Source organism: Chlorocebus sabaeus, chromosome 10 (assembly GCF_047675955.1).
Source record: "Chlorocebus sabaeus isolate Y175 chromosome 10, mChlSab1.0.hap1, whole genome shotgun sequence".
NCBI lineage: Eukaryota > Metazoa > Chordata > Mammalia > Primates > Cercopithecidae > Chlorocebus > Chlorocebus sabaeus.
The window spans coordinates 120,025,712-120,131,933 of record NC_132913.1 but is presented as its reverse complement, the minus strand read 5'-3'; the positions used below and the strand labels follow the sequence as shown (position 1 = coordinate 120,131,933).

The following is a 106,222-nucleotide window of genomic DNA, read 5'->3' as shown; positions in this document are numbered from 1 at the left end:
CCAGTAATCCCAGCACTTTGGGAGACTGAAGTGGGAGGATGGATTGAGTCTAGGAGTTTGAGACAAGCCTGGGGCAACATAGTGAGACCCCATCTCTACAAAACATTAAAAATTAGCCAGGTGTGGTGGCACACACCTGTAGTCCCAACTACTCGGGAGGCCAAAGTGGGAGGATCACTTGAGCCCAGGAGGTCGAGGCTATAGTGAGCCCTGATCATGCCTTTGCACTCCAGCGTGGGCAACAGAGCAAGACCCTATCTCAAAAAAAAAAAAAAGAAAAGAAAAGAAGAAAAATTTTCTAGTGGCCACATGCTTTTAAAAGTAAAGGAAGAAAAATAAAACAGGTGAAATTAATTTTAATAACATTTCATTTAATCTAATATATGTCCAACATTACCCCTACATGTAATCAGTATAAAAATATTAATGAGATATTTTACATTACTTTATTTCATGCCAAGGTTTTGTAATGTAGGGTGTATTTTACACTTGCTGCTCATCTCAATCAGACTGTCCACATTTCAAGCACCTGATAGCCACGTGCAGCTGGTGGCAACCTCGTGGAATAGCTCAGGCCCAGAAGGCAAACCAGAGCAGCTGCTACCTCTCCTTCAACCCTCATTGGAGAGGACATCCCACCACCGAGCAGCTCTGCTCAGGCTTCGTCTCTGGCCTCCACTACTTCTCCTCTGAAACCTGCCGCCCTCGTTACTCCCTCCCTTCCCGCCAAGGTGTTCAGATTCACAAAAATCTGAGCCAGGCTCCAGGGATGCTAGGCCTAGGGTCTAAATAAATGAAACCCACCGGTCCCAGTTCCCAGATGTCTTCCTCCCCACCCCACCCCCGGCGAAATGGAGCCTTGCTCTCATTGCCCAGGCTGGAGTGCAGTGGTGTGATCTCGGCTCACTGCAACCTCTGCCTCCCGGGTTCAAGTGATTCTCCTGCCTCAGCCTCAAGAGTTGCTGGGACGTGGTGGTGCACACCACCATGCCTGGATAATTTTTGTACTTTTAGTAGAGATGGGGTTTCACCATGCTGGCCAGGCTGGTCTGGAACTCCTGACCTCAGGTGATCTGCCCACCTCGGCCTCCCAAAGTGTTGGGATTACAGGTGTAAGCCACCATGCCTGGCCCCAGATGTCTTTTATTGTTCAAGTCTGGGTCCTGGGCAGCAGGAATTTCGTGGTAGTGGGTAGGGCTGCCTACCCTTTGTAGAGAGGGGTCATGTCCAAAGTTAAAAGGTTTGCCTCGTGCTAGGCACCTGCTGATGGGAGCATTTCTTAAGGAAGTTTGGGGAGATGATACTTCATTTAATTCCCCAAATTCTCTGACAATTTTAATATACAGCACAGGACAAATTAACCTTTTGAGTTCTGGTAATAATAAACTATCCTGGCTTTTCCCTTTAGACACAACCAGGGGCCCTTTGTCATGGGCACAGAGGGGTAAGAAGAGGAATCATATAAATCCTGGCTCTGTCACTCAGAGGCTATGTGACTTGGAGTAAGTTACTTAACTTCTTTGAACTTCAATTTCCCCATATATGCAATAGAAATAATGCCAACCGGGCCAGGCACAGTAGCTCACGCCTGTAATCCCAGCACTTTGGGAGGCCAAGGCAGGTGGATCACCTGAGGTCAGGAGTTTGAGACCAGCCTGGCCAACATGGTGAAACCCTGTCTCTACTGAAAATACAAAATTAGCCAGGCGTGGTGGCAGGTGCCCGTAATCCCAGCTACTCGGGAGGCTGAGGCAGGGGAATCGCTTGAACCTGGGAAGTGGAGGTTACAGTGAGCTGAGATTGTGTCACTGGACTCCAGCCTGGGCAACAGAGTGAGACTCCATCTCCAAGAGAAAAAAAAAAAAAAAGAACGAAAAAACGAAAGAATACCAACCACAAGACTTAGAAGGATGTTGTGACGATCGATGGCCTGTAAAGCGGTTAGCTGTTCAGTGAATGGCACTCTGCTGTGTCCCAGTTGCTACAGGCTCAGCACAGGTGGTGGCTGAGGTTGGGGATGGGGGAATTGGTTCCAGCTGCCAGGGATTCTCTGTGTACCCCTTTCATATCTGCAGGCACAGACTAAGCCAGTTTTAGAGGAAGCGCCTTGCAGCCTTCACCCACATCCCTGCTATGCAGACGGCCACTCAGCCCTTCGTGATTTCAAAAGCCCACAGCAGTCAGGGCGGTTTGGAAACAGCAGGGAGCCATATTGCTGCACGACAATGACTTCCATTTTGATTTCTGGAAAACCTTGGCCTTAGCAACTGCTTCCATTCCAAATTGGCTGTGTGGTTCAGCTCTTCCTCCCCTTCATTCCTTGCCATCCTTGCCCCTGCCTCTTGGAGAATTCCGACACTCCCTCACCCAGTCCCAAATTCCTCCTATATTCCTAAGCAGATGTGTCTACACCTCCCCAGAACGCAGAACCCAGTTCCTCAGCCTTTCTAAGAATTTGGCTGCTGCTTGGGAATTATGGCCCATGACATCCTTAGACAAAGGCCCAGTGGGTGTGGAGATGAGCAGGGATGACTTTTTCAGAATCTCCAGCAAAACATTCACCTACTTACAGTTTCAGTTAAGAGCAGTCTGTTCCAAGAAAGTGTATTTCAAGATTTAATTTAATTATGTACACTTAGAGAAGGTATCTTCAATAAACGTATCAAAGTATCCAGAATCTTAAAGGAAAGGGAAGCTCTTACAAAACAATAATAAGGCCTGGGCAACATAGCGAGACCCTGTCTCTACCAAAAAAAATCAGCCAGGAGTGATGGCACACACGTGTAGTCCCAGCTACTCAGGAGGCTGAGGCAGGAGGATCGCTTAAGCCCAGGAGTCCAAGACTGTGATGAGCTATGATTGCACCACTATGCTCCAGCCTGGCAGACAGAGAGAGACCCTGTCTCTTTTAAAAAAAAAAGATATCATTATGCTAATTAGCAAATCAAGTTTAGGTTATTGATAAAGCTATGGATCACAGAAAGACTTGTATTAGCCACATCTGGAGTGAGACCCTGCTGATATGATAGTGGTTGATACCCCTGGAGCCTATGCATTCTCTTTTTTAATATATATTTTTTATTTTAATTGAGTCAGGGATCTTGCTCTGTTGCCCAGGCTGGAGTGCAGTGGCCTGATCATAGGATCATAGCTCAATGCAGCCTTGAACTCCTGGGCTCAAGTGATCCTCCCACCTCAGCCTCCTGAGTCTCTGGCATTACAGTTCCAGACCACCGCACCAGGCTCCAATTCACCATTTTGATGTGTACAATTCAGTGGCATCCAGAGTTTTCCTAGTGTTGCGCAACCACCACCTCTTTCTAGTTTCAAAACTTTTTCATCATTCCAGAAAAATACCAAGTACTTCCTTAAGAAATCACTCTTGACCGGGCACAGTGGCTCACGCCTGTAATCCCAGCACTTTGGGAGGCTGAGCCGGGTGGATCACCTGAGGTCAGGAGTTCCAGACCAGCCTGGCCAACATAGTGAAACTCCCCGTCTCTAATAAAAGTACAAAAATTATACGGGCATGGTGGCGGGCACCTGTAGTCCCAGCTACTCTTGAGGCTGAAGCAGGAGAATCACTTGAACCCGGGAGGCAGAGGTTGCAGTGAGCCGAGATCACGACACTGCACTCCAGCCTGGGTGACAGAGAGAGACTCCATCTCAAATAAATAAATAAATAAAATAAAATTGGTTTATTTATCTTTCTACTGTTGAGTTATAAGAGTTTTTAGAATATATTCTTTTTTTTTTTTTTTTTAGTCTCGTTCTGCTATCCAGGCTAGAGTGCAGTAGTGCAATCTCGGCTCACTGTAACCTCTGCCTCCCAGGTTCAAGCGATTCTCCTGCCTCAGCCTCCAGAGTAGCTGGGATTACAGGTGCAAACCACCACATGTGGCTAAATTTTTGATTTTTAATAGAGGTGGTCATGCCTGGTCTTGAACTCCTGACCTCAGGTGATCCACCTGCCTCGGCCTCCCAAAGTGCTGGGATTACAGGCATGAGTCACCATGCCCAACCCTGGCAGCATTCTTGATACATACTGAGTTAAGGGGTAAGTAACCGGCATACACATAACATTTCACTGTTGATGCTGAAGTTTGTTAAAGTACATACATTGCAATAAAGAAGCAATTCATAAAAGTGGTGACTTTGTCACTTCTGAGACTAGGTGATAAAAGGCCACATGGCCTTGCCTGATGGGGACACTTGTTTTGGAACTCTGAACCACCTCGAACGGAATCTGATTGCTTGGAGGCTGCCATGCTGAAAGTGCCACATGGAGGGCTCCAGTCAACAGGCCCAGAAGAGCCCGTCCTTGGGCCATCCCAGCCCAGGTGCCACACACGTGAGTAAAAGCGTGGTCTTGGAAGTAGATTATCTGTCTCCAGTCCTTCCAGCCCTAGTCACTAGGGTCACCTCCAGATGAGGCCTCAAACATCCTAGTGCAGAGAGGAGCAACCTTGCCTGTGCCCAAACTTCTGACCAGGGAACACAGGAACATCACACAATGGTGGTGGCTGCTTTATGCCACTAAGTTTTGTTTTGTTTTGTTTTGTTTAATTTATGGTAAATTACAGGTAAAATTTACCATCTTAACCATTTTTAGGTGTACATTTCAGCAGTGTTAAGTACATCCACATTACTGTGCAACAGATCTCCAGAGCTTTTTTATCTTGTAAAATTGAAATTCTTACCCATTAAACACCCACACTCCATCCCCCCTTCCCAGCCCTAGGCAACCACCGTTCTACTTCTGTCTCTCTGAATTTGACTACTTTAGGGACCTCGTATAAGTGGCATCATGCGGCCAGGCATGGTGGGTCATGCCTGTAATCCCAGCACTTTGGGAGGCCAAGGTGGGTGGATCACCTGAGGTCAGGAGTTCAAGACCAGTTTGACCAATATGGTGAAACCCCATCTCTACTAAAAATACAAAAATTAGCTAGGCGTGGTGGCGTGTGCCTGTAATCCCAGATACTCGGGAGGCTGAGACAGGAGAATTGCTTGAACCTGGGAGGCAGAGGTAGCCGTGAGCCGAGATTGCACCATTGCAATCCAGCCTGGGCAACAGAGCAAGACTCTGTCTCAAAAGAAAAAAAAGGTGATATCGTGCAGTGTTTGTCCTTTTGTGATGGGCTTACTTCACTGAGCATGTCTCAAGGTTCATCCACGTTGTCTCAGGTGTCAGAATTTCCTCCTGTCAAAGGCTGAATAACACTGCGTTTTCTCTATACCCCATGTTTGACTTCTCTAGTCATCTGTCGATAGACACTTGGATGGTTTCCACCTTTTGGCTGTGTGAGTGATTCGGCTATAAACGTGGCACGCCACTAAAATTTTGATTCTAGGTGTTGTTATACCACAACAAATGGCTGGAACAATGTTGCGCCTCAATAAAAATGTATTTTAGGGGCTGGGTGTAGTGGCTCATACCTATAATCCCAGCACTTTGGGAGGCCGAGGTGGGCGGGTCACCTGAGGTCGGGAGTTCAAGACCAGCCTGACCAACATGGAGAGACCCCATCTCTACTAAAAATACAAAATTAGCCGGGCGTGGTGGCACATGCCTGTAATCCCAGCTACTCAGGAGACTGAGGCAGGAGAATCACTTGAACCTGGGAAGTGGAGGTTGTGGTGAGCTGAGAATGCACCATTATACTCCAGCCTGGGCAACAAGAGTGAAACCCCATCTCAAAAAAAAAAAAAAAAAAAAAAGAAAAGAAAATGTATTTTTAAAATGACTACAGTATTTTTGAGAAAGTATTCCTCAGCAAAGCCTTCCTTCAAAGGTCAGGCGACCTGCAGACTCTCGGGGAATGCAGCCTCATGATCTCTTGAAGAAACAAAGCCCCTCTGTGCCTGACAGTACCATCCAGAGGTCAGTCCACATAAACAAGAGCAGGCAGGGAAAAGTGCAGAAGGTCGAGGTGAGCACCAAATCTATTTAAAAGTAAAGGCAAAAGAAGAGGGAGAATTATGGTTACTCTGGTGCATATATACAGTATCAACCTTGACCTTCTAAGAAAAAATATGTAAATATATATACATACTGTAGTTGACCCTTGAATAATGCAGGGGTTTAGGGGTGCCCCCCAACAGTAAAATATCCAAATATAACTTTTCGTTCCCCAGCAGTTAACTACTAACAGCCTGCTATTGACAGAAGTCTTGCCTATAGCGTAAACAGTCAGTTAACACATCTTTTGAGCTGTGAGTGGTGGTGGGTGCGTGTAGTCCCCTCCACCTGGGAGACTAAGGTGGGAGGATTGCTTGAGCCCAGGAGGTGGAGACTGTAGTGAGCCATAGTCCTGCCACAGCAACTCCAGCCTGGCTGTCAAAGAGTAGCTGGGATTACAGGCATGTACCACCACGCCCGGCTAATTTTGTATTTTTAGTAGAGATGGGGTTTCTCCATGTTGGTCAGGCTGGTCTTGAACTCCCAACCTCAGGTGATCCACCCACCTTGGCCTCCCAAAGTGCTGGGATTATAGGTATGAGCCACTGCGCCCGGCCCCTAAAATACATTTTTATTGAGGCACAACATTGTTCCAGCCATTTGTTGTGGTATAACAACACCTAGAATCAAAATTTTAGTGGCGTGCCGTGTTCATAGCCGAATCACTCACACAGCCAAAAGGTGGAAACCATCCAAGTGTCTGTCGACAGATGAATGGAGAAATCAAATACGAGGTATAGAGAAAACACAGTATTATTCAGCCTTCAACAGGGAGGAAATTCTGACACCTGAGACAACGTGGATGAACCATGAGACGTACTCAGTGAAATAAATACAAATCATTTTTTTTTTGAGACAGGGTCTCACTCTGTCACTCAGACTGGAGTGCAGTGGCACAATCCCGGCTCACTGCAGCCTTCGTCTCCTGGGCTCAAGTGATCCTCCTGCCTCAGCCTCTCAAGTAGCTGGGACTACAGGTGTGCACCACCATACCTGGCTAACTTTTGTATTTTTTGTAGAGACAGGGTTTCACCATGTTTCCCAGGCTGGTCTCGAACTTCAGGGCTCAAACAATCCACCTGGCTCAGCCACCCAAATTGCTGGGATTACAGGCATTAGCCACTGCGCCTGGCCAAATGATTTTTAAAACTAAAAATAAAAACATTTTAAAAGACCATTCAGCTCCTTTGCTGGAACCTGGGACTCCACAATTGCCAAACAATCCACTCATTCTAATTCTTGAGGGGATTAGAAAGCAGACGTATTTGGTGGATTCTGTGTATTACACACTGCTTTCCTACAATAAAGTCAGCTACAGAAGACAAAACGTTATCAAGGAAATTGTGAGGAAGAGAAGCTCTACCTACCATTTGTTACGTGGAAGTGGATCATTGCAGAGGTCTTCACCCTGGTCGTCTCCCACCTTGAGTAGGCTGAGGAGGAAGGGGAGAAGTTGGTCTCGCTGTCTCAGGGAAGGCAGAAGGTTAAGAGGCGGAGGAGGCGGGAGGAGAGGCAGGCACACTCAGGGTCTCTTATTGAAAAAAATCTGTGTATAAGCTGAGGCATGCAGTTCAAACCCATGTTGTTCAACGGCCAACTGTATTTAGAAATATATATGTGTGTGTGTATAGGTGTGTATTTGTATATATGTGTATATATGTATGTGTGTATATATGTATGTGTATATGTGTGTATGTGTGTATATATGTGCATATAATAGGTGTGTGTATATTTGTGTGTATATGTGTGTGCATATGTGTATGTGTGTATATTTGTGTATATATCTGTGTGTGTATATTTGTGTGTATATGTGTATGTGCATATGTGTATGTATGTATCTTTGTGTATATATCTCTCTGTGTGTATATATGTGTGTGTATATTTGTGTGTGTGTGTATATTTGTGTGTGTGTATATTTGTGTGTGTGTGTGTATATTTGTGTGTGTGTGTGTATATTTGTGTGTGTGTATATGTGTGTGTGTGGTTCCTCTTTGTCCCTGTGCAGTAGTCCATTGGATGGATAGTCCACAATTTGTTTATCTGCTCATTATTCATGGTGAGCATTGGGGTTGTTTTCTATTTTGGGGCTATTACTTGTAAAGCTGCTGTGGAAATTTTCGTCTCTGTGTTTGAGTCTTTGTGTGGACATATGCTTTTTCCTCGAGACAGAGTCTTGCTCTGTTGCCCAGGCTGGAGTGCAGTGGCGTGATCTCAGCTCACTGCAGCATTTGCCTCCCAGGTTCAAGCGATTCTCCTGCCTCAGCCTCCGGGGTAGCTGGGATTTCAGGTGCACGCCACCATGCCCAGCTAATTTTTGTATTTTTAGTAGATACGGGGTTTCACCATATTAGGCTGGTCTCAAAATCCCAGGCTCAAGTGATCCACCTACCTCGGCCTCCCAAAGTGCTGGGCTTACAGATGTGAGCCACCACACCTGGCCTGGACATATGCTTTCATACATTTTTTTGTGGGGCAAAGGGGGGTGATTAATTACCTTAGAATGGGACAGTGTATGCTCTAAATGTTACATTTCAATTTTTTAAGAAACTGGCTGGGTGCAGTGGCTCACACTTGTAATCCCAGCATTTTGGGAGGTCAAGGTGGGTGAATCACCTGAGGTCAGGAGTTCGAGACCAGCCTAGCTAACACGGCGAAACCCCGTCTCTACTAAAAATACAAAAATTAGCTGAACGTGGTGGTGTATCCCTATAGTCTCACCTCCTTGGGAGGCTGAGGCAGGAGAATTGCCTGAACCCAGAAGGAGGAGGTTGCAGTGAGCCCAGATCACGCCACTGCACTCCAGCCTGGGCAATAGAGTGTGACTCCATCTAAAAAAAAAAAAAAAAAAAAAAAAAGAAACTACCAAACTGTTTTCCAAAGTGGTTGCGCTATTTTCTATTTCCAACAGCAGCGCATGAGAGCCTGCCTTGCTCCATATCCTCACAAGTCTTGGTATGGACAGCCTTTCGGACTGCAGCCACTCCAATGGGGTGGAAATGGTATCATCTCACTGTGGTTTCAAGAGCCGTTTCCCTTATGGCTGATGATGGGGTCCGTTTTTCATGTCTCTAGTGACTTTCCACATATCTTCTTTGATGAAATGTTGATTCAAATCTTTTGCCCATTTCTGTTGAGATGTTTGTCTTATTAATGAGTGAGTTGTAAAAGTACTTTATATATTCTGAATACAAGTCTTTTACCAGATACATTGATTGTGAATCTTTTCTCCCAGTCTGTGGTTTTTAAAAATGTTTTCTCCCAGCTTGTGGGTGTCTTTTGAAGCCCATGCTTGTTTTTAATGTCCATAAAATATCCAAAAGAGGGAGAAATTCAGTGTGGGGATGGTGCTCCAGGCCTAGCTCATTGGGTATTGCTCAGAAATTAGGATAAAGCAAAGTTGTGAAGCTACAAACTGACATCAAGCTGGGCACAGTGGCAGGCGCCTGTAGTCCCAGCTGCTTAGGAGGCTGAGGTGGAAGGATTGCTTGGGCTCAGGAGTTGAAGATCAGCCTGGGCAACATAACAAGACCCCTTCTAAAAAATCCCAAACTCTGACCTCATAACCCATCTCTGCTGTTAAGGTTTCCACATTTTGGGTGGGCTAGACAGGAAAAGAGCCCAAAAGGTAAAGGCCAAGCTGGTTCATGCCGGACACCTAATCCCCTGCTACCGCATGCTGTTTTCCACACTGGGCGCTGGCCTGTGGGAACCTGCACAACTCAGGGCGACATAGCCCCAGGAAGTCTTTGACAGGCTGCCCCCTGCTGGCTGCTGTGGGAACCACATGGCAGATGGCTCCTGGTGTCCCCTGGCTGGTTGGTGGGAACCCTGAGGTGGGGGCCTCTCACCTGCCCTCTCTCAGGCATGGGCAAAGGCTTCCTGTTGGCAGCACAGGGCTGGAACAGTTCTTGCCTTAGGGGTATCAGATTTCGTTCGTTCTTGGCATCTCTGAGGTTTGGGAAGACAAACAGACCTGTTCTGCCCCGGGGAGGGAGCTGCCAATGCAAAAGAGGCTCCATCACGTGGTGCAGAGCTGGGGGCACCCTTGGCCCCCCCATCCCTGTCGAGTCCTCTGACCCATTTCTTCATTTCTCAGGTGACTGGAGTCCTCCAGTTATAGAACGTCTTACTGATGATGAGAACTCCCATGGACCCCTCTCAAGATCCACTGTGGGCCAAGATGCAGAGCTGGGGTCTTCACCCGGCTTTAGGGCTTCAGAGAGACCCAGGAGGGATGCTTTCTAATGCCCACCCCCACCCCTACTCCAAGATGCTTGTTCTGTCAAGAAGCCCCTGGAGGCCGGGCACAGGGACTCACGCTTGTAATCCCACACTTTGGGAGGCCCAGGTGGGAGGATCTCTCAAGGCCAGGAGTTCAAGACCAGCCTGGGCAACATGGTCTCACATTGTTGCCCAGGCTGGAATGCAACAATACAATCATAGCTCACCGCAGCCTCAACCTTCTGGGCTCAAGGGACCCTCTCATCTCAGCCTCCTGAGTATCTAGAACTATGGGTGCACACCACCACGCCTGGCTAAGTAAAAATAACATTTGTAGAGATGAGGTCTCATTATGTTTCCCAGGCTGATCTTGAACTCATGGCCTCAAGTGATCTTTCCACCTCTGCCTCCCAAAGTGCTGAGATTACAGGCGTGAGCCACTGTGCCCAGCTTAATGTCAGTATTTTCTTTTAGACAGGTCTTGTTCTGTCACCCAGGCTGGAGTACAGTGATGCAACCATGCCTCACAGCAGCCTCAACATCCCCAGGCTCAGATGATCCTCCCACCTCAGACTCCTGAGTAGCTGCGACTACAGGTGCATGCCACCACACCCAGATAATTTTTAAATTTTTACAGAGATGGAGTTTTGCCATGTTGCCCAGGGTGGTCTCATACTCCTGAGCACAAGCAATCCACCTGCCTCAGGTTCCCAAAGTGCTGGGATTACAGGCGTGAACCCCCACGCCCTGCCGGCCCAGTATGTTTTTTCGGGCGGGGGGGACGGAGTCTCACTCTGTTGCCCAGGCTGGAGTGCAGTGGTGCCATCTCACCGTAAGCTCCACCTCCCGCGTTCAAGCAATTCTCCTGCCTCAGCCTCCTGAGTAGCTGGGATTACAGGCGTGTGCCATCACACCTGGTGAATTTTGTGTTTTTAGTAGAGAACTGTGTGTTACTCCCTGTGGAATGGCCGTGGCAGGGCCCTGACCAGGCCCTCTCTCCTCAGTGGCTGACGGAGCTCGCCTGCCCCCACTCCCCAGATAGGCCCAGCTTCAGGGATGGGAGGGCTTTCTGTCCCCAGAGGGGCACTCCCACACCCAACCTCCACAAGGAGCTGATGGCTGGTGGGCCTGGGGCCTCGGCCTGGCAGAACCAACCTGCTCTCACATAAACGAACAGGGACAGACAAAGGTAACCTTGTCTGAAGAGTCCCCATTTCCCCAACTCGGGCTTTGGAGAACAAACCCAGAAGGATTACCCAGCCTCTCTTGGCATGTAGTGGGATGAGCACTGTGCCCTGAGCCCTCTCCTTTCACCTTTGGGATTTAATGCATGTGTGAGGGTTGGAGAAGGAGCCAGTGTTTCGGGGATGCTGCCACTGTCATTCCATAGGGAGCAACCACAGTGACCTTGGTAAGTATCAAAGGCAAACGGTGCTTTGCCCACATTACTCTCTCCTCACAGAAAGTAGACCCAGAGGAGCCTCAGCCTCCGCTCCCCTGGCCCTGCCCCTGCAGATGCCTCAGGGCAAACCTGGAGTGTTTGTGTTGTGTGCCAGAAGGAAAGGTCGGAAAGGTGAGGATTGATTGTGTGTTGGGATTGTTTCCGTCTCATCTTGGGTGAGTCTCGCATCAAGGGAGATGCATGGGCTGGGCTGAAGGTGAAGGAGCAGGAGGCCTTTGGGAGTGGAAGAGGCTGAGCATGGCTCAGGTGAGGAGGCTGAGACTTCCTCCTTGGCTGTCTCTGGGTTTAACTCTGGTCAAGACAGATATCCTTCCTACTGGGGAGGGGCACTTAGAGAAGCTTTAGTCAATTCATCTCTGAACCCCTGGTACCCAATACCATGCCTGGCACACTTAGGCACTGCAACAAAATGATGGAGGAAGGAACTAATGAAAAATTGAAGTGAAAATTTATATTTCACTTAACCTTACCTTCCCTGATCAGACTGTTTGCAAAAAAGGACACTTCGTTTTCACTTTAAGAACTTATGCACCTTGGCCGGGCACAGTGGCTCATGCCTGTAATCCCAGCACTCCAGGAGGCCGAGGCAGGCGGATCACCTGAGGTCAGGAGTTCGAGACCATCCTGGCCAACGTGGCGAAACCCCATCTCTACTAAAAATACAAAAAAATTAGCCGGGCATGGCGGTGGGCACCTATAATCCCAATAACTCGGGGGGCTGAGACAGGAGAATCACCTGAACCCAGGAGGCAGAGGTTGCAGTGAGCCGAGATCAAACCACTGTACTCCAACCTGGGTGACAGAGCAATAATCCATCTAAAAAAAACCAAACAAACTTATGAGTCTCATGATTTAAACATTTTTTTGGTCTTGTAATAGAAGAGATTCATCCATTCAAATGTATTGTGATAGTGATATGTTTGAAAATGCTTTTTTATTTTATTTTATTTTATTTTATTTTATTTTATTTTATTTTATTTTATTTTATTTTTTGAGACAGAGTCTTGCTCTGTTGCCAGGCTGGAGTGCAGTGGCACGATCTCGGCTCACTGCAACTTCCGCCTCCCGGGTTCAAGTGTTCTCCTGCCTCAGCCTCCTGAGTAGCTGGGACCACAGGTGTGGGCCACCACACCCAGCTAGTTTTTGTATTTTTAGTATAGATGGGGTTTCACCATATTGGCCAGGCTGGTCTTGAGCTCTTGACCTCATTTTCCGCCTGCTTCTGCCTCTCAAAGTGCTGGGATTACAGGCGTGAGCCACTGGGCCAGGCTGTTTCCTGGTTTTTCTTTCCCTCTCTTTGCTATACTGATCAAGTATTTTTTTCTCTTTTTCCCAAGTACAATTGGCCCTCCATTTCCATGGGATTCAACCAACCATAGATCAAAAATATTCAGGAAAAAAAATAACAATAAAAATCACACAAAAAACAATACAGCAGGACAACTATCTACATAGCATTTACACTGTATTAGGTATTATAAGTAATCTAAAGATGATTTAAGTATACGTAGGTTATATGCAAATACTACACCAATTTATTTATTTATTTTGAGAGGAAGTCTCGCTCAGGCTGGAGTGCAGTGGGGAAATCTTGACTCACTGCAAGCTCTGCCTCCCGGGTTCAAGTGATTCTCCCACCTCAGCCTCCCGAGTAGCTAGGATTACAGATGTGCACCACCATGCCCGGCTAATTTTTGTATTTTTAGTAGAGACGGGATTTCACCATGTTGGCCAGGCTAGTCTTGAACTCCTGACCTCAGGTGATCTGCCTGCCTCGGCCTCCCAGAGTGCTGGGATTCCAGGCGTGAGCCACCATGCCCGGCCTACACCAATTTATATACGGGACTTGAGACTTGATACCATGGATTTGGTATGGCAGTCCTAGAACCAGTGCCTCCTCAGATGCTGAGGACTGTAGTTCCATATTATCTTGTTAGTGGTTATCTTAAATTCATTTTATTTGACTTTTAATTAATTAATTTTTTAAAAAAATAGATACAGGGTCTTGCTATGTTGCCCAGGCTGGTCTTGAACTCCTGGGCTCAAGCAATCCTCCTGACTTGGCCTCTCAAAGTGCTGGGGTCATAGGTGTGAGCCACCATGCCTGGCTCTAACCTTAAATTAAAAAAAAAAAAAAAAAAAAGAATTTTAGCCTATATTTTCTTTCCTTTTTTTTTTTTTTTTTTTTTTTGAGATAGGGTCTTGCTCTGTTGCCCAGACTGCAGTGCAGTGGCACAATCACAGCTCATTGCAGGCTTGATGCTTGGCTTAAGCTATTCTCCCACCTCAGCCTCCTGAGTAGTTGGGACTACAGGCGCATGGCAGTATGCCCAGCTAATTTATTTATTTATTTTGAGACAGAGTCTCGCTCCGTTGGTGGTGCGATCTCGGCTCACTGCAGCCTCCACCTCCCAGGTTCAAGCAATTCTCCTGCCTCAGCCTCCTGAGTAGCTGGGATTACAGTTGCCTGCTACCATGCCCGGCTATTTTTTTTTTTGAGACAGAGTCTGGCTCTGTCGCCCAGGCTGGAGTGCAGTGGCGCGATCTTGGCTCACTGCAACCTCTGCCTCCCGGGTTCGCGCCATTCTCCTGCCTCAGCTGGGACTGAGGTAGCTGGGACTACAGGCACCCGCCGCCACACCCGGCTCCTTTTTTGTATTTTTATTAGAGACAGGGTTTCGCTGTATTAGCCAGGATGGTCTCTATCTCCTGACCTTTTTTTTGATTTTTAGTAGAGATGGGGCTTCACCATGTTGGCCAGGCTGGTCTTGAACTCCGGACCTCAGGTGATCCCCATCCGCCTCGGTCCCCCAAAGTGTTGGGATTACAGGCGTGAGCCACCGCGCCCAGCCCGCCCGTCTAATTTTTAAATCTTTTGTAGAGATAGGGTCTCACTATGTTGCCCAGGCTGGTGTCAAAATCCTGGGCTCAAGTGATCCACCTGCCCTGGCTTCCCAAAGTGCTGGAATTACAGGCATGAGCCATTTAGAAATAAAATGGGCCAGACGTGGTGGCCTAGACCTGTAGTCCCAGCACTTCGGAAGGCTGAGGTGGGAGAATCGCTTTCGCCCGGGAAGTGGAGGTTATAGTGAGCCGTGATCGCGCCACTGCAGCCTGGGCGACAGAGCCAGACCGTCTCAAAAGAAAAACAAAATAAGAAAAAAAAAAAAGTTCTGATGTGTCCCCAGATCGGGGTGTGCCACTGAGGCCCATTCCACGCACTCTAAAGATGTGGGTCGGTGCAGGTGAGGAACCTGCTCAGGGCCCCCCCAGCCCCAGCGCCGGGTCTCCCCACGCCCGGGAGGGGAGGATGGCGGTGAGTACAAAGGGAAGGCTTCCCCATTCACTGACATTCCAGGGGAGGACGATGGGGACTTCAGCACACTCTGGGATTGCCGGAGGCTGGGGTGTCTCTCAAGCGTTTTGAGTTTAGATTCTCTGGGAGACCAGCCAGAGCCGAGAGAGGCTTAAAAGCCCAGCCGATTGCAGACCGTGCGCGGGGCAGGGAAGCGAGGGCCGGGAGTGCCCTCCGGTGGCGAAAGTCAGGAATTACCACGCACCTATTCTGGACCAGAGTAAAAATCGCCTGGAAAACGTCGAAAATCGTAGACTCTCAAGGGTGAAAGGGGATTTAAAGAGTACTTACTGCAACTCTCCCATCGTATGTCTGGGGACTCTCAACGTTATAGATCTTGACCTTCACAGGGACAGTACAGAGAAAGGCAAGCAGCCGCCAAGGACGGGGTATCCCCCTGCACTTATCTGGGCTCCCCGAAGCCGGCCTGGGGCTGAGCCAGGCGTCCTCCAGCCTGGTGCTGGCGCCTGGCGCGCCCTCTGCTGGATGCCGCAGCTTTGTCAGTGACTCTCGAAATTTGCTCAGAACCGATTTTTTTTTTTTCTTAGTCTCGCCCTGTCGCCCAGGATGGAGTGCAGTGTTGCAATCTCGGTTCACTGCAACCTTCGCCTCCCAGGTTCAAGCGATTATCCTGCCTCAGCCTCCCGAGTAGCTGGGATTACAGGCGCGCAACACCACACCCAGCTCATTTTTGTATTTTTAGTAAAAATGGGGTTTCACCATGTTGGCCAAACTGGTCTCGAATACCTGACCTCAAGTGATCCTCCCACCTTGGCCTCCCAAAGTGTTGGGATTACAGGCGTGAGCCACCGCACCTGGCCCAAAAACCGAATATCATACCCACAGCATTTTTTTCATGTACGCATCCATTCATTCAACAAATGTTTATCGATGACACCCCGATTGTCACAGTATCAATGACACTGTGATTTCTGCTGGAGATTCAAGGACATACCTGGCCCCAGTTCTTGGACTTGAGGGAGACAGAATAAATTGTGATAAATGGCCAGGATGAAAGAACAGGGCAGAGAGAACACTTCACCCTTAAGGAGCCTGACCTACTTAGTCCAGGAGGTCTGGGAGCGCTTTCTGTAGAAGACGACGTTGCTCCTGAATTAAACAATGTCAGGCATTGGTGTGTAAAGGGTGGAGCTTCCATCCAACCAGGTGCTAAGCTCACTGCAGCCGCTGTCCACTGACCGGCAAGCTGACCACAATGCAACATTAGGTGAAATCAGTTTACCAAGAGGGAAAAGAGGCAGAATCTCAGGCTGGGCACGGTGGTTCACACCTGTAATCCCAGCGCTTCGGGAAGCCGAGGCAGGCAGATCAGATCGCTTGAACTCAGGAGTTCACGACCAGCTTGGGCAATATGGCCAAAACCTACCTCTACAAAAAATACAAAAATTAGCCGGGTGTGGCAGCATGCGCCTGTAGTCCCAGCTACCTGGGATGCTGAGGTGGTAGGATCACTGGAGCCTGGGAAGTCGAGGTTGCAGTGAGCACCACTGCACTCAATCCATCTTGGGCAACAGAGTGAGACCCTGTCAACAGAACAGAACAGAACAGAACAGAATCCCACTTTGAAATTTCATCAGGGACTGTTATTTGGGGGTCATTTTAAAAGACAAATTTGAGGACGGGCGCAGTGGCTCATGTCTGTAATCTCAGCACTTTGGGAGGCCGAGGCAGTTGGATCATGAGTTCAGGAGTTCGAGATCAGCCTGGCCAACATGGTGAAACTAAAGATAAAAAAAAAAGAAAAAAATAGCCAGGCATGGTGGCACGTGCCTGTAATCCCAACTACTCAGGAGGCTGAAGCAGGAGAATCTCTTGAACCTGGGAGGCAAAGGTTGCAGTGAGCTGAAATCACACCATTGCACTCCAGCCTAGGGGATAGGGCGAGACTCCATCTCAACAACAACAACAAAAAAAACGAAAAATTCTGTGATCTTTGTCATTGCTGTGTCAGTTTATACTGTCTGATTTTTCTCCAGGCTAAAGGTCGCCTTTTCCTTCTTTCTCCTATTTCATGTAATTTTTATTTTTATTGGATGTCAGACATTGTGAAATGTATGTTTTGGGTTGCTGGAGTTTGTTGTGATCTTCTCAAAGAGCACCGAAACTTTTAGGCAGTTAATTTACATGCAGATCATTTTGATCTTTTTTAAAGAGGTGGAGTCTTGCTCTATTGCCCAGGCTGGAGTACAGTGGTATGATTATAGCTCACTGAAGTGTCAAACTCCTGGGCTCAAGTGACCCTCTTGCCTCAGTCTCCCTGGTAGCTGGGACTACAGGTGCAAGCCACCATGCCCTGGTAATTTTTAGTAGAAATGAGGTCTCACTATATTGCTCAGGTTGGTCTCGAACTCCTGGGCTCAAGCGATCCTCTTGCCTCTGCTTCCCGAAGTGCTGGGATTACAGGCATGAGCCAATGGGCCCGGGCATATAAGCCTTGGTTTTAAGATAACTCAGGATTGGTCTGGAGTAGGCTATCCTCTCTGGCTAATTTAATCCTATTTTTAAGGTGTGGCACTTTTGGGCTCTCTACCCCATGCATTCAGTAAAATCTCTTCACTCTGGCCAGCGCACTGGAACACCAGAACTATCTAACTGTAACTTCGTGCCTGCTGACCAGTCTCCCTCCATCCCCACTGTCCTCCCCAACCTCTAGGACTGTACTTCTATGAGACCAACTTTTTTTAGATTCTACATGAGTCAGATCGTGCAGTATTTTCCTTCCTGCTCCTGGCTTATTTCACTTAACATAATGTCCTCCAGGTTCATACATTTTTCTGCAAATGACAGGATTTCTTTCTTTTTTCTTTTTTTTTTTTTTTTGTGACAGTCTCACTCTGTTGTCTTTCATCCTGGCCATTTATCACAATTTATTCTGTCTCGCTCAAGTCCAAGAACTGGGGCCAGGTATGTCCTTGAATCTCCAGCAGGAATCACAGTGTCATTGATACTGTGACAATCGGGGTGTCATCGATAAACATTTGTTGAATGTCCCATAAGACTGTCCCTCACTTCCAATGCTAGTTGCAAACTCATGGTTCTTTTACCTTTGATTCTGAACGTCTGGGTATAAATCGGGGTTCCCATGAACCCCTCCTTAGGTTTGATTAATTTTTAGAGCAGGCTGGGTGCAGTAGCTCAGGCCTGTAATCCCAGCATTTTGGGAGACCAAGGCGGGCGGCTCACCTGAGGTCAGGAGTTCAAGACCAGCCTGGCCAACATGGTGAAACCCCATCTCTACTAAAAATACAACAATTGGCCAGGCGCAGTGGCTTACACCTGTAATCCCAGCACTTTGGTAGGCCGAGGCGGGTGGATCACCTGAGGTAAGGAGTTTGAAACTAGCCTGACCAACATAAAGAAACTCTGTCTCTACTAAAAATACAAAATTAGCCGGGCGTGGTGGCGCATGCCTGTAATCCCAGCCGCTTGGGAGGCTGAGGCAGGAAAATCCCTTGAACTGGGAGGTAGAGGTTGCAGTGAGCCAAGATTGAGCTATTGCACTCTAGACTGGGAGACAAAAGCGAAACTCCATCTCAAATAAATAAATAAATAAAAATACAAAATTAGCAGGGCGCGGTAGCGCATGTCTGTAATCCCAGCTACTCAGGAGGCTGAGGCAGGAGAATTGCTTGAACCTGGGAAGCAGAAGTTGCAGTGAGCTGAGATCGTGCCACTGCACTGCAGACTGGGCGACAGAGCGAGACTCTGTCTCAAAAAAAAAAAAAAAAAATTTGCTAGAGCAGCTCACAGAATTCCGGGAAATCAGTTTGCTGATTTATTCTAAAGGATGTTACAAAGGATGAAGAGATGCACAGGGCAAGGCACGTGGGAAGAAACGCGGAACCTCCACATCCTCTCCAGGTTCGCCAGTACTGATGCTCAATCACTAAGTAAAGCCCCTAGTTTACATGAGGCTTCACTGCTTGCGTTGTACATTCTGCAAGTTTTGAGAAATGGACAATGCCATGTACCCACCCTTACAGTCGCATACAGAATAGTTTCACTGCCCTAAAAATCTGGTGCTTTACCTATTCATCTCTCTCTCTCCCTCTCCCCAATTTCCAGCAACCACTTGATCATAGTGTCTCCATAGTATTGCCTTTTCCAGAACGTCACAGTTGGAGTCACACAGTATGGGGCCATTTCAGATGGCTTTTTTCACTTAGCATTATGCATTTACATTTCCTCCCCATCCTCTTATAGCTTGATAGCTCATTTCTTTTTAATCACTGAATAATATTGCATTGTATGAATGTATCATAGTTTGTCTAATTTTTAGTTTGTCTAATTTTTGTCTTGTTTTTGAAATAGGAAAAACGTCCTTTATTTAGAAAGAAAAAAAAAAGTTGGCCAGGTGTGGTGGCTCATGCCTGTAACCCAGCACTTTGGGAGGCTGAGGTGGGCAGATCACCTGAGGTCAGGAGTTCAAGACCAGCCTGGCCAACATGGTGAAACCCCATCTCTACTAAAAATAAAAAAAATTAGCTGGGCGTTGTGGTGCGCGCCTGTAATCGCAGCTACTCAGGAGGCTGAGACAGGAGAATCACTTGAATCGGGAGGCGGAGGTTGCAGTGAGCCAAGACTGCCCCACTGCACTCCAGCCTAGGCAACAAAGCAAGACTCCATCTTAAAAAAAAAAGTTTTGCAGAGAGAGGAGGCATTGAACGCCGGCGCTGGGGCGACCTGGTGAGGTGGGGAAGTGAGCAGAGCAGGACATTCCATGGGAGGGGGCAAGGCGTGGGGCAGCCTGGGGGAGGGGGCTGCAGAAGGATGGCAGCCGCAGGAGGTGCTTAGCTGGAGTCCTGGGTCCTGGGAGAGAGGGCGGGGGCGTGACAGGTGCAGGAGCCGCTGGGATCTGATGTCCCTTCATGTTGACCAGTGTCTTGAGGAATTTCCTGTCTAGCTTGTGGAGGGTCAAATCACCCCTTTCGGCCCCATCCTGGCAGCTGCGATCTGGGAAGCTAGACAGAGCTATCCTTTTATCCATAAGCTGCTCACATTTCCCAGGAGGCCAGGGGCTCAGAGCTGGGATCTTTAGCACCTTCCGGGCCAAACCAGCAGTCTGCCAGGTTGCCACTGGTGCCAGGGCCTAATTCACCAGCTGCAATAGCCCCTTTGACACCACTGCATTCCCAGGGCTGGGGTGGCTGCCGGAGAGGGGCTGTTAAGCTCCCTCCAGGCTCAGTTCTGAGACCCTCAGATCTCCTGACTGAATGGGGCCTTAAAGGTCATCTGACCTACCCTTGGGTCTACCACTGGCATCTCAGCAAACCCCTGAACAGGCAGCCTTCCGGACTCTGCCTCTTCACCTGCAGTGGCTGAGCCAGCCACTCCATTTTTAGACAGCTCAAATGGTCAGGGAGCTTTTCTTAAACCTAAAGCCTCATCACTGTAACTTCTACCCAGTGGTGCTAGTTCCACACACAAGGCCATTTTCCATGATTGATCATTTAGATATTTGAAACTATTCCTCTGGCAGTGTTCCCTTCTCAGGGCTGGAGGGTTTCAGGGCCTCAGCCGTGCTGTGGGCGGTACTGGGGGGCGCCTCCGAGACCTCAGCTCTTCCGCTGGAGCACACTGAGCAGCAGCCCCTGGAGAGGCAGCTGATACCCCCTCCCCGCTTCTGGAGAATTGGGTGTAGCTTTTCCCGCCTGGGTTAGTGCTGGGACCCATGATTTCCCAGGCATGGCTTCTCGTCGGCACCCATGCTGAACAGCCCACCCTTTCCACACTGATGACCCATTTTCCAACAGGGAAGGCAATCTCTCTGCTTGTGGTAATCTCCCATCAATTGCCTCTTGTTCTTTTATGCTCTGATCATCAATTAAAAGATACAGTACTGCTCTTGGTGGATTTTGCAAGCCTCAGCTCATTCTGGACTGGCATCTTAACAATAGTTGTCCTAGAGAGTCAGCCTAGGCTTGGTGTGGTGCCTTTTTTCGAACTTTTTTTCCATGATTTGGTTGACCTGTCACCACCTTAGCATGTCCTTAACCTGAGAGGGGACAGTGTGACCATTAGCTGTGGCTCACCAGTGACCCACAGCTGGAGGCACTTCCCGCCTTATTTTGAACTCTTACCACCTGTCATGTGTGGACCACCCAGAGCACACCCAAGGTGGGGGGTTGAGAGGGGTTCCCTGTGGGCAAAGTAGGCCATGCCTTCCACTCTTGGGACTGCCCACCTCCTCTGTGGGGTCCTTCTCTTCACCACCTGACACTTTGGATCCCACCGCTTCTCCTCCTGCTTGGTGTGCACCCTGCCACAGATCAGGGAATGGGGGATCCTATCAGGTTTCATAGGAATGTACTTTTTTATTTTTTATTTTTTTGAGACAAGAGTCTTGCTCTGTCACCCAGGCTAGAGTGCAGTGGCGCTATCTCGGCTCACTGCAGCCTCTGCCTCCCAGGTTCAAGCGATGCTCCTGCCTCAGCCTCCCTAGTAGCTGGGACTAAGGTACGTGCCACCATGCCCGGCTAATTTTTTGTATTTTTAGTAGAGACAGGGTTTCACCACGTTAGCCAGGATGGTCTCGATCTTCTGACCTCGTGATCCACCCACGTTGGCCTCCCAAAGTGCTGGGATTACAGGCGTGAACCACCGCGCCTGGCTGTACTTTAATTTAATGTAATTCATTTATTTGTTTAGAGATGGGGTCTTGACCTGTTGCCTAGGCTGGAGTGCAGGGGCATGATCATAGCTCACTGCAGCCTCAAATTCCTGGGCTCAAACAACCCTCCCACCTCAGCCTCCTAAGTAGCTGGGACTAGAGCCACAAACCACTATGCCTGGCTAATTTTAATAAAATTTCTAAGAGATGGGGTCTTGCTATGTTGCCCAGGGTGGTCTCAAACTCTTGGGCTCAAGTGATCCTCCTGTCTTGGCCTCCAGAGGAGCTGGGATTACAGGCAGGAGCCAAGGGGTCCAACTTGAACTTTTATTTTAAAATAATTTTAGATTTACACAAGAGTTGCTAAGATAGTACACAGAGTTTCCATGTACCCTTCACCCTGCTTCCTCTAATGTTACCACTTTGCCTAAATATGGCACATTGATCAAAACTAAAAAATTAGCATTGGTACACTACTGCTAACTAAACTTCAGACTTTATTCCGATTTCCCTGGTTGACCTTCTTCTGTTCCAGAATCCTATCCAAGATTCCAGATGATAGTCATCAGTTCTCCTCACTCATCAGTGACAGTTTCCAGGTCTTTCCTTGTCTTTTATGATGTTCACACTTTTGAATAGTGCTGGTCAGGTATTTTGGTGTTTTGTAGAATGTCCCTTGGTGTGGGTTTGTCTGACAGTGTCTTATGAGTAGACTAAGGTGATGGATTTGGGGGAAGAAGACTTCACAGGTGACTGCCTCTCTCAGCACATCCTCCCGAGGCATGCCATGTCAACGTGCCTCATTGACGCTGTTGACTTTGACCACTTGGTGAAGGTGGTGTCTGCCAGTTTCCTCCACTGTTAAATTACTGCTTTTCTCTTTCTGCTCTCATTCATTAGAAGCAAGTCACTAATCCTGAAGCACACATTTAAGGGGAGGGGAACTAAGCTCCCTCTCCTGGAATGAGGAATATCAAATATTTGTAAACATACATTCAAACCATCACTGTAATTAGAAATATTTTCAGGGGAGATACTTGGGGGCTATGGGAAATATCCTGTTTCTCCTTGAAGTTTCGCTCAGTATTTTTAGCATTCATTTGCAGATCTTGCCTGTAACATTAATAAGGTGTTCTGGCCAGGCACAGTGGCTCAGGCCTGTAATCCCAGCACTTTGGGAGGCCAAAGCGGGGGTATCACCTGAGATCGGGAGTTCGAGGCCAGCCTGGCCAACATGGTGAAACCCAGTCTTTACTAAAAAAACACACAAATTAGCCGGGCATAATGGCGTGCATCTGTAATCCCAACCACTTGGAAGGCTGAGGCAGGAAAATCGCTTGAGCCTGGGAGGCCAGAGTTGCAGTGAGCCAACATCACGCCACTGCACTCCAGCCTGGGCAACAGAGTGAGACTCCTTCTCATAAATAAATAAATAAAGTAAGTGTTCTGAGCCAGGTGTGGTGGCATCCATCTGTAGTCCCAGCTACTCAGGAGGCTGAGGCTGGAGGATCCCATTAGACCAACAATCTGAGACTATAGTGTGCTATAATCACGCCTGGAATAGCCACTGCACTCCAGCCTGAGCAACATAGTGAGACCCCTGTCTCTTAAAAAAAAAAAAAAAAAAAAGTCCATACTTCATTCAGATTTCCTTAGTTATTACCTGATGTCCTTTTTCTGCTCCAGGGTCCCATCCAGATACCACATGACACCCGGTTGTCCTGTCTTCGGAGGCTCTTCCTGGCTGGGACAGTTTCTCAGACTTTCCTTGTTTGCAATGGCTGCTCGAGCTTTGAGGAGTACAGTCAGTGTTCTATAGAACGTCTCTCTAGCTGCTGGAATTCATCTAATGTTTTTCTCATGATTAGACTGGGGTTGGGCATGTTTAGAAAGAAGACCATGGAAGTGCTCCCCTCATCACACCGTGTCAAGGGTGTGTCAAGGGTACATGCCACGACATGACTTTTCCCTGTCGCTGCTGACCTGGCCATCTGGCTGAGGCAGGATTGCTCAGATTTCTCCATTCTCACCTTTACTGGGGATCTCCTGTCCACGCTGCACTCACTGGAAGGGAGTCACTGAATGCAGCCAACACTGAAGGAATGAAGTTATTCCACATAGTATTTAGAATTATCCACAGACGATTTGTCTACTCTTCCCTTTTTAAAATTTATTTTATATCAGTATATATTCAAAGACATTTATTTTATGCTTTGGGCTATAATCCAATACCAACTTTTATTTTGTTGCTCAATTGTTTCAACTTTGGCCGTTCAGCACTTTCAGTTGGTTCCTGTGTCCCTTTGACATGTCCCATCGATGTGGTTTCTTTGCTGGTTTGTTTTTGTTCTTAGCTCTTCCTCTTCCTCTGCCTCTTCCTCTTCCTCTGCCTCTTCCTCTTCCTCCTCTTCCTCCTCCTTCTTCTCCTTCTCCTTCTTCTTCTTCTTTTTGAGACACAGTCTCACTCTGTCGCCCAGGCTGGAGTGCAGCGGTGCAATCTCGGTCACTGTAACCTCTCTGCCTCCCGGGTTCAAGCGATTCTTCTGCCTCAGCCTCTGGAGTAGCTGGGATTACAGGCGCATGCCACCTACACCCAGCTAATTTTTGTATTTTTAGTAGAGACGGGGTTTCACCATGTTGACCAGGCTGGTCTCGAACTCCTCACCTCAAGTGATCTGCCCATTTTGGGCTCCCAAAGTGCTGGGATTACAGGCATGAGCCACTGCACTGGGCCTTGTTTTTAGCACTCCTTAACTTTCCGGCCCTATAAACTGTTCCAGGCTTATCTTATATTTTTCCTGCCCAGCCCTATAATCAGCTGTTTCACCAAGGAGGCTGGTTCCTTGTATTGGATAACTGTATTTAGAAATCAAGATCTAGGGCCAGGTGCAGTGGCTCATGCCTGTAATCCCAGCGCTTTGGGAAGCTGAGGCAGGCAGATCACCTGAGCTCAGGAGTTCAAGACCAGCCAGGGTAGCATGGCAAAACACCGTCTCTACAAAAAATACAAAAATTAGCCAGGCACGGTGGCGTGTGCTTGAGTTTCAGCTACTTGGGAGTCTGCTGCAGGAGCATCACTTAAGTCCAGGAAGCAGACGTTGCAGTGACGCCACTGCACTCCAGCCTGGGTGACAGCGAGAGAGACCCTGTCTCAAGATCTGGGTGTAAGGTGTACTCATTGCTACTGGGCGTCACTGCCTCCAGTCTGTCTCAGAGGACAAATCTAGGGAATATGTCTACCTATATTAACCCACAGATACACACATATCTAGATGTCTGTATCTATCTGTCTGTGTGTCTATTTAACATGATTGTAGGCTATGTCCTACTCTGATCCAGCATCACATGCTTCATTCTAGTCTCATGTAATTTTGAAGGTTCTGTAGTGGTGGTAGTAAATGTTGTAGGTTGTTGGGAGGCTACAGTAAATGGCAATTATCCCTGATGACTTCAGAGTCTTTCATCTCCACGTACCCTTGACCTGGCAGACATTTTGCTGCTTGACATTGGACTCATCAAGATGAGCTGATGTGCTGCCAGAAGGACCCTTCTGCGCCCAAGCTCATCCTGGATCTGCCCTGAGGCTGCAAGTGATCTTAACTAAGCAGAAACAGAGCCGGGACTAGGAAATCGGGTCTAGGCTGTTAGCACCACACCTGCACTGTGCTGCCCTGTCATTATTGAGGCACCAGGAAAAGGCTAGGAAGTCCATGTGGTTAGGCCTAAGATGAACTCACAGGGTCTCTTGCATTTAATTCATGCTCCCTACTTCAGTGGAAAGTTTAACAGCGACATAAGTTAGGACAGCAATTGATAACTGCAGCTGACACTGGAATCATGGGGGCCGGGTCCAAACCCTGCTGATTATAAGGCACAATCAGGACTAAGATGTGGGCAGGCTTTAACCCTGGCTTTGGTCTTTCTTTGATCTTCAACATGTCATCATCCCGGGAGACATCCCGGATCCACACCTCCCCGCCTTCGTGGTTCCTTGGTCCAAAGTATCCGGCCTACCAGCCGCCCTCTCCCGTGTTTGCCCTCTGGCCTTTGCCATCACCTGACATTGCTCTTTCTGGAATGACTTTCCTTCTAGTTGTCTTCTTCTCTGACTCTTATGCTACCTGCTGTTTGCCTCACTAGGGCCCCCAGAACCCCTAACCCTCCCTGTTACTCTGCCATAACTCACCTCCCTTGCTTGCTGAGGCCCCTTGGTCAATCACTTCAGGTACCGTGACTGGGGCCTTCTTCAGCTTGTGCCCTCTGTCTCCAGCACACCAGCTCTGCCAATTCCCGAACCTGGGGATCCAGACTGGATTAGTTCCTTCCTGGTTTGAGCCATGAATCCATGTCCTCCGCACTCCCTGAGCATCCTCGTGTGCGGGTGTCGTGGGTTTCCATCTCCCCACCCCCTGCCCTACGGCTCTTTCAAACCTTTAGTCTTCTCTATAAATAGATCGAGGTTTTATAGGAAAGGGCTTTCAAGTATGAGTCAATCTCCAGAAGTCATAAAAAAAAAGATTGATTCATTCAAATACATAGCAACAAGACTTTGGATGTAAAAACACGTTGGGTGAAACAAGACAAGCTTGGAAAGAACACCTGCAGTGCTGCTGGTCAGCGATTTCAAGGAGAGCAAATAAAATCACCCAACACCCCAACAGACCAGAGCAAAGGACTGTCTGTAGAAGACAATGACCATTAAACAGAGGAGAGAACTAAGCAAATCAACAATTCACGGCCAGAATCCTCATTCACCCAGTCCAGAGGGACAAGAGACAGTGGAGCTGGACAGGTCAGCAGTCCCCACCAGCAGGAGGCAGCTGGAATTCCTCCCACTAGAGGAGAGGCAAAATGCTTGCATCACCCTCTTGGTACCTGGGCTGCTTATATCCTGGAGGCTCCAAAATAAGTTATCTAGGCAGCCACTTTAGAGTCAAGCTTGCCTGTGTAACAACAGGTTTTCCTGTTCAGATACAACTCATCTTTGACTCTCTTGCCCACCCTTAGCCACCAGCATGGTAAAGGCCTCATCCTACAACACTGGGTGAGCCATCCTGGACTCCTCATTCAATTGTGTTGGTTCCTGCTCTGGTCAAGCTAATATTACAAACAAAGGGATAATCTCCTTAATATATAAAAAACCCCTGTTAGTCAATAAGAAAAAGACCATCAACTCAATAGAAAAATGGTCAAGTTATGAACAGAAAACCCAACACAAATTCTCCTTAAATATATGAAAAGAAACTCAATCTCACTCACACAAAGAATGACATTGAAATACCATTTTTTACCTATCAGATTAACAAAAATCTAAATTTTATAATATATTCTCTTTGTGGGGCTGAGACAAAACACATGCATTGCTGGTGAGGGTGTAACCTGGGGAGCAATTTCACAATGTTTATCAAATCAAATATCATGTACTCTTTTACCCAACCTATATGTATATATATGAGGAGACTTATTATGGGAATTGGTTCAGGTGATTATGGAGGCTGAGAAATCGTACCATCTGCCATCTGCAAGCTGGAGGGCCCGGGAAATGCAGTCTGAGTCTTAAAGCCTGAGAACCAGGAGCTCCAATGTTGGAGGGCAGGAGAAGATGGATGTCCCAGTTCAAGAAGAGAAAGCAAGTTTGCCCCTACTCTGCCTTTTTGTTCTGTTCAGCTCTCAATGGATGGATGATGCCCACCTACACTGGTGAGGGTGAATCTTTACTTAGTGTATCAACTCCAATCTTCATCTCCTCCAGAAACATCCTCACAGACACACCCAGAAATCATGTTTTACCAGCTATGTGGTCATCCCTTGGCCCAGTCAAGTTAACACACGAAATTAACCACCACACAGTCCAACAATTCAAGTTCTAGAACTGATCCTACAAATATGGTTCCACACATGCAAAATAATGGGTATATATACAAAGCTATTCACTTCTTTCAGCAAAATACTGGCAATAATCGAAATGTTCATGAAATCAGTAGATGGGACCAAGCACAAAGGGGAACCCATGTAATCCTAGTTACTTGGGAGACTGAGGTAGGAATATTGCTAGAGCCTGGGAGTTCAATGCTGTAGTGCACGGTGATCATGTCTGTGAATAGCCACTGTACTCTAGCCTGGGCAACATTAGAGAGACCTCAACCTCATCTCTTAAGAAAAATTAGGTTACAAAAAGATGGTACATCCATATACTCTCCCATACAACTTTTAAACCTTCTCTTCTTTTTTTTTTTTTTTTTTTGAGACAGAGTTTCTGTCTTGTTGCCCAGGCTGGAGTGTAATGGCAGGACCTCGGCTCACCGCAACCTCCACCTCCCAGGTTCAAGCGATTCTCCTGCCTCAGTCTCCCGAGTAGCTAGGATTACAGGCATGCACCACCATGCCCAGCTAATTTTTGTATTTTTTTAGTAGAGATGGGGTTTCACCATGTTGGCCAGGCTGGTCTCGAACTCCTGACCTCGTGATCTGCCCACCTCAGCCTCCTAAAGTGCTGGGATTACAGGTGTGAGCCACCATACCTGGCTCTTCTCTTCTTTAACAGGACAGAATACATTTCAGCTCCAAAACCAGCATCATATTTAATGGGATTTAATTTAATCCTAGAGGCATTCCCATCAAGTTAGGAACAAGACAGCACGACCACTGTTACCAGTGTGAATCAACAATGTACTGGAGGTGCTAACCAACACAATGAAGCAAGGCAAAGAAAACAGATAGGAAAGTTGGAAAGGAGAAAGTAAAACCTCCATAATTTGAAGATAATAAGATTATAAAGCCAGGCATGGTGGCTCACACCCGTAATCCCAGCTCTTGGGGAGGCTGAGGTGGGAGGATTACTTGAGCACAGGAGGTTCAAGACCAGCCTGGGCGACGTAGTGAGGCCTCATCTCTACAAAAAATACAAAATTAGCTGAGTGTGGTGGTGTGTGCTTGTAATTCCAGCTGCTCCAGAGGCTGAAGTGGGAGGATCCCTTAAACCCAAGAGGTGGAGACTGCAGTAGGTCAAGGTGGTACCACTGTACTGCAGCCTGGGGGACAGAGCAAGGCTATGTTAAAAAAAAAAAAAAAAAATATATATATATATATATATATATATGTGTGTGTGTGTGTGTGTGTGTATACACACACACACACACACACACCCCTGGCAAATGCAAGCAAATGATCTGTGAAATGCTACAAATAGCAATAATTTATTATCAGTGAACAAACCTCAATCATAGAGGTCAGCAGCTCTCACATTCCCGCTTTAGGATGATGGGGTACCAGTAAGACCAGGGACCTCCATAAACATGAGCCTGAGGGAAGAACATGTAATTTCCCTCTACCTTCATAAGTTGATAGCTGGAACACGCCTTCTGTAACAAAAGATAGATTAACAAGAGAAAAGCCATTTTTATGTTAATGTGCACAGTTTACATCACGTGGGAGGAGCCTCAGTTGAAAGGTGCAGCTCTCAAGGCAGTGGCTTGAAGCTCTGCCTGACATAGTATTTTATCAAAAAGCCATAAATCTTTTTTATTTTATTTTATTTTATTTTTGAGACGGAGTCTCGCTCTGTCGCCCAGGCTGGAGTGCAGTGGCGTGATCTCGGCTCACTGCAAGCTCTGCCTCCGGGGTTCACGCCATTCTCTTGCCTCTGCCTGGGACTACAGAGTAGCTGGGACTACAGACGCCCGCCACCACGCCTGGCTGATTTTTTGTATTTTTAGTAGAGACGGGGTTTCACCGTGTTAGCCAGCATGGTCGCGATCTCCTGACCTCATGATCCACCCACCTCCGCCTCCCAAAGTGCTGGGATGACAGGCTTGAGCCACCGCGCCCAGCGAAAAGCCATAAATCAGCCATAAATCGTAGAGTGTTGACATGACAAAGGAGAGTCTTGCAAAAGCAGGAAAACTCTGGGAAGAGAGTAAAGTTAGCTCCCAAATTTCCCTGGTCCCATTGGCACCATCTCTGAGTTGATGAGTGAGTTGTTTGAGGAAATTTTCCATCTCTGCTTTTACACAGGAAAGCTGGAGGGGAGGTAGAAGGATCTCTTGTCTTTGTGAGTTCCACCAGGGAAGCAGAGGGAAAGGCTGAGTGCCCCCCTGCATTTAGCCTTCTTCAGCCCAACAATCACAGCGTTTTATTATTTATTTATTTGTTATTTTATTTATTTATTTATTTATTTATTTATTTATTTATTTAGAGATGGCGTCTCACTTTGTAGCCCAGGCTGGAGCGCAGTGGCACGATCTCGGCTACTGCAACCTGCGCTTCCCGGGTTCAGGTGATTCTTCTGCCTCAGCCTCCCAAGTAGCTGGGATTACAGGTGTGAGCCACCATGTCCGGCTAATTTTTGTATTTCAGTAGAGCCTGGCTATGTTGGCCAGGCTGGTTTTAAATGCCTGAGCTCAGGTGATCTGCCTGCCTCGGCCTCCCAAAGTACCAGGATTGCAGGTGTGAGCCACTGCGCCCGACCGGCAGTATTTTAATTAGTATATTTATGTAGTGTTTTACGCTTATGTAATACTCAGTATTTTAGACAGAAATATTCAGGTTTCCTTCAAGCCCACTGCTGCACTTCATTTGCTGTGAGATGAGTTATTCGGTGAGAAGCAGTGCTAGGTGGAACAGCACACGATGACTAAGGCATTTTATAAATCTGTTTGGCAGGAATTTCTCAGCAGCCAGCATCCACGCCAGGCCTGTTCAGAGATGAGGAAGGTGTGGTCCCTGCCTTCTTGGAACCTACCCCAGCAGCCAGAACAGACAAGGACACCTGCGGTTCCAATCTCTTGGGCCCAGTGCTGTGGCAACATAGGAGGTGCCCATGATTAGGGTGGGAGGGGACCAGGGGCTCCCTGGAAGAGGCAGTATGTGAAGGGTGGAGGAGGTGGGCAGGGTGAAGGGTGGAGCGAGGGCCTTCTACAGCAGGGAATGAATGGCATGAGAGCAGGGAACAAGGATGTATCTGCGGAACCCCGGGAACTCTGGTCGAAACTGATACGGCAGGGCTTTCAATGAAGCAGCATGTGAGGTCCTTCAACAGTGCCAGGCTCAATGGCATGAGCACGACATGGGCTGGGGCTGGCCAAGGCTGTTGCAGGGGGCAGGGGCACATCGATTAGATGCGGGGGAGATACTGGGGATGTGTGTGAAGTTGTCCAAGGAGGCCAGGGCATAGGTCCAGGGGTGGTAAGGAAGGAGGGTCCCTCCAAGGTCATAGTCCTGACCTGGGCTGCCCATCTGAGCCTCCCACGAAGCACTGCGCTAAGATGAGGAGCAGGGTCTCCTCCCAGGGCCTCTGGCCATTCTGTCACACAGGAGGGACCAGCCACCTGTCCTCTGTAAAAGGGTCTTGGCAATCACTCGGAGATAAAGTGAGAACTGGTCAGGAGACAGAGGTGTGCGTGCTGCCATGGGTGGGGCAGGAGTGAGCTGAGGTGAACCTGTGGTGGAACTGGTGACAGCAAAGGAGCCTGGCAGTGAGTCAGCCAGGGTGGCTGCAGCCAGGGCATGGTGGGCACTGTGAGCCAGAGAGCATGGGGTGGGAGGCCGGACCCCGAGCCCTTCCAGGAGCCTGGTGCTAGGTGGTGCCCAGCCAGCCCGGCCACAGATGAGCTCAGCCTCTGCAGGGGCTCTCACCACGTTCTGGGAAACATCCTGAGGGGGGTCGGGGGGCTGGGACCCTGCGAAGAAGAACACACGAGGCCACAGGACAGGGCTCTGGCTCTTGGGGCATCAATGTTAACAGTCCTCTTGTCAGGGACAGGAGGAAGGTCACCTGGAGGGGGACGTTGGATTGACCTACCTGCCTTCTTGGGCTCACAGGGGAGAAGACCTGGATGCCCCTTTCTCTGTCCGTTCGGAGTCCTGAGAGGGTGGAGGATGGCAGGTAGAGGGTGCTCTGAGCATTCCTCCTCTGCCGCCTCACAGAGACGTCAAGACGGAGGGCAGGCCCTGGTGTGAAATACTATTGTCTATGTTTACTACAAGGAAGAGGTGGAGTGAGATGGAGAAAGGGAAGTTTTGCTCTCAGGGTGGGAATTTTACTTCCCATACAGTTCACGGAGAGGGTCTGACAGGGCCCGCTGGACAAATGTGGAGAGAATAATTTGGGCAGAGCCAGGCATGGCAGCATATGCCTATAATGCCTGCGACTCAGGAGGCTGATGCCGGAGTATCACTCAAATACAGCCTGGGCTACATACCAAGACCTCACCTTCAATTTATTTTTTTTTAAAATAAGGCCAGGCACAGTGCCTCATGCCTGTAACCCTAGCTTTAGGAGCTTGAGGCAGGAGAATCACTTGAGGCCAGGAGTTCAAGACCAGTCTGGGGAACGATGCAAAACCCCACCAGGGACCTCCATAAACAATGCAAACAAACAAACAAACAAACAAAAAACAAACCGCCGGGGGCTGGGGGGAGTGGGCAGAGGGACTTTAAGGGAGTATTTATGGTCTGGTTGTGGAAATAGGGAACAGAGATGCCTGGAATCTACATGCCATGGATTTAGGGTAAGGCCAATACTCAGGTCAGGAGGAGGGTGTGGGATTAGGGGAAAGGACAGAAAATGTCACCTTGCTGGCAAACTCCTGTGCCCTCTTGGCCGTTCCCAGGGCCCCAGGGGAGGCTGCCTTGCTCATGGCTCTTGATCCTCCTTGGCCAGTGGGGTGGGGCCTCTGATCTACTAGGATCACTCTGCGGCAGCAGGAGTCATTTTGGAGCTACATCTGACTCAAAGCCCTCTTTCCCAGCAATCAAAATAATGACTTGCAGACTAGGTGAGCTATAACCTATCCGTGTGACAGGCTTAAGAGCTCTGGAATTCTAAATCAAATCCCATCTCTGCCCTTACATGGAGTGACTTTTTGCGTTACTTAACCTCTGCCTGTTTCTTCATTTGTGAAATGGGGAACCCACAGGGCTCTTGTGAGATTTAAATGAAATATGCATGTAATTTTAGTGTCTAGCAGTTTTCAATAAATGGTACACTTTACAACATATGATACTAATCTCACCCATAGGCAACATCTCCAGCATGAAGCCCACTGGCCTCATGTCTGCACTTCTGGAGTCCAGATGAGTGACGGTCACCTGCCCACTGGACTTGGCCCACATGGAGTACACCTGAGCCGCCCATCCTCTTGGAGGCTTTCTTGCCTTTATTTGCTGCATTCCTTCTTCTCCCCTTTGGACTGCGAGCTCCTCAAGGGAACAGCCTATAGCTTCCTATTCATCTCCCACTCACCCTGCCTGCCACACTGGCCAGCTCACTGGATGGGAGGTAACAGTGTGCTGGACAGACATTCGAGGGCTGCAGAGGCCTCCTGTGGACCCTGCTCTCCTGCAGCTGGCCCAGCAGTGCGCTATACTTCTACAAATTGTTGGAATGGAGACAGGTTTTTTTTTTTTTTTTCCCCCCCATGATATCTGTTTGAGTCAAAATGATCTTGACGGGGAGCTCACTGTTACAGATCTCATGGAAATAGGCCTGGGGGACAAGATTTGGCTGAGGCTTTCAAGTGACATCAGACAAGACTGCAATCAAGGGAAAGCAGACCTGGGGTCCATGGGCAATCACATGAGATGAGAAATACCAAAAATGTGGACCGTCCAGGTAGCTGGGGGACACAGCTCCAAAAAAGTGATGGTGATGCTGGATTAGCTCCATTGGAGGAACTGGAGGTTCCACTGGATGGTGCTGGATTAGTTCCACTGCCCTTCGGCAAACCATGTAAATAGACGCATATTCTAGATGTGAATGTGCGTTTCCTGCTTCTCCCAGCATGATCACCCGTGGACTAATGGAATGCCTTACTCACCAGCATAGTATTCCATATTGCTTTTAATCAAGAAACAAATTTCACAGCAAAGAAAATGAGGCAATGGGCTTGTGACCAGGTAATCAGTCATACCACATCTCAGCAGGAGGAAGCAGCTGGACAAACATTAGAGCGAAATAGCCTCGTGAAGACTCTGTTACAGCACCACTTGGGAGACCACCTTTGGGTGCTGTCCCAAAGGTTCTGCTTTGCATGTATTCTCTCTCCCATAACCAGGATTCGTGGGTCCGGGAATCAAGGGATAGAAGTAGGAGTGGTTCCTCTCACCTGTCCCCTCAAATGGAGTTCTGCTGGTTTGGAGGGCTTGGTTTTTAAAGGAGGAATGCTTCCAGGGAACAACGGCTCACTGAATCGTACCCTGAGGCTCACCTGCTGTTTTGGGCCCTTCTGGGCACTGAACCAACAAGCAAACAAGGGGTTTAGTGACTCGGGTGTATTACCAAGGGAAAACAAACGCTGCTACATTCCAGGGCCAGGGAGAACTGTCTAGAACCCATAATTTTCTGGGGTCCCTCTTACAAATAGCAAAAACAAAAGACTGTAACAAAGGAAGGACAACTAATTCAGACACCTTAGGAATAAAGGTTTGGATCAATCATACCCAAAAAAGAATCCTGACCAGAGGAGATCCTGGCTGAGGGCAAAGGAAACACAGAATAGGCAGTGGAAAAGAAAGTGATACATAACCGACAGCCTCAAGATCATTATAGATGATGTACATATTCTTTTTTTTTTTTTTCTTTTTTTGAGATGGAGTCTCACTCTGTCGCCCAGGCTGGAGTATAGTAGCGCTATCTCGGCTCACTGCAACCTCCACCTCCCAGGTTCAGGCGATTGTCCTGCCTCAGCCTCCTGAGCAGCTGGGGCTACCGGAGCACGCCACCACACCCACCTAATTTTTGTATTTTTAGTAGAGACGGGGTTTCACCATATTAGCCAGGCTGGTCTCGAACTCCTGACCTCATGATCCACCCACCTCGGCCTCCCAAAGTGCTGGGATTACAGGCATGAGCCACCGAGCCCGGCTGATGTACATATTCTTGCTTGTTATGTGCACAAATTTTCTTCTCTCATCATTTCATGCAAATTTTTCTGGAAGTAAACTTTACCCTTTAGTGTTTAGGTACCATTCTCTTGTTCTGTATTCTATTCAGAAGGGATTGAAACTGAATTAGAAGAGTCAACACAGCTCTGAGATTGACAGTGACTGGTGGGCTTTACATGTCCTCATTTTTGAGAGAGGGTAACAGCTTCCAATTAATTACATCTTCTTGGGCACAAATAATTGCTTTTGTGGTGGGACAGAAGTTCAAAGGTGTAGAAGGCTGTGCGCAGATGCTGAGTAGCTAACGGGGGCTGTGCCAGTTAGGAAGCTCTTGTCTCTCAGTTCCACACCCGCTCTTTTTAGCTCTGCTTTTGTGATACCAGGGATAGAACTCCACAAACATCTCTGCTTTGCCAGCTGGCATCCTGTTGGATTTTTCCAGTAGATGCCAGTAGAGGGAAGCGTCCACACTGCAGGTGATCCCAGTTGTCATTTCTGACCTGCTCAGAACCAGCTTCATGATGGGCTCAAAGACCCAGGACCAGGTGAGCAACACCCATCCTCAGAGCACTTCTGGAAATTGCTACTTCATTCTTGTGTGGGTTTTTTGCTTTTTTGGTTAGTGTGTCAGTAATTCTTTCTATCACATTGTTGAACTGGCATGGTTTCTATCTCCTATTTGGACCATGACTGATAGACACAGAGAGGAGATTTCTATCTACAGAAACTAAGTCTCAAGACTGTATTGTTTTAAATCCTTTGTCAACAATAACTGAGGCTCAGCAAAGCCTCTTTCTCCCTCAGTGTTTCATGTGGGCACCAGCCATCGGCATGCCCATGTGTCCCTCTTTAGGCTAAGCTACTTAATATAACAAAAACATTCCAAGCTTAGGCTGAGTGATTTTTTACATCAAAATCAAATTCTTTAAACTTTCTTCTATTCCAATATTCCTTACCCCAAGTTAAGGAGAGTTACCAACTACATTTTGATAATAAAAATGTAAATTGAGTTGTGGCAATGATTAATATCAATTAGAGAATATTTCCACAATACATTTGTGTCATTGAGACTGACATTGCCTGGACTATTCCACATATTTCATTTTGGGATGCAGTTAAGCTTGAGACTTATACACTGAAGGGTAGAATTAGTAACAGTACCCCCGGTTCCCTTGTATTAACAAGTCCACAACCTGGTTCTTGCTGATATTTTCCATTTATTACTGCAGTAGATAATTGCTCTGAAAGTGCAACACTAAATCACTCTTGTCATAGCCTCTGCTCCATTTCCACGGGCAAACACTTGGAAATTCATTCTTCGAGCATTGTGGACCACAAGCTTCTCTCTGGATGGAAAATTATTGCCACTGCCAGTATCACAGGGAAAACACACACACACACACACACACACACACACACACACACACACGAACAGGAGGATTCAAAAAGCAGAGCTCTGGAGAGGAGTAGGGGCCAATTTCAAACAGAAAACCCAGCAAAGGGGTTAGAGGAGAACAGCCCCAACTGTGCAAAGTGGAGACCGACTCTCCACTCTCCTCACATTCTGGTTACGTTGGCCCTGGTAGACCTTTCTCCCTTTGTCTCTATAACAGGTGATACCATAATCATAACCATGTCACATCTCAGCATATCAGAAGGCCATGGAGTAAAAATAGATGAAAAGACCTCTCAAGCTAGTTTGGAAAAATAGAGGGTTTAGATAAACTATTTAATCTCCCACTTAAACCTGTTAGGCAGAACATCTGGGAGAACACTGGGGGTAAGATGCTGCCTAACAGACATAACCCCTTGCTCTAACCAGCCCAAGGGCAGTATGTTTTGGATGGAAAAGACAACTGTCAAATACTACAACGACAAAGAGGAAGGGGAAACATAAGCAGCTCTAGAAAACATAAGATTCAAAACTCTGAAAAAAAAAAAAAAAAGAAAAACTATGGACAACATACCTAACCAGTAGGCTTGACCACTCACTCACTCCTAAGCATGCTGTACACATACACACTGACTTCCCCACACACACAACAGTCAGGTAGACGCCCAAAGGAGGGCAAATCCAAATATCAGATCTCTTTGGAATTTTCATGGCAAATCTGAGTTTAGGCGAAAGTGAAGACCTCCCTGGGGTTTTCAAAGACAGCCTTTGCTCCCCATGTAGCCAATGGTGCTCTTATATTTGCCGAGCCCTTCACAACTGTCTGGACACTAGAATGCACTCTTCATATTCCTGGAGTTTAAATCACTGCTAGATCTTATCTAACTTGACCTGTAATAGAAGCACTTCCCTTTTGGCCCCTGTACTCCCCGTTCTTTCAGGAAAAAAGCATCTCCAAAACAGTGGTAATTAGAGAGTGTTCAGGAAAGGAAAAGTAGGAGAGTAATATAAATACAATAAGGAAATGCCTGTTATTCTCATATGATTTCTCTGAGACCAGGTGGCCAAGGATCTCCTAGTCTTCAAGGATATGTTTTAACAAGAGGCCTTAATTTAAGGTACTGCAGTCTTTGCTCACAAGAGCCAAATAAGACAGTGCTACTTGGAGGTTGCTATAGGACTCTGACTCAATTTATTTGAATCCTGGGTGCTCTTTTGACCTCTCTGAATTCAGTCCTTTGGGAGTCAGATCACCCAGCTTCTCTGATGAGTGACTGGTCATTTTTAAAGCATACCTGCAGTAGTCTTCAAGAGGTTTCTGCCTGGGCATCACGATCAGCACACATTTGCTCATACACATACCAGGTGATAAGGACTCAACCACTGCAGACAGGCAGAGCCATGCAAATAAAGCCATCCAGCAAGGTCGCCTTTTCCTCAGATGCCCCAGTTTCGGGATGATAGAATTTGCATACTAAGTGGTAATAGGCCTGGCAAATAACCAGCTTTTGCTTCCCTTCCTCAACGAGGGACATGCCAGAAATAGGCTTGCACACAGGCTCTGCTCATACGGGAAACAGGCCTGACACACAGGCTCTGCTCATATGTGAAAAGATTTCAGTCACTGTCCTCAGCTCCAAATTCTGTACTTGGAACCTAGATTATAATCTAGCTCCTAATCAAACTAGATTCTGCTCCAGTTCAGTTTACTAAGGCATTCCCTCTAAGCTGCCTCAGTGAAACCAGTAAGAGTCACTGGATTACAATTCTAAGTGTAGCTGTGCCTAAGAAGAAGAGAGTCCCACAGGAGAGGAGACTGGAGGGCATAAGGCAGGGGATGATACAAAATCCTGGACAGTCATCACATCAGTAACACAGCTTCAGAAAGTGGTGGGCTTGGAGGAGGGGAGAGAAAGAAACAAAGTGTCCCAATAATTTAATGGCATAGCTAGAAGAGAGCATTTACAGCTATTCTGGGACTCTCCAACAGAAAGCTTTTCCTGGATGCACAGACATTCATAATACTGGTAACTCTCATCAACAGCTCTGGCATCTACACGTGGCCATGGTACCCTTCGTACAGCACGGGAAGAGAACAACAGGATGCCCAAGAGGCATCTGGACAGGACACAGCAAACAGAAAGGCTGAACGCCCCCCACGGAACCCCATTAAAAAACAATGTTTGTCTATTACAAAGTCACGTTTTCCGTTTTTCCGCCTTATAAAGTCAGCGATGCTGGAGGGTGTCTAGCGGAATCCGTCCTCCAGGAATGAGTGCAAAAGGGGAGCGCACGGCTCAGGGACGTCCCTTCAGTGAGCAATGGAAGGACTGGCTGGAGGCCTCCCATCCATTTCGGACAAACACACACATACAGAAAAGGATTATTGCCAGCTTGTGTACTTTCACAATGTGATTTTTGTATTTCGAAAGCTTGAATTGTCCCTGAAAGAAAAAAATGGGAGAAAATAGAGTGTTCAATACAAGGATCATCTATATAGAGGCACATATATACAGGGGGAAGCTGACTCATCAGCCCTTGGGGTCTCCATGACATATCCCGGGGCTTTCTTCACTTGCCAATCTAATGCCAAAACAGCAACCCACCTCCCAAGTCCCTTGTAAAACTTCCATTCAATTTTTTTTGCAACAGCAAAAGATTAGAAACAATTCAAATGCAGATCAAGAGAGGACTGGTTAAATATTAATGCTAGGGCACATTCATAGAAATAAAACAGGAAGCTCTCTACTGCTGTGCAAAGGGTTCCAAGACAAACTGATGGCTTAAAGTAGAGTGTGTATACATGGTATGCTACCTTCTGTGTAAGTGGGGGTAGGGAAACAAGGTTATAGGTTCACATTTGCTCACATATGCATTATCAAACTTTGCAAGGCTACACAGGAAACCAACAACAGTGGTTACCTGGGGCAGTGGAGGTGGAAGGGGCACACTAGAAACTGGGCAGACGGAGGAAGCCTGAGAAGGAGACATTCTGTCTCTCTCCCTTTCTTCTTTTAATTTAACAACACACTTTTGAAAACACTGTATGATTCACCTGGTCTTATGTGAACAAAAAAAAAAACCAACCAACCAACCAACCAACCAAATAAGAATCCTCAGTTTAAAACTCAGAGCTGCTTACAGAAGGAAAGGATATTCCAGGAAGTAAAATCTGGGTACCTTTCACTTTACAAACATGGTTCTAATTCTTCAATGTGTGTGTGTGTGTGTGTGTGTGTGTGTGTGTGTGTGTGTGTGTGTGATGTATGTGGCGGATCCCAATATGTGTCCTCTTAGTTGCCTTTTATTGGATGTAGACAGGCTTGGCCAGCCACTAGTGACCTTTCCTGTCCCACCCTAGAAATCTAATGACATCTTAGCAGGTCCATCACCATCTGAGTCTCAACATTTCAGGCTGGCAGGGACTTTAAAGGCAACCAGTTGCTGCCCTTGCCCAGTGCTTTGGACTTCAATTTGTCAGAAAACTTTACCTGGATTTTGGAGTCATTATTTCTCTTTCATTTTAAAGGGACATTCTAGAAGCTCTGGCTTTGACCTTTTGTTTTGTTTTGTTTTTTTGTTTTTTGAGATAGTATCTCACTATGTTGCCCAGGTTGGTCTTGAACTCTTGGGCTCAAGTGACCCTCTGGCCATGGTCTCCCAAAGTGCTGAGATTAGAAGCCCAGCCTGACCTATCTTAAAATTGTTATAATTAACGGGACATATGGCAATTGGTTCAGAGCAAATATGTGCTAAGGAAAGAATATGCTCAGCCCAGCCAAACAGCAGTTTCTTTCTGTTACTGGCTAACAGATCCTCCTCCATGATGGCGGTCAGCTGACAGTGACCAACAGCCCCCACTACACAAAGAGAATGACTGCAGACAAGAACTGAGAAGGGAAACTGGAGCTGGGATAGGTGAACTCAGGCTGGGAATAAACTGATGCTATCTCAAAAGTTCACTGCTATTTTATAGCTGGCATGACAACCATGTGGTTCATTTATCAATGGCTACTTAGCACTTCAACTATCTTCAACTAAAGAGTTGAAGGTTGAAAACCAAGTTAATAGGGTGGTCATCTTTTTAAAAGGCCAATGGTATTTAAAAAAAACTCCTTTCAAAAGGATAGACCCCTCTGAGATGCTACAAGTAGCTAGCAAAGGATAAGGAACATACCTGATCATAACACAGAGAAAAGCAAGCACAACTGCTGTGTGTGTGTGTGTGTGTGTATTTCTGAGTTCTCTTAGGGACAATGTGCTGTGTTACAGAGATGCATTATAAAATACACTTTTTTTTGTACCTACACTTAATACTAAAGAAAGTGATTACACAGGAACAGATGGCTGTGTTCCATTTCTTCCCTTTTACTGGCACCTCTATGCCCATCTAATCATTGAACACCAGAAGTCTATCAGTAGGGATTCTGCTCTTCTTATTAAAAGAGAGACTAGAAAGTCAGGGGTATGGGAAGGTAGGAGCAGAGAATTTGCTGACTTGGAGAATTATCTATCTTGGAATGAAGGAGATGGTAAGCAAGTGTCTGGCCCCAACTCTTTCAGCTCTTTAGTGATGGAAAGAGGATTTTCAGGGTAATCATTACCATAAGCAGGTCATCTTATCTTTTGGAAGAATTCCTCTATTATGCTAGGTGGGGCAGAAATAAATTCTTTCTCTGTAGCAGATAAACTGGAGAGCTTTAAAAACACTTTCTCATTCAGATTTTGTTTTTTTGTTTTTTTGAGATGCAGTGTCACTCTGTCACCATGCTGGAGTGCAGTGGTACAATCTCGGCTCATTGCATCCTCCGCCTCCTGGGTTCAAGCAATTCTCCTGCCTCAGCCTCCCGAGTAGCTGGAACTACAGGCGCGCACCACCACGCCTGGCTAAGTTTTGTATATTTAGTAGAGACGGGGTTTCACCATGTTGGCCAGGATGGTCTCGATCTCTTGACCTCATGATCCGCCCACCTTGGCCTTCCAAAGTGCCGGGATTACAGGCGTAAGCCACCGCGCCCGGCCTCATTCAGATATTTAATATTTTTGTTATTATAGACCACTTTATTGTCAGAAAACCTAAGAAATCATATTCTAAGGTCCATTTGCAAAGTGAAAAAGGGGAGGAGAAGAGTAAAGGAAAAGCCAGGAGAATCCAGCTGTGCTTTTCCAATTTGATTTAAGAGGAAAACAGAACAGCAAGTGGGGGTAGCCTGCTCCTGACAGTGACAGACTAACACAGGTTGGTGGCAGTGAGGCCCTATGGCTTTGGTCCACCCTTCTTTAAAAAAGTGGGTTGAGAACAGCTTGATGCCAAATTTGGTCTGAGGAATGTGTTCACCTCAAGCCAGCTGGGAAGTGATACTCCATTACATCCCTCACCCTGGGCTCAGTGCACAGAGAGATTAGGAGGCAGGAAAGGGAGAAGTAGACAGGAAGGGGCAGAGGCCACAGATGACCCTTTAAAAAACAACGTGCTTCTGTTCTTTTAAAAGCAAACTAAAATTTAGCAAATCCACAGTGAGCTCCTGAAACCTGGACCTCTAGTAATCTGGCAAAGCTATGATAGCGCATGGGCTATGCTTAGGACACCAAAGAGGACATAGAAGCTGACAGTCCCACAATGCTGGAAGAAAAATATAGAATTCTTTCTCTACCGGATATTCCTTTGTCCTGATGATGTCTCAGAAATATCCGAGAGCCCCATTCAGAATGGCTTCCAACTTCACATTCCCAGGTATCTTGGGGAAAATAGTTGTCCAAATACTCTGAAATAGCTTTCCAATCTGCTCTACCTTAAAATGGTCATCTTTTAGTACTTTTAGAGAAATGGACAAGTTCCAACTCTGAAAACAATGAGCAAAGGCAGAGATTAACTCCTGAAAATGGATGACAGAGGGGCAAATTGGTCATTCAGAATGCCCCCGCCTCTTTGGAGTTACCTGCCACTGTGCTGGTGCCTGGCAAGGGCACCTAAGTGATTCTGGGTTCTCAAGTGAAAGCTGGGAGTCATCCAAGGAGGAAGGCTACCTATGTCTCTGCTCCGAAGAGTGGCTCTGAGGGGTGGCTCTGAGGGGTGGCTCTGAAGAGTGGCTCTGAGGGGTGGCTCTGAGGGGTGGCTCAGAGGGGTGGCTCTGAGGGGTACCGTAGACCTAAGCGCACACGGTCTTCAGGAGAATATTCTTTGGCCATTAGCTGTCCACCCCAGGCCAGTTCTGGCTTCCTCTTCTCTCCCTGCATATTCAGTAAAGCTGCAAACTCTTTCTAGTTTCAGTGAGGCAAATTCCAGTCTCTCATCTTCAACTTTATTTTATTCCAACTTCATTTCCCAACAATACAGACTCACTGTTCTGTGTATACCAGCCCAGACAGCTAAGTAATCAGAATCCTTTCCTAGCAGCTCACTGACACTTTTACTGAAGTCATAGTTAAAAGGACAATACTTATTTGAACGGAAGTCAAATGAAATTGTCCTAAAATACTAGCAGTCACATGTAATGACATAAAATAGCAGATAAATTGAGAAAAAGTATTTATGATTCATCAAGAATTATTTAAATAGCAGTTTTTCTACCAAATTTCTTTATAGATCCCGATCTGTGTGGAGGAAAAAGAAAAGGGAGAGAGGGAAAGAGGGCTAAAATGTTAAGAGGCCTCTAAAATGGCAGTCCCAACAAACATAAGCTAGGGATGCATATCTTCTCAGAACATCTCTTTCACTTACAGCGAGGTTAAATCAATAGAGATGCAACATGAAGTCCTTTTCAAGTCTATTAAGACAATGAAGTGAGTGGATTTTTTGTTGTTGCTGTGTAAATTCATTTTCTCCCCCACTTTCAGAATAATTTTTGGTTTAAATTCAAACACTCCTCACGGACTTCCAAGCCTGTGCTTTAAGGAGAATACCTGAACCATGAGTGTTCTCTTCGTCTGCCTCCCACACTGTATAAAAAAGACACAGGGGCCACAAAGAGACCACAAAATGGCAATTATGCAAATATATGACTTTTTACAGAAATTCAAAGATATTTTTCCTGGGGGATTAGTGTCTGCCAAGAGAGTCATTTTGAGTTTTCTTCCATTCTGACTATCCCACTTTCATTTTAAAGACTTTTCACTGAACCTCAGATGCCATCAATTTTTAAAGGTACATCATTTTATGTACTTTAAGAAATAAACACTGCCCATTAAACAGTGACAAAACCCTTTTAAATCACATTCACTGTAAGCATCCCCAATTTTTTTTTTTTTTTTTGAGATGGAGTCTCGCTCTGTTGCCAGGCTGGAGTACAGTGGCACGATCTCGGCTCACTGCAACCTCCGCCTCCTGAGTTCAAGTGATTCTCCTGCCTCAGCCTCCCGAGTAGCTGGGACAACAGGTGCGTGCCACCACGCCCAGCTAATTTTTGTATTTTTAGTAGAGATGGGGTTTCACCATGTTGGCCAGGATAGTCTCGATCTCTTGACCTCGTGATCCACCCGCCTTGGCCTCCCAAAGTGCTGGGAATATAGGCGTGAGCCACTGCGCCCAGCCAAGCAACCCAATTTTAAGAATATTAAGAGCCTTACAGAAGAAACAGGATTGAAAAAAATATTAAAAGCCAAAAAAAATCTTAGAAATAATTAAATACGGTAGTATTTTTAAAATAGCTCCATTATAGTACCTGGCTTCTGGAAATTTAACTTAATATCTTATTTCAAATATTTACTATTTTTTAGCTTACAAATCAATGATTTATCTACTATTAGAGCTGGTACCTTTTTCCTCCCTCTTTGTGTATACTAGCAGACCTCTTGGAATTCCATGTTGACTATATATACAGACATTTATATATATGCACAAATACACAGACATATATTTAGAAACAGGGTCTTACTATGTTGCCCAGGCTGGCCTTGAACTTCTGGACTCAAGTGATCCTCCCACTACAGCCTCCAAGTAGCTGGGACAATAGGCATGTGCCATGATACCAGGCACTAATGTTGACTACATCTTAAAGAGAATCCTTTTAACTTTTGAACCACCAGAAGACTGAATTTATAATAAAGAAATCAAACTATCAAGACAAAAAAGGTATGGGTGGTGTCACTTGTGTGTGCAGGAACTCTGCAACTAGTTTTATCTGTATATCATACCTACACCCCCGAGCTCTCAGGCCTGGCCACCTGCTGCTATCCCTCAGAGTGTCATCTTGTCTCTTCTAGCCCATGTCTCAGGCCCCTGGCCACCTGCTGCTGTCCCTCAGAGTGTCATCTTGACTCTTCTAGCCCACGTGAGGGATGCAGGTCTCCTTTTCTGGAAAGCACTCATCTCCTTCTTGGGAAGGGGGAATTCTGAGGTAGCTATTACAATGGACATGTTCTGTTCCAATTTTAGAAATACTCTATTTCTTAGGGATGTTAGTGGCAGGGATAGTTTGATGTCCAGGAAAAGGCTGTCATCTCCAGCACATGCAGATATTGGCCTTTCATCCATTCCTCTCATTCAGAATAAATTCACCCAGCTCCCTCTGCTACAGAGACAAACATGGACTTGATACTCTCTTAACTGAAATACAAATATTCCCAAAGTCAATGCTTTAGTTGCCTCAGTCTTTATATCTCAGTGCCTCTCCCTGCTAGTACAGTTGCGCTGGTCTAGTGAAAGTACAGCTTGGAACAACTGCTACGCACACAGCCCTGAAATCCAGCCCCACTACTGACATTGCTGAAACCCTGAATTTATATTACCGTTTCCTCACAACTGACACATGACACCAGCAAACAGGAGACATACCTCTCATGTAACTCATGTTGGGGCCTGTGGAAATGCCCTTTTAGTCATAGGACATTGCCAGATGGCTTAAAAATGGCATTTGAGCAAAAAAGAAAAAGCATCTGTGGCATGTTTACCATCATGAAATATTAGCATCAAAAGAAATCTCAGAGACTTTTTCAGCCATGGAGCCTCACTTTCCAGATGAGAAAACAGGGGCATAATAAGGTGAAGTGGCCTGCTCAGGGGTTCACCAGGAGACATGGGACCCAGGGAGGATGAGAATCCAGTGGTTTAGGACTTATGTTTTTCTCTGAGGCTCAATGTTGACAGAGGCAAGTTTGGGGGTAAATGGGAAGAGGGGTCCTATGAATGAGAGGTATGTCACAGGGTTACAGAGAAGATAGACAAGGCCCTACCCTGAGTGTGAGAGACAGAGGGGGAGCGTCCGATCAGCGGCCGCTGCTGTTCACCAGGCCATGAAACTCCTCCCAGGCCCTGGCAAACCAGAGACAAAAAAACACAATAGCACATTCAGATCAAAAGCTTTTGAACACAGAGAGCAGACACAATAACCCCACATCCCCCTTCAGATGCCCTCCAAGTCGAGTGGAGCCACAGGTACCTGGGAGCAGAGCAGCGAGGTCCCACTGGACTTTCCTTTCCGAGGAGCAGTGCAGCCTACCCTTTCAGGGCCAGCGGGCACTTCTGCTTGCTTCACTTGAGAAGTCTGCCCCTGTTCCCTCAAGGATTTGCACCAGTGTTCCTTCAACAAGGCTCCAGGGGAGGCCAGTAAGGTCAGAGCTGACGCTCAACTGTCACCAAAAACACTTCCAATTTACAGTGACACTCCCTGTCCTTTCTGCCTTGGGTATGTGTGCACAGGTGGCAGAAACAATTTTTCTTCATCAGGCCTCACTGAGGGTAAAGGCCAGTTCCCAACAGCATTATGTCTAAAGATGCAAGGAGGAAAGTATACACTTTCTCTGCTTTCATATTTCCAACCTTCTAACCCTTCTACACTCAGACTTTCAATGTGTCAGTTTCCACCTGTTTCTTAAGTGCTTATGTAACTACTATCTGAAAATTTAAAGTCATGGTAGTTCAAAATTTCCAGGGAACAATGCCCATTACAATTTTCATGCTGATTAGCTTAATTCTGAAGTTAGGTTGGGAAGGGATAAGAAATGTGACAGAGGGGGTACGTGGCCTTTCAGAATGGTGCTCCACAGAGAAAAGACTCTTGGTGACTGCTGGACTAGTCACAGGAGAAAACCAGATCCCCTATGCTTCTGGAGGCTCAAACTCAAGTTTTCTCAGGGGAGCTGATTTCCTCCCTAAGCCCTAGCCACTTTTCAGCCCCAAACTGATGAGTTCCTTGGGAATTATAAATAAAATATGGTGCTTCTAAGTCTGAAGTTCCTCATTATTGTTACTCCATTCTTGGTTTAATTTGGTGACATAGTACCCAGGGTGACAATACACTACATTTATAAGTTAACCATCTACCTCTTAGAGGAGGTAGATCTGCAGTTCATGTTTTCTTCAGAGAATTATTAAGAAAGCTCCTAGTGTATGTGCTAACTAAATTAAGGAAAAATGTAAGACTGCCAAACAAGTATGCCAGTCTTTGTCAATTCCCAAACTCAGTGTCCACAGCAAGACACCTGTTTCAGAGCTCTTTCTGGAAAGATGGTGGTGTGATGCACTTTGTGAATCCCTGAGTGACATCAGAAGGCAATCTCACTCTTTACTCCAAATGAAGACAAGGGCAAAGCAAAATCCAATGCTTCAGCAATGACCCAGGGAAACCCCTCACTGTAATAGTGAAATTTAAATTCCTTTTTAAACCACTTAGGTGTCAACAAGAAATTACATGGCTGTGTTGAAGCTTCATGTCATTTACCCTTTTGTTTCCAGGAAGGGCCATCCTTAAACTAGCCTACACTGAGCAGTTCTCTGTCAAGAACCTGAACAAATACGGACTTCATGGCTCTGTCCTACTCCATTCCAGTATTACATTCCCCTCCCAGTTTCTTCATTAGTATCTTCACTATATGTTAAACCTCAACATGAAGAATCTGGGTTAAGAAATTTCCTCACAGCCGAGCACCACGGCTCATGCCTATAATTCCAACACTTTGGGAGGCTGAGGAGGGCGGATCACCTGAGGTCAGGAGTTCAAGACCAGCCTGGCAAACACGGTGAAACCCCGTCCCTGATAAAAATACAAAAAAATTAGCCGAGTGTGGTGGCGGGCACCTGTAATCCCAGCTACTGGAGAGAATCCCAGCTACTGGGATTCTCCCAGCAGGAGAATCCCTTGAACCCAGGAGGCAGAGGTTGCAGTGAGCAGAGATCACGTTACTGCACTCCAGCCTGGGTGACAGAGCAAGACTCCATCTCAGAAAAAAAAAAAAAAAAAAAAAAAAAAAAAAAAGAAAGTTCTTCACATGGATTCAGCAGAAATAAAATACTGGGCCATAATCTTTGGTATAATCACTCTTATTCTCATAGGCCCAGAGCTCGGCCAAAAGGCAAATCTACTACCTAAAGCTAGGTGTGAATAGTCCAGCTATTTTCCATCTGGCATTCCAGGCATACTGGGTAATATTACAACTTTCATCTTTTAAAGGTAAAGAAAGAACAAGTTAAATGTAAAAAGTGTCATATGACTGGAGTTTCTAAAAAGAGAAATTACTGAGATTAATAGCCAACAGGGAATTCTGAACAGATTCAAAAGACAGAGGAACAAAGAGTTCTTTTAAGACCACTCTTGTCCCATCTCACGTACCAGAAAGCAAATTCTGTGCAATTCTACACTTTCCCCTACCTCCACCCAAAGCCTGCAAGGTTCGCAGTCTTGCACTCACTAGCTCTCTATACTTAGGGAGGGGCTCAGCCTCTTGCTAATCTGGGCTCTTTGCTTTGACTACCAGTTTGGTGGTACATATCACAGATGCAAAGCCAGGCCAGCAATTAAGCTGGGGTAACCTGGTGCTACTGGCCTATGATTTAGCCATGCCAGGAGAAGGGAATGGGCTAGTCCTTGCCTATATATTAAAGTTCAGTGTTGAAATACGATATTTAGACATGGGAAAGTCCCCACAATTTGACCTGTCTCCCCTCTAAGATAAAGGAATAAAGAGAATCACCCACCCTCCACTCCTGCAGAGAAGCTGGGCCAGTCTTTTCCAGTGCTGTAGTCCACTATGGGAAGTTGGCCTGTTTTCCTTTTCCATTCCAGGCTAGATGCACAAAAGGAATCAGTGGGACTAATCCAAAGAGGAGTTTCTTCACAAAAGACATTGGTGTTTCATATGGTTCTGAGCCCAGTTTTATCCTGGTAGCCCCATGATTCTCACTGCATTATGAGATTTCTCCTCAAAGCAGAGAATATGGGGAACCCACATCTATGAAAACTCGACTACAAGTTGGCCTCATTAAAAGGAGCTATGACCTGAGCAAAAACTCAGTTTAACAAGTTGTCTGCTTCTTAGGGGTGAACTGTCAGCTATAAACAAGAGCAGGAGCCCTCTGCAGCACAGCAGCTCATCACCTGCCTGCTCTGTGTGGCAGGCATTGCCTTGTAGCACACTGAGGGGAGCAGCAGGAAAAGGCCATAAGCAGTGTGATTAGGGAAAGGCTGGAAAAACCCAACAGTTGAAGAAGGACATTGGACACTGGGCCAAAAATAGCAAGCAGGAATCAGGAACACCTGACTGAAAAATCTAAGCCACTCCTAAAAAACTCCCCTCACCACCAGCAGCCCTATCTTCAGAGTACTCGCAGGAAAATGAATGTTGGCTCCTTCTTCCTTCATTTTCCCTGGAATTCTTTTTTTTTTTTTTTTTTTTGAGATGGAGTTTTGCTCTTGTTGCCCAGGCTGGAGTACAGTGGCGCAATCTCGGCTCCTTGCAACCTTCGCCTCCTGGGTTCAAGCAATCCTCCTGCCTCAGCCTCCCCGAGTAGCTGAGATTATAGGCGCTGGCCACTATGCCCGGCTAATTTCATATTTTTGGGAAAGATGGGGTTTCACCATGTTGGCCAGGCTGGTCTCCTGACCTCGTGATCTGCCCGGCTCAGCCTCCCAAAGTGCTAGGATTACAGGCATGAGCCACCTCGCCCAGCCTCCTTGGAATTCTTGAGTCTCAGTAGCTGTTGTTCCTTGGCTCAAACAAAGCCATATCCATGGAAGAGCCACAAGGAATAAAAGAAAGCAGAAGTACTTCTGACTTTTGTTCATACTGACAAGGATCAGAAGGGTCTCGAGGTCAGTTTGGTGCTTTCTAATCAACATTGACTCTGGGAGGTGACATCAAGCCTCCCTCCCGGAAAAGTTACAATACAGCCGAAATTAAGGTTAATACATGTAACACTTTTTGAAGGCAAGAGAAGGTAATTCTTTGACAAATACTAAAAACGTAGAGAACGGGCCTTTCCATATTCCAGCAAATCTCTCATTTTATAGGTACTTCAACCAATTTTGGATAGGTAATAAACAAAGATGCAATGACACAAACACCCCTAGAATATTGAGCCCACAGTGCTAATCCTAATAGGTGTTATGCAGGATCTTGGGCCATATGGAGATCAGGGGTAAGTCAGGATGGTACAAGCACAGGGTATCACTGCCAAAGTGGAACAGCCACTCTGGAAAACTCAACCTTAAATCCACAGCCACTTTCACAGATCCTCTCAGGCCGACTGACCCAGTGTTTGCAAAAAAAAAAGATTCTTTATTATGTTTTTGGTGGTAGCTCCTAAGAAAACCTAAAGTAGCATGAGGCTTGCTGAAACTCTACATGCAAGTTAGGGGCCTAAAGGCCAAGCTGCAGCACATACAAGCCAAAGCCACAAAGCACACAAGGGGTCCATATGTGCTACGGTCAGATATCCTACAGAGCAAACTCACACGGGATGAAGACGTTTCCCTACCCCAGATCCTGATGTGCAGTAACACCGGGCCCAGGAGAAAGGGAAGGGCTATAACCCTGAGATCTTGCAAGCAGGGCTAACTCAAAGAGGAAGATGACCTGGCTCTAAAGGGAAAGCAGAAGGGAGAAGGCTAGAAAAGAGCTGTGGCTTGGGCAGCTTTGGCACCAGCAAGAAAACCCCATTAGCACAAAGCAAGGAAGCTATATACATACAGCCACACAGACGGAAGCAGGGATTTACCTCCAAGCAAGAAATTTCTTTGAAGTAAAGGCGAATGGAAGTCAGCGAAGCAAAGGCCAAGGATCCCCCTTTCCAACCTGAACAGACTTTCAAGCCGAATTCTATATCAGAAATCACTCTGTTCTGGTCATCGGCGTGACTAGATGGGACCTCAAATTTAAGTACCAGAAAATAGGGTCTTATTTTGAAAGCTAGATGTCACCTTATTATGTCAGGCCTCAGCAGTCCTGGAACAAAATACCACATGACACTATACAATGGGCTTATGGAAATGAGGCTGCATTCCCCGGATGGCCCTCCATGGAAAAGTCTGTGCCATCCCTTAATATGGTGACAGTCAGTCCGAAAGGCCACATCTTTGATGCACCATAAAGAGCAAGAGCATGAGACAAGCTAGTTTAGCACCATTTATTAAGTGATCTCAGCTGTTGTTGTAGCTGCTGTGTGTCAGCCTGTTCTTAAAACATAAAATGCTCTTCCAATTCCTCTTGTCCAGGACAGAAGGATCTTCCAGGTAGCACGCCAACAGAACAAGAGACTCCGATGACGCCAGCTTCAATGATGGTGCCATCCAGAGAGGGAGAGGGTCATGGCACATTCAACCGCGGCTTCCAGAGGTTTTGAAAAAGGAGCCTTTGGGGGCCCAGCCTGCCTGGCATTCTAGTGGAAGTGCAAAAGGTTGGCTCATTGGGAAAGGAAAGAGAGGGGGACGCAAGGGAAAGTAGCATCTGGGTCTCAAAGAGGGCTGGTTTTCTGGTCTCTACAGCTATAGGGCTGAAGTCCCAGAGGCAGACCTCTGGATAAAGCAGGGAGCAGCAGGCCAGTCTTTCTAGCAGACTAAGGCAAAAAGCCCACAGGCTCTCCTAAACTCTGTCAAGACATGTACATATATATCTATAAAAGTCACAAAGAACTGCCTTATGGTATTAGAAAGGGAGAACAGCAGAGAAGGGGAGAACTGATGAAAAATACCTCTTTCCCTCTCTTATCCAGGTGGAAAACTTATTTTGGGGGTGAGTGGGAGTGGGGGATATTTAGAAACCTTGAAAACAAGAATCCTAGAAAAAGGTATAGATCTCTCCAGCCTGGACTGAATGAGGCTGGAGGTCAGAAACTACTTCTATTACAGAACAGAGAATAAGAAAATGTGCCTAGAGAAAAACAATGCTAACACAGGACTGCTAAGGCAAGCAACCAGGGCCAAGGCTGGCTAATAACTGTTGGTGACTATGATGAGTCATGCCAGCCGTTTGATCACGGACCAACTCCCATAGCAGTGTTCCCACTTAAAAACTGGTACTTAGCTGGTTTAAGCCAACTCCACTCATAACATTATCTGTGAATGCATGGGAAAGAGATTCCCAAATGGTCTGTCTGCTGAACATAATCGCTGGGCTCACTACTAGTCTTCAATAATAACAACATGATGATACTCTTACTAATGATGATGATGATGACAGCAATACTACTACTTGGCCCTGTAAGAGCATTCTCCATCTGAGGACCCTCGGTTAAAGATTAAATCAGCCTCACAATAGCCTTGTTAGATAAAGTACTGTCTCCCACTTTACAGATGGAGAAACTGAAGCAAAGTTGCAAAGACGCTTGTCAAAGGCACATATTGGTACGGGGCCAAAGGACAGAACTAAACCTAAGAGTCCTAACTCTTAGCTGGCTAGCTCTCCCTCCAGCTTTGAGACAATCTGACAGCCACTCCCCACACTTTTTCACAATAGCCTGAGCTTAGTTCTGACACTCAATCACTGAAGAAGCAAGCCTAACAAGTGATTCTCACTGTAGACAGAAAGCTCTATTTCCCTGATTCCTAGGGAGACTGCAAAGCTTATCTTCCCTGTGGCCTTCATGCCTCCCTTTGATTCTGCTCTCTCACACACACACTATCCCCCTTCTTCTATGAGTCAGCTCTATACACAAGGAAATGGAGTCATTCCTGATAAGTAGTCAGTATCCCAGGACAAAGAAAACAGACTGAAGCTAACAAGTTAAAAAGACATGCAGAAGTGAGGTGAGGGTGGGCAGGGTGAAATTATCTTAAAAAACAGCAAGAAAAAGAAAAGCACTTGTCTTTCATTTTAAGATAGTGGTTAGAATATGAAAGACAGGACAGCCTGTAGAAATTAAGCAAGCCCAGGCAGTGCAACTGGGTTTCTGCAGACAGGCTCTCTCTGCTACAAAGCACCTGGCAGTATAGGTGGCAGGGAGCCTCGCTGACAAAGAACTGCAGCAAGTAGCCAGAAGCCCTGGAGGGAAGGCCTGGTCTGTCCCTTCTCCACAAGTAAGTCTCCTGTCCGGTCATATTCCTCTGGGCCCAACTACAGATCTACTTCTGCTAAGCTTAGGGACACATCCTCCCATAACCCCCCAACACGTACTTGATGCTGTCGGTGTGAGTTTTGTATTCCATAATGGTGTTGGGAGGTAGGTTAAGCACTCGCCGAAGTGTGTCCCGGATTCGGGCTGTGGTTGCTTGGTCACTGGCAGTCTTATTCCATATTGAAATAATGTCCTCCTATCAGAGGAACAGAAGGAATCATCAAAGCAAATCAGAGGCAGCGAGGAGAGCAAAGGCAACACAACAAACCACACTGGCCCATGGGTGGCTTACCTGAAAGCGGACAGACACCACAGCCCCACAGATCTCCTCCCCAACCATGAACTGTTCCCCCAGCATGGCCAAAATGAGATTCTCCCAGCAGCGGGAGGCCAAGCCCTTCCGCAGCCGAATGATCCACTTGCCGCCATTTTTATTTGCATCATCCTGTAAAAAGACAGAGAGCACTGAAGTTAAAATGCGGTTTCACAGGCTTTTTTTTGTATGAAGGCAGTAAAAAGCCAATAATCTCTTAAACACTAAGAAGTCATATCATTTTCCAATTATCCAACTCTATAGAAAAACTGATGGTAGGACTACGGAGAGAAGAAATGGGGAAAAAAAGAAAAACATGGCTGGGATCCTTGGCATAAGTCATATATTAAAATGGCTTAACAGACCTTTTAAAAATAATCTCCTTTACTGGAAATACTTTAGGAATCAAAATGAAATGATGTCATATTTCAAGCACGGATCATCCCTTCACTTGCTAAAAGTACTGAGTGTCTGCTGGGCGTGGTGGCTCACGCCTGTAATACCAGCACTTTGGGAGGCCGAGGCGGGTGAATCACGAGGTCAGGAGATCTAGACTATCCAGGCTGACATGGTGAAATCGCATCTCTACTAAAAATACAGAAACAAAATCAGCCGGGCGTGGTGGCGGGTGCCTGTAGTCCCAGGTACTCGGGAGGCTGAGGCGGGAGAATGGCATAAACTTTGGAGGCAGAGCTTGCAGTGAGCTGAGATGGCACCACTGCACTCCAGCCTGGGCAACAGAGCAAGACTTTGTCTCAAAAAAAAAAGTACTGAGTGTAACTACATACCAAGTACACAGACATGAAGCCCCAATCTAGTTTTTTTTTTTTTTTTTTTTTTTTGAGACGGAGTCTCCCTCTGTCACCCAGTCTGGAGTGCAGTGGCATGATATCGGCTCACTGCAACTTCTGCCTCTCGGGTTCAAGTGATTCTCTAGTCTCTGTCTTCTGAGTAGCTGGGACTACAGGCGCATGCCACCATACCCTGCTAATTGTTGTATTTTTAGTAGAGACAGGGTTTCACCATATTGGGCAGGGTAGTCTCGAACTCCTGACCTCGTGATCTGCCCGCCTCGGCCTCCCAAAGTGCTGGGATTACATGAGTGAGCCACTGTGCCTGGCCGAAGCCCCAGTCGCTACTTAGATCCAGTCTAGTAGAAGAGACAGACAAGGATATTAATTACAGCAATGCTACTGTAATTATAAGTGCTGCTGTTAACAGATATACACACTATGTTAAGGAAGAACAAGACAGCTGGGAACAGTCAAGAAGTGGGTCTTTTTTTTTTTTTTTGAGATGGAGTCTCGCTGTGTCACCCAGGCTGAAGTGCAGTGGTGCAATCTCGGCTCAGTGCAACCTCCACCTCCTGGGTTCAAGTGATTCTCCTGTCTCAGTCTCCCGAGTAGCTGGGATTACAGATGCCTGCCACCACACCTGGCTAATTTTTATATTTTTAGTAGAGACGGGGTTTCACCATGTTGGCCAGGCTGGTCTCAAACTCCTGACCTCAGGTAATCTGTCCACCTCGACCTCCCAAAGTACTGGGATTACAGGCATGAGCCACCAAGGCCTGCCAAGAAGTGGGTCTTAAGGGCAACAGGAGTGAGTCAGGAAAAGCAGGTGAAGGGCACTGCGGGCACTGGAAAGAACACGTCTGCGCAAAAACTGACAGGAGGGTCCACCTGCAAGGAAGGGAAGATTTAGAGATAATGGGAGATGAGGCTTGAAAGGTAAATGAGATGCAAGATCATGTGAGCAATGAGGAGCTGTGTAAGTTGGGTGGCGTGGATGTGACCACATGTGTCTACTCAAAAAATGCCATGGCATCAGAATAGAAGATGCATTACACCAGGGCGCAGTCGAATACTGGCTCTGCAAACAGTTCTAGGTCTTCAGTTACTGCCTTTAAGCTTATTTTCCTACCCACTTTAATCATATGTGTACTATGTAAAAATATTACACACATACACAAACAAGTTCTATAGGGATAAAGGTAACTGAAAACAAAAATCCTTTATATGTTCTAATACCATTTTAGTCATAAAACAGTCTTTAAAAAACACCCAGCACCAACCCACACAGACAAAAAAATGGCATCAGTGCATTTCTCTAGAGGCTCAGGTTCCAAGGATATACTGGAGAGTGATGCAGTTTTGAGAGAAGACTTTAAAATACTTTTAACCTTGGTAGGCTAAGAGACAAAACAAAAAAACCCAAATTTGCTCAAAAAAGCAGTCAGAGACCATTAGTCCTTACCTCCCACATGGGTTTAATTCCTTCTTTGAAGAGATGGAAGTCACTGTGGCCTGTCAGGTCCCCGGGACGTACCATGTGGCTATAAAACCTCCAGAATTGCTCCACCTGCAGAGAGAAGACCCCACAGTAAAAAAGATGTGTCTTGTATTTTTCTTTGAATGCATCCCGAAGTTGAGATTTAGTTAAGAACATAAGCATGGAAGACACTATACTACAGGCTGTCCTTTTCAGAGGACTCATTTTCATGTGTGGCACTGTGAGGGAAGACATATTAGAAGAAAAGTGTATCATGTAGTTTCACGAAAGAAAAAATGTAACATTAGCAATACAAGAATAAAATCTTTGGTGAGAAATGCAAGCCTGAGCCAGGAGCTTTAGTTGGTGAAACCATGTTAATACGCACTCTCCCACTCAAGCCGCAGGACAGTCATCACATGCAGTAAGAGGACCAGGTTTTTGCACAATGGAAACTCTTTAGCCTTGAGGTATATTAAGTGCCACACAGCCTCAGCCTGAATGCATTTTTTAGAACCAAATCACTTACTGATCAAAGATTGTTTAACTGGCAAATATAGCATTTGCTGAAATACTTCTTAGACCTGTTTAATTACTAAGCATAAGTGATAGAATCAACCACTTGTACCACACATACTACTCTACACCATGGTGCTGTTGCTAAAGTCCAGGCCCATCCAAAATCGTACAGGACTTAGCTTCTCATAGCTAGGGTTTAAGGCCTTCTTCTTAGCTAGAAAAATTATGTTTCTCCTTGCTGCTCCTTCACAATCACATGAGAAAACTAGATTTATATTTTTCTATCAAGTATATGCTTATTTGTATTCATCACAGTAGTCCCATTTTTCTCATTAGTGTCACCTCCCCCCTTAAAAAAAAAAGAAAAAGAAAAAAAAAAGAGACAGGGTCTGTGCAGCAGTATGATCATAGCTCATTATAGCTTCTAACTCCTGGTGTCAAAGGATCCTCCTATCTCAGCCTCCCAAGTAGCTGGGACTACAGGCTCATTAGTGTCTTGATAGGACAGATTATTTCCTTATTCACAGAGGATACCTAGTAAGTACTGGCCAGTGAAGAGGCACACTTTAGGAGGAAAGAAAAAACATGAACACTCTGATGAGAAATAGCTGGTATTTGCCAACTTGCTGAGCAGGCTCTAAAAATCAACATACAGCAAGATACCACAACTATGGAGCTGACAATGGGTAATAAGTAGACAAAGATTCAGGTCACACTTCTAGATTTCAGGAGCACCTAAGGAGAAATCAACCTTACACTAGGTGAAATGGCTGCCCCTTTAGTTCCTCTCTGGCACAAGAACATGTGATGCATCTTACATGTTAAAAAGAAGTCAGGAACTAACGCCATCTATAGGGCTTCAAGGCAGTGCTTCATATTCAGCAACTGCTAAGCTTAGCTGCATATAGTGACTTGGAATAGTAAATGGTCATATGAATACAATCGGCAATAATCTAAACCTTTATCCACCCTAACATAGTTGAAGAGAACCAAGTACACCCGCAAGTGGCTCATTGTGAATAAGGAACTGAAAGGCGCTTGGTGAGGAGAAAGTATGGCAACCATCTCCAGTTCCCCAGTCAATAATCACTTTAATAGTTTGGTCTCCTCCAATCTTACAACTACACTGCACAATCTTCTTTTTTTTGTTTTTGTTTTGTTTTTTTGAGACGGAGTTTCACTCTTTTTGCCCAGGCTGGAGTGCAATGGTGCAGCCTTGCCTCAGCTCACTGCAACCTCCATTTTCTGGGTTCAAGCAATTCTCCTGCCTCAGCCTCCCAAGTAGCTGGGACTACAGGCACATGCTACCACGCCTGGCTAATTTTTGTATTTTTAGTAGACGGGGTTTCACCATGTTGGCCAGGCTGGTCTCGAACTCCTGACCTCAGGTGATCCACCTGCCTTGGCTTCCCAAAGTGTTGGGATTACAGGCGTTAGCCAACACGCCTAGCTCCACTACACAATCTTATATGCAAAGAGGTGAAGTTAAACAGCTCGAGACCATCATTCATTCATTCATTCATTCATTCATTCATCATTTGAGATGGGGTCTTGCTATTACCCAGGCTGGTGTGCAGCAGTGTGATCACGGCTCACTGCGGCCTCGACCTCCCAGGCTCAAGCAATACTCCTGGCTCAGCCTCCTGAGTAGCTGGGACCACAAGTGGGCACCACCATGTCCAGCTATTTTTTTATTTTTATTTTTTGTAGAGATTAAGTCTAACCCTGTTGCCCAGGCTAGTCTTGAAGTCCTAGATTGATCCTCCCTCCTTGGCCTCCCAGAGTGCTGGACTACAGGCATTAGCTACTGTGCCTGGCCTGAGAAATATTATTAAACTTTAAAAGATTTGACAGTTCTAACTGAAACCAAAAAAATAAGTGTTCACAGACTCAGAATATGAGGTGCAGCAAGGACTTCAGAAATCATCTCAACAACTTGTTTTATAGTTGAGAAAAGTTTCAGGACTGAGTTGCTCTAGCTGAGAGTCAAGCATCAGAATAAGTGAGCTCTGATTACCAAGTCCAGTGCTCTTTCCATTTCAAGATGATGCCTTCCTAGTCACCCTGACTTTAAGAACTTTTGAATGTTGTTAATGATTAGGCTAAGAATCACTGGGAAACACTGCTTTGAATTCGATAAAAGGATTAATAATGTAATTATTTATCTGTGATGAATTTAACATTGTGAGCCATTTCCTAATGACCTGAATTACATAATAGACTTTATTTCTATTTTTCAGGTTCAGACCTACGAAGTCAAAATGACAGACTTTAAATACTGTCACACATCCAGTGAGCACTGAAGAAGCCTTAACCCGAGATAGTCCTGATGATAAATCATTCCTTAACATATACGCTGAAAGAAAAGAAAAACTCTCCTTGTACAATTTGGGTAAATTCTTATATGCTTTTTTTTCCCACAAGAGGGAAATAAAAATGCAAGAAGTATGCATAATTACTCCAATTTTTTTTTTTTTTTCAGATAAGATCTCACTATGTTGCCCAGGCTGATTTTGAACTCCTGGCTTCAAGCAATCCTCCCACCTTGGCCTCCCAAAGTACTGGGATTACAGGAATGAGCCACCAGGTGTGGCCAAGTTCTTTAAAATCGATCTTAAACCCATCTCTTCAATGGCAGTATTCCCCAAACTGGAATCAATTCCTTCTTTCCTCCAAACTCCAAGAGCACTCTACATGCCTTTCCCACTTATTGTCTATCCTGTATTAGAAATTCCTGGGCACATCTTATTTCCCCAAGGACAGGATCTGTGCCTTCATTCCTTTTAGAAGCCTACTAGGGCCTTGAATTCATTCAACAAGCATTTCTTGAATCAAATATGAACCAGTACACGAGCTAGTTATATTATTTCAAAAACCTCTTCTAAGTTAGCCGATTCTAAGATAGCACTGGTGAACTAAACAAGATCTTTGCTTTAGGCTGAAATTTTATCAGCTCGGCATAGTAATGATGTCGATTTCATATTAAGCAGATTATAATTGAGTTGTAAGAGTATTCTAGATACAAGTATTAGATATGATTTGCAATATTTTCTCCCATTTTGTAGGCTATCTTTTCACTTTCTTGATAGTGTCCTTTGAAGCAGAAAAGTTTTGAATTTTGACGAAATCCTATAGAGATAGGGTCTCACTATGTTGCCCAGGCTGGTCTCAAACTCTCGAGCTCAAGTGATCCTCCTGCCTCAGCCTCCCAAAGTACTAGGATTACAGGTGTGAGCCACCACGCCCAGCCAAGTATTTAATCTTTTGCTGCTTATGCATTTAGTGTGTTATTTAAGAAGGCTTTGCCTAACCTAAGTTCATTAAGATGTACTAACATTTTTCTTCTAAGAATTTTATAATTTTAGCTCTTACATTTAGGTCTATGATCCATTTTTAGTTACTTTTTGTACATGGTATCAGGAAGGAATGCAAATTCATTCTTCTGCACCTGGAAATCCAGTTGTCTCAGCACTGTTTGTTGAAAAGACGATTCTTTCTCCAGTTATTGTCTTGGTACCTTACGTTACCGGTTTATTATAAACAAAGGACACAGATGAAGAGATGTGTAGGGCAAGGTATGAGGGATGGTATGGAGGAAGGTTCAGGGAGCTTCTATGTCCCCTCTAGGTGCACCACCCTCCAGGTACCTCCATGTGTTCAGCTATCTGGAAACTTCTGTACCTGAGCTTCAATTACACTGGCTCCCCCATTTAATCCAGTGAATTATGACTGACTTGAGAATTAAAAAAAAATTTTAAGACAGGGTCTATCTCTGTTGACCAGGCTAGAGTGCAGTGGCACAAACATGGCTCACTGTAGTCTTAACCTCCTGGGTTCAAGTGATCTTCCTGCCTCAGCCTCCTGAGTAGTTGGGGCCACAGGTGCACACCAACATGGCCAGGATTTTTTTTTTTTTTTTTTTTTTTAGTGTTCCCCTTTTCTCCAAGTCAGCTAATTTTACATTTTTTTGTAGAGGCAGGGTCTTGCCACGTTACCTAGGCTGGTCTCAAACTCCTGGGCTCAAACAATCTTCCTACCTCAGCCTCCCAAAGTGGTGGAATTACAGGCATGAGCCACCGTGCCCCACCGTAACTTGAGACTTTAGATCAGATACTTAACCCAAGTTTTCCTTTCCTCATTTGTAAAATATGGATAATATCACTGACCTCATAGGGCTATCGAAATGATGGAAGGAAATGACACAAATAAAGTATGTGTTATACGTCCTTCCTCCTTAGCAGTTTGTTGTAGTATTTCCTACTGGAGTATTCTTTTCCAGTTTCTGCATTTTAAACGGACTAATACTTTACCAATCTCAAGAAAATGACAAACCCCACATTTGACTCTGCCCAGAGATTGAATGTACAGCACACACTGGGTACATAATAACCTTTGTTCAACTAGAGTGGTGTTAGTTGCAGATGGATTCTTGGGGTACACAAACCAAGTCACCCGGGAGAGAGATGAGACGGTCTGGGCTCTCTGACTGACAGTACCCACAAAAGCAATTATTAGAGATTTCATTTTCTTTCTGAACACAGTAAAAAGATATTTTATGCATAATCGTTAACACAGCCAAAACCCTAATGGGAGCTTCTTAAATACAAAATTTTCAAAATTTTTCAGTTTACTGTTAAACTTCATGAGGATAGACAACATGTATTATAAACCTTTGTATTTATGACACTTTGAACTTAGTAAGGACTCCATAAATATCTACTTAAACAAACAAAACAAAACAAAACAAAAAATAGGGCCAGGTACAGCAGGTCACTCCTGTAATCCAGCACTTTGGGAGGCCAAGGTGGGTAGATCACCTAAGGTCAGGAGTTCGAGACCAGCCTGGCCAACATGGTGGAATCTCGTCTCTACTAAAAATACAAAAATTAGCTGGTTGTGGTGGCACATGCCTATAATCTCAGCTACTCAGGAGGCTGAGGCAAGCAAATTGCTTGAACCCAGGAAGTGGAGGTTGCAATGAGCCGGGATTACACCACTGCACTCCAGCCTGGGCGACAGAGCAAGAGACTCTGTCTCAATTAAAAAAAAAAAAAAACCCAAACCTGTTCTTTTGTATTATGCCCTTCTGATCAACTCTACAATTCTCCTATATGTTGATACCTACATGCTAACCATGGATATCTAGTGAGAAACCTAAAAATGAACAAATCTGACTCCGGAGGCTCAGGTCAGTCAATTAAGAAAACCAGAATCTTAAATAGGTTACTAGGAAGGTAAATAAACATCGTATCAATACAGGCATGAATGAACTATCAAGGCACACTCCATTAAATCACCAAGAACTCACAGAGGCAAAGGTGCCAATCTGTTTGATATTCTGTTCATAGCTCTGTGAGCTGGTGGGACGGCCGGGGGTTCTCCTGGAGTACCAAAAAGTGTAGTTGTACTGCAGGGGATGCTCTGCTGGTCCAGGAACAACAGCCTGGGAAGTAAAGAACGTGTGTTAGTCCTGGGCATTTGTCATATGGTCTGAGTCTGAGAGAACATCTTACAGTGTCAATCTTTACCACCTCCACAATTAAAAAAGGATATACAACCTCAACTACCTGCAATGTGCCCAAGATTCTGCTTACACAGTACATTTCCTCAGTGGTTAACCGATTCCAAATTCCTCTAACACTGTGTTCTTATGGCCTTTGTAACTTTCTGCCTCATATAATAACAGGTATTCACGTTTGTATCTTATCTCAGCCTATGCCCAGTCCAAGCACTGCTTTCTCTATGAGATTCATCACTGTCAAGTTACTTAACCTGTTCATGCCTCATCTTCTTACCTGCAAAATGAGAAAAATAATAACAACTATCTCATAATACTGCCGAGAGGATCAAATGAATTAGTGGATATACAATGCTGAGCAACTGGCAGAGAGTACGTGCACAGCAGATGTCAGTATTGTTATTATTGGTACTATTAAATGTAAGCCCCTTCCACAGTCTCATTCCCCTTTGTGTCCTCTTAGCATCTAGCATAAAGTGGCTTGCCCTTGGAGGGCTACTCAATATTGCAGAATAAATGAATTAGTGATTGCTTTGATATTTCTTCTTTTTTTTTTTTTTGAAATGGAGTCTGTTGCCAGGCTGGAGTGCAGTGGTATGATCTTGGCTCACCGCAGCCTCCGCCTCCCGGGTTCAAGCGATTCTCCTGCCTCAGCCTCCCCAGTAGCTGGGAATACAGGCATACGCCACAGCACCCAGCTAATTTTTGTATTTTTAGTAGAGATGGGATTTCACCATGTTGGCCAGGATGGTCCCGATCTCTTGACCTCGGGGTCTGCCCACCTTGGCCTTTCAAAGTGCTGGAATTACAGGCATGAGCCACTGCACCCAGCCTGTTTTGACATTTCAAGGAAAAAACTGATCTCTCTCTCTCTCATTCCCTAAGTTTTCCCTTTTCCAAGTCACTTTCACCTTAGACTATTGTTGACTAAACTGTATAAAATTTAAAAGGATGTGTAGCATTTGAAACACTCAGCAGTGGCCTAAGAAGTAGCTAACAGCCTTGTTAAGCTCCAGGGCTAATCTCCTCCATCTCAGGCTAGGAGAATGCTGAAAGCAAGGCAGCAACTCAAGATTTTGTGGCAAGAGAAAAGTTCTAGGTCCCAAAATGAACATCAATGATTGCACAATGTTTTTCTGAGAACAAAGTCAGATATTCCAACACAGGATGCCATCAAGTTAATCTGGTATCTTCCAGATAAACAGATTCCACAAGACAATAAAGTCTCAAGTTCAAAGGCAACTACAACTGTGCGGCACAAAACTCACCTTTCTCTTGCTACTGCTCTGATTCTTGTCTCGTTCCGTTTTTTCCTTCTCACCATCTTTCTGTGTGCTGTTTTCTTCATTCTGATCATGGTCCCCACTGTCATCATCTTTCAAACTGAATGGAAAGGCAACATAATACAATTCTGTGATGAAGTCAATTCTTGCTTACCTAACAAAGCCACCAAGTCATATGAACTACATGTAACCAACCCAAAGTCACTCAAATTCAGGCCCTGAGATGTGAGAAGGGCAAAATAATGCAGACAGGCAAATTAGGAGGATTAAACAAAAACGAAATGCCCATCAGCTAACTTGTGAACTCCAGAAAGCACTGTCTTTCAGTTTTCTAAAAAGGCACAAAAAGAACCAGTTAAAGGGACTGTTTAAGGTATACAGTTTAAGGGATTGTTTTCCCTGCCAAAAATGGAGTAAAAAATGAGAAGAGTCTCTAATGCTTTGGCATTTCATATGAAGGTTAAAAACGTACTATCTGCTTTGCCACTTCTCCTTACCACCTCTTCTACACTTCTGCACTGTCACTACTTTAGTTTAGGCCCTCTTCGCCTGACATCTCAATCATATAATAAATTCCTCAGTGGTCTTCCTGACACAAATCTCTCACTCTCTATCCACCCTTTCACCAGCATTATCTTTTTAAGTGCAAATCTGACATTTAACTTCCCAAATATGACATTTCAATGGTCCCTCGCTTTTTGATGCCTACCCTCTAAGATAAAGTACAGCAAAATGTAAGATCCTCTAGAATCTGACTCCTGCCAGCCAGGATCCTCCACCTCTAGCAATCTATATTCCCGTATTGGTGCCATTTGCAAACACCACCCCTTCAGTCTGCCACACCATTCCTCCCATGTCTGTTTTTCCTACTAGAGAGAGAGTTCCCTTAGAGCAGTGTCTTATTTCATCTTGGTATCTCCTGCACCCACGGCTAGATGTTGCCTTAACATGTAGCACTAGAAGATGCTGCATAAATAGTAAACCAAAAGGAAAAATAAATGACTGAAAGAATAAATGTGTTCTTGCTTCATAAGCACATACTTTAGGGATTACCCTCCCTTTCATGAGCAGCGAAACTACCCCAAGGTTTTCAGGTACACCTAAAAATCAATGGATCCAGACAAAAAGATAAATGGAAGGTGAGTTTGCAAAGACAATAAGAAAACCATTTATTCTAGGGTTGGACCACTAACTCATCAGAGATCTCTCCAATCATCTTTCTTGCCCCAATAACTATATATGTGGTCAAATGATATTAGGCAGTTCTCAAGAATGGTACAAGAAATGCTTCAATTATAATTCAGATACTATCCTATGCAGATACATAAACATGTTGCAGGGTACTTTGTGGTTTTTTTTTTTTTTTTTTTGGCCCATGAATCCCCAGTGCCTGATACATTAAAAGCACCCAATAAATATTAGAATGAATGCACTAGTCACATGTTGGGGTCCCTGCTCTGCCCACTTCACAGGCCTAGCTGTAGGATAATCTCAGGAGGTTATGCCCTGTGCCATGAACCTTCCCATCCCTACCCTGGTCAAGACACAACTAGGAAGGGCACCTGACCAAAGGGCAGTCCAGCCTGGGGAATAACCTATGCCCCAAGGCCTTGCTCAAATATATAAGCAGATTCCTCCCTCAGCATTTATCTAGGAGGAGAAAGATCATAGACTTAGGAGTTGCGGCAGCCATATGCGCCCCATGCAAGAAAAGCCCTGAAAGAATTAAGACAATGAGCAAAAGCAGAGAAAGCCAGTAGGAGATAAGAGAATGGAGCAGATGAGCAGAGAAAATGCAGGGGACTTTCATTTTGTTGCTGGTGCTACCATCTCTCTGGCTTTTATTCAGCCTCCCTGGACTTTCAGGAGACCATCATCTGCGCTTATGATATTCCCTTCCCCTTTATTAAACATTTGGTTTCCTTTTCAAAAGGAGCCTGTCTAGCACACAAGATCTATGGATTAAAAATTACCAACATCTACCAAGCATCTGTGGTGTGTATGAGCTACCAGAGTGCTTGTCCCCAAGGACCTAGCTGAGGAGAAGAGGTTCACAGATATATATCTACGCCTCAGCATGGTGCAAAGGCCCCTGCTCTGCTCACATGTCCCAATATCATCTCCTTCCTGGTCCCAACGAACTCTTTTCACTCCAGTTGTATCATCCTAATTTTGATGCCCCAATTTTATCCTTCTGCTGTGCTCATCATGTGGTCTCTCCTCAAGAAGTCCTTCTTTGCCTAGTTAACTTGTCCTACAGTACTCAGATTGAGGGCCACTTTCTCTTGGAAACATTTCCTAACCTCTCCCAACCTAGGCTAAGTTGGGCTCTCCTCTTCTGAACTTCCCCATATAAATGTTTGCACTTGTTCCAGCTATACTCTCATGGCCAGTTCTGTCTCCTGGTCAAGAACATCTCAAGGGTTCTTCTGCTTAGGCCAGGACAGCTCTCAACTCTCTTCTTTAGGGCACACCCCTGGGATGTAAACCCTATTCCTCTCTTCTTAGCTTCCAACTCCTACTATAGCCTCTGGGGTCCCTTGCGTTTAGATCTTGGTTGAAGAGGGGTATAGTCATCCCAGCATCTTGTTTTTGCTAGTCCCAAGAAAAACATATACCTTCCTTTCTTTTTAGTGGTTTTGCTGCTGATCACTACCAGGAAACAGAAAAAAAACTAACAAAAATAATTGTCAGAGAAGAAACAATGTTCCTGTGATCCCTGGACCACTTCGGATTCCTTTCTAAGACAGTAAATGGGAACCCTAATGGACCTACATCTAGTGCTTTTATTACCTGAGGGTGGAACTAACCAACTACTCTGCCCTCTAAGCCTACATTTAAGGCAAATCTTATAAGCTACTCTTCCCAGCTTCAAGCTGGATTTGAGTCAAGATACCACTCAGCCTGAAAAATCAGTGCTCTGTAAACTCGGGCAGTCAGGTAGCAACTCTGAGGCTGTCCAGACTGACAGGAACTTTAGTTAGCTTGCTAAGCTTCTGCCCAGGTATTTCCTCACCCTCTGAACTAGACCAATTCCTTGTGGGCAAGACCTTGGTTCAATTCATCTTTATACCCCCACCATCAGACAGTGGCATAAAACAAATTTCCATTTAATGAATGGGTCTATAGAATCAAAGCAATGAGTGCCAAATAAGTGGTTTAGACAATAGTTAGGAATGGGCCCAAAGTTGACGATACAGAATAAAAAGCAAATGATGTAGAATACAGACAAAATCAAGTACAGTGGTCTCGATATGAAAACCATGTTTAACTACGTCAGGACTGCAGTTTTTGTGAAAGCATCTTAGGGTTTTACATATCAATAGGATCACTGGCAATGCGATCTAAGGACTTGATAGGTCTACCCCCTCTCCACAAAAGCAATTATAATCAAAGGTTTCATTCAGAGAAGTTGAGTCCATACAGTAACGGAGATTAGAGCTAATCTTTAATATGAGCCCATTAGATTATATACTACTCTACTCAGCTCCAGCCACTGGATTTCTGGAAGAATTCTGGCAAACTGGAACATGTCCTTAAGAGCAATATGGTAAAGAGTGCAGATTAGTAAAGAGAGCAATGTGATAAAGACTCCTAATATGCAGCAATGGCCTAAAAACTGCAGAATTTCTGAATGAAAAACAACATAAAAAAATAAAACTAGGGGCAGGAGTGCTGTTTTCAATTGCTAATTTCAAATGAAAGAAAGCTTGTTTTTCTTTTTCCTGCAATGCTAGAGGGTAGATGTTAAAAGATTCTGGTTCAACATAAGTTAATAATTCAAAGTGATTAAAATGACCCAGGTTATTCAATCATAGAAGAGCTAAGATAAAAAAGTGGACAAGTTTAATTTTTCTCACAAGGTGCTTGAACCAAGGTTACACAACAAACCTGGGACAGCCCTTCCTTTCCTGTTGTCTTGGGCATTACTTAATCTCAGAGTCTCATTTTCCTTATCTGTAAAAGGAGATAACAAGATCCCCTTCACAGAATTGTTAAGAGTAGAAATAACATATGAGGCTGGGGGTGGTGGCTCCCGCCTGTAATCTCAGCACTTTGGGAGGCCAAGGTGGGTGGATCTCTAGAGTCCAGGAATTGGACATCAGCCTGGGCAACATGGTGAAACCCTGTCTCTACAAAAAATACAAAAAAATTAGCCAGGCAGGGTGGCACATGCTTGTAGTCCCAGCTACTCTGGAGGCTGAGATGGTAGGATTGCTGGTGCCCAGGAGGTTGAGTGGGTAGTGAGCTGTGATCACACCACTGCACTCCAGCCAGGGTGACACAGTGAGACCCTGGCTCAAAAAACATATATATATGAAAAGTACCTAGCAAGATACCTGTGGAAGTCCATTATTACCATTCTTACTGCAGACCCCCAAATGATTTGGGTAGGCCTGAGCTAGATGACCCATAAGATGTCTTCTTAGGATGAAATTTGGTTTCATCCTAATTTGCAAATCAGTGGAGGAAGGGGTATAAAGGTTCCAGAAAGCTCCACTGAGGCAGGATGTGGATCTGGAGCTAGGTGTTGCAGGGTTTACGATAGAGATGAAATGGGGCGGCAGTGTGGGAGAGGTTCGTAGAGGGATAGGCTCAGTTAAACCTAAGGATAGAGAAGAGGTTGGGCAAAGACTTTCTCAAGTAGCAGAGACCTCTCAGCAACCAGCAAACATGCCTGAGGACCTACCTGCCTGGAGTGTTGGAAATCCAGTACTCCTTGAATTTGCACAGTACTCTCTGCATTGGAAAAACCCTAATTTTCCATCAAAAGCACAAAGTCACAACCTAAACTAATAGTAATTCCACTTTACGTTTACATCTCAGTAGTTAGCAATGTTCACAAGTATCTTTAAGCATTGCTGAGTGTGATCTGACCCTTATCACACCCTGCTGTGGCAGCAGGGTACTAACCACTAACGTGGTTTGAGCAACAATGGCTCAGAGACTGGGTAACTTTTCTACAGTCAAACAGCTGGTAAGTGGTGAATCTGGGACTACAAATCCAGGCTTTCAGATGAAGAGACAGATTTACTAGACTACTGGAACAGAGGTAGGAACATATTCTACCTCAAGATACAATCCTTGGAGGGGGATAAGTAAAAATACTTCTGCATTTTCCCTCTGTACCTCCAAACTGTTTGATGCTGAAACTAGACACCGGAGCGGGCAAGAGAGGGCGACAAGTATACCCAAGTCTTGGCGAGTGTGTTGGAAGACGGGAAAGGGAGTGGGAGGAGAAAGAAAGTAGGAAGAGTCTCAGGAAGATGCTAATTCCTAAGCCAGCCTTCCACCGCGTCGAGGGCAGCCGCCACATTACCTCATTGCATCCTCCAAACTCTACGACAAAGGGTGTTACCGTCCCCACTCTGCAGATGAGAAAACTGAGGCTCAGAGGGGAGAGGGAGTGTGTGGGGAAAGCTGGATTCAGAGACAGCGCGGCCAGACTGCGGAAACACCCAAACCGCCGAGGTCCCCACCCCTCCACGTCGTCGGCAATCCGCATCCACCGGGGCGGGGCGTCCGAAAATCTCCCCCTACCGGGCGGCACAGCCACCCCTCCCCCGGGCTCAGCTCTTCGCCCTCGGTTCGGACGGCCCTGGGGTCTCCGGGACCCCGGGATCCACCGCTCCCCAGCCCCCTCCTCCCCGCCAGCCCAGGCCAGGTCCGGCCGCAGCCTGATCCCGGCAGGGAAGCCAGGGCCGCAGGGTTTGCGCCGCCCCAGCCCCAGTGGGGGCGGGCGCGGGGGAACTGTTGGGGGAAGGGGCCCCGGGGGCGGCCACGAGCCACTCACGCGTCGAACTTGTTGTTCATCCTCTCGCCGCGGCTGTCGCCACTGCCTCAGGGAGTGACTTCCGCTCCACCGGGTCCCTCAGCCTTAGGCCCGGGTACTTCCGGTTTTGCGCGGGGCACAGCGGAACGTCCACGCGCAGGCCCGGCTTGGGGGCGGCTATCTCGGGACGCCAGCCCAGGGCGGCTGCGCAGAGGGTTGGCCTCAGCGGCGGAGCTGGCTTCAGGTCTCAGCTTTGTCGCCGTCCAGGTCCTGTGACCTGCTCGCTCTCCTAAGGGAGCGTGTCCAGGCGCCCTCCCGTAGCGCCTCCGAAAAAAGGCAGCACCGCGTCGTTGACAGCGTGGGCTCTGGACTCGCTGCCTGGTAAAAACCCTCCTCCTCCTCCAGTGCCGGACGCACTCTCCGGTATCTCTCTTAACCTTCCCGAGGCTTTCCTTTGGCGGCAGCGCCACTATACTATGGCATACCTCGTTTTATTGCGCTTCGCAGATAGGACTTTCTAAAAACAAATTGAGGGTTTGTGGCAGCCCTGAGTCCAGCAATTGTATTAGCGCCATTTTTCCAACAGCATGTGTTCACTTCGTGTCTCTGTGTTACATTTTGGTAATTCTCAAAATATTTCAAACTTTTCATGATTTCTGTGTCTGTTATGGTGATCTATGATCAGTGATCTTTGATGTTGCTATTGTCATTGTTTTGGGGTGCCACATACAGCGTCTTTTATAAGACCGCGAACTTAATGTTGTGTGTGTTCTGACTGCTCCACCCACAGATTGTTCCCCATCTTTCTCCCTCTTCTTGGGCCTCTCTATTCCCTGAGACACAACAATATTGAGATTAGGCGAATTAATAACTCTGCAATGGCCTCTAAGTGCTCAAGTGAAAGGAAGAGTCGCACGTCTCTCACTTTAAATCAAAAACTAGAAATGATTAAACTCAGTGAGGAAGGTATGTCAAAAGCCGAGATAGGCCGAAGGCTAGGCCTCCTGCGGCAAACAGTTAGCCAAGTTGTAAATGCAAAGGAAAAGTTCTTGAAGGAAGTTAAAAGTGCTACTCCAATGAACACACGAATGATAAGAAAGCGAAACAGCCTTATTGCTGATATGGAGAAAGTTTTAGTGGTCTGGATAGAAGATCAGACCAGCCACAACATTCCCTTAAGCCAAAGCCTAATCCAGAACAAGGCCCTAACTCTCTTCAACTCTATGAAAGCTGAGAGAGGTGTAGAAGCCGCAGAAGAAAAGTTTGAAGCTAGCAGAGGTTGGTTCATGAGGTTTAAGGAAAGAAGCCGTTTCCACAACATAAAAGCAAAGGGTGAAGCAGCTAGTGTTGATGTAGAAGCTGCAGCAAGTTATCCAGAAGCTTTAGCTAAGATCATTGATGAAGGTGGCTACACTAAACAACAGATTTTCAATGTAGATGAAACAGCCTTCTGTTGGAAGAAGATGCCATCTAGGACTTTCATAGCTAGAGAGGAGAAGTCAGTGCCTGGCTTCAAAGCTTCAAAGGACAGGCTGACTCTCTTGTTAGGGGCTAATGCAGCTGGTGACTTTAAGTTGAAGCCAATGCTTGTTTACCATTCTGAAAATCCTAGGGCCCTTAAGAATTATACTAAATCTACTCTACCTGTGCTATATAAATGGAACAGCAAAGCCCGGATGACAGCACATCTGTTTACAGTGTGGTTTACTGAGTATTTTAAACCCACTGTTGAGACCTACTGCTCAGAAAAGAAGATTCCTTTCAAAATATTACTGCTCATTGACAATGCCCCTAGTCATCCAAGAGCTCTGATGGAGATATACAAGGAGATTAATGTTGTTTTCATGCCCGCTAACACAACATCCATTCTGCAGCCCATGGATCAAGGAGTAATTTCGACCTTCAAGTCTTATTATTTGAGAAATACGTTTCATAAGGCTCTAGCTGCCATGGATAGAGATGTCTCTGATGGATCTGGGCAAAGCAAATTGAAAACCTTCTGGAAAGGATTCACCATTTTAGATGCCATTAAAAACATTCGTGATTCATGGGAGGAGGTCAAAATGTCAACGTTAACAGGGGTTTGGAAGAAGTTGATTCCCACCCTCATTGATGACTATGATGGGTTCAAGACTTCAGTGGAGGAAGTAAGTGCAGATGTGGTGGAAATAGCAAGAGAACTAGAATTAGAAGTAGAGCCGAGAGATGTAACTGAATTGCTGCAATCTCATGATAAAACTGTAACAGATAAGGAGCTGTTTCTTATGGATACGCAAAGAAAGTGGTTTCTTGAGATGGAATCTACACCTGGTGAAGATGCTGTGAACATTGTTGAAATGACAACAAAGGATTTAGAATATTACATAAACTTAGTTGACAAAGCAGCAGCAGGGTTTGAGAGGATTGACTCCAATTTTGAAAGAAGTTCTACTGTGGGCAAAATGCTATCAAACAGCATCGCATGCTACAGAGAAATCTTTCATGAAAGGAAGAGTCAATTGATGAGACAAACTTCACTGATGTCTTATTTTAAGAAATTGCCACAGCCACCCCAACCTTCAGCAGCCACCACCCTGACCAGTCAGCAGCCATCAACCTCGAGGCAAGACCCTCCACCAGCAAAAAGAGTACGACTCACCGAAAGCTCAGATTGATCATTAGCATTTTTAGCAATAAAGTATTTTTAAATTTAGGTATGTATATTGTTTTATTAGACAATGCTATTGCACTCTTGCTAGTCTACAGTATAGTGTAAACATAAATTTTATGTGCATTGGGAAACCAAAAACATTCATGTGACTTGCTTTCTTGTGTTGGTCTGGAACTGAACCTGGAATATCTTTGAGGTATACGTCTTCCTACCTCCTCAGGTTACTATATGGATCCCATGAGACAGTAACCTATAGTAATGGCAGCCAATTTGAGTGCTTACTGTGTACAAGGAGCTAATCCTCTGCCTTCTGAGGCTTTCAGAGAGGTTGAGAGACTTGTGCCAGATACACAGCTAGTAAGGGGCTTATGGGAAGCTGAAATGACCCCACTGTCACCAGATTCCCTCCCTGATCAAAGTTCTCCCCCACTCTCCCTAACTCCTCTAGGACTCTAGGGCTCTGACTCTGCTCTTGCTTCAAACACACTGCGCATGCACAAGCACAGACACACACTGGAGTAAATAAAATAAATTTGCTGGTGATTGAACCCCAAAGACAGCAATCCTGTGCTTGGAGGGAGGGCATATTTCCAAGGTCCCCTCCTGCCATCATATCCTGTTGTCAGGCCTTTATGTGGCACTTTCACTTTTTTTTTAGTTTTGTAATTTTTTTTTTTTTTTTTTTGAGACAGGCTCTTACTGTGTCATCAGGCTGGAGTGCAGTCACATGATCACAGCTCACTGCAGCCTAGACCTCCTGGGCTCAAGCGATCTCCCCACCTCAGCCTCCCGAGTAATTGGGACACCACGCCCAGCTAAGTTTTTATTTTTTGGTAGAGACCGGGTGTCCCCATGTTGCCCAGGCTGGGTTCCTGGGTTCCTGGGCTCCTGAGCTTAAGCAGTCCACCACCTTGTCCTCTCAAGGTGCTGGGATTACAGGTGTGAGCCACCACACCTGGTCAGGAATGGATTATTTTTTGCACCTTATTTACCGATGAGGGAACAGGCTCAGGGAGCATAGGTGACTTGCCCAAGGGTGTCCCCTGGTTACCAGCCGAACTCTTGTGCCAGCTGTAATCTTAGAGCAGGACCTTGCCTCTCCCACAGGAAGACCCCAGCTTACTGCCTTACTACCTGATTAGTGGGGTCAAGGAAGGCCAAAGTCTCCTCCTGGAATGAAGAGCTCAGTGGCTTTCTGTTAACTCCACACTCTTCTTGCCTGGCTCTTTCTTGTCTCAACCATCCTTTGGGAAGAAGGGCCTGTTTTTCAGGCCATAGAATCTTAGAATGTCGGATTGGGTCAGAGTCAGGAATTCTGGACTTCAAACCTCGTTTAGCCACCAGTGTTGTGTGGAGTCCCTCTTACTCTAGGCTCAATTTGCCTATATAACATGGGGAATAATGATTCTTGCTTGTCATACTGCTGTGAGGAGCTCTTAATTAAAATGGAGGCCAGGTGACCTGGCGCGGTGGCTCACGCCTGTAATCCCAGCACTTTTTGGGAGGCTGAGGTGGGCGGATCACAAGGTCAGGAGTTCGAGACCAGCCTGGCCAACATGGTGAAACCCCATTTCTACTAAAAATACAAAAAAAAAAAAATTAGCTGGGCGTGGTGATGTGTGCCTGTAATTCCAGCTACTCAGGAGGCTGAGCCAGGAGAATCGCTTGAACCCAGGAGGCGGAAGTTGCAGTGAGCCGAGATTGTGCCACTGCACTCCAGCCTGGAGGACAGAGCAAGACTCCATCTCAAAAAAAAAAAAAAAAAAAAAACAGGAGGAGGCCTGGTACAGTGGCTTATGCCTGTAATCCCAAGGCTCAAGTGGGAGGATCACTTGAGCTCAGGAGTTCAAGACCAACCTAGGCAACATAGCAAAACCTCATCTGTACTAAAAATTTAAAAGTAGCTGGGTGTAGTGGTGCATGCCTGTGGTGCCAGCTACTTGGGAGACTGAGGCAGGAGGATCGCTTGAGCCCCGGAAGTTGAGGCTGCAGTGAGCTGTGATCATGCCACTCCACTCCAGCTTGCATGACAAGAGTGAGGCTCTGTCTCAAAACTAAACAAAACAACAACAACACATCAAAAACTAAAAAAAAAAAAGGATTACAAAACTCAGGAAATTGTCTTGTGGTCAGTGGTAGAAAAATGCACATGAATGGAAAGGCCACTGGGGCTTTTGAGAATTGGGTGCTTATTGTACCCAGAAGGCACAGTGGGGAGATGCCAGCTGGCATGGGCTGCTGCCCTGCTTTGGAGAGAGCATTGGCTGCTACTCTTCACACCTCTCTTGACTGCCCTCTTTCAGGAAGAACTTGTAAAGAGGGAGCCAGTCCCAAGCCCGAAGGTATTACACAAAACAGTCCTTTGGACTTCAGATTGATGGGAATGAGTAATGCTTGGCCTAAGTGAGGGGAGTGCACTGAGTGGAGGAGCGGCTAGTGCCAGGACAAGCTAGCCAGTCCCGCACGCATGCTGACCGCAGCAGCACACTAACCACAGCCCACCCCCAGCCACTCCCGGACTCCAGCTCAGACTCTTTCCCCAGCTTTTCTTAGGGCTGTTTGGCTCACACAGCCCTGAAGGGCACTTCCCAAAGAGTACACTTAGGACCTCAGTAGGAGAATGTGGCCGATAAGACTCAGTGTGACCCACGTGTGTGACTCCCACGTGCCCCGCGGTGGTTGGTTGGCTCAGTCTGGTGAGGGCAGGTAGGGGCGTGGATCTCCAGGGAATGGCAGGGCTGGCACCCGGTTGTAGTGGGCCATGAGGAAGATGCCAGCCGTGCCACAGACGAAGAGCGAGAGCATGGCCAGGAAGCAGACGCGGTCCAGCACTCGGCCCACCAGGAACCACTCCTCATTCCCCTGAGGGTGGGAGTCAGGTGTCGGATGGCCTGCGGCGGCACCAGGTCTTCCCTGGGTCCCGTTCTCATCCTTGGGCTTCCAGCAGGCCCATGTCTCCGTTTCCTGGGGCCCTTCTTACCTATGTCCAGGTCCCAACTGGTGGCTAATTCCATGGTCCCCTGGCCCTGAGATATCCCCGCTGCCCCTGTTCCTTTTTCTTTCTTTTTTTTTTTTGAGACAGAGTCTCACGTCTCACTCTTTCACCCAGGACAGAGTGCAGTGGTGCGATCTCGGCTCGGCTCACTGCAACCTCCACCTCCCAGGTTGAAGCGATTCTCCTGCCTCAGCCTCCTGAGTATCTGGGAATACAGGTGCCCACCACCACGCCCAGCTAATTTTTGGTAGAGATAGGATTTTGCCATGTTGGCAGGCTGGTCTCAAACTCCTGACATCAGGTGAATCCACCTGCCTCGGCCTCCCAAAGTGCTGGGATTACAGATGTGAGCCACTGCTCCCAAACTCCTCTTTTTCCATCCCACTGCCCTATCTTGGCCACCCCACTCATCCTGTCTCCATCACAGGTCCAAGCCCAGGTACTCACTCCACCCCACCCTGACTCAGCTTACATTGTCAAAGTGACTCTGCTGGTGCCGGGCACGGGCAATGAGGTTGCAGGCTTCCACGCAGGCCTGGATGGCTGGGGCAGCCTGCTTCAGGCTGCCACAGAACTGGCTCGGCTCTAACTCCGGGCCTTTCTCTGATAAAGAGAAAGGATAAGGTTTGGGAGTACAATGGAGGAGAAACAGGCAGAGAAGATGGCCTCTCCTTAGGGACCCCAGCTGCTCTCTCCCTGACCTGGACACTTCTCCAGCACTCATCTGCTGTGTCTGGCTCCCCAGCTGGAGTCCCAGGGGAGGAGTGTCCCCAGGCACACCTGCAATGTCTCACCTAGCTTCTCCAGCGCTGCTGCCACCAGCCCTTGCTGCTGCCACTGCTGGAAGAGGAGTTCACTGCGAGGCAGGCAGAGGGCCACCTCCCCAGTTGTGATCAACCATCCCGAGGAGCCATTCTGTAGCCGGGGCTGGGTGTCCTGCACAGCTGCCGGGGCCAGTGGGCGAACGTGCATCCTCAGCAGCTGGGGCAAGAGCCTCAGGAACACCTAGAGAGGGGGTGGCTTCACTAGGGCAGCCAGGCCGAGCTTCAGAGCAGAAGCAGGAAGTTGGTGTTAAGGGCTTGTGCTGCTAGGCACATACCAGGGCAGTGATGTGGCCTTGGTAAAGCTCTGTACTGGACATGAGCCTGGGTCCCCAAACTTCAGTGCACATCAGAATCACCAGGGCACTTTTTACAAACACAGATTCCTACCCCCAACCCTCATGCTATTCTGGCCTAGAATGCCTGGGGCAGGCCTGGGAATCTGCATGTGCAACAAGGGCCCAAGCTGAAGGCTGCAGGTGGGCTATAGATCACAGACTAGAATCAGACTACCCTGGGAGACTCTTGCTTTTTTGACTTCGTAGTGCACTTTCTTGGGCAAGTTACTTAACCTTTCTGCGCCTCAATGTCCTCATCTGTAATTGGAGATGATATGGATTTTATGAAGATGAAATACATTAACATTTGTAATATCCCTGGCACCTAGGAAGCAATTTCATTACTGTATTACTGTAATCGATTTTGGCCCATGCTTCAAGATACACCCAGGATGGGTGTGCTGTGGAATGTCACAGGTGAGGAATATGGCCAGGTGTAGAGGGAGGTGTAGGGGAGTGGGCAGCAGGATGTTGAAGTGGGCAGGGAAGGTCCTTGCCTTGCGGACCCCTCGGGCCATGGAGTGTGTGTGTGGGGACCGCAAGGACACGTTGAGCACGACCACAGCATTCACGACAATGAGGATGGTCACCACCAGGAGGAAGGTCAGGTACCTGTCAGGGTGGGGTGGGCAGGAGCTGGCAGCCCATACCATGATGCTACCCCCACCCTTAGTGGCTGCCCCCGTCAGGCCTCCTGAATTGAGGATGCTGGGGTGGATGGAGGGCAAAAGGGCAATGCAGGAGGCCATTGTGCTCCCAAGAAGGGAGAGTGGGGTAGGCGGGTGGGCATGAAGACCAGCCTTACTTGCTAATGAGTGGCACCGCCTGGGAGGTTTCAGGCACCTTCTTGGCCACAAGGAAAAGGAAGACAGTCTGGGCCAGGAGCACGTTGATGGCGACGGTACACTTCTGGCCCCCAGCTGCCAGTGACCGAGAGGCTCTCAGAGCAGGTCCCTACCTTCCCCACCCACAGAGGAAACCCTTACCCCAGAAGTAGCCCGCTGCCTCTGTCCTGGGTCGTAATGCCACTCTGTGCCCCAGGCAGGGCCCGCCCCGGCCTCCCAGGTATCCCCTGTGCTACTGGACGGCTCTCTCCCATAGGCTTCAGGTACCCTTGGCAGGAAGGAAGTAGATGAGGATGGCAACGGAGGAGATGAGCACGCAGGGGGCGATGATGTTGATGACGTAGAAGAGGGGCTTGCGCTGGATGAGCAGGTAGAACACCACCTTCTGGTGGCCTGCCTCCTGGGCTGGTGCTGCTGGGTCCAGGAGCATCTTGGCTGGTCGGTGCTGGATGGCCCACTCCCCATTCTCTGCGGGCAGGCAGGCAGGCAGGAGTGGGCACAGGAAGTGTGGGCTAGGCAGATCCCTGCAGCCTGAGTGACCCAGCTGCAAGGGCAGCATGTGCCCTAAGGAGCACCAGCAGGGGAGGCACCCTTGCAGGACAGAAGTGGGGTGGGAGATTGGATACTTGAGCCTCTCCTTCTAAAATTGGAGTCATTATCATGAGGAAAGTCAGAGCTTTGTTGGATGTTTTAAAAAGCATATTTTATGGTTTGCTGTAGTTTTCATTTTGAGTTACATGGGAGGGATTTGACCTTGGTCCAGCCTTGACCACAGCTTGGTCCAGCAGGAGCTCTGGATGAGGCTGCCTGGGGAGCCCTTGGGTGGGGGTTACCTGTGAAGGCCTCAGGGTCAATGAAAATCCACTCGATGGTCTGGCCATCTTCCTGACTCAGCTGCAGATCAATCTCATTGGTGCTGTAAGTCTGGGACCTGGGAGTCACCGAGGAAAGAGGCTAAATGTGAGTGGGTAGACCTGCCATGACTGCATGGGGATGACCATCTGGGGACAAGTGTGGGAAGCTTTGCTTCAGCAAGATGCAGCCCCATGCTTCTGAGTTCTCCATAAAACCCCAGTGGTGAGATATGGAGAGTAGGGGACCTAGGGCTCTTTGGGGTCAGGAAGATTGAGTTGAAGGCCCAGGAGGCTGCAGGGCCCTCACCTGGCTGATGGGCCCAGGGCCACTCTGCGTGTGTCCCTCCCACTGCTGTCTGGCAGGAGGGGCTGATGATGGCAATGTAGAATATACATGCCTAACTAAGGAGGACCCTTGTGTCTACGGAGGGGAGTCTCCCTGCCAGGTTTGCTTGTGGAAAGACTGCTCCTCTAAGATACAGGAGAACCCTCCCTCAGGCCCTCCTCCCCACACTTAGGTTTGAGGAAACAGACCCAGAGACGCCCAGGGGTGGTTGGTTGCACACATGCTTCCGCTGGGTTCCCTGCCAGGGCCCCTCTCTCACAGAACAGCCCTGCCTCCCTGGGGGCCTGGAGTGTGCAGTGGTTTCGTGTGTGCACAGACATGCATGTTGTGTGCATGTGTGCCTTCTCACCCATGCACCCCAGGTGTGAATGTCTCCCCTTGGGGCACAGGCGCGGAAACTGAGGCAGTGAAGGAGGATGAGTGAGGGGACTCGGGCTTAGCAGGGAGAGCTTGGGCACTTTCAGGCGTCTTAGCCTGAGATGGGCACAGAGGCCCAGAGGAGATGGAGCCAGGCCCTTGGCCTCTAGGTGCTGCCGGAGCCAAGGCCAGAAGGCTTGCCCAGGCCTTGCCCCACCCCTGCCCAGGGCCCTCTGAGAGCAGCTCTCTTAATCCTCCCCCATAAATGGCCTCACTGGAAGATAAGGGAGCAGTTCTGCCAGTCGAAGGGGAAGTAGGTGACGGAGATAGAGCAGGCGGAACGGAAGATGGCAGGCGGCAGCCAGTAGATACAGCCGTCAGGGGACACGAGCACATTGCAGTAGAGGGCCACCTCGAAGACACCGTCCACGCTGTGTGCACAGAACAGGCCAGGCCACGAGGCTGTGGGCTCAGCCCCCGATGCCCCAGCCCCAGACCAGCCCCTCTGCCCCATGTGGATAGGGGCCTGGGGACACAAGTCCCTACCAGCCTGTCACCCCCTGAGTGGTTCCCACCCGGACCACTAGGTCCCCCCAGCAATCCTCCTGCCACCCCTGCCCCAGACAGACTTCCTCAGGCACCACCTCCTAATTTCTGCTTCTCTTTCTCTCTCTTGTTTAATAGTAATAATAATAATACAATAGCGATTAACGTGTTAAGCCCACACCATGTGCCAGCCCCCAAGTGAGGCACTTTTCATGCCTGTCTTGTTGACTCCCACCAGCTTCTGTAGGACCCGTCAGTGGCCCCATGTTACAGGGAAGGGAGCAGCCCACCAGGTAGCCCAGCCCAGAGGGAATGGAGCCTGGCGTAGGGTCTGGTCTGCTGGCCCTGGGGTCAGAGGCCATACCCAGGGCCCTGCCCTTGGCACCTGCTCCATCCAGTTCTTCCCTAGCCGCACAGGTGCCCGATTTGCACCCCCTGCTCATCTTTCTCTTTTCCCAGAGCCCCCTTGTTCTGCTGGGCCCAGACCCTGTGTTCTTTGTCCCCCACACCCCTGCCTGCGCCCCCTCCTCACTTGTTCTCCAGCACGATATCCGGCCGCCACACCATGGTGGATGGCACCCTCAGCACCCACAGGCCTTCGTAGTCTCGCGGATCCCAGCGCAGGCGATAGTCGCACCACTGCTGCAGGGGGAGGGGCAGTTGCTAGGCCTCTGCCCTCTGCTGCACCACACCCCTAGGAGTGGGCATCCAGCCCAAGAGGACAGAAGAGGCAGGAAGCGGGCAGGCAACTCTCAGGAGGCCTTGGGGTGGTGAGGTGGGGCCCCTGATGGAAGGAGGGTAGCAGGGTGGCCTCTTACCATCTCTATCCAGACGTTGGTGGTGAGGGCTTCCTCTCGCTCGTTCTGGGGGTGCAAGGGTGCAGTATGGAGGGCTCAGCCCCCAACTTCAGTGCCAGTCCCCACAGGCCACCGATGGGGCCAAGCATCCCCCAGCCTCTTGACAGTACACCCCCCACAATCATGGGGGTTTTCCAGACCCCAGCCTGTCCCCTGTGGGGCCCTCCAACCTCTTGGTGGCTGGAGTCACCCCATGCTATCCCCAGCAGGTCCCAGGGCCTGGTGCACCGACCCCTCCTCCATCCTGCGGCTTACCAGGGAGATGAGGTTGGTGAGGGTTAGCTTCAGGCTGACGTTGACCACATCCGAGTCTCGTTCCGCAGGTCGCAGGTTGGGGTCGTAGTTTTGCATCAGGTCTGCGAGCAGGCGATCCTCCTGGTTCCGGCCCTGGACCCCTGCAATAGACAGGCGTGAGCCTAGCAGGAGCTTGGAGGCGGAAAGATTGGGGAGGCCCTGGGGGTGTGAAGTGGAGACTCAGGGAACTGGATCCAGGGCAGGCCCCAATAGCCCTCAGGCTCTCCATCCCCTGAGGCCGTGGACCCCAGCTCTGGGACTCCCTAGGCTGAGATTCCTTTGTGTCCTACCCAGGCAGACAGCCAGCAGCGGCAGGAGGAGCAGCAGCCCCTGGCCCCCATGCATGGCGCCTCAGCTCTCTGCAGTGACGGGTGGGACAACAGCTCCAAGGTCTGGGGCAGAGAGAGATGGGCTCTGGGTGTCATATAACAGCCTACACTCCCACCCCAGTCAGCCCAGCCAACCCGGCCCAGCCCCACCAGCTGTCTGACCACAGCCTTGTCAGCTGTTCCAGGATGGACACAATGCTGGGCTCAGATTACCTGGGCTGGAGAGGGGAGACAGGGGCCCCGTCTGCCCCAAAAGAGACATCCACCTTCCAGCCCCAACTCGGGCTCAGCTGTCCCAGCCCCACCTCCGTGTTCCACATGGGGGCCAAGGACACAGCCAGGGCCAGCTGGGTGTGGTAGGGAAGGCAGGTTGCCAAGGAACCTGATGGCAGCTCCAGAGAGGGCTGAGGTGGACTCCCTCCTGCTCCCTCTAGGGAGTCAGGATTTGGGTGGGTGTGAAGGCTGTTGGGTAGGCATGTGAGGATTTTTTTTGTTTTTTTGCTGGAGTGCAGTGGTGTGATCTTGGCTTACTACAACCTCCACCTTGATTCTCCTACTTCAGCCTTCTGAGTAGCTGGGACTACTGGCATGTGCCAACATGCCTGGCTATTTTTTTTTTTTTTTTTTTTTTTTGTATTTTTAGTAGAGACGGGGTTTCACCATGTTGGCCAGGCCAGTCTTGAATTCCTGACCTCAAGTGATCCGCCCATCTTGGCCTGCCACTGCGCATCTCCCTCACTCGGCATCGCCCTCACTCAGGATCCCCCTCACTCGGCATCCCACTCACTCGGCATCCCCCTCACTCAGGATCCCCCTCACTCGGCATCCCCCTCACTCGGCATCCCCCTCACTCAGGATCCCCCTCACTCGGCATCCCCCTCACTCGGCATCCCCCTCACTCGGCATCCCCCTCACTCAGGATCCCCCTCACTCGGCATCCCCCTCACTCAGGATCCCCCTCACTCAGGATCCCCCTCACTCGGCATCCCCCTCACTCGGCATCCCCCTCACTCAGGATCCCCCTCACTCGGCATCCCACTCACTCGGCATCCCCCTCACTCGGCATCCCCCTCACTCAGGATCCCCCTCACTCAGGATCCCCCTCACTCGGCATCCCCCTCACTCGGCATCCCCCTCACTCAGGATCCCCCTCACTCGGCATCCCCCTCACTCGGCATCCCCCTCACTCAGGATCCCCCTCACTCGGCATCCCCCTCACTCGGCATCCCCCTCACTCAGGATCCCCCTCACTCGGCATCCCCCTCACTCAGGATCCCCCTCACTCGGTATCCCCCTCACTCGGCATCCCCCTCACTCGGCATCCCCCTCACTCGGCATCCCCCTCACTCGGCATCCCCCTCACTCGGCATCCCCCTCACTCAGGATCCCCCTCACTCGGCATCCCCCTCACTCGGCATCCCCCTCACTCGGCATCCCCCTCACTCAGGATCCCCCTCACTCGGCATCCCCCTCACTCGGCATCCCCCTCACTCGGCATCCCCCTCACTCAGGATCCCCCTCACTCGGCATCCCCCTCACTCAGGATCCCCCTCACTCGGCATCCCCCTCACTCGGCATCACCCTCACTCGGCATCCCCCTCACTCAGGATCCCCCTCACTCGGCATCCCCCTCACTCAGGATCCCCCTCACTCGGTATCCCCCTCACTCGGCATCCCCCTCACTCGGCATCCCCCTCACTCGGCATCCCCCTCACTCGGCATCCCCCTCACTCAGGATCCCCCTCACTCGGCATCCCCCTCACTCGGCATCCCCCTCACTCGGCATCCCCCTCACTCAGGATCCCCCTCACTCGGCATCCCCCTCACTCAGGATCCCCCTCACTCGGTATCCCCCTCACTCGGCATCCCCCTCACTCGGCATCCCCCTCACTCGGCATCCCCCTCACTCGGCATCCCCCTCACTCGGCATCCCCCTCACTCAGGATCCCCCTCACTCGGCATCCCCCTCACTCGGCATCCCCCTCACTCGGCATCCCCCTCACTCAGGATCCCCCTCACTCGGCATCCCCCTCACTCGGCATCACCCTCACTCGGCATCCCCCTCACTCAGGATCCCCCTCACTCGGCATCCCCCTCACTCAGGATCCCCCTCACTCGGTATCCCCCTCACTCGGCATCCCCCTCACTCGGCATCCCCCTCACTCGGCATCCCCCTCACTCAGGATCCCCCTCACTCGGCATCCCCCTCACTCGGCATCGCCCTCACTCGGCATCCCCCTCACTCAGGATCCCCCTCACTCGGCATCCCCCTCACTCGGCATCACCCTCACTCAGGATCCCCCTCACTCGGCATCGCCCTCACTCGGCATCCCCCTCACTCGGCATCCCCCTCACTCAGGATCCCCCTCACTCGGCATCCCCCTCACTCAGGATCCCCCTCACTCAGGATCCCCCTCACTCGGCATCCCCCTCACTCGGCATCACCCTCACTCAGGATCCCCCTCACTCGGCATCGCCCTCACTCGGCATCGTCCTCACTCGGCATCCCCCTCACTCAGGATCCCCCTCACTCGGCATCCCCCTCACTCGGCATCGCCCTCACTCGGCATCCCCCTCACTCGGCATCGCCCTCACTCGGCATCGCCCTCACTGGGTATCACCCTCACTCAGCATCCCCCTCACTCGGGATCGCCCTCACTCAGCATCTCCCTCACTCGGCATCCCCCTCACTCGGCATCGCCCTCACTGGGTATCACCCTCACTCAGCATCCCCCTCACTCGGGATCGCCCTCACTGGGTATCACCCTCACTGGGTATCACCCTCACTCAGCATCCCTCTCTGAACTTCCCCCTCCCTAAGCTTCCCCCTCACTGGGTTTCCCTTTCCCGGAGCTTCCTCCTCCCTGAGCTTCCCCCTCCCTGAGCTTCCCCTCAGTGGGGGGGAAGCTCACCCCTCCCCTGCCACTGAGCTTCTCTCTGTGTGGCCCACTCTTCCTGGAATTTACAAAGCCCTTGTGTCCTTCTCACTTCTGAGACCCTTGTCTTTCCATTTTGCCCTCTGGTCCCCCTAGATGCAGTTTTCTTATCCTCTCTGCAGATCATTTTCTCTCCACCTCTTTACTCTCCTTTATGCCCACACTTTACCAAATTCATCAATGGCCTCCAAGATCAGGAAGCACTGCCAAACAGTGGACCACCTGTCCCTGCATTCCCTGCCCCCGACACTCCTGTTTTCTCCCTCTCCCTGCTCTGGGAGAGACGGCCTAGAAGCCTTCTTGGTGTTCTCCGAAGGGTAAATCATCAATGAGGAATGGCAGTTTCTTGGAGGGGTTACGTGTGCAGGGACAGGACCCATTCAGAGAAAATTGTCTGTAGAATTGTCTAACACTACTCCTTTGCCACCCTCTGTTATAATGGCTGGTAGAGCAAAATACTCATTTCCTAGTCTCCCTTCAGATAGGCTAGCCATGTGATGTTTTGACCTGTGGGATGTCTGCAGGGACTTTATGTAAAAGTTATTTTTTGTTTGTTTGTTTGTTTTTTGAGATGGAGTTTCACTCTTGTTGCCAAGGCTGTAGTACGATGGCTTGATCTCGGCTCACTGCAACCTCCGCCTCCTGGGTTCAAGCGATTCTCTTGCCTCAGCCTCCTGAGTAGCTGGGATTACAGGCGGGCACCACCACGCCCATCTAATTTTTGTGTTTTTAGTAGAGAGGGGATTTCACCATGTTGGCCAGCCTGGTCTTGAACTCTTTACCTCAGGTGATCCAGCCGCCTTGGCCTCCCAAAGTGCTGTGATTACAGGCGTGAGCCACTATGTCTGGCCTCTGGAAAAGTTTTGCTTCTTGATGAAAGGGGTCAGAAATGGCTGGCCCTTTTCTGCCTGAACATAGGTGCTAATTGTGCAGCTGTTGCTGTCAGCTCGCAACCTGGGGCCAACAGGTCTGAGGACAGAAGCCAGCTTGCCATGGAGGCAGGGCTGGGCAGATGGCAAAGTGCCTGGGTCCCTGATAGCTTTGTTAGACAGCTGAGGCGATGTGATCACCTCCGCCTCCCTATTATTATGTGAGAAAAAGGAAACCTTTTGTGTTTAAACTACAATTCCTTGAGCTTTCTGTTCCTTGCATCCCAGTGTATTACTGATTCACTGTCCATTGAAAGAGAGCAGGTAGCCCTGTTGGTCTGGAGAGAGTAAGGAACACTCTCTGGCTTCCCCGAAAGCTGTGCCCATGAGCATGACTTCCCGGGGACAGAATATGGAGTTCCATGTCAGTCAGAGTGGACCAGTCCTGAGAGCACCACGGTGCTGGGGGAGCGGGTGCTGCTGGTGGAAACCGTGGTTTCCCTGGGAGCCTGTGCAAGAGGCACCCCCCCAGTTTTGTGTGACATTTTGGGGTTGTCTTCTCTGGAAGTCCACAGCCACTTGAGCAGGGCCTAATAGAACTGAGGACTCAGCTGGTGGTTGAACCAAGACCTGTTGCCAGCAGCGCCACCATGAGGCAGAGAGAAGCAAAGACTGTGGCTGAGAGCCCTAGACTCACTCTCATCCCTGTACATAAGATGGACCCTCCCTGAGTTGATGGACTATTCCTGGTGAAGTCTCAGACTTCCTGCTCACCTGACGGGTGTGAGAACAAACTGGCTTTCCTATTTAGACAGGAAAATAAAAGATTTGTACCTTGAATTTTGTGAATATAGTTCATGCTGGAAGGCAGAAGTTACTGGGGTCAGTTTTGGTTTTAAATGGTTTTTCTTTTTCCTTGGTTACATCTAAACATTAAAAATCTCACCTTCTATATATCTGAGTTAATGAGGTCACCAATTCCCCACTGAGGGAAATGGGTTAAATCACCACCCATTAAATGTGCAGGTCACATGAAAATGCTACAACTAGAAATTCAATTTTCACAACACCCCATGACTAGGACTCACTAGACCCCACATTTTGCAGATTAGAAAATGGAAGGTAAGAGATGAAGACCAGCTCACTCAAGGTCACATTGCTGGTATAACAAATGACACCAAAACTTTGTTACTTAAAACAACACACATTTATTATCTCACACAGTTTCTGGGGGATCAGGAATCCAGGAGCCACTTAGCTGGTGGTTCTGGCTTAAGGACTTTCATGGTGCTGCACATAAGATGTCTACTGGGCTGTGATCTCATCCAAAAGCCCTACTGGGGCAGAGGATCCACTTCCACATTCACTCACGTGGCTGATGGCAGGAGGCCTTATTTCCTTGCCGTGTGGGCCTCTCCATAGGGCTCCTCAACGTGCCAGCTGGCTTCCCCAAAGTGAGAGATCCAACTGCTGTGAGAATGAGGGTGAATGAGCAAGAAAGAGGCCCTAGTGTCTTTCCTAAGTGACTCTGGGAAGTGAGGTACCATCACTTCTGCCTCATTCTGTTGGTTACCCAGACCCACCCTGGTACAGAGTGAGGGGACTGCACAAGACGGTGAATACTGGGTGTCACCAGGGCCATCTTGGAGGTGGGCTGCCATACAAACAGACCCTTGTCTCCCAATTCCTGCAGTACTGGCCTTTGGCCCTCAGGATAGGATTGAATGGAGGCTGTCTTTGGGATAGGGTTGCTAGATTTAGCAAATAAAAATACAGGACAAATTTCAGAGAAACAACGAATGAGTTTTTTAGAATATGCCCCAAATAATGCATGATAACCCTACTTTGGGGAGAAGTAGATGCTGGGGGGCAGGGGCCCTTTGGGGAGAGGTGCTGCATTCCGGTCCTCTAGGACTGTGCGTGCAACCTCAGGTTGACCCCAAGTCTTTGTGGATGTCAATCCTGACCTTTCCACTCCAGTCCTCAACTTCCCAAAGGGACCTAGGCAGAGTGGTCAAGGCAGAAAGAGCTAGGAAAGGAGACTCTGGGGTCTGGAGGGAGGGAGGTGTCCTCAACCTCAGTCCCAGGTGAGGCCTCAGAAGCCTGAGGTTGAAGGGTAGGTGGGAAGAGGGAGGCTGGAGGAGCCAGGGAGTGAAGGCGCAGATTTCTGCCTGCTCTACCCCACACCTTGCGGGAGGAGGAGCAGAGAAGGGGCCCTATCTATCTCACCCCTATCAGAGTTCTCCCTGTGAGGCCACCCTGAGTGGCCTCCTCCCTGGCCCCTGAGTCAGCTTCCTACTTCCCCATAGATCGTCCTGCCCACCTGCTGTAGCCGGTGTCCACCCTCAGACCATCTCAGGTGGCCCTGTCTTGATTTCAGGGGAGCCATTGAGCATTGAGGAGTGGCTGCTCCCTTCCTTCCTTGGACTCTTCCCCAGTCTGAGGGGCGTGAGCCTCAGGGCTATGAGTGGGTCTCATTAGGGACCATGACTCCTCTCTCAGACCCTGCTGTCTCCTGGCTCCCCCACAGGCCCACCCTAGATGAAGCGCTTGTCCTGCACATCGTAGGAGTAGGGGTCCCCGGGAAAAGGCTGGGGCGGTGGCTGGTTGTAAACGCCCTGCAGGAAGATCCAGGCTGTGCCCACCACCATAACAGGCGTCACCACAAACAGGCAGAGGCGGTCCACTGTGCGGGCCACTCGGTTCCAGCTGTCTTTCTCCTGTGGGTAGGGGCAGAGAGAGTGGGGTGAGAAGGGCCTCAGGCCACAGAGCCCCACCCCCAAGCTGAGGCCCAGCCATGGAGGCAGAGGCCCGGCTCAGTGTGCCTGCAGAGGCTGCCTCTGGCTTGCAGGATACTGCCGGCTTGTCCCCAGCAAGGTCCCAGGCGCCTCTGGCCACAGGCAGGGCTGATCACTCTGTTGAGGAGGCAGAGAACAGACCATAGCCTCCCTCTCTGCTGTAGCACAGGGTTCTGGGGCTAGAGAGGAACTGAGGCCCAGGGGTCTCTCCTAGGGGCTAAGGAAGGTGGATAGACCCCTCTCCTCTTTCTCCCCAATCCCAGCAAGTCAGGGCTGCTTCCAGCCCATATGTGAACTGGGAAAAGATGCCTTTTCTCAAGAGAGAATTTTTAGAAGTTGTACAATGTTGAATAACCGTATATGGCTACCTTTAAAACGTCTGGTTCTGTCTGGAGTATCAGGCTTGAAACTGAGTAGGGACAGAAAATGATTGGCAGCTGGGAGAAAGAAGGGACCCTAAGGGATGCTCAGAGTGTGGCCTGGACAGGGTGGAGCTGTATGCCTCTGTGTGTGTGCCTGGCCCCAGTGCTGCTATAGGGTGCCAGGCAGGAGTTCCCTCTCCCTGGGATGGGCCTGGAATCTGTATCACCTTAACTCCCTCATCTAAGTTGGTGTGTGTCTCTAAGGGGAACCCTGCCCTCTTAAGATAGAATACACTTAATCAGTGCCCTACTTGAACACCTGGTCATGGCAATCCTGTGGTCCCTTACCTCACTGTAATTGTTCTGGTCCCTCATGTGGTTAACAATGAAGTTTGCCCCATCCACAGCTGGCTTCAGCTCATTGAAGAGTTCCTGCTGGGCCTGCTCAGAGCTTGCTGGGGGCCGGCCTATGGACAAGGGGCCAGAGTGGGTGTGAGGCCTGCCCCCACCTCCCACAGATGGGCTGAAAACCAAGACCAGCGAAGACCCACGTGCAGTGGTGAGGCGCCTGGCCAGCCCATGTCGCTCTGACTGCTTCTCAAACATGAGGTCGCTGCGGGACTTGAGCAAGAAGTACTCCTCAGCCTTGGAGATGTATCCCAGGGAGCTGCTCCTCCGCACCAGGGCCCCAGGGCTGGGTCCATCCTCTGCTGGGCGGGACATGTGCAGGAGCTCTGGCAGGGTCTCCAGGAAGAGCTGGGGCCGTGTCAAGGGGCCACAAGAAAGGCGTTTTGTTGTTGTTGTTGTTTTGTTTTGTTTTGTTTTGAGATGGAGTCTCACTCTGTCGCCAGGCTGGAGTGCAGTGGTGAGATCTCAGCTCACTGCAACTTCCACCTCCCGGGTTCAAGTGATTCCCCTGACTCAGCCTCCCAAGTAGTTGGGACTACAGGCACATGCCACCATGCCTAGCTAATTTTTGTATTTTTAGCAGAGATGGGATTTCACCATGTTGGCCAGGATGGTCTTGCTCTCCTGACCTCGTGATCCGCCCAACTCGGCCTCCCAAAGTGCTGGAATTACAGGCGTGAGGCACTGCGCCCAGCCAAGAAAGGCCATTTTACAAGCATGGGGTGACCTTTATACGTCCTAACATACGTGACTTCATTCCTGGCTGCCACAAAGTGCTCGCCCATCTGACTCTGTCATTGATTCCCTGATCTCCTACTGATGCATATGTAGGTTGCTTCCGGCTCTCGAGACCACATCACCCATGGTGCGGAGGAGAACCCATTCACTAAAAATGATTAATTAAAGACCAAAAACTAAGGTAAATGCTCCAAATGCTACAGTCTCCCCCATCAAATGCTGAAAAGAAAAGAGTTGCTAAGGCCGGTCATGGTAGCTCACGCCTATACTCCCAACTGTTTGGAAAGCCAAGGCAGGTGGATCACTTGAGGTCAGGAGTTCGAGACCAGCCTGGCCAACATGGAAAAACCCCATCTCTACTAAAAATGCAAAAATTAGCTGGGCATGGTGGCAGGTGCCTGTAATCCCAGCTACTCAGGAGGGTGAGGCATGAGAATCATTTGAACCTGGGAGGCAGAGGTTGCAGTGAGCTGAGATCGAACCATGGTACTCCAGCCTGGGCGACAGAGGGAGACTCCATCTCAAAAAAAAAAAAAAAAAAAAAAAAGAGTTGCTAAACTGACTTCAGCTGTCCCAGAACAACCAGCCAGCCCTGCAGTAGCCGAGAGGCAAGGGCATCCCTCTCCCGGCACCCTGCCCACTCAGTCCTCCCCTTCTTCCTTCTGAGTTGCAGCATACAGTGGAATGAACACGTTAAGTATATAGCTAGATGAATTTTTACAGATGCATTCCACTGGGTAAATCCCCACTGATGAGATAGTGAGCATGATCCCCAAAAATCTACCTCATACCTGCCCCTGCTCAGTTCCCTCCCAGCCCCAGAGATAGCCACCATTCTGACTTCTATCACCAAATATTGATTTGGCCTGTTCTTGAACTTCTTACAAAGTGAGGCCTGCAGCATGTGCCGCTGCGTCTGGTTTCTTTCACGGATCAGTCTGCCAGGAGGTTCACGCATGCAGGGGTGCAGTAGCCACGGGTGCTTCTGCACTGCTGAGCAGCACTCCTGTGGGAGTATGTGTCCAGTGTCTTTATCCATTCTACAGATGGCCTTTGGACAACTTCCAGATTTTTTTTTTTTTGGAGACGGAGTTTCGCTCTTGTCGCTCAGGCTGGAGTGCAGTGGTGGGATCTTGGCTCACTGCAACCTCCACCTCCCAGGTTCAAGCAATTCTCGTACCTCAGCCCCGCAAGTAGCTGGGATTACAAACACATGCTATCATGCCTGGCTAATTTTTGTATTTTTAGTAGAGATGGGGTTTCACCATGTTGGCCAGGGTGGTCTCAAACTCCTGACCTCAGGTGATCCACCTGCCTCAGCCTCCCAAAGTGCTGAGATTACAGGCGTGAGCTACCACGGCCGGCCCCTGCTTTTTTTTTTTTTTTTTTAGAGATGGGGTCTCAATCTGTTGCCCAGACTGGGGTGCAGTGATATGATCATAGCACATTGCAACCTCCAACTCCTGGGTTCCAGGGATCCTCCCACCTCAGCCTCCTGAGTAGCTGAGACTCCAGGTGTGAACTACTGTACCTGGCTCAATCTCCAGCTTTTGGCTATTGAGAGTACTCATTTCCTTTTTTTTTTTTTTTTTTTTTTTTTGAGACAAGGTGTCACTCTGTTGCCCAGGCTGGAGTGCCCTGGGGCGATCACAGCTCACTGCAACTTTGACCTCCCAGACTCAAGTGATCCACCTCAGCCTCTTGAGTAGCTGGGACTACAAGCATGCGCCACCACACCTGGCTAATTTTTTGTTTGATTTTTTTGTAGAGATGGGAGTGTCACTATGTTGCCCAGGCTAGTCTCCAACTCCTGGGCTCAAGAGATTCTCCCGCCTCAGCCTCCCAAAATACTGGGATTACAGTGGTGAGCCATGGCGCCGGGCCGAGTACTCACCTTCTTGACCCCCTCAGACAGCACATGGGTGCTGGGTGTTCGGAAGTGGATGTTGAGCACGATGACACAGATCACCACAACCATGGTGACCAGCACCATGCCGAAGAGCAGGAACCTGTGGGCACACACTCAGCTTGGAGCCCCCAGGGCTGGGCTGGGCAAGCAGGGTGGGGCCGGGCTTGGGCATCACTCACTTGCCGATAAGGGGGATGGCCATGGATGTGGCGGGCAGCCGCTTGGAGATGAGCAGCAGGAAGACGGACTGAGCCAGGAGCACAGAAATGGCCACTGATGTCTTCTCACCACCTGGGGAAGCCAGACTTAGCTTCTTTGGGGAAACTAGGACCTTGGGGCCCTAGTCCTAGAGGGTCCTGCTGTGGCCCCTGGCACCTCTGTAGTACCATGGTGCCCTGATGAAAATCATGGGTTATGGAGCTACAGGCCCTGGGTGCAAATCTCAGCTCTGCCACTTACTAGCTGGGTGACCTTGGGCAAGTAGCCCAGCCTCTCTGTGCATCAGTTTTCTCAACTGTTAAATATGGTGAGAGTGTGTTTAACACACATCACTCTGCCTGGCACTGGGTAAGTGCTCATGAAAATCAGCTGTCACAACCCACCCACGCCACTGAACCCTCCTGGAGCGCAGATCTGTGTGCATTACTCCCTGCTCAGAAAGCACCAGGGTGTCCTCATAGCACCAGGATAACACCCCAACTCCCAGCCCCTCACTCAGACACCCCAGCCCAGTGCTGTCTTGCTCTTCCCACCTGAGCTCCTGCAAGGGCAGGAGGGGGGGCTCCCCTGCTGAGGCCCCCTCAGCCCTTGCCTGGCCCCCCTCCTCATCAGCATTGCTCCTCCTGCCGATCCTGCTCAAGTCCATTCCAACTCCACCTCCTCTCCACCTCCTCTAGGAGCTCTCCCAACCCCACTGCAGATGGAAGGTGCCTCTCTTCTCCCTCCTGAGGTCCCGCCAGGGGCAGGGGCTGGGTGGCCTTTGACCCTGGGACTCATTATGCCCTGCTCATAGTAAATATTCTGAACTTGTAAACCACTGCCTCCTAGAGTCAGGTGAGCATAGACAGGTTTTCTGCCTCACACCCTACTGTCCTAGAGACCCTGTTATTCACCCACTGGTTCAGTAGTTGAGGGCCTCCTGTGTGCCAGGCTCAAGGTCATCCTACTGGTGACCGTGAGGGACTTAGTCTCTGCTCTGACAGAGGGACAGTTTAGCAGTTCTTCTGCGAGTCCGTGGGAAGTAGCATCTTGGAGATGCCCTGCCCTGTCCATTTGGGGATGTCGCCCAGAATCATACAGCCCTCCCTCTGGGTGGCCACCTGGCCCTCACACCTGGCCCAGGCAGGGAGCTCCAGGAATGGAAATCCCAGGTGGCTCCCAGGAGGAAGTGAGGGGGCAGGGCTGGGGCTGGCCGCGTTCGGGTGGGCGTGGGGAGGGGGAGCAGGGAACAGGGCCTGGAGGCTCACTGTCGGCCGGTAGGTAGAAGACCAGGTTGACCATGAAGGAGATGAGCACACAGGGCACCAGGATGTTGATGATGTAGAAGAGGGGCTTGCGGCGGATGATGAGGTAGAAGGTGACGTCCTGGCGGCTGGGGCTGTCCAGAGGGGCTCTGGGGTCCACGTTGACCCTGGCCGGCCGGTGCACTATCTCCCACTCCCCGTTCTCTGAGGGCGGTACATGGACACCTTAGAGTCAGGCCAGGCCAAAGGGGCTAGGCAGGGCCTGGGGACAGAAAGGGGCTGGGCGGGGCAAGCCAGTCCAGAGACGAGGCCGGCTGTCTGGGTGTCGTTCCCTGGGGCGTCGGGATGGAAGTTTCCGTCTGCGAGGGGAAATCTTCCTCTGTGACTGATTTCTTTTTTATCTTTTCGGAAAAAGTAGAAGCTGAGGCCATACAGGATTCAAATAAGGAGTATCTTTTGGCTCAAAAGATACACGAGCCAAAAATAGGTATTGCAGATTAAAGAGACCAAGTGAAACAAATGCTCTCAGATATTGAGCCTGTCTTCCTAAGTAACAAAGAAAAACCTCCTGGACATTAATTGAGCCGCTCCCCCTCGGCCTGGGCCTGGGGGATAACGAGCCAGTGACAGTAAAACTATCCCTGCTATGACATGCCAGCCTGAGACAGTGAGACAGGGTCCCTTCTGATGGACAGGGTGAGCGGTAGGCCCCATGGAGAATCCGAGCCTGGGTACAGATCGGGGATGAGGATGTCAGGAGGGGTGGCAGACACCCCCCATCAGGATGACACAGGCCTCATGCCAACCACAGCCCTGGGTTCACCAGGCACAGGAAAGACTAAACCCCTGTCAGCCACAGGCATCTCGTGTGAGAAGCATGACTTCCGGGCCTGGGCAGGGGCAGGGGAGGGCACTGGCACCGTCTCTCTCTGCCTTTGGGATAGCTTTGCATTCAGGAAGTGTGAGTGTCTGTGTGCTTCTCTGTGGGCGGGCACGTGTCTGCCCTTCTGTGTCTAGCTGTGTGTGTGAGTAGCTGTGTATCGGTGTTCTAGGTATGTGTGTGTGCACATGTGTATCTCTTGGGTGGGCAGTGCCAGTGTATCTGTGTGTATGTGTCTGAGGGACCTGCCCACCCACTGGTGGCTGCTCCCAGCACCTGTGAAGCCTTCAGGGTCAATGATGATCCACTCCACGGGGTAGGTGCGGTTCTCCTCGGCATCCTGCTTCAGGCTCAGGGTGATCTCTTTGGCCGTGTACTTGAGGGAACTGGGGAGGGCAATGGGCAGAGAGTGACACTCAGTCACTGGCTGGGGCCACAGAGCGGGGAAAGGTTAGTAAGGGAAGACCACTGTGGGGAGGGCAGCACTAATCCGGACAGGGCAGGGGCCTCTGTCTGGGGGTGCTTCAGTCACCTCCTTCGGCCCCTGGTAGGGTGCTTTGGGGTGAGGGGTGGCTGGATAAATGGGAGCACCTGAACTTGAGGGAGCAGTTCTGCCAGTCGAAGGGGAAATAGGTGACAGAGATGGGGCAGGAGGAGCGAAAGATGGCAGGTGGCAGCCAGTACACAAAGCCGTAGTCGTAGACAAGCACGTTGCAGGAGTAGGAGATCTGGAAGGAGCCATCATTGCTGGGGAACAGGGACAAGAACCACAGTGAGCTCTGGCGACTCAGGACTGGCAGAGTTGGGGGATGCAGAGGAGGCTTAAGGAAAGGAGGCAGGGTGACAGAGAGGAGGTCAGGGAGGGCTTGGCTCAACTTGTTCTCCAGCACAATCTCTGGGAGCCACACCATGTCCGGGGGGAGGCGCAGGACACTGATGTTTCCAAATTCTTCAGCATTCCACTTCAGCCGGTTGTCTGTCCAGCCCTGGAATCCCAAAGGCATGTCAGCAGTGCACTCTGCAGCTGTCCAGGCTCCTGGCTCTCCCTACTTCCCTGAGAGAAGACTGAACAGGGTCTGAGAGCTGTGACAAAAGAGGTTTGGGGAAGGCAGGTACAGAGTGTGGATTCAGGTCTGTCATGGACAGCTGTGCAGGATGCTCACTGCACAACTAAGGGAGCATTATTTCCACTGTGAGCATAGGAGATTTGTGTTTGTATTGTGGACTTTTGACAGACAGGAGGAGAATGTTTTCTAATAAAAGCCAAGATAAAGTGGCAGTTTTCCAACATGTGAATCCTAATCCACTTGAAGGTGGCACTAGGGGCTGGTGAGGGCACTAGGTGGGGGAAGGACAGTTGGGCCTGGGGCTTCTCTGTAGGGAGGCACCAACCCCTCCTGGGGGACAGTGTCCAAGGCAGATGGGATCTCCAAGTGGAAGCAGCCTGGAGCCCTGTATTCCCCCTACCCCACCGGCTCTGGGAGGGGCATTATTTTTTGTTTTTGAGATGGAGTCTTGCTCTGTCACCCAGGCTGGAGTGGTGGCACAATCTCGATTCACTGCAAGCTCCACCTCCTGGGTTCACACCATTCTCCATTCTCCTGCCTCAGCCTCCCGAGTAGCTGGAACTACCAGCGCCCACCACCATGTCCGGCTAATTTTTTGTATTTTTAGTAGAGACGGGGTTTCACCGTGTTAGCCAGGATGGTCTTGATCTCCTGACCTCGTGATCTGCCCGCCTCGACCTCCCAAAGTGCTGGGATTACAGGCGTGAGCCACCGCGCCCAGCTGGGAGAGGCATACTTACGTGCTCTATCCACACATTGGTAGTGAGGGTCTCCTCAACTTCTTTCTGTAATTAGACGGTAGGGCCATCCTTCAGGGCCATATCATTCTTTTATCCACACACATTCACCCACTGTCTCTGTATTTTTTTTTTTTGAATCTTGTTCAATTGCCCAGGCTGGAGTGCAGTGGCACGATCTTGGCTCACTGCAACCTGCAACCTCTGCCTCTTTGGTTCAAGGAATTCTCCTGCCTCAGCCTCCCTAGCAGCTGGGATTACAGGTGCATGCCATCACACCCAGCTAATTTTTATATTTTTAGTAGAGACAGGGTTTCACTATGTTGGCCAGGCTGGTCTCGAACTCCTGACCTCAGGTAATCCGCCCACCTTGGCCTCCCAAAGTGCTGAGATTACAGGCGTAATCCACCACGCCCGGCCTACATTCACCCACTCTCAACTGGCACCCAGGGACACCATGGCATCTGGGCCCTGATCACTCGCAGTCAGGAGTGGGCGGGCAGCTAGGAAGCAGAGAGGACCGGTGGCCTCTGAAGTGTGTCACAGATGGGTCGTGCTATGGGTGTGGATGGAGGACACCCCAGAGCTTACACTGGAGGGGCAGGACAGCAGCCTGTCAGGGCACAGAGCAGCTCCAGCACATTTCCCAGAAAGGGAGCCCCCATAGGCCAGGCGGGGGCTTCTGTATTCCTCCATGGCTATCCTGGTCCTGGGAAGCTGTCCCTGCTCTCCCTCCCAACCCAGCACGGGAGGGCCTCTCACCAGGGAGATGAGGTTGGAGAGCGTGAGGGCCAGGGCGACGTCCACACTCTCCTCTTTGTGTGCCACGGGCCGGAGCTCCTTGTTGTAGCCCTTCTCTTGAAACAGGTGCCGGATCAGCCGCTCCTCCTCGTTCAGCCCCCAGATGCCTGGGGAGGGTCAGGGACAAGGACTGAATGGGGCCCTGGGCAGGGGACTCAGGAGGGAAGCTGCCCTGAGGTCCTGCTGGACCATGAGGTTGGGATGAGCAGGGAGGAATCCAGCCACTCCTTGGGAGTGGGGACCCCAGAAGGCGGCCCCCCAGCAGGGAAAGATGGCAGAGTGAGAGTGGGGAGTGAGAGGAGGCCATACCGTGTGGGGCCTGGGTGGGCATCACGGGGGACCCCAGGGTGGGGAGGATGTCTACCCTTACCACACACTGCCAGGGTGGCCAGCAGCCCCAGTGTCAGCACTGGCCCCTCCATCCCATCCCTCTGACTGGGACCTGCATCTGCCGCTCCCATCTACAGGGCTGTGGAATGAGGGTGGGCGGGAGAGGGGACAGGTGTTGGGGGAGGAGGGAGTCAAAGGGAAGAGGCAGCCGGAAACACAATCTGACACCTCATGGCAGCGGGGGACGGGCCAGCCAGGGCAGGAGCCCAAGGACGTGAGGCAAAGATCCCAGGCTGGGACTCCCCGCAGCTCGGCAGCAGGGGGCGGAGCAGGGAGGACGGTGGGGGGGAGGGGCAGGGCGCTGAGCAGAGATGCTGGGCACTGGGGCCAGCGCTGGGCAGCCATGCAAGGGGGTGGGGCGACAGGCAGGCCAGCTGCTGCCACTTCTCAGGAGGCAGGAGATAGTCTCAGATGGTGACCTCACAGCCTCTCTCCAGCCCCTGTGACCCTTGCCAACTGCTTCCAGAGGCAGCCCTGCCTGGATCCCACCCCTGAGACTGAATGTCCACCCACCAGGTCCCGTCCCAAGAAAGCTCCAGAGTTGTTTCCATGTATTATAAATAACATTTATTAAAGCAGCTGTGATTCTCTGATTGTAAACCTGGGAAGACACGGAGGGCCCAGGACCCCCACCCCATCCCACCCGCACACGCCCAGCCACTGTGGCGGCAACAGTTTGTGATTATGCTCCCGAGCCCCTCTCAGCTCCTGGGAGCAGTAGGTCCTCCCCAGGGGCTGGGGGCCCAGACATGGCTCAGGGTTGCCTGGCGGGGGGTACCTGAGGGTTGAGTGGGTGGTGCCCCTTCCTCTCCAGTCCAGGCCCCTGCCCTACATCCATCCAGTGTCCCTCGGGCTCCCCTTCTGCCAGGGCAGCCACGCGGAAGGCCTGCAGGGCCTGCACCAGCAGTCGGGGGAGGCTGCGAGCCAGTGTGGCTGGCTCCAGGCCCACCAGACCACTGAAGGCCACATGCCGACCCCCCAAGCCTGCCCGCACCCAGGCTCTGAAGAGCCCGGTCAGTGTCTTGGAGCCCAGATCTGCCAGGACCTACAGAGGGAGGAGTGGGGATCAGGCGCCCTGAGTTGGAATCCCAGAGGTCACCCCCTCTGCCCCTGGGCCCCAGAAACTCTCACCTAGACCCATGCTCCTTCCTTTCTCCCCGAAACCCTGCTCATTTCCCGCTCCTGTGGACACCCCCACCCACCCCTCTACTCACTCTCCCCACCACCATCCCCAGTGGCCTGGCTTACACTCCGCGGGCCCTACTCCCTCTACCTACCCCCAGAGCAGGGGCAGAGGCGACCCCAGGCTGCTGGGAGGGCATGGGGGCTGAGCTCTCTGCACCTTCCCTGGGCTAGGTCTCAGTCTTCCCAGGCCACCGTGAAGGAGTCTGGAAACCTGGGGGCCTACCTCATGAAAGTTCATGGCCAGGTGCTCCGAGGGGACCTGCAGGATCCAGGCATGGGCCCCCTGCAGGGCAGCCAACTTCTGTCGCAGGGGCTCCAGCCCAGGGCAGCCTGGAGGAAGAGGAGAGGCCCCGGGAATAATGAACGGATGCGGTATGGAACTGGAGGTGGCACTCCCACCAGCACTTCAGGACGGCCTCCCAGGGAACACACTTAGCCTCTTATGATATAGATGGGGAAACTGAGGCTCGGGGAAGTTAAGCAGTAACACCAGGCAAAGCATCTCTGTTTGACACTGATGAGAGCTAAAACCACAAGTCCTCCAAAAGAGTCTTACGCTCTGTGGCGGAGAGGGGAGAGTGAGTTCACTCTGTTGCCCCACCGGGTAAGTGCTTCCCGGAGCTGCCTAAAAGCGCTTGCGACCTCATCCAGGCCCTCGACCTATCCCCTCCCGAAGGTCGGCAGAGGGCGTCATTACCATTGGCTTCTCCGCGCGGCTCCGGCCTCCACTTCGGGAATCGAGTGCCTGCAGCCCGCGATCCTGGGGAGGCACAGGGTTAGGGGACCTCCTCGGCCGGAGAAAGTGGCTCCGCCGCGCGGGTGGGGCCGGGCCAGGGCTGGGCTGGGCTGGAGGGCGCGGGGTACCTGAGTGCAGCCGCAGCTCGCGGGCAGGGTGCCGGGGAGACTCCTGGAGCGCTGGAGCGGGGCGAGCCAGGGCGGGGGCCAGGCGCCGCAGCCCCGGGCGCGGGCCGAGCAGCTCCTGGGCGTTCCGCAGCAGGCCCAGCAGCGTGTGCGCCAACGAGCGCAGCTCTGTAGACCGTACAGGAGTCGGAGCGGCGGTCAGAGGCTGGCCAGGCCCCTTTCCCTCCGCTCCCCGTCCCGGTCCCGGTGAACAGAACTGACCGCATCGCCGCCGGCGCTGCAGGCACTGCTGGTGCGCCAAGCGCGCACAGGCGCCCTGGGACCCCGGGCACAGGCGGGCATAGAAGGCGCAGAGCCGGGCGGTGTCTGCCTGCAGTTCCTGGGGGGGTTCCCAGGCCAGAAGCTCCCTGCAGCTGGGCTCGCGGCTGGAGGAGGCTGCTGCGGGCGGGACAGGGGTCGGCTCACCCTCTGTTTGGGGCCCTAGCTCCCACACTCCTTCGCCGGAGGGAGACAGGCTTTGCAGAGGCAGAAGGGAGCTGGGAATGGGCACGGGCCGGGTGGAAACGGGCTTGTCCCACGGTTGTCCGTTGGGACACTGGGGACGGGGCATTGTAAAGAGAGCGCTCACAGCTCATCTGCTCCTGGAGCCAGTCCTTGAACACGGCCACGCGGGTGTAGACTCCGGGCTTCCCTGGCTCCCCGCAGCCGTCCCCCCAGGAGGTGACTCCGAACAGGACTTCTCTAGGGCGGGGGCCAGGCTCAGAACAGGTCAGGGGGCCTCCCGAGTCACCCTGCGGGGCCGAGAGAGGACGCTGCATTCATCTGCCCCTGTGGCGCCCGCCGTACGCCTGGCAGGCGTGAGCTTTGCCGCTTGTATCCATTTTAGCGATGAGGGCAGAGAGGCTCAGAGAAGTCGAGTGACAGCCAGATGTGGAAGGAAAGGAGGCCGTCGTGGCCCTGGGGAGGCTCAGCCGGCCTTTTCTCATCAGACTAGGTTCATACCTGGCACGAGTCAACGCCCCCCGCCAGGTACCCGGCGCAGAGCATGGTGCTGGGGCGCAGCCCGGGCCCCAGGGCCCTTCGGCAGGTGTCGGCGCTGAGCAGGGGAACACGGGCCTCTCTCACTGCCTCAGCCTCAGGCCCGTCTGCAGGGAAGGGGTGGAAGGCTCAGGTTTGGAGGGCAAGAGCTCTGCCTTGAGTGTCCCCTTCCCACCACCCCCCTTGATTCCTCCCCATTTGAAAGAGCAGGCAGCATTTTTCCAAGGCAACCCGGCCTCTCCACACTCTATTACCTCGGACCTCCAATTCTTCCCACCGCCGGCTCACCCACGCCCAGTACCTTCGAAGAGGGCCCCCCAGCCCGCGATGGCGCAGGCGGTGCCGGCAGGGGGCTCCTGGGGCTCCTGGGGCAGGCACACGGGGCGCGCCGGCCCCCCCGGGCTCACCGGCGTCCACAGCTGCACCAGGGCCAGGTCGTTGTGGAAGGTCTGCGGGTCAAACTGAGAAGGGGGAGGCGGCGCAGGGTCAAGGAGGCGCGAGTGGGGGTGCCGTTCCCAGCCTTGGGGGCCTGGAGACTGCCTTCTTACCTTAGGGTGGGGCAGGATGCGGTTCACTGGCACCTCCTCCGCTTGCTCCCCTGGGGGCCCCTCGGCCAGCGTCACAGTCCACAGAAGCTCATTCGGGGCGCTACGGGACGAGCGGTGGCTGAGACGCAGGAAGGACAGGGGCACACGCAGCAGGCCCCTCGGAGACCCTACCCCTCCGCCCGCACGCAGGGCTTTCTCTACTTGGGGGCAGGGAGGGCGGGCCTGGGAGGGGTCCCGTCCCAGAGGGGCGAACGCGCCCGGCGGTGCCACCCCCTCCGGTCTGGCATCCTGGCGGGGCGGGCTCTGCCCCTTGAGACAGGGCAGCCTGGGGCTGGCAGCCGCCAGGGGGCAGCAGAGACCACCTTTCCCGCGCGTCGCCCGCCGGACAACCCGGCAGGTGCGGGGCCCAGCGCTGGGGACCCCGGCTGGGCAGGGCCTGGGGGCCCTACTTACCCCACAAAGCAGTGCGCTGCCGTGAGCACCCAGGACGCCGCTACCAGGACGCCGCCGCACAGAGGCTGCCCGCCCAGCTGCAGCCTCACCAGCCAGGGCCAGGCCCCGGGCGGCGCCGCGCTGCCCCCGACGATGCGGCCGTGGGCCCGCGTCACGTTGGCAGTGCTCGGGCGCCTCTCGCCGCACCGCCCTATAAAGGGGCAAGGAGTGTCACAAGGGACATGTTCTGGCCATCCTCGCCTTCGAGGCCCACCGGGCTCTCAGGCCTGCCCTCTCCAGCCTTTCCAGCCTCACCTAGCTCAGGTGGGTCCTGGAGGGGAGCTTGAAGCCTGGGGCGCCCAGATCCTGCGGAGAAACAGGGCTTTGAGTCTTACTGCCGCCCTCTCGCCCGTCCTCACCCCAGACTGGGCCGAGCCTCTTTCTCCCCGTCCCTCAGCCCTCTAGCCCACACAGGTTCTATTTCAACAACCATGAACTTCTCCTGGTCACCACAGGAGCACAGAGTGTTTCTGCCTCCCTGCCTTTGCATAGGCCATGCCCCAAGCCTAGCAAGTCCCTTCCACTTGGAGAGACGGACCTTCACAAACATCGTCTTGGTTGCGGCCCAACTCAGTCTCTGCCCCCAAGAGCGGAGTTAAGGCTGAAGGGAAGGGACAGGGGCAGCAGAATGGGCCCAGGGTAGGCAGCAAGTTCAGTGGGGCATGGGGGGCAGGGTGGGCACCTCGGCACTCGTGCGATCTGTGCTGGATCTCCATCGCCACTCGGTTTATTGCCCACTGGGCACTCCTCTGGGCTGCCTGCAATGCCTGCGTCCCCTGGGCCGACAGAACTGCTGGGACAGGGGCACACAATCATGCGTGGTTGGGGAAGAGCCTCAGCCTTATCCTCCTGGTCCCAGCCCTGAGCCCTGCCTCAGAAGACCCACAAGCCTGGGACAAAATGAGGAGGTGAGTGAGGCCCTGGGAAGCTGGCCCCGGCACTCAGAGCCCACGGTCCCAGGTTCTCAGCCCAAGATATCTCCCTAATTCAACTGAGCTGGACTGGAATCTTTGAAAGGTGCTTTTCCTTAACAATTTTTTTTTAAAGACACCACCCCAAAGATACATCACAGAACTCAGTCTTATTGACTGAAAGTAGCTGTGTTTGAGTGGCCTACCTTCGGCCAGGACAGCCAAGGGTGTGGTACTGCCCCGGGCTGTTTCTCTCTGCTCCACGGGGCCTTCTCTCCATTCCTTTCAGCATGCTTGACAGCTCCCCTTCCCTCTCCCGCCACACCCCTCCTCTCCCACCTATATCTCCGTTCTTGGCCCCTTCTCGCAGCAGGGTGGGCAGAAGGGGTCAAAGGTCCTTATGAGTAGGGGTGACAAGCTCTTCTGTCCCCATCCGCCCAGGGTCCCACTTCCTCTACATTCTTCCCGACTCCGCGGCTCTCAGACCAGCCTGGGCTTACCTTGCAGGGTGCTGGGGGGCAGGCGCGTGTACAGTGGGTGCCCGTGAGCAAACCATGAACTTGGGAGAGGTAGCAGTAGCAGCACAGCCAGCAGCATGGTGACCAGGAGCTGGGGTGAGAGACCCCCGTCCTCTCTCCTCCTCGGAGTCCACCTTCCGGGCGCCTATCCTTTGGTGCCCGCCTTCTGCTGCCTTTCGGCCCCCAGGCACAGAATTCTTGTCCCTCAAATCATCTGACCCCGTTCTCTTACATCAAAATTACCCGCCTCCCTGGTCAGTCCTCACCTGGCCCTTAACTCCTAGGAGCCCAAAGGGGAACGAGGCTGCGGGGTCTTTATAGAGGACAGCCTGGGGGAGGGGTGCATGGGAGGGTGGCCAAGACTGGGGGAGGAGTGGAGTAGTGGGCTTGACCTTCACCTTTCAAGTCTCATCATCCCAGCTCTGAGCCCCCCTTCTGTCAAAGGAGCCCTTGTTTCTGCGGCTCCATCAAAGGGGCCAAGACAGGGAAGAAGAGCTGACGGTTGGGCTGCAGGCCAGGCAGAGGGGGGCTGCTGGGTGGGGGCGGGCCCTGGCTTCAGGGCTGGGATGGGGGGGGATCCCCATCTGCCTCTACCCCCTGAGGAGCTTACAGCTATGACGGGGGCAGATACTCCTGGAGGGAGGAGGGCAGGGGGTGTCTGGGGTTTCTCAGCAGCCCCACCCCCTGAGGAAGCCCTGGAGCTCCCCACCCCTCTGCCCCTAATTGCTTGGCAGAGTCCCTCCCCAATGTGGCCATTTCTAAAGATGATCAAAGCAGCCTAATTAGCGCCGTAATTGCCGCACTGGGGGTGGTGGGGTGGGAAGGGGCAGAGGCAGGCAGCCGCAGGAGTGGTGCAGAAAGGGAGGCGGGAGATGAAAGGCCCACAGTGGCCCAGTTCCGGGAGGACAGGCCCTAGCAGCTTCTGACGCTCTCCCAGACCTCCTGGCCCTGCACGGTGCCCGCTCCGCCTGTCCGACATTGTTCCGTGACCCTGATCTGGCAGTGGAGATTCTTCTGGAGTCCTCTGGAGTCTCATGGGCAGCTCTCCTGGGATCAAGTTACCACCTGGGGTAGGGTAGTGCCCGTCTGTGCTGCCCAGGCTCCCCAATTCATGTGAGGTGAACTGGTGAGAATATTTATCAGCAAATGCTATGACCCAGGGCTCTTTCCGCCTGGAGAGCCAGCTGTTCCACAGTCACCAGCACACCATGCTAAGGATCCCTTTCCCCAGTTACCACCGCACCTCACCGTGACAGTACCTCTGCTTCGGGAATGCCCTGAAAATACTGTCTGCGGATAATTCTGGTGAGTGAATTTGGTGACGTTGGAAAGGACTCTATTCACCAGAGTATCTCTCCATCTTGCAGGGCATCTTTTTATCAATGACCTCCAAAATCTTGGCAGACAGGGCATCAGCTCAGCACAGCTTGAATTTTAGCATACACAGAGAAAGAGTGCAAAGGAAGATCGCCTGCGGTTCCCAGTAAGAGCCATCAAGGCAGGGGACCTAGGAACAGAGAAGGTGGTTGGGAAATCCTCATAGGCCTCTGGATGGAGAGGCCACAGCTTCGACAGAGCTTCTGCCCTGCAGGTTACCGCATCCAAGTTGAGGGGATAAGCAGATGGAGCCAGCCCTGCAGGCAGCTCTATGGACACTTCCCCTGGGGAATCCCTCCAGGAAGGTATGTCCTGCCCACTCTTGCTGAGTCATGCAGGCCAGGACACAGCAAGCCCACACAGAGTCCCTGGGCCTCCCTCCTGCCTCTGGTCTTCAGGTGGGAGGCAGGGTGAGAATCCAGCCACTGCCAAAGAAAACGGAGGGACATTTCGGCGTGGACCGTACTGGCCATTCTGCTGTTCTCTGGTTCCTGTGCCCACAGCTGGGTCCCGAGCCCTCTCCTCTCTTCTGTATGGATCCACCCCCAAGTCTGGCTCAATTTTGTCCACTCCTACAGGTCACCTCTTAGAAAGCACATCAAAATCCCACCTCATAAAATTACTTTGTTTATTATTAAGTGTGCACTCACTCCCTGTCTGCTTCCTCCATTGGAATGTGATGGAGAGACTTCCAGGCCTCTATCCCTGCAGTCTTGTTCTCTGTAACACAACCCTCTTCTATTTTCTTTATTTTTTTGTCTTTACATTTGAGGCAAGGTCTCACTCTGTCACCCAGGCTGGAGTGCAGTGACACAAATCACGGCTCACTGCAGCCTCGACTTCCTGGGCTCAAGTGATCCTCCTGCCTCAGCCGCCTGAGTAGCTGGGACCATAGGCATACACCACCACGCCGGCTAATTTTTAAATTTTTTGTAGAGGCAGAGTCTCCCTGTATTCCCCGGGCTGGTCTGGAACTCCAGGGCTCAAGTGATCTGCCCACCTCAGCCTCCCACGGTGCTGGGATTACAGGCATGAGCCACTGCACCTGGCCCCAGACTTTGTATTTTCTTTAGAGTATTTATTCCTGTGTTGCAGGATGTTGAAGGGGGTTCTTGGCTGTTATAAGGGGCTCGGTCTCCCATAGTCTAGTTAAGAGGGTACCAGCAGTTGGCCCCAGATCTCCTGCCAGTGAGCAGCTTGATGCCAGGGACCTGCCGAAATGTATGCCATCCTCTATGGCTCCTTCCCCTAGTGAACAGGAAAACAGGACAGGGGTGAGGGGCCTTGGTGGAGCACAGCAGCCTCCCTCGCTTCCCCAGCCAAGTGGAAAGGACAGGTGAGGTCTCAGGAGGAATCATGGAATTTGAATTCCTTGATCAGGAATCAAGGAAGCTGGTAAGAGGGAGAGGCTCGCATTTCAGTTCCCAGTTGGAGGGCAGGGTTTGTCTGTCCGGCTCCGTGCTGGCCCAGCATCTCATGCATGTGCTAAATGAATGAAAGATCAGCCCTGAAGACCAGATGTGGTGGCTCATGCTTGTAATCCCAGCACTCTGGGAGGCCGAAGCAGGCGGATCACTTGACGTCAGGAGTTTGAGACCAGCCTGGCCAACATGGTGAAACCCCATCTCTACTAAAAATACAAAAATTAACTGATGTGGTGGTGGGCGCCTATAACCCCAGCTACTTAGGAGGCTGAGGCATGAGAATTGCTTGAACCCAGGAGGCAGAGGTTGCAGTGAGCCGAGATTGCACCACTGCGCTCCAGCCTGGGCAACAGGGGAAGACTCCATATCAAAAAAAAAAAAAAAAAAAAAAAAAAAAAAATCAGCGTTGGCCCCTCCCCTGCTCCAGGGCTGCATCTCTTGCCTCCTGGCACTTCTATCTCAACCTGCCCAAAGCAGTGCTGGGATCTCCCCTCCCCTGCCAGCTCCCTGTCCATGCTCTGCTGCCCTTGCTCTCACGGCCGCACCGGGCCTGTCCAGTCCCGGATGCCCTCCTCTGGTAGGCCCAGCAGTTTCTCTTCCTTCAAGTTTGGGTCAGGCAAAGAGAAGCAACGTTTTCTGAGGGGAACTTAAGGCAGCTATTTCCAGATACAGGGAGAGAATGTGGCTCAGAGAGGTGCAGAGCTCGCCCCCACCCCTGCTGTCCCAGGCTCTCCCTCTTTCTTCTCCTTTTGGGTGGAGCCTGGTGACTATCCAGGTTGCAGGAAGGATGCAAAGGTGACCAGGAAAGCCCCTAGTTCTCCTCTTCCTCCCTCACTGCCTCCACTCCAGACTTCCATATCTCTTCCCTGGGAGGAGAGAGGTCCTGTCTGTCACTAGCAGGCCCTCTCTCCACCCCTGGGTGTCCTCCGAGGTCACAGCTGCTCCATCTCCATCCTTCCCACAGGCAGAGGCAAGCCTTGGTCTCAACCTTCCCATTTCAAGAAGAGACAGGGAAAGAACTTTGGACTTTGTCGCTGTTATCTCTGGAAAACCCCAGCAGGCTCCTGTCAGGAGGTTCCAGTGGGCTCAGGGGATACAAGTCAGTCCCACAGCCTCCTCAGAGGAGGAATGAAGGTGGGAAGGGCTGGGCCTCTGGAAATGGAAAGGAGAGAGCCAGCACCTGGAAGGGCACCTGCCTGTGATGCAGCATCTCTGCAGTTGTCATTTGGGGAAGGGCCTTCTTCTTCCAAGCCCTGAAGACCCCCCATGTCATGGAGGTGCTTGTCCTTCCCTCTTTCCCAAACTCCCCTGACCTCCTAGTCCTCTCCAATGAAGTGGACAAAAGCATAGTAGGAGCCTGGGCCACATGGTGAAACCCCATCTCTACAAAAAAAAAAAAAAGAAAAAAGAAAAAAATTACAAACATTAGCTGGGCATGTTCACGTGCACCTGTGGTCCCAGCTACTTGGGAGGCTGAGGTAGGAGGATCACTTGAGCCTGGGAGGTAGAGGTTGCAGTGAGCCAAGAATGTGCCACTGCACTGCAACATGGGAGACAGAGCAAGACATCGTCTCAAGAAAAAAATAAATAAATAAAAAAGGCAGAGTGGGAGCAGCAGCTGAGCAGGCTGCCTTTGGGGCTCTGTCCCTAGATGGGAGGGTGGGACCTGCAGCTAGGCCAGCTCTGCTGACCACAGTGCGGCTGCCCTATGAAGGTGTGAGGGGAGGTTGAGGTAGGGTCTTCTTGGCGTGAGACCACAATTCAGAGCTTGGCATGGAGATTCAATTGTACCTGCATGTGACTTTGGGTGAATCTCTTCGTGTTATGGGCGGAATCATGTCCCTGAAAAGATATGTGGAAGTTCAACCAGTACTTCAGACTATGACCTTATTCAGAAATAGGGTTGCTGCAGTAGTAGTTAGTTAATAATGAGGTCACACTGGAGTTGGGTGGGCCCTTCATCCAATATGACTGGTGTCCTTACTAGAAGACACAGAGACAGAGACACACAAGTGAATGTCATGTGACAAGAGAGGCGGAGGCTGGAGAGATGCAGTTCAAGCTGGGGAATGCCAAGGACAGCTAGCAATAACTGGAGCTATGACAAGGGCATGGAACAGGTTCTCCTGGAGCGCCTTCAAGAGAGCAGGGCCCCACTGACCCCTTGTTTAGACTTCTAGCCTCCAAAACTGTGAAAGAATAAATTTCTGTCATCTGAAGCCACCTGGTTTGTGGTAACCTGTATCAGCAGCCCTCGGAAACTAATATACTTCTCCTCTGTCAACCTCATGTCCTCATCTGGAAAATGGGCTAGTAATCCCGTCTTGTTGGCGGGGATTAAAGGAGCTGACACAGTTAGGCCTCCTGCAAAGGGCTGGCAGGGATTGTGGTCATTGCTCTAGATCAGCTCTTTGTAAATGTGACGGAATAGATAAATGCTGTTTCCCTGTATGAATAGAGAGAGGGCAGGGAGGGCCTGAGCTTGGGAGACAGCAAGGGAGCTGTGGGAGCCCAGAGAATGATGCGAAACTGCAGAAGGGGAAGGGGCTCCCCAGGTTGTGTGTGGCCTGGGCCCCAGCTTGTCTGAGCAGGGGCTCACTTCTCCCCATGGGGCCTTCCTCATGGATTGCCTGTCTCTTTCAGCTTTTCAGCTTTGCTTTCTGTTCTGACCTTCCCTATCCCTCATGGGCTGAACTTGACTTTTTTTTTTGAGACAATTTGTTGCTATATTGCCCATGCTGGTCTTGAACTCCTGGGTTCAAGCAATCCTCCTGCTTCAGCCTCCCAAAGTGTTGGAATTACAGGCACGAGCCACCATGCTTGGCCTGTATTTGACTTTAAGAGGGCTCTGAAGAGGCAGAGGTGCTGTCTAGCCCAGGAGGGAGCTCTGCTGAAGCTGGGACGCCTGTAGGCTCTGTGGGTCTCTGACAATGGAGTGATCCTGGAATCTGTATCCAGGGCTTTCTGCAGTAGGTGAGACCCATGGCCTCCTCGCTCTCTTCTCACCCAATATTTTGGGCATGGACACATCCAGACCACCACCGATGCCACTGAAGACCACTGTTCAATCCTGTGATGAAAGAATGCAAACCATTTCACAATTTTGTTTGTTTCCTCTCTCGTTCTTTTTTTTTTTTTTTTTTTTGTCTTTTTTCTTGTGATCTCCTTAAGTTTTCTTTCCTTTCTTTCAATCTGGCTGATGACTGTGTTTCTTTGAAATCTGCTAATTTAACACCTTCAATTTCTATGCTACTATTAACATTCTCCCCTCCTCCTACATAGTAGAGTCTCCCTGATCAATATTTCCCATTGCTGTTGCTTTCAAATCTTTTTGTTAACTTAGATGATATTTTTTGAGATGGAGTTTCACCCTTGTCACCCAGGCTGGAGTGCAGTGGTATGATCTGAGCTCACTGCAAACTCTGCCTCCC

The 106,222-nt window shown here is 49.6% G+C and overlaps 5 protein-coding genes across 12 annotated transcripts; 1 reads left to right on the top strand and 4 right to left on the bottom strand.

The window, feature by feature from the left end:
• Positions 1-35,713: 35,713 nt before the first annotated feature.
• Positions 35,714-67,994, bottom strand: EIF4E2 (eukaryotic translation initiation factor 4E family member 2). Of its 6 annotated transcripts, XM_007966662.3 has the most exons (8): positions 67,869-67,994; positions 62,060-62,174; positions 60,582-60,716; positions 54,740-54,844; positions 52,463-52,615; positions 52,230-52,366; positions 45,078-45,156; positions 35,714-38,350 (listed from the first exon to the last, which is right to left on the bottom strand). In XM_007966662.3, the coding sequence occupies exons 1-7, from the start codon at positions 67,886-67,888 to the stop codon at positions 45,111-45,113; spliced, it is 711 nt and encodes a 236-aa protein (XP_007964853.1). In that variant the 5' UTR covers positions 67,889-67,994; the 3' UTR covers positions 35,714-38,350; positions 45,078-45,110. The 6 variants fall into 6 exon arrangements, with proteins under 6 accessions (XP_007964853.1, XP_007964854.1, XP_037857294.1 ...); XM_007966663.3 differs by lacking the exon at positions 45,078-45,156; XM_038001366.2 differs by lacking the exon at positions 60,582-60,716.
• A 50-nt stretch (positions 67,995-68,044) lies between these two features.
• Positions 68,045-70,639, top strand: TIGD1 (tigger transposable element derived 1). The gene is made up of 2 exons (XM_038001361.2): positions 68,045-68,228; positions 68,638-70,639. Exon 2 carries the CDS (start codon positions 68,726-68,728, stop codon positions 70,499-70,501), a length of 1,776 nt encoding a protein of 591 aa, XP_037857289.1. The 5' UTR covers positions 68,045-68,228; positions 68,638-68,725; the 3' UTR covers positions 70,502-70,639.
• Positions 70,640-72,785: 2,146 nt separating this feature from the next.
• On the bottom strand, positions 72,786-79,849 carry CHRNG (cholinergic receptor nicotinic gamma subunit). The gene is made up of 12 exons (XM_007966659.3): positions 79,041-79,849; positions 78,712-78,851; positions 78,418-78,462; positions 78,132-78,241; positions 77,329-77,484; positions 76,330-76,427; positions 75,764-75,964; positions 75,457-75,571; positions 75,149-75,263; positions 74,287-74,497; positions 73,965-74,095; positions 72,786-73,359 (listed from the first exon to the last, which is right to left on the bottom strand). Exons 1-12 carry the CDS (start codon positions 79,093-79,095, stop codon positions 73,186-73,188), a joined length of 1,551 nt encoding a protein of 516 aa, XP_007964850.2. The 5' UTR covers positions 79,096-79,849; the 3' UTR covers positions 72,786-73,185.
• Positions 79,850-84,085: 4,236 nt separating this feature from the next.
• Positions 84,086-94,469, bottom strand: CHRND (cholinergic receptor nicotinic delta subunit). 2 transcript variants are annotated; one of them, XM_073020138.1, is made up of 11 exons: positions 94,418-94,469; positions 94,009-94,154; positions 93,250-93,294; positions 92,034-92,428; positions 91,719-91,828; positions 90,566-90,766; positions 89,279-89,390; positions 89,085-89,199; positions 86,596-86,800; positions 86,393-86,511; positions 84,086-85,604 (listed from the first exon to the last, which is right to left on the bottom strand). In XM_073020138.1, the coding sequence occupies exons 1-11, from the start codon at positions 94,467-94,469 to the stop codon at positions 85,422-85,424; spliced, it is 1,683 nt and encodes a 560-aa protein (XP_072876239.1). In that variant the 3' UTR covers positions 84,086-85,421. The 2 variants fall into 2 exon arrangements, with proteins under 2 accessions (XP_072876239.1, XP_037857297.2); XM_038001369.2 differs by lacking the exons at positions 90,566-90,766; positions 91,719-91,828; positions 93,250-93,294; positions 94,009-94,154; positions 94,418-94,469 and having other exon boundaries at positions 92,034-92,189; positions 92,319-93,200.
• Positions 94,470-94,981: 512 nt separating this feature from the next.
• PRSS56 (serine protease 56) lies at positions 94,982-100,280 on the bottom strand. Of its 2 annotated transcripts, none has more exons than XM_073020290.1 (13): positions 99,973-100,280; positions 99,244-99,351; positions 98,817-98,867; positions 98,523-98,712; positions 98,070-98,169; positions 97,823-97,982; positions 97,486-97,628; positions 97,112-97,274; positions 96,745-96,918; positions 96,487-96,651; positions 96,320-96,382; positions 95,846-95,952; positions 94,982-95,482 (listed from the first exon to the last, which is right to left on the bottom strand). In XM_073020290.1, the coding sequence occupies exons 1-13, from the start codon at positions 100,067-100,069 to the stop codon at positions 95,192-95,194; spliced, it is 1,812 nt and encodes a 603-aa protein (XP_072876391.1). In that variant the 5' UTR covers positions 100,070-100,280; the 3' UTR covers positions 94,982-95,191. The 2 variants fall into 2 exon arrangements, with proteins under 2 accessions (XP_072876391.1, XP_037857296.1); XM_038001368.2 differs by having other exon boundaries at positions 96,745-96,921; positions 99,973-100,205.
• Between the last annotated feature and the right edge of the window lie 5,942 nt (positions 100,281-106,222).

Coding starts and splice junctions, on each gene's coding strand:
- EIF4E2 (XM_007966661.3), bottom strand. CDS start 67,888: ATGAACAACAAGTTCGACGC. Junction 52,367..52,462: donor TGGTGTCTGTCCGCTTTCAG/GTAAGCCACCCA, acceptor TTCCTCTGATAG/GAGGACATTATTTCAATATG. Junction 50,497..52,229: donor ACTCACACCGACAGCATCAA/GTACGTGTTGGG, acceptor CACTTCCACTAG/AATGCCAGGCAGGCTGGGCC.
- TIGD1 (XM_038001361.2), top strand. CDS start 68,726: ATGGCCTCTAAGTGCTCAAGTGAAAGGAAGAGTCGCACGTCTCTCACT.
- CHRNG (XM_007966659.3), bottom strand. CDS start 79,095: ATGCATGGGGGCCAGGGGCTGCTGCTCCTCCTGCCGCTGCTGGCTGTC. Junction 78,852..79,040: donor GCTGCTGGCTGTCTGCCTGG/GTAGGACACAAA, acceptor TGTCTATTGCAG/GGGTCCAGGGCCGGAACCAG. Junction 74,096..74,286: donor AGCAGCGCTGGAGAAGCTAG/GTGAGACATTGC, acceptor TCTCTTTATCAG/AGAAAGGCCCGGAGTTAGAG.
- CHRND (XM_073020138.1), bottom strand. CDS start 94,469: ATGGAGGGGCCAGTGCTGACACTGGGGCTGCTGGCCACCCTGGCAGTG. Junction 93,295..94,008: donor TCTCCAACCTCATCTCCCTG/GTGAGAGGCCCT, acceptor GTCTAATTACAG/AAAGAAGTTGAGGAGACCCT. Junction 89,391..90,565: donor CTTCTACCTACCGGCCGACA/GTGAGCCTCCAG, acceptor TGGCTTCCCCAG/GTGGTGAGAAGACATCAGTG.
- PRSS56 (XM_038001368.2), bottom strand. CDS start 100,069: ATGCTGCTGGCTGTGCTGCTACTGCTACCTCTCCCAAGTTCATGGTTT. Junction 97,983..98,069: donor GCATCCTGCCCCACCCTAAG/GTAAGAAGGCAG, acceptor CCCCCTTCTCAG/TTTGACCCGCAGACCTTCCA. Junction 97,629..97,822: donor CTGGGGGGCCCTCTTCGAAG/GTACTGGGCGTG, acceptor CCTTCCCTGCAG/ACGGGCCTGAGGCTGAGGCA.